At 48.5% G+C, this 136,153-nt stretch overlaps 9 protein-coding genes and 2 long non-coding RNA genes across 47 annotated transcripts in view; 6 read left to right on the top strand and 5 right to left on the bottom strand.

Moving 5' to 3' along the window:
• IL27 (interleukin 27) overlaps positions 1-4,408 on the top strand; it is a 5,169-nt gene extending 761 nt beyond the window's left edge. The window contains exons 2-5 of the mRNA XM_072942875.1: positions 1,601-1,773; positions 1,858-1,956; positions 2,919-3,077; positions 3,870-4,408. Of these exons, the coding sequence (XP_072798976.1) occupies positions 1,601-1,773; positions 1,858-1,956; positions 2,919-3,077; positions 3,870-4,118 (680 nt within the window). The 3' untranslated portion in view covers positions 4,119-4,408. The remainder of the gene's footprint in view (positions 1-1,600; positions 1,774-1,857; positions 1,957-2,918; positions 3,078-3,869) is intronic.
• On the bottom strand, positions 4,269-8,650 carry APOBR (apolipoprotein B receptor). Its single transcript, XM_006201428.4, has 4 exons — positions 8,579-8,650; positions 5,581-8,241; positions 5,230-5,495; positions 4,269-5,139 (listed from the first exon to the last, which is right to left on the bottom strand). The coding sequence occupies exons 1-4, from the start codon at positions 8,633-8,635 to the stop codon at positions 5,073-5,075; spliced, it is 3,051 nt and encodes a 1,016-aa protein (XP_006201490.2). The 5' UTR covers positions 8,636-8,650; the 3' UTR covers positions 4,269-5,072.
• A 1,610-nt stretch (positions 8,651-10,260) lies between these two features.
• CLN3 (CLN3 lysosomal/endosomal transmembrane protein, battenin) lies at positions 10,261-19,627 on the top strand. 3 transcript variants are annotated; one of them, XM_031687469.2, is made up of 16 exons: positions 10,261-10,497; positions 10,705-10,827; positions 10,983-11,061; positions 12,214-12,310; positions 13,100-13,171; positions 13,561-13,640; positions 13,782-13,867; positions 14,368-14,440; positions 14,527-14,670; positions 15,514-15,626; positions 16,487-16,533; positions 16,615-16,683; positions 16,778-16,833; positions 16,971-17,064; positions 19,000-19,140; positions 19,245-19,627. In XM_031687469.2, the coding sequence occupies exons 2-16, from the start codon at positions 10,782-10,784 to the stop codon at positions 19,362-19,364; spliced, it is 1,317 nt and encodes a 438-aa protein (XP_031543329.1). In that variant the 5' UTR covers positions 10,261-10,497; positions 10,705-10,781; the 3' UTR covers positions 19,365-19,627. The 3 variants fall into 3 exon arrangements, with proteins under 3 accessions (XP_031543329.1, XP_006201309.1, XP_015092340.1); XM_006201247.4 differs by having other exon boundaries at positions 10,496-10,514; XM_015236854.3 differs by lacking the exons at positions 10,261-10,497; positions 10,705-10,827; positions 10,983-11,061 and adding an exon at positions 11,580-11,681.
• A 9,303-nt stretch (positions 19,628-28,930) lies between these two features.
• LOC102533977 (eukaryotic translation initiation factor 3 subunit C) lies at positions 28,931-47,652 on the top strand. The gene is made up of 21 exons (XM_006201243.4): positions 28,931-28,994; positions 29,131-29,270; positions 30,412-30,477; positions 30,584-30,773; positions 31,183-31,308; positions 31,490-31,544; positions 31,645-31,754; positions 32,143-32,270; positions 38,599-38,758; positions 38,898-39,001; positions 39,433-39,574; positions 39,764-39,889; positions 40,005-40,098; positions 40,862-41,052; positions 41,304-41,528; positions 44,916-45,279; positions 46,630-46,789; positions 46,873-46,938; positions 47,028-47,115; positions 47,213-47,375; positions 47,474-47,652. Exons 2-21 carry the CDS (start codon positions 29,170-29,172, stop codon positions 47,554-47,556), a joined length of 2,742 nt encoding a protein of 913 aa, XP_006201305.1. The 5' UTR covers positions 28,931-28,994; positions 29,131-29,169; the 3' UTR covers positions 47,557-47,652.
• A 10,055-nt stretch (positions 47,653-57,707) lies between these two features.
• LOC140687100 (uncharacterized) lies at positions 57,708-63,839 on the bottom strand. Its single transcript, XR_012061201.1, has 3 exons — positions 63,567-63,839; positions 63,205-63,294; positions 57,708-57,984 (listed from the first exon to the last, which is right to left on the bottom strand). It is a non-coding gene; the product is annotated as an uncharacterized lncRNA (long non-coding RNA).
• A 95-nt stretch (positions 63,840-63,934) lies between these two features.
• ATXN2L (ataxin 2 like) lies at positions 63,935-75,891 on the top strand. Of its 22 annotated transcripts, none has more exons than XM_072942861.1 (24): positions 63,935-64,500; positions 66,020-66,056; positions 66,272-66,328; positions 66,414-66,485; positions 66,879-67,029; positions 67,427-67,551; positions 68,508-68,599; positions 69,039-69,239; positions 70,009-70,184; positions 70,348-70,458; positions 70,896-71,090; positions 71,178-71,249; positions 71,498-71,568; positions 71,758-72,053; positions 72,134-72,203; positions 72,727-72,873; positions 72,998-73,070; positions 73,164-73,351; positions 73,712-73,841; positions 73,932-74,053; positions 74,205-74,414; positions 74,570-74,759; positions 75,086-75,122; positions 75,366-75,891. In XM_072942861.1, exons 1-23 carry the CDS (start codon positions 64,199-64,201, stop codon positions 75,115-75,117), a joined length of 3,120 nt encoding a protein of 1,039 aa, XP_072798962.1. In that variant the 5' UTR covers positions 63,935-64,198; the 3' UTR covers positions 75,118-75,122; positions 75,366-75,891. The 22 variants fall into 22 exon arrangements, with proteins under 22 accessions (XP_072798962.1, XP_072798960.1, XP_072798954.1 ...); XM_072942859.1 differs by having other exon boundaries at positions 70,878-71,090; positions 75,366-75,489; XM_072942853.1 differs by having other exon boundaries at positions 70,878-71,090; positions 74,570-74,813; positions 75,366-75,489.
• A 1,996-nt stretch (positions 75,892-77,887) lies between these two features.
• TUFM (Tu translation elongation factor, mitochondrial) lies at positions 77,888-81,420 on the bottom strand. Its single transcript, XM_006201241.4, has 10 exons — positions 81,263-81,420; positions 80,948-81,142; positions 80,308-80,474; positions 79,952-80,056; positions 79,698-79,862; positions 79,417-79,549; positions 79,230-79,334; positions 78,948-79,099; positions 78,740-78,859; positions 77,888-78,250 (listed from the first exon to the last, which is right to left on the bottom strand). Exons 1-10 carry the CDS (start codon positions 81,303-81,305, stop codon positions 78,077-78,079), a joined length of 1,359 nt encoding a protein of 452 aa, XP_006201303.1. The 5' UTR covers positions 81,306-81,420; the 3' UTR covers positions 77,888-78,076.
• A 249-nt stretch (positions 81,421-81,669) lies between these two features.
• Positions 81,670-97,935, top strand: SH2B1 (SH2B adaptor protein 1). Of its 4 annotated transcripts, XM_072942872.1 has the most exons (11): positions 81,670-81,865; positions 89,223-89,683; positions 91,852-92,882; positions 93,149-93,250; positions 93,487-93,578; positions 93,690-93,865; positions 95,488-95,691; positions 95,882-96,093; positions 96,231-96,458; positions 96,861-96,960; positions 97,143-97,280. In XM_072942872.1, coding segments are annotated over exons 3-11 (2,058 nt in total). In that variant the 5' UTR covers positions 81,670-81,865; positions 89,223-89,683; positions 91,852-91,940; the 3' UTR covers positions 97,145-97,280. The 4 variants fall into 4 exon arrangements, with proteins under 4 accessions (XP_072798973.1, XP_015092339.2, XP_072798972.1 ...); XM_015236853.3 differs by lacking the exons at positions 81,670-81,865; positions 89,223-89,683 and adding an exon at positions 89,768-89,868 and having other exon boundaries at positions 96,231-96,402; positions 97,143-97,935; XM_072942871.1 differs by lacking the exons at positions 81,670-81,865; positions 89,223-89,683 and adding an exon at positions 89,768-89,868.
• Positions 97,903-103,412, bottom strand: LOC140687099 (uncharacterized). Of its 6 annotated transcripts, none has more exons than XR_012061200.1 (4): positions 102,916-103,410; positions 102,521-102,608; positions 99,801-99,931; positions 97,903-98,244 (listed from the first exon to the last, which is right to left on the bottom strand). It is a non-coding gene; the product is annotated as an uncharacterized lncRNA (long non-coding RNA). The 6 variants fall into 6 exon arrangements; XR_012061198.1 differs by having other exon boundaries at positions 97,903-98,249; positions 102,916-103,409; XR_012061197.1 differs by lacking the exon at positions 99,801-99,931 and having other exon boundaries at positions 97,903-98,249; positions 102,521-102,611; positions 102,916-103,412.
• On the top strand, positions 100,576-117,195 carry ATP2A1 (ATPase sarcoplasmic/endoplasmic reticulum Ca2+ transporting 1). Of its 3 annotated transcripts, XM_072942867.1 has the most exons (23): positions 100,576-101,590; positions 102,157-102,286; positions 102,603-102,620; positions 102,990-103,072; positions 104,468-104,572; positions 105,288-105,426; positions 107,171-107,251; positions 108,075-108,160; positions 108,312-108,609; positions 108,803-108,969; positions 110,748-110,836; positions 111,113-111,215; positions 111,438-111,569; positions 113,052-113,174; positions 113,301-113,519; positions 114,109-114,444; positions 114,656-114,876; positions 114,973-115,175; positions 115,367-115,452; positions 115,542-115,675; positions 115,811-115,928; positions 116,084-116,201; positions 116,905-117,195. In XM_072942867.1, the coding sequence occupies exons 2-23, from the start codon at positions 102,169-102,171 to the stop codon at positions 116,928-116,930; spliced, it is 3,003 nt and encodes a 1,000-aa protein (XP_072798968.1). In that variant the 5' UTR covers positions 100,576-101,590; positions 102,157-102,168; the 3' UTR covers positions 116,931-117,195. The 3 variants fall into 3 exon arrangements, with proteins under 3 accessions (XP_072798968.1, XP_072798969.1, XP_072798970.1); XM_072942868.1 differs by lacking the exons at positions 115,811-115,928; positions 116,905-117,195; XM_072942869.1 differs by lacking the exons at positions 100,576-101,590; positions 102,157-102,286; positions 102,603-102,620; positions 102,990-103,072 and adding an exon at positions 103,533-103,565.
• On the bottom strand, positions 117,149-128,097 carry RABEP2 (rabaptin, RAB GTPase binding effector protein 2). Of its 4 annotated transcripts, XM_006201236.4 has the most exons (14): positions 127,747-127,945; positions 127,069-127,278; positions 124,655-124,812; positions 122,508-122,618; positions 122,076-122,420; positions 121,091-121,186; positions 120,899-120,997; positions 119,812-119,961; positions 118,822-118,999; positions 118,695-118,706; positions 118,550-118,605; positions 118,400-118,453; positions 118,191-118,307; positions 117,149-117,750 (listed from the first exon to the last, which is right to left on the bottom strand). In XM_006201236.4, the coding sequence occupies exons 1-14, from the start codon at positions 127,805-127,807 to the stop codon at positions 117,649-117,651; spliced, it is 1,749 nt and encodes a 582-aa protein (XP_006201298.1). In that variant the 5' UTR covers positions 127,808-127,945; the 3' UTR covers positions 117,149-117,648. The 4 variants fall into 4 exon arrangements, with proteins under 4 accessions (XP_006201298.1, XP_031543333.1, XP_006201299.1 ...); XM_031687473.2 differs by lacking the exon at positions 118,400-118,453 and having other exon boundaries at positions 127,737-128,097; XM_006201237.4 differs by lacking the exon at positions 118,400-118,453 and having other exon boundaries at positions 127,747-127,943.
• Positions 128,098-136,153: the final 8,056 nt, after the last annotated feature.

Genomic DNA, 136,153 nt, shown 5'->3' with positions numbered 1-136,153 from the left:
GAATCAGAGTAGGGGCCAAGGGCTGAAGGATGGGGACAGAACCTTCAAAGGCCAGGGCCAAGGACCCAGCATTGGCTGCCAAGGGGAAGGAGAAGTCAAGGGAAGGGTCTGGGGGCTCCAGAGCTCAGGCAGGAAGCAAGGGGTCAGTAGGAAATGGCACAGCTCAGTTCTGGATGGGCACTATCCCCCGGGGCCTGGGGGAGCCCACTCAAAGAGCTAGGAAGACCTCCTACTCTGTTTTAAGTCTCTGGGATGCCACAGTGGCTCCCAAGCCAGGGAGCCTGAATGCTAGCATTGCAAGCATGGCCCACCACCCCCTGGAGGTCCATGAGGGTAGTGGAAGCACCCAGATGCTCCCCTTAGTCTTTACTGAGAGGACTAGAGCCCAGGGGTTAGAGATCAAGAATGGATAGGAGGTGGGGGAGGGTATAGCTCAAGTAGTAGGACGCATGCTTAGCATGCATGAGGTCACAGTTCAATCCCTGGTACCTCCTTTAAAACTAAATAAGCCTAATTACCTCCCCCTGCCAAAAAAAAAAAAAGAAAAAGAAAAGAAAAGAATGGATAGGAGAGGGGCATGGAGAGAAGGATAAGCAGGAATAGACTTAAACTTAGCGGCCAGTTTTGGTTTGTGTTTCGAAGGGAATTGTGTAACTCCAGTGATTGCTAGATTTCCTCTCCTTGAAGGAGAAACTGCTGAACACTGCCCTCTTTCCAGAGCTCCAGCCCCATGGCCCCTCTTCCTTCTTTCCAGGAAACACAGGGCAGGAAGCACTTACAGAAATCAGCCAGTCTGATTCCCCCATCTTACAGATGGGAGCCTGAGGCACAGAGATAAGAGATGACTTGCTCAAGGGAAGAGCCCAAATGAGAAATAGAGATTCTGCCTCCCATTCCAGGCCTTCCTCTCTCTCCTGGCACCCCTCCATTCCTCCCACACTGCAGAATAACCCCCCTGCCATGGGGGAGCCTGGACCAATCTCTCCTTCTGACTTCCTGGGACAGAGCTTTCAGTGTTACCTGGTTCAGGCCATCAGAGCCACCTGGCTAAGCCGGAGGAATCCTTGGCAGAACAGCCTGTGCCCACTCCAGGGGAGGTGCTTGCCTCCTCTGAGTTCCCTTCAGGGAGCACAGAGGCTCTACATTTGGGCAGATCTGGAATCCAGTCCTGGTCCCCTCACCCTCTGGCTATGTGACCTTGGGCAAGCCAACCTCGCTGAGCCTCACTTTCTCCATCTGCAAGAGGGGGAGAATAACAGTACCCAGACTGCCTTACACTGTTGTGCAGTTTGTTCATTGAAAAAGACACTTGGCCAAGGCAGTTAGTGGGGATCAAGATGCAGCCTAAGATCTGCTTGCAAAGAAGAGCACTCTGTGGAAGGCTGTGTCTGCCGGGGGAAGGGGCACTCTCCTCTCGTACAGAGATGCCATATGATGTTCTCAACGGCTTCCATATACTATTGTTAATGGTTCTGAGGGGTCAATGTGATGACACACAGAGCCTGCCTGTAGCACAGGCTCAGAAAAGGCACGTTCTCTTCCTTCTCCCGAGTTCTCAAGTTCTTCCCTCATCTTGCGCATCCCCTCCCCATCTCTCCAGGACTCAGCCTTTTGCTGCTCTCCTTGCTCCTGGCTCTAGCCGGTGTCTGGGGATTCCCGAGGCCCCCAGGGAGGTCCCCCCTGAGCCTGCAGGAGTTGCAGAGGGAGTTCAAGGTCAGCCTACATCTCGCCAGGAAGCTGCTCTCCGAGGTTCGAGTCCAAGCCCATCATTTTGTGAGTCCCCCTAATGCAACTGGCTCTGGGGGTGGGAAAATCTCCAGTCCCCTCGGGCCCCCACTAACAGACTTTGCCCCATAGGCTGAATCTCACCTGCCAGGAGTGAACCTGGACCTTCTGCCCCTGGGAGAGCAGCTCCCCAACGTTTCCCTGACCTTCCAGGCCTGGCGTGGCCTCTCTGTGAGTAGGGGACAAGTGGGGTGGGACAGGCAAACTGGCAATAAGGCTGGGCTGGGTGAATGGAATAAAGTTGGGGATTGAATTGAAAACAGGTTTGGGGATAAACTGAGGGATATAATCTGAAGGAGTCTGGGTATGTCATTGAATATAAAGATGAGGCTGAAATAAACAAATGGAGTTAAGAAGAGGGTAAGAGTGAAGCTGGGCAAGGAAAGAGGTGGGAATAGAAGGGGATTTGGGATAGAGATTAGTATAGAGGTGGGATGGAGTTGGCATTGGGAGTGAGAATGGGTAAAAAGCATTTTTTAAATAAATAAATCTAATTACTTCCACCCTCTTCCCAAGAAAACAAAAAAGAATTTTAAAAGGAATGAGAATGAAGAGAGAGGTTAGGTGTGGGAGGAGGTTGGGGATGAGAGTAAAAATGAAATGGGGGAGAGAGAATGGATGGGGATTTCTGGTGAGGATGGAGATGGGGTGGGGTTGGGATGGAGTTGGAGATGGGATGGAGAGATGGTGACAGTGAGGCTGGACACATGGAATAGGGATGGAATCTGGATTAGGAATGGGAATAAGGGTGGGAAAGGAATTGGAGACAGGAAGAAAACAAGTGAGGATATGGGAATGGGATGGGGTAATAGAGAAGAGAATGGAATGGGATTCTGGATAGAGAGAGATAGGAGGATGGAGATGGGGTTTTGGGTAGAGATGAGTTTGGGCACGGGACTGAAATGAGGTTGGAAAAGGAGATAGGATAGAGATCAGAGACAGTGGAGATGGGAATGATGAGCATAGGAAGAGAGTGGGGATGGAGATGGGGTTAAGGATGAAACTAGAATGGAGATGGAATGGGGATTGGAGTTTGGGCTGAGAATGGAACCCAAAAAGAGATGAGGTTGGGTTTGAAGTGGGTCATCCTTGGCCTGCGGGCCTTTCCTGATACCTTCCCTCCCCTTCCACAGGACTCAGAACGACTCTACTTTCTTTACATGACATTTCGCCCCTTCCACGCCATGCTAGGAGTACTGGGGAGCCAGGGGGTCTGGACCAGCTCAGAGAGGATGCACCTGTGGGCCATAAGGCTGGATCTCCGGGATTTGCAGCAGCATCTCCGCTTCCAGGTAGAGTGCCCACCCACTCTCCTTGACCCCTGGAGGCCAACACACAAAACTGAGACTCACTGGCTTCCTTTTGAAATAACCCCTGCCCAGAGGTAGGGTAAGTCTGGAGGGAGATTCCCGTGTGTGTGTGTGTGTGTGTGTGTGTGTGTGTGTGTGTGTGTGTCTGTCTATCTGTCTGTCTGTCTGTCTGTGTGTTTAGCACCAAGTACAAGCTCTGCCCCCTGAATCTCTGTCTTCTCTTGGGGTCTTGGTCTTAAATGAGAGAGCAGTTTGAAGCACCCAGGACAGCATCTGTCATTAGCAGGCCCTACAGCAAGTAGGTTCCCTTCTCCTTCATCCTCTGACATCACCAGATCTTCTTGAATATTTCAAAGGAAACAGTAATTTTACCCCTAATAAAAGAATAGAAAATGAAAGCAGCATAAAAACTAACTGTATCAATTATATCACCCTGGGACCCATTTCTGATCCTAAGACGACCCTTAAGAGAGGAACTCCCGGAACCCCAAATCTCCAGGGCAGTCCTGGATGAGTAAAAGCCAGCACCATGTGCACCATCTTGCTCTGTGACTTCCATTTTCTTGAAAACACACACACACACACACACACACACACACACACACACACACACAAAATCAGGCAGTTCCCATGAAACGATGACATAATGAAAGATGTGAAGTAGGAGTTGTCCAGGGAAATCATGACCCTGTGATCTCTGATGTCATTAATACCCCTGGGCACATAAAAAAAACAAGGCCATTCTCTGACTCATGGGCCTCTCTCTCCTCACAGGTGCTGGCTTCAGGAGTCGACCTCCCGGAGGAGGAGGCGACAGAGGAGAAGGGGCTGCTCCCAGGGGCTGTGGGTGGCCCCTCACAGGTGTCAGCTCAGGTATCCTGGCCCCAGCTCCTCTACACCTACCAGTTGCTACACTCCTTGGAACTTGTCTTGTCTCGGGCCGTGCGGGACTTGCTGCTGCTTTCCAAGGCTGGGAACCCAGCCCAGGCCTTGGGGTTTCCAACACCTAGCTCCCATCCCTGATGGAGTGACATCTCAGTCCCTTCCCTGCACACATCAGGACTTGAGGACCAGTCTGGGGCCACGGGACAGCCTCCAGCTTATTTGTCTGAGACAAGGCAGGACTCCACTGATCTCCCACCCCAGACCCTACCCAATAACTTAAGGCCCCTCGAGTTCTCACCAGATATTTATTTCTTGGATATTTATTTATTGTTTAGGGAAATGATGGTTTATTTATTGTTTCCAGGACTTGCTAGTCATCCTCAGACTAGGCCACCATGCTGGGTGCCTAATAAAGCACTCCCATCCTCTCTCTGCCTCCACTTCTTTTCAGAGAAGGGGTGCCTGACACCCAAAAGGAGTCTGCAGCTTCCTGCCACCCTGGTCTCCTCTCTGCTCCTACATTTTTGGGGTTCCTAGTCCACCTTCCTCCACTCTGGCTTGTTCAGCTGCTGGTTGCCATAGTAACCAGCAGAATTCTGAGGCTGAGCTCCCATTTTGGAAGCTCAGGGCAGCTGGTTCTGCTTCCCATCAACTTTTGATTGCAAATGAAGCTCCACAGGCCCCCCTGACCCTTTTCTCTAGGCTGCCTTCCACCCCAGAGGCGGGGGTGGCACTGGGGAGCAGGGATTGGTGGGGGGAGTAGGGGCAGTCAGAGAGGGAAGGCTGTGGGGAGAATTGTTTCTGTCCCATCTCAGTCCTCCAGGCAGCTGAGACAGGTTGAGGAGGTAGTCAAGACAGGCCATTGGAAAGAGGGGATCCCGAGGGACAGTGGTCCATCAGCCACACTGGAGGGTCAGACTCCTTAAGTTCATGGTTCTCGCAGACATTGGGTTCTGTCTGCTCCGTGAATGACACGCCGAGAAACTAAGGCCCAGAGGGTGGAAAGGATGCATCCAAAGTGGCAGAGGGAGTCAGGCTGAGCAGGGTTCAACCCAACCTTCCGAGTCTTGCTTGGGGCCAGGCTCCCGGTCACTAGGGCTTTGGCTGGCTCAGCCTGGCTCGCAGTTCCTGCATCATGCCAGGGTGTGCGAGGCCAAACCTGCAGGTGGAAGAAAGGCCATGGGAGCTGGTCTCCAGGTGCTACCAGCCTTCTCCTCATTCCCACTCAGTCACCCTACCTTGTGCTTACCCTTGTCCCAGAGGCATTCTCCTGGCTGGCAATGGGGTCCCTTCAGACCTTGGGGGGCTTGGCTCTTGGAGGCCCTCCGGCTGGAGAAGTCTCTGCTCAGGGGCTGACAGCTCTTCCTTGGATGGAGGGCTGGGAGGCTCCTCCAGGTGCTCAGGGCCGGGGGTCCGTCGCAAAGAGGGCCTGGAGCGGCGCTGTGAGGAGCTGCGGGAGAGGAGTACACGGCTCCTCGGGACAGAGACATCTAGGCGAGACCCAGGCAGCAGGGCCTACAGGGAAGAGGGCACAGGGTACTGTGGGGCCGGTTTCGAGATTCTGCTCTGGCCGGGCCTGAATCCTACCTGGAGCCCTCACCTCACTCCAACTGCTGTGAACATCCTCTCCAACTCTCCCTGAGGCCTCCCCACATGGTCCAGGCTTGGCCTCTGCAGGGTCCTGCTTTGTTGACTGGTCTTCCTGGCCTTGGACATCCTCCAGGCCTCGTGGATCAATGTCCTCAGCCTCCGCCTTTTGGTCTCCAGCCACCTCGTCATCCTCCACATCAAGGGGCCTTTGGGCCTGTCCCTCGGGGTGCTGGTCCCCACGTTGCCCCTCACTGTCTTGCCCCTGCTCCCCTGCCTCCCATCCCTCAGACTCTTTTTCCAACAGAGTCTGCTCTCCTGGGAGGCCCTCTGCCCCTACCGCCTGGGAGCCCGAGGTAAAGCCATCCATCCCACAGCTTCCTTCCGCCACTGCAGAATCCCTAACCTCTGCCTGCTCTCCCCCCTGCTCACCCTCCATGGCCTCAAAAGCCTCTGCTAAGCCCTCCAGGCCAGACTCCTGCCCACCTCTATTCCCTTCCTCTGCAGCCTCCGCCATCTCCTCACTTCCACCAGCTTCCTCTCTCTCTTCTGAATCCCAGCCTCTCTTGAATGCTTCCCCTGCCTCTCTTTCAGGCCCTTCCCCAGCAGCCCTTCCACCCAGAGCTGCCTTATCTTCCACTATCTCGGCAGCCAAAGAATTTGCCTGCATGTCCTCGCCATCCTGGAGGCTCAGAGCCTCCACCTCCGGCCTCCAGCCTCTGCTGGATGTTCTGTCTGCCCCGCAGGGCACAGTGGCCTCCACCTCCTCCTCCTTGGTTTCTCTGGCATCTGACTCTCCCAGTGACTGGCCAGTCCCTGCTTCCGCCCTATGCCCTCCACTCAGCTCCTGGTTCTCAGTGCCAGGGGCCTCCTCCTCCTCTGCTCCACGTCCCGCTTCCTTTGCTTTGATCCACTCCCCACTTGTCTCTGGGATCTCTGGTTGTGCAGGCTCTCGGCCTCCTTCAGCCTCAGCCACCACTGCCTGGCCTCCTGTAGCCTCCTCCTTCCCCACATCAGCACCTGCTTTTTCCTCCTGGGTATTTCCTCCCTCCACGCCCCTTCTTCTCCTGTGTTCCCAGGCTTCGGCCACAGAGCTATTAGGCTTTTCATGACCCATGTTCCTGGGATATTCCTCCAGGCTCCTCTCTGTCTCCTCTTCGCTCAGGACTGGAACCCTCCAGAACACTTCCTTACCCGCTTGCCCTTCTTCAGGTTGCTCTGTTGGGGCCTTGGGGGCTTCCATCAGCTCAGGTTCTTTGCCTTCAGTGACTTTGTGCTCAAGACCACAACATTCCACCTCCAATGCTTCCCCACCTGTCTGAGCCTCTTCCTCACCCCTCTTCTTACTGAACACTTTCTCGGCCCTGGCCTCTGGGGTTGCCTCCAAGTCAGCATCATGTTCAGGTCGGTCTGCCACTTTGCCCTGGGGCAGCCCAGCCTCAGCGGCCCAGCAACTCTCCTGCTCCCCGGCCTCCTCTGCCTGTACCGCCTCCTTGAGACTGGCTTGAGCCACCCTGATCTCTGAGTCTTGCCTCCCCACGGGTTCTTCCTCAGCCCAGTCTGCCTGGCCCTCCAAGCCCTCCCCTACCTCCTTCTCTGACCCCTGGTTTTCCTCAGCCATCCTCCCTTCGGCCTGGTCCCTGGCCACTTCTTCCACTCCCTCAATTCCCAGGGCCTGGGTCTGATTGGGGAACAGGCTCACCTCAAACTCCTTATTCTCATCCACCTCCTCCTGGTCTCCCTTGGAGGTCTCCTCTAGGGCCCAGACTCTCCCAGTATCCTCTGGGATCCTTTCTCCTGGGACTGTCCCATATTCTGTTTCCTTGACTCCTGGGAGGGCAGCCTCCTCCATGCCTGAGCTTGTCCCTGCCTCCTCTCTGCCTGAGGGTTCCCCGTGCTCAGATTCTGCCTCTGGCTCCTGTGTCCCCTGTGTCCTCTGTGTCCTTGTGCTTTGGCCATGCCTTACCACTACCACCACCTCTTCCTCCCTCCCAGGCCCTTTAGCCCCAGGCCCCTGGATCTCCTTTGTAGCTGCCTCCTTGACCACCTGCTCTGCCTCCTGGCTGTCCCTTGCTACCTTTAGTCCATCAGCACTGGCCTTCCCCTCAGGCTCCTTTTGCCAGGTCCACTCTGACTCCTCCCCTCCAGCTACCCCTGGCTCTGTTGCCCTGACCTCTTCCTCCTCCTCCTCCTCCTGTTCCCAGGTTCTCAGTGTCTCTTCTCTGTTCACTTCCTGCTCATCGAGCTCCCGACTCTCCTGGGCTTGGCTCCTCCTGTCTCCACCAGACTCAGACCCTGCCTCAGACTTCTTTCTGGTCTCCAAGGGGACACTTGAATCCTGGAATCTGGTGGCCTTAGCTGTTTCCCAGGCCCCAGTGTCCTGCCTATCTGCTTGAGACCCGTGGGAGCTGCCTTCTCCCCCACCCCAGGTCTGTTCTGCAGCTGAGCTTTCCTCTGGGTGCCTTCCAGCCTCTCCAGGACCTCTCAGCCCTCCAACCCCCTTGCTTTGGCTGCCTCCAAGGCCCCCCAGGGCTTTCTGGGCTTCCTCTTCCACTGTCCTCCCTGATTTTTCTGCAGCTACTTCCCCCAGTTCCTCAGCTGCCCACGCCTCCCTCCTTTCTGCAGTGGGGACTTCATCTCCTATAAGGTAGGAGACAAAGGTGCTTAAAGAATCCTAGAAGAAAAGGGGGAAGGGATTAAAGGCATTAAGGGGAGGCCCAGCCCTCTCCCTGGGGGCCCTGGGTCAGAGGAACTCAGGGTAAGGAGGAAGGGTTCTAGGATCTAGGAGGAGAAGGAGGACGCGTTCTGCAGGAGTAGTAAAGGGCCTAGATTCGGGTTATGTGGGTGTGCCTGTGGTGATGGGGGAATTGGAATCCAGAGAAGACTGGGCTAGGAGACTGCCCAATCCTGGTGAAGGAATCTTGAATCTGAGGAGAGGCTCAAAGAAAGAGAGGAAGGTGGGACCCCAGGGAGCAGGGTGGAAGTCTTTGGCATTCATTTGCCCCGCTCACCAGTGCCCCCCTCAAGGCCTGATGCAGCCCAGGGAGATGTAGTCGGAGGAACTCCATCCTGTCTGTCTCTGTCTATGTGTCCAGAAAACTGACAATGACCGTCTCCACCCACCAAGACAAGTCAGTCTTCCCCAGGACCCAAGACACTTCCTCTTCCCCTGACTCTCCCTGACACATCCCCACCCCAAGCCCTGCCCACCTTCTGCAATGCCCACAGCTGCTTCCAGCCCAGGCTGGAAAATGAGTGTATGTCACATAGGGGGCTCAGGTGCATATTTGGAGCTAAAGGACAAGGGAGCAGGACTGAAAGAAAAAAGTGGGAGCAGGAGACCTCAGAATTGGGGAGGGGGGAGGAGAATGTGGGAACTGCAGCTTAAGTGACTCAGGTCTTATATTTACACCTCAGCCATTTCCGTCTCCCCCTAAAGCCACAGCCTCTCTGTGAGAGGAAGCTGGGGTTTGTGGTTCCTGTTTTGCCTGGCGACAAGGAGTAGGAGTGAGGAGGGGGCTGGTAAGAGCTCTGGCTTCTCGTTTCAGGGTCATTAATGCTTCCCCAAGAGGAAGAAGGGGCTGGATTGGTGGTTCCAACGTGCATTCCCTCATCTGTAGTCATTCTTGTGAAACAAAACTTGGCTAAGCTTTGTATTGTGGTTATTCATGTCTGCCTCCCACCTTCCTTGAGTTCCTTGAAGGTGGAGGCCATGTATGACATGTTGCTGAATTTCTAGAGCCCTGCATGGGTAATAGGATCCCATTTTTCATTGGTTGAGTGACCCTGGAAACAGACAAAAGGGGGGTACATTTCAAACAGCAGTCTGAGGGACTGGTGGTGAGAAGGACCTGGGAAAGGTGGGCACCAACTGATGGAACCCCACAGGAGAGATTAGCAGGCAAAGAACGTGATGAAGAAAATTCAGGATGCTTCTTTACCACATAGAGAAAGGTAAGAGAATAACTGTTCCTTATTTGGGACTATGTGAAGTGACCTTGATCTACACCTCCTCTCCTGGTCCCCTCCCTGAGCCCCACTTTCCAAGTGTCCAATTAGAGGAACTAGATGAGAACACAGAATCAGAATCCTGGGCTTTTAGAATCACCTGGTCTAAGCATCCTTGATGCAAGCAGGAATCCTGCAGCAGCCAGCTCAGCCAGCAACCCAGCCTCTGGTGCTGTATTTCTTAATGCTGAAAGGGTCTCTAAGGTCACCTTTAGAGCTAACGTTGTATGATCATCAGTATCTTCTTGTTATTGTTTTCTCACCTGTAAAACCAGGAATGGACTACTTTGGTTCTAAGATAATTTGGGAAAGGGGATCTCCTAACCACCTCAGATAGTGCCAAAAGGTAATTGATGAAATCTTTTTATTTTATTTATTTTTGAAACAATTTTTATTGATTTATAATAATTTTACAATTTTTAACTTTTTTTACTGATTTATAATAATTTTACAATGTCGTGATGAAATCTTTTTAGATGGGTGTTACCTTTATTTTCAGTTTCTAAAACAATCTAAAAGCAACAGATGGAAATAAGAACGACCTCAAGCTGGCCGTCTTTGTTCCCAGTCAAGAAACAGTCCGGTCTGAAATGAGCAACCAGGTGGCCATATTTGTTTCTGGCAATCGTAAGTTGCAAGAGGAGCTAAAGACTCTCACAGCCATGATTAGTGCTGGCACAATACGGTCTCGGCCTTGGACGCCGCTAACTAACGTCATGGCACTTTTTGCTGATCCCACCCACCCCAGTTTTAATCCAGGAGTTTCAGGGTTCTCCCGGCCTCTCCCTATCCCACGCCTCGAAGCTGGGAATGCCTAAAGGGAAAACAGAGCGAAGACCCGGAAGTGGTGAGAACCTTCCTAACACGTGATGAGGGACCCACCGGTACAGTCACGTGACTCGTCATTCCAGTGTGCGGAATGGTGAGTTGCTCTTAAAGGTACAGGCTGCAGGGCCCCCTGCTCTAGAGGGAGCGGGGGCAGAGTCCGACGGGTGGGGCTTGTTGGGACTTGAGAGGGCGCGAGATGGAGCCCGGGGTTAAGGTGGTGGTGGCTTGGCGTGCGCGAGTGCAGCGCAGAAGCCGGAGCTAGGACCGGCAATGGGGCGTTGATCCTTCTCACCTTTCGCAGACCCTCATCAGCCCCATCGGAGCCAACTCGGAACTCTCACTGACTTTGGATCCCTCGGGAGATCTAAACTTGCTGCCATGGGAGGCTGTGCGGGCTCGCGGCGGCGCCTTTCGGATTCGGAGGGTGAGTATTCCGACCCACCCTCGCGGGATTGACTACTGATGTCCCCGCATCCCACCTGACAGGCTCGGGAGCTGGTAGGCTCCGGGAGAACACCTGTAGGGCCACTGCGCACCTGAGAGTGGGGTGGAGGTCATGCCCTCTTCTCTCCCTTCCAGGGGAGGAGACCGACCCGGCACCTCGGCCCCCTCTGCTGGACCGGCGGGACGCCCATTGGAAGAACGCGGTGGGCTTCTGGTGAGTGGCTTGAAGAATTCAGCAGAAGTAAAAGTGGGGTGGGAAGAGGGAAGCGACAAGAGGAAGGAGGGAAGAAAGAGCTGAGCTTTGAAAAGGGAGCTGAATCCACAAAGTATTTACAGAACCACTTGTCTGCCCTGAAGCTGCGTGTAAAATCCCCAAATTTCATTCATTCACTTACCACCTTCACCTTTTGGCTGGATTCTCATTTCACCTGTAGGGTTACTTCATGTTTTTACTCCCACCAACTTAGCCTTTATATTTTTGAATACACACATTTTTAAAAAGAAAACTTTCAATCACTACTCCGGATGGAAAGCCATTATTTTCCTAATGCACATTTAAATAAATGCATCACTACCTTTTAAGTCATCCATCTACCTCCTAAAATCATTCAAATACTGACCCTTGGGAAATACTTCTAGCACTAACGTAAAACATCAAGGATTTGGGTAGCATACTGGGTTGGAAGTGAGGCTCCCTGTCTGAGCCTCAGTTTCTCAGCAGTAAAATGGGAAGAGCAGCAGTACTACTTCATAGACTTGTGAAGAGGACCCATGAAATCCTGGTGCTGGGCCCAGTTCCCTTCTCATCACTGAGGGCAGCTCTGGGAGATGAGAGTAAGTGAACAAGGTCCTTCATGGATCATAAGGGGTATTATCTTGTTTTGATCCCTACAGCACTCTATGAGGTAGTCAGGAGAGAAATTTATATTCCCATTTTACACGTGAGTAGACTGAGGCCACTCAAGTAGGAAGTGGCAGACTTAGGACTTGGACATAGCCCTTTGGGTTTCAAGCCCCCAAGGTCTTTCTACTGTACCACAATCAGAGACAGTGGATCAGTGGATAAGAAATGTCCCAGGAACTGAATCATGGTGGGAGCTCAGATGACTTCCTTCTTTTCCTGGGAGAGGTCTCAGAAATTAGATATGAACCCAAGTCTGTCATCCCAAAACCTGTATTTCTAACCCTAGCACTGAATGGAGATGGGGTCTGGTGACAGAGAAAAAAAGAGGCACAGGAAAGTAGGAGGTTTGGTGCTAGGACTGTGGATAGATTGTAGTGCTGAAAGGAGGTCATGACCTATTCTTTGATGTCAATTACATCTCAATAAAACTGGGTGGGGGGAAATCTGTCCTACTCACTCTAGGCTCCTTGGCCTCTGCAACAACTTCTCTTATGTGGTGATGCTCAGCGCTGCCCATGACATCCTTAGTCACCAGAGGGCACCTAGAAACCAGAGCCACGTAAGTGACCCTCCCCACCACTGCTACTATGTTTAGTCCCTATAGGAAGATGAGGGATTCACCCTGGGGCAGAGACCCACTTGAGAAACTCACGGAATGGGGTTCCCAAGGGGTGGGGCAAGAGGGCTACAGTTCCCAGTCTCCCAGCACTCAGAGCAGAAAGGGTCTTTAAGTATCAACTGGTACCAAGTGTATAAACTCATGTTGGCTGGGGGGGACTATGTCCTAAGGCAAGGTTTTTTAACCCCAGCACTGTTGACATTTTGAACTGGATAAATTCTTTGTTGTGGGACTTTCCTGTTCATTGTAGGATATTTAGCAGCATCCCTGACCTCTACTCACTAGATGCCAATAACATATCCATCCCCCCAACACCGAGTTGTGACACTAAGAATGTCTCCAGACATTGCCAGATAGTCCCTGGAGGGTATAATCACCTCTAGTTGAGAACCTCTTATTGGAGAATGTAGGCCCAAGGGCAGCAACTGCCACGTTGCGGGTCCGGTAGGGAATTTGGTCCAAGGTTAGATTTTTCTGGAAACTCAAATTTTTTCAGTGAACGTTCCTGAGTGTGTTACCCAAATAAAGTCCATTTATGGGGCCATCTTTGGTGTGTGGACCATTAGTTTGAGACTTCTATGCAAACTTCTCCCTCCCCTTTGTTCACATAGAGAAACTGATGTCCCAAGAGGCCAGTGCTAACCCGAGGCCATCCTTCAAGCTAAGGCAGAGCTGGGAATGTCTACCCTCCTGCCTCCCTGGGTGAAAGACTTTCTTCTCTCCCATCAGGTGGACCCAGATCCAACGCTCACCCCCCACAATAGCTCATCTCGATTTGACTGTAACTCTGTTTCCACGGCTGTGAGTACCCATCTGGTCCCCTCTTACCCTTACTCTGGGGTAGGACCCCACTTGTACCTCCTCAGCACCCAGAGGGTAGTGTCATTATTCTAATAATTAAAGACTGCCGTTTATTGAGCCCGTTCTGTGTGCAGCATGTATTAACTTACTTAATCCATATGACAGTACTGTGAGTTAGGCTCTATAATCATCCCCGTTTTCCAAATAAGGAAATTGAAGCTTAGGGAATGTGAGTACCTTGACAGCTAAGGAGTGGCAGACCTGGGACTGGAACCCAGATCTGTGTGACTTCAGAGCCTGTGTTTGTAGCAGGTCTAATTGGATGGCCACTTGGTTGGGAGGGTTGGCCCTGGGACAGTCTGGGGTCTCACTCTGTTCTCTACTTTCAGGCGGTGCTCCTGGCGGACATCCTTCCCACCCTCATCATCAAATTGCTGGCTCCTCTTGGCCTTCATCTGCTGCCCTACAGGTCTGGGTCGGGGGTGGGAGGAATTGTGAGTGAGATATGGGAGTAGGGAGGCTGAGAGGACAAAGGAGGGTGGCTGGAGGACTGGGGGGCTGAGAATGGAAGCTGACCTTCCCCTCCTTCCCTGGCAATAACTCCCTTCAGCCCCCGGGTTCTCACCAGTGGAATTTGTGCTGCTGGAAGCTTCATCCTGGTTGCCTTTTCTCACTCAGTGGGGACCAGCCTGTGTGGTGAGTATTAGGTTTCGTGTCAGTTGAGGGGGCCAGAGGAACCGCACCAGAGCATTTGTGGGGGTAGTCTCCCCAACTTCCCAGAGGAGAAGGGTTATTTTGTAACCCTCAGAAGCCTGCTAGGACAGTCACAATGGGAGACAGGAGATGAGGTCAGTTTTGAGCGGTAAGTGGAAGGGGGAGATGGGAGGAAATGGATGGATTAGATGGAGACTGAGATGAGCAAAGTCACCAAGACTCTGTGATGGAGGCCAAGGCATCAAGGATGAATTCTTGCTCCTGGTTTGATAACTGGGTGGATGAGGGTACCATTCCCTACAAGAGTTCATTCAGAGGAGGGGGTTGTTTCTACTTTAGTTCTGGAGCACAGCCTGTCCAAGGGATCTGTTTTTAGCCCATCTGTGTGGAGGAAGAGGAGGCCGTGTGGCCAGCTACCTTAGGGGATCGGGACTGTTGGGGAAAGGCTAGGGATGGCCACTGCTGTGCTTGTTGTCCTCCAGGTGTGGTCCTGGCTAGCATCTCTTCAGGTCTGGGAGAGGTCACCTTCCTCTCACTCACCGCCTTCTACCCCAGGTTAGTAGGCACAACAGGGAGTGAGGGGAGGGGGGTCCCACTGCTGGCTTTGGTCCATCTTAGTGCACCCATGTTCTCCTTCTCAGGGCTGTGATCTCCTGGTGGTCCTCAGGTACTGGGGGAGCAGGGCTCCTGGGGGCATTGTCCTACCTGGGCCTCACTCAGGCTGGCCTCTCCCCCCAGCACACCCTGTTGTCCATGCTGGGTATCCCCGCCCTGCTGCTGGCCAGGTAAGTGGCCCTGGGCTGGGAGGAAGAGGGATCCAAGGAGAGAGAACTTAATCGTGATCCCAGTCTTTGGATAACTATAGCCATGTTAGGAGGGGTTGTGGGTTCTGGACTCTTACAGGCCTGGGTTTGAGTTCTGGAGCTGCTACTTATTTGCTGTGTCATATGGGACAAGTTGCTTTACCTCTCTGATCCTGTTTTCCCATATTCAAATGGTGGTAGCTCGCCTTGCTTCCCTATGTGGCAGCATATGTGTGATGTGTGAAGCATTCAATACAGTGTGATTCCCAAGGTGATTTAAGGGGGACGAGGGTGGACTTTGTTAGTTTTGTGTGTATTTTCATGTATATTAGGGAAAAATTTTAATTAATCATTCAAATCCGTGATTTCACAGATTACTGCTTAGGACAAGGCCATGTAGAAAAAGTGAATCAATTGAAAGGAAAATATTAAGTAAAAAATATTATGTTTAAGAAGAATGTGGATATGGCAAATACCATGAAGGCAAAACATAAGTGACTGAACTTGGGAAGTTCTGGCCTCACACAGAATGAACACATAATAGATGGTAGCAAAAGTGATTATTAGAATAATAATGATAAGAAAACAGGGCTGACTCGCTTGGCATGAGCCAGGACTCAGAAGGAGGTCCCAGGGGTTAGAAACGACAAGGAGATAAATTTCAGCTCCAGAGGAAGAGGCATTTTTTTCCCAGTTGGAGCTCTCCAGCCCAGGATGGGGTGTCTTGGAGGAGAGTACAGATGAGGGGGAGCTGCCCTGGGAGGGAGGGACCTTTCCAGCCTAACAGAAGCCCTTCAGTCTTATCTTCATTCTGCTCCCTCCTAGCTATTTCTTATTACTCACATCCCCTGGGCTCCAGGACCCCGGAGGGGAAGAAGAGGCAGATACGGCAGCCCGGCAGCCCCTGATAAACAGCGCGGCCGCAGAGTCAAAGCCAGGTAGGGACACAGGAGCCCCTGAAAGTGGTCACTTTCTCTCTTTCTGGGTTTCAGTCTTCCTCTCTACAGTGGACAGTCGGGAGGGGAAGTGGATGGGTGTGCTGGTTACAGTAAGAGCCAATCACATTCATCAATTCCAAAAATACTCATTGAGTACTTATGTTTTGTGCTCAGTATTCTAATCACTGGGATGCTGAGTGGGGGTGACTCAGATAAGGAAATGAGGCACATTTGTAAACAAATAAGTGTATCAGAAACATTGTTTTCACATGTTGATATGCACTATGACAAATGGGGGAAGAAGAGGGGTTCCACTTAGAGAAGGTGGTCAGTAAAAGCCTTTTTGAAGCAGTGTCATTGGGTTGAAATATGAATGACAAAGAGTCAGCCCGTGGACATTGGGGTGAACAGGTTCCAGGCAGAGGTGCTAAGTGCTAAGTGGTGGGAATGAGCTTGGATGTTCAAGAAACAGAAAGAAGGGGTCAGTGTGGCTGGGGTGGGTATGTACTGCCATCAAACTGTACAAGAGCCATGAAGAATTCTCATCTGGTTAATTTTTTTTTAATCATGATAAAGCAAAAATACCATGAGGTTTACCAATTTAACCGTTAGAAAAATTTTGTGTGGGTTTTTTTAGATTCATTTATAATGATGGAGGTACTGGGGATTGAACCTAGGACCTTGTGCATAGTGCTCTACCACTGAGCCATACCCACCCCAGAGGCAGTTTAACCATTAAAACCCAGTGGCATATGTGTACCCACACTGATGTGTGGGCTGGTTGATTCTTGCACAGCAGCACCCCTTTTCTGAGTCAGTGAGCCACCCTCACCTGCCCTTCTCTCCCTGGTCCCCTGCAGGCTCCAGCTCACACCTCTCCCTTCAGGAAAGGTGGACTGTGTTCAAGGTACGGATGGTGGCTGTGGCGTGTCCCCTGTGGCCAGTATTGGTCTCCGAGCCTTCCGCTTATGTCTTCTGACTCTTCCAGGGCCTGCTGTGGTACATTGTCCCCTTGGTGCTGGTTTACTTTGCTGAGTACTTCATCAATCAGGGACTTGTGAGTGAGGGCTGCCGGGAAGGGTGTGGAAATAGTGATGGAGGTGGGGACCCACACATCCCCGTGCATCTCCCTTGTCTGGTCTTTGCTGCAGTTTGAACTCCTTTTCTTCCGGAACACATTCCTGAGTCATGCTCAGCAGTACCGCTGGTGAGAAGAGTGAGGATGGGTGGGAGGACCGGCAGTGGGCTGGGAGGGTCCCTTAAGGATAAGGACTGGGGTTGGGAGGGGCTGCCCTGTTGAGTAGGCACTGGAGGGGCTTCCTTCTACTCCCTGCCCCATCTAAGGTACCAGATGCTGTACCAGGCCGGTGTCTTTGCCTCCCGCTCCTCTCTCCGTTGCTGTCGCATCCACCACACGTGGGCCCTGGCCTTGCTGCAGGTACTGAGCCCCTGGCCCTCATTCCATGTCCACCTTGGCTCCCAGTTGGGTTGCTTCCCTCCTTCAGCAAGGAGTATTTATTGCAAACTGTCATGTTCTAAGCATGGAGAATGGAGGCCAGCAGGGATCTGTGTGAAATATGTGACCTCAGGAGCCAGGCAAACCTGGGTGCAAATCCCAGCTTCTGTACTCAGTAGCTGTGGGATTTAGGGCAGGTCCATGAACTAATCTGAGCCTCAGTTTCCTCATCTATAAATTGGGCCTGGTTGTAAGAAATAGAGACAAGAAGAAAAGTGAAAGAACAGGATTTTATATTGTGTTTTAATCAGTTAGAAGCACATATTAATGATTTTTTTGTCCAAGCCATATGCAGAGAGATAAGCTTTCAAATAATGTTTCTAACAATAAGAAAACGTCCAGTTCTTATATTCTGGATGGTTAAGTGCAATAGAATCAGTGACGTTGTAGTCGACAGGTTATTTATCTCAAGACTGGTGAGCAAATTCATGGCAAAAGTCACGTGAGTGATTAAGCTTTATGTGAACAAACACCATTCCTTACAACAACCTAACAAAAGAGTTTTACATAGCCAGCCTTCATGTTTCAAGGTCACATGTTCACAGCCTTCTGAAGGTAACTATTAAAATAAACCTTCGACTCTTATGGGAAAGTCCTTTGCCCTTTTAAGTAATCTTAACTCAATTCTATGATAACAAAATACAGAATTAGTATAGATTATACTTTAATGTTATGTCAACAGCATACAGATACCCTCTATCTTTCTTCCTTATTTATCTAAGCAGTACTGCCAGCCTCCGAAGTGCCAAATTGCTGTCAACAATGCTTCACTCAGGGTTCTTCATTAGATGAAGTGTTAGATGATGGAGCTACCCTGAAATGTGTGGCTTGTGATTTTAACTGTGATTTTAACCAAAGCTGCTTCATAGAATTAGCGTCTTATAATCATTTAATTCCGTTGTAGAAATTGTTTGTCCCAATGCTGGAAGCATCTGCAGTGTTTCTAGGGTCTCATTAGTATTACCAGGGTGTGTCCTTTTCAGTGCAGATCTCTGAGCCCACCTCAGACTTAATGAATTAGAACCGCTGAGGGCGGGGCCTATGTAGGTAACAGATCCACAGGTACTCTGTCTGTACATTAAACACATGGACCGCTGTGGTGACCTGCATGCTGCGGGGCAACTTTGTGTGCTCAGGACTGGGACATTGGGTCCCCCGAAGGAATTGGGGCACAGAGGAAGGACCTACACCCTTGGGTGGGGTCAGTGAGGCTTCCTTAAAGGCGTGGGAACATGTAAACCATGGTTTCTCAACCTCGGCGTTAACTGGCATTCTTTGTTGTGGTGCTGTCCTGGGCACTGTGGGACGCTGAGAAGCATCCCTGGCCTCTGCCTGCTAGATGCTGGTAGTACCCTCCCTCCCCCATTGTAACAACCAGGAACATCTCCAGATGTTGCCACGTGTCCCTTAGGCAGCAAAATCACGCCCAGTTGAGAACCTCTGGTCTCACCATAGCTTCAGTGTGGTAAAATAGGGGGGAACCTCTCTAATCAAGGGGCCCCTTGGGAGAAGGAAAGAGATCACAGGAGGGAGAGTGACCCTGATCCAAGCTGAGCTGTGAATGGTGGTGCTAGGAGAGCCCAAGTGAGGGAAGGTGGAGAGCATTCCAGGCAGTGGGAGTGACATGAGCAAAGGGAGGAGAGGGAGAAGACCTCCGAGGTCTAGGATGCTAGGGCATGGTGGGGAGAAGGCCTACCCAGATCCCAGGGTCTGGTGGGCCAGCTGAGTGTTGGGGTTTGATCCAGGCCTGTCATCCTCACCCTTATCAGCATCCCCCAGAACCGGGACCACTGGACGGTATGGCACCTCCCTTCCTCTGGTCCCAAGCTCAGTCCTCCCCTCCGCCTGCACCCACAGTGTGTCAACCTGGCCTTCCTGCTGGCAGACGTGTGGCTGAACTTCCTGCCGAGCATCTACCTCGTCTTCCTGATTATTCTGTATGAAGGGCTCCTGGGGGGCGCAGCCTACGTGAACACCTTCCACAACATTGCCCTGGAGGTCAGCACTGGCCAGGCGAGGGTTGGGGGTGGGTGGCCTCTCTGCTTCAGTCCGAGGCATGGGTGTCTAGGGCTGAAGCCTCACCCTTGCTCCACCCTCCCCAGACCAGTGATGAGCACCGGGAATTTGCCATGGCAACCGCCTGTATTTCCGACACCTTGGGGATCTCGCTGTCAGGGCTTTTAGCCCTGCCTCTGCACGACTTCCTCTGCCACCTCTCCTGATACTCTGGCTCCTTGGGACAGGACAAAGGACACACTGACCTGGGCCAACACTAACAGGCGGGCAGGTCGAACTGACCCCAGACACACAGCCCAGAACCCATCCAGGAGTTCTGCCCCTAGACATCCCTGCATGGTTGGGATATAGAAAAGTGCTGAGGCCCCTTTGATGGGGGTGCAACAGTTTTCCCCCACTCCCAAGATGGTCCCTAGGAGTTTCCTCTTGGCATTATGCTCTTGGAATAAATGCATATTTTATCAACGGACTCTTGTGTCTTTTTTCTCTGTAAAAACTTTTTCTATTATAAAAGCAATATGCCCACTTTGGAATGTGTCCAGGATAGTGTGAAGAAAGCATTTCAGCTAATTCTGTCTAGTCTTTGAGGTTTTGTTTATTAATTAATTCACTCACTGTGTGGGACAATCTGTATACATTTTTCCCCAACATGTAAGTTTCCAAACCTACAGAGAAGTCAAAGGAGCTTGCCCAGTGTGTAGTGGTGTACCACACCACCTGGGTTCTACAGTGAATGTTTTGCTATAGTTTCCTTGTCATGTATCCAACCTTCCACGCAAATCTATCCTTTAATTAGTTCAATTTGTTTTTGTGATGATTTCAAAATAAGAGGCTGAGTGCAATATACCTCCCTCTAAATGCTTCAGCATTCACATTTAAAACTAGAGTCCACTCTTCTTTTACGGTCTTTTTTTTTTTAATTGTTTTGTTTTTTAGGGAGAGAAGGGATTAGGTTTTTTTTTAAACGGAGATACTGGGGATTGAACCCAGGACCCCCTCATGCTAAGCACACACTCTACCACTGAGCTAGACCCTTCCTCCCACAGTCCTTTTTTAAAAGTACAATTTATATACAGTAAAACACATAAAACATTATCTATTTTAAAGTAACTGAGGTTGGCTTAGCAGTGTTTCCCGTAATTCACTGTTACCATCTCTACCATATTTGCTATATCTGTGCATAACGGTACTCTTATTAATATTTCTCTCTCAAGTAACTAACTTTTAATAATACTCAGTTATTTTAAAGGTAAATAATGTTACTATTGAAATCATGAGTTTGGAAAGCTAGTTAACATGTATTTTTCTACTACATGTTAAAATAAATACATAGCTATTGGCATGTGCACCAGAGGGCATGTTAAAGTACAGATTGCTGGGTTAATATCCAAAATATATAAAGAAATCATACAACCCAATCGCAAAAAAAGCAGGAAATCCAATTTAAAAATGGGCAAAAGACTTGGAGAGATATTTCTCCAAATAAGATATATAAAAGGTCAACAGGTACTTGAAAAGATACTTCACGTCACTAATCATTAGGGAAATGCAAATCAAAACCAGAATGAGATCACCTTAGCCTCATAGAATGGCCATCATCAAAAAGACCAGTAATAACAAATGCTGGCGAACCCTTGAGCACTAGTGAGATTGTAAATTGGCACAGCCACTATGGAAAAAAGTATGAAAAATCTAAAAATATTAACAGTAGAATTACCACAAGATGCAGTAATTCCACTCAGGGACCATATCCAAAGGAAATGAAATACTAACTTGAAAAAATATCTGCAACCCCCTTTGGCTGTTTACAATAGCAAAGACATGGAAATAACCCCAGTGTCCATTGATGGATGAATGGCTAAAGAAGTTGTGGCATATATATACAATGGAATATAATTCAGCCACTAAAAACAAGGAAATCCTACCATTTACAACCACATGGATGGATCTTGAAGGCATTACGCTAAGTGAAATAAGCCAGACAGAGAAAGACAAATACTGTATGATTTCACCTATATGTAGAATTTTTTTAAAAACTCAGAAAAAGAGACCAGACTTGGGGTTATCAGAGGCAGAGAGTAGGGGGAAGTGAAATTGGAGGAAGGTGATCAAAAAGTGCAAACTTCCAGTTACAAGTGTGTGCCAGGCATGTAATGTACAACACAATGACTGTAGCTGACACTGCTGCACAATGTATAGAAGAACTGTTAAGAGACTAGGTCCTAAGAGTTCTCATCACAAGGAGAAAATTTTTTTCCTATTTTTCTTTTTATTGTATCTATTAGCTGAACTACTGTGATAATCATTTCACAATAAATCAAACCATCTGCTATATACCTTAAACTTACATAGTGATGTATGTCAACTATTTCTCAAAACTGGGGGAACATACAGATTGCTGGGTCCATACCCAGGAGCTCTGATGTGGGCCAGGAACACATATTTCTATCATATCTCCCAGTGATACAAATACTGCTGTTCTCAGGACTATACTTTGAGAACCACTAAAATATGATTTTCCTTAAAAAAAATTCTTTATGGGCGTCTTTTTTTCCCTTTTTGTTTCAACCAACATGTGAATATGTTGTTTTTCAGGCCAGGAACTTTTTTGCTGTGGATACAAAAATAGGTTTCATTTTGATGGGTGCATAACATTCCATCACAATGGCTCCTTACAATTTATTTAGTCATTCTATTAATGCTGGCCATTTAGCTTTTTTCCATTTATTATTATTATTATTATTAAAAATAACCCTTTGTGCTTCAGGTATTTTCTATACACAAGAGTATTTCTTTAGAATAAAGTCTCAAAAATGAAATTTGTAGAAATGAACATGTTTTTAGGTTGTTGATATGTCACCACACTGTTTTCTGAAAGATTTTTTGTTTTACCAGTTTACATGCTGCAGTTGTGTGTTTCAAAGTACCCTCTTCAGCACTGGCTATAACCATTCACTTAGCATATATTTTTAAGGTTCATCCATGTTGTAGCACTTAATTCTTTTTTATGGTTGAATATTATTCCATTATATGGATATGCAACATTTTCTTTATATATTCATCAATTGATGGACATTTGGGTTATTTCCTTTTTTTTTTTGCTGTTAGGAACAATGCTGCTATAAATATTTGTGTCAAGTTCTTGTGTGGACATATGTTTTCATTTCTCTTGGATAATATCTAGGAGTAGATTTGCTGGATCATTTGGTAATTCTACATTTAATCCTTGAGGAGCCACCAGGCTGTTTTCCAGAGTGTCTGTACCATTTCACATTCCACCAGCAGTGCATGGGAGTTCTAATTCTAAACCTCAATAGTACTTGGTGTTTTCCTATTTGGTTTGTTTGGTTTTGGTTTTTATTTTATTTTAGCCATCGAGTGGGTGTGAAGTGGTAGTTCATTACGGTTTTGACTTGCATTTCCCTGATGGCTAATGATTTTGAATATCTTTTCATGTGCTTGTTGGCCATTTGGATTTCTTTCTAGAAAAATACCTACTCAGATCCTTTGCCCGAGTTTAAATTGGATTATTTAATTTTTAAGTTTCCAATCCAATTTTTAAAAATTGGATTATTCACCTTTAATTTTTTGAGTTATAAGAGTTCTTTATATATTCTAGGTAAAGCCCTTTGTCAAAGATACATACTTTTCGAATATTTTCTCCCACTCCATGTATTGTCTTTTTTACTTTCTTGGTGGTGTCATTTGATGCACAAAAGTTTTTAATTTTTTTTTCTTGTCAGAGTTCTTTTTTTTTTAAATTTTATCTTTGTGTGTGTGTGTGTGTGTGTGTATATGTGTGTGTGTGTGTGTGGTGAGGTAATCAGGTTTATTTATTTAATATTTTTTTTTATGGAGGTACTGGGGATTGACCCCAAGACCTCATGCATGCTAGGCATGCACTCTACCCCTGAACTACACCCTCTGCCCAAAAAGTTTTTAATTTTGATGAAGTCCAATTTATTTTTTCTTTGGTTATTTGTGCTTTTGGTGACATATCTATGAAACCATTGCCAAATCAAGGTCATGAAAAATTACTGTCTTCTTCTAAGAGTTATATACTTTTGGTCCATTTTAAGGTGTGTTTTGTTTGCATGTGATGTGAGGTAGGGGTCGATGCAGAAAAGAGTAAACATAGCAGGCCTACACTGCTAACTTTGTAAAAGCCTGCTTGCAAGAATGGTCCTTGGCTGGAGTTCAAGAATTTAGATTTCAAAATTATTTCCCACCATTAACTGATAAGAGCTACTGGCGCTGCCTAAACTGTTCTTATAAACAATATGATTTATGCTGAACACCTGCTTTCCTTCTGAGACTCTGAAGTTTGGATATGTACTAGCTAGAGTGCCTAGGGGACCCATCCCAATAACAGCCCTGGCACTGAGTTGCTAACAAACTTCCCTAGCTGGCAACATTTCATATGTGTTGTCACAATTCATGACTGGGGAAATTATAAAAATTTTTAAATTTTATTTTGTATTAAATAAATTAAATTTTGATTTACAATGTTAGTTTCAGGTGTATAGCAAAGCGATTCAGTTATACATATACATACATATACATACATATATTTTCAGATTCTTTTCCATTATAACTTTTTACAAGAAATTGAATATAGTTCCCTGTGCCATGCAGTAGGCCCTTGCTGTTAATCTGTTTTATACATAGTAGTATGTATAGTAGTATACACTACTACTATAGTGTGTATCTGTTAATAGATAATTTTAAATTCACAGTAGAGTTGCAAAAAGTAGCATACAGAGTTTCTATATACATTTCAATTTACACTAACAACTTACCTAACTACAGAATATTTATCAAAACATAGAAATTGTATTAAAGAAATTAACATTGATGCAATACTATTAACTAAAATATATAATTTATATGGATTTCATCTTTTTTTTTTACTATTGTCCTTTTCTGTTTCAGGATCCTTTATATATATATATATATATTTTTTTTTAATTGAAGTATAGTCAGTTTACAATTTTACAATGTTGTGTTAATTTCTGGTGTACAGCACAATACTTCAATCATATAGGAACATACATATATTCGCTTTCATGTTCTCTTTCACCATAAATTACTAGAAGATATTGAATATAGTTCCCTGTGCTTTACAATATAAACTTGTTGTTCATCCATGATTGGGGGAATTAAATATATCCTATGTGACTCCACTAGGAGAGGAACCTTAAGAGCCTGTGCCTGGCTTCTCCCAGACTTCACCCCCATGCACCTTCTTTTCCCCTTTGCTTATTTTGCTTCATTTCCTTCCACTGTAATAAGTCATAGTCACGAATATGATTATATGCTGAGTTTTGTTATTCTTTACAGCAAATTATTGAAACTGGGTTTGGTCCTAGGGACCATCCCCGCCTCAGCTCAGAACTTCATTCTTTTGCATGTGAATATCCACTTGTCTCAACACTATTTGCTGAAAAGACTTTCCTTACTGATTTGTTTTGGTATCTTGCTGAAAATCAGTTGACTGTAAATGTTGGGGCTTATTTCTAGCCTCTCACTTCGATACCACTGATTTATGTTTATTCTTATGCTAGTACAACACTGTCTTGTTTACTATAGTCTTGTAGAGTGTTTGAAATTGGGAAGTGTAAATCCTCTAGCTTCATTCTTTTTTGAGGTTGTTTTATGAATTTTAAGACAAGCTTGTCAATTTCTTCAACTAAGCCAGTTGTGAGTTTGATAAGGATTGCACTAAATCTGTAGATCAATTTGAGAAGTATTGCCATCTTAACAATATTATCTCTTCTTATCCATGAACATGGGAGACCTTCCTACTTATTTAGATCTTCTTTACTTTTTTTCAAAAATGCTTTGTAGTTTTCAGGGGGAGGGTGCATGCCTAGCAGACATGAGGTCCTGGGTTCAATTCCCAGTACCTCCATTTAAAAATAAATAAATAAACAAATAAATAAACCTAATTACCTCCTACTCTTTAAAAAAAATGTATAAGGGGAGAGGATATAGCTCAAGTGGTAGAGCGCATGCTTAACATACACAAGGTCCTGGGTTCAATCCTCAGCACCCCCTCTAAAAAGTAAAACAAATCAGTAAACCTAATAACCCCCCCAAATTTTTTTAATAAATTTAAAAAATGCATATATAAAACAAAAATGCTTTGTAGTTTTCGGAGTACACATTTTACACCACTTTTGTTAAATTTATTTGTAAGTATTTCATTCTTTTTGGTGCTTTTGTATATAGAATTATTTTTCTAATTTCATTTTGGATTGTTCATTACAAGTGTATAGAAATGGAATTGAGTTTTGTCTGTTGATCTTTTATCCTCCAACCTTGCTGGACTTGTTAGCTCAGATACCTTTTTTTGTAGATTCCTTAGGATTTTCTATATACAAGATTATGTCCTCTGCAAACGTTTCTAATCTAGATTCCTTTTGCTTCACTTTATGGCCTAATTGTCCTGGCTAGAACCTCCAGTACAATATTGACTAGAAATGGCAACAATAGACTTTGTCATGTTGTTCCTGATCTTAGGGAAAAAGCTATCTGTCTTTCATCATTAAGTATGATATTACCTGTGGATATTTTGTGGATGCCCTTTAACATATTGAGGAAATTCCCTTCTATTCCCAGTTTGTTAAGTGTTCTGATTGTGAAGGAGTTTTGGATGTTGTCAAAACATTGTTTTTTTTTACATCTATTGGGATGATGATATGGTTTTTATCCTTTATTCTATTGATATGGTATATTATGTTAATTCATTTTCATATGTTAAACTGACTTTGCACTCATGATAAATCCTCCTTGGTTATGGTTTATGTATTAGATTTTCTAGTATTTCGTTGAGGATTTTTATGTCTATATTCATAAGGGAAATTGTCCTGTAATTTTCTTTTCTTGCGTCATTTTTGTCTGATTTTGGTATCAGGGCAATGTGAACCTCATAGAATGAGTTGGGAAGTGTTTTCTCTTCTATAAAAAAAGAAAAGTTTTTGAAGAACTAGTGTTAGTTCTTTAAATATTGGTAGAATTAACTAGTGAAGCCATCTGGATCTGGGCTTTTCTCTGCGATAGTTTTTGCTTCATGTGGTTTTTAAGTACTTGAAATGTGGCTAGTATGACTGAGAAACTGAACTTTCAATTTTATTTAATATAAATTAGTTAAGTTAAATATAATAAGCCACAGACAGCTGTTGTTTCTTCTATTAGACAGAACAGATCTTGAGCAGTGGTACTCAAGGCAGTGGTACTGCCCCCTGTGGTCATTTTGGAAGTTTGTGGAGTTTTGAATCTCACTGTAGATGGGGCAGAGCCCGTTAGCGGGTGAAGGCCAAGCAAGCCTGATATGCACAGCGTGGTCCTGCGTGAAGAGTAATTTTTACATCTGAGTGGCTTTTCAATGTCCCTTATATATTCATTTGTATCATTTACATTTTGCAATCATGTACATGTATATTTTAAAATAAAGAGAGATGATTACGTGAAAGAGCCTGGAACATGGTAGCTGCTTTAAAGATATTTGTAGGTGTACCTTGTTCATCAAGACCTCCATTTATCTAGGATATCCTAAGTGTATTTAAATTTTTTCTTAAAAAAAAAAGAGCCATAGCAAAATGTGGTATGTGGTATCATATTAAGTTTTGATAATGCTTGGTGGATGGGGAGTACATAGATGTTCATTAGAATAGTCTTTATTCTTGACACTATGTTGAAATATTTCATGAGAAAAAATAAAATGTAAGGGGGAGAGGGTATAGCTCAGTGGTAGAGTGCAAGCTTAGTATGCACGAGGTCCTGGATTCAATCCCCAGTACCTGCGTTAAAATAAATAAGTAAGTAAATAAACCTAATTACCTCCCCCACAAACAATAAATAATTAAATAAATATTTTAAAAAGTAAAATAAAATTTTAGAGACCTGCTAGGTAGTGACAGGAGGGGGATACAAGAAGGGAGTTTGCGTGGGTAGTTCTGGTCATGTTTGGTTTCTTGATGTAGGCATAAAGGTGTGCTCGCTTTGTGGAAGCTCATCAAGCTGTGCACTTATGATCTGTCATTTATCTGAATCTATGTTACAGTTCAATAAGAAGTTTACTGAAAAAGCCCCCTCTCTGTTAAATCGAAATTTTTCATAATGACTTAGTAAAGGATTAGTAAAAAATAGAGAGTTCGGATATGATTTTTCCTTTGCAAATGATCAGGGGCTTGGGAGTAACGAGAAACCACTCTAAAATCAGTAGCTTTACTGTAGTCTGAATTTGCATTTCTTCGTCTTCAGTGACAATGATCTTCAAATCACTCAACCTCCTTTACCCTTTACTTAAGTTCCCTTGCCAATTTCAATGCCTTCCACTTCTGTTTTGGGAGGTGAAGAGGTTGATGCCAGCATCAGGTGGATCTGCAGGGAGAGAAGGAGAGAGAGAGGAAAAGGGAGAGGAAGAGAGACAGAGAGATAAAGGGGGGCAGGGTGGAAGGAGAATAGGCTAGGATGTTTGGAAAGGCCCTGTCACATTCAGCCCCTATATGCCAGCTGCTGAATGTGCCCTGAGCTTTCCTATCTGTAAGATTTTGTTCACAATGTTTCCTCTACCTAAAGAGGCCTCCTTCTTTCCCCTCAGTCTGCTAAGTACCACTTTTCTTTCAGGGGATCATTGTACCTCCAGTGTTAACTAGTACCAGACACACAGCAAATGCTGAATGAATGAAACCACCTTTAAAAATGTAAAACAGTCCTTGCTAAAACTCCGGTTAATTGCTTCTCCAACTCACCTGAATTTAAATCTACAGGCCAACAAGGACCTACATGATCTAGCATTATCCACTTCCATACTGTTAATACATTGCTCACTTCTCTGATAGCACACTGGCCTTCTCTTTATTCCTAGAACCTGGCCAAGCTCATTTCCACCTCAGGGCCTTTGCACTTGCTGCGCCCCCTTCCCTTGAAGAGTTTGAAATGTTCTTTCCCTAGATGAACTTCTGCATGTTTCCCTCCTTCCTGTCATTTGGATCTCAGCTCAATTGTCACCTCTTCAGAGAGGCCCTGATCTCCTATCCAAAATTGTCTTCCCATCTAACTAGACACATTGATATCTTTATGGTGTTTTTTAGTTACTATCTGGAATTATCTTTATTTGCTGACTTGTTAATTATGCTACTTCACTAGAATGTGAATTTCCCTTGTGAAATCAAGGACCTTTTCTATTTTGTTCACTTCTGTGTTCAGTGCCTAAAACATTGCTGGTTCATAATAAATTATCAGTCAATAAGCATTCGTATAATAATGAATACAAGCTAATATTTATTATATTCTTATTTTGTACGAGGCACTGTCCTAGATACGAAGTCACTTAATTCTCATAACACCCTATGAAGTAGGTCCTGTTATGGTTCTTACTTGGGGAGACTGAATCACGATGAGGTTAGGAAATCTGCCTAGGTTCACACACTAGTAAGTGGTGGAGGTGGGATTTGAATACAAAGTCCGATTCGAAGTTTGCTCTAAGCCTAGCTCCAAAACCTTGCAGCTCATCAGCGTCATGTGGGTGCTTTAAAACGTAAACTCGTGGACCTGAGATTCCGATTCCACAGGTGAGGGATGAGGTTGCCTGTCTGTACGCAATAAAACACGACAGCAAAGCACTATCAGATCCTGCAACCTCGAAGCCACGTCCTTCCTGTCAAGGTTACTTCAGGTCTGTCCCCGCCCCCTGCGTGACGCGAGGACCTCTGGGAGTTGTAGTCGTCCAGTGTAGTTCGTTAGCGTCTCCCGGAAGTGACGCAAGGATCCCGCCTTCTTTCCGCGTTTCCGCTGTTTCGGCAGCGCAGTGTGAGTCGCGAGCTCAGCTGGTAAGTACTTCTTGGGCCTCGTGTTTCGAGAAGGGGGACCCCCGGTTGGGGTACGTGCAGTGACGGCGAGACCTGGGGTCAGGGGTGGCGGCCCTGGCCCCTTCTCGCGGCCCGTGACTCTCTGGCTCTCCCGTAGGTCCGGCCGCGCCCGCCGCAGCCTCTGAGCGCTGTCGCCATGTCGCGGTTTTTTACCACCGGTTCGGACAGTGAGTCCGAGTCGTCCCTGTCTGGGGAGGAGCTCGTCACCAAACCCGTTGGGGGTAACTACGGCAAACAGTGAGTGGAGGCCTGCGTCATGGGGACCACTCGGGGGTGCAGGTTTCGGCAGGCTGCGGAAGGCCGTGTGTATGGGAGGGTAATAGAGGTGAGGTAGCGAGAGCGGATTTTAGGCATGTCGAGAGTTTAAGGGACTGAAGCAGTGTTGGAGGGACAACCTGAATGCTTAGGGTCCTGTGATTTGTAGGAATCTACCCACTAGGCGAAGGATAGAGTCACAGAGAAGAGGTTTCCCACTGGCTGGGTCTGTTGCATTAGCTTCCAAATGACCCCCGTGTCCACAGCCTCTGAAACACCCCACTTTCCACAACCCTTCTTGACTTTGGATTCCAAACATCATAGTTATTCATACCACCAGGAAATCCTTAATGGCCTCTCACTGTTTACAAAAAGAAACCCCAAATACTCGCTTGATAACTGGGAGCTCCTTGATGTGGCTCTGAACCCCAGCCACCTGGCACTGCAGACAGGTTCTTAAACCTCTACTAGTATCTTAAAGATGAAAAAAAAAATGTATGCACAGATGTATATCCACATGAATATGATTTCATATCTCTACCACGAGTGGAAAACCAACATCATTTGCTATAGAATAAATAATTTGAAAAATTAATAAGATAGAGAAAAAAAGAGATTGTTATCAGCTGAATGCTGTCTGGTCTCTAATTATTAAGGAAAAATACTAAAAATGGAGGTGTTAAAGCCACTGAGGCTCTTTCCTTGCCCTTGTCCTCTCACTCTGGGAAGCATTGCTTTCTAGGACCTAGTTCAGGTACCATCTTTTCCATTCATTCATTCTAGCTAAAGTACCCTTTTCCGCAACTTCTTTTAGTAATTCTTAGTGACATGTATCTTCACATAATTAATTTTCTGACACAGTAAATAAGCCCTTTTATTTGTTTCTATTGGAGAGGATGGAGATGGCCATTTTTGTATGTGTTACAACATTTGACAAAAGGCCTTAAAGGAGGCTTAGAAGATTGAGTTCTTTGTGAAGAGGAAGACTAGAACAGGATGTGTGTGGTCAGAATAGGCCTGAGTTACTCAGCTCTACCTGTCGCATCTGAGAAGAGAAATGGAGATCATTTGGAAAGACTGGAACTAGGAAGAGGGGCTAATGGCTTCTGTTCCTTCCAAATAGGCCATTGTTGCTGAGTGAGGATGAAGAAGATACCAAGAGAGTTGTCCGAAGTGCCAAGGATAAGAGGTGAGGCCATGGGAAGGCTGGGTGATGAGGAGTCTCTGAAGCAGTGGTGGGTTTTCTGGTTGGTGATGGTGGACATGTCCAACGTGGTATTGGGCTTTCAAACTAGGTTTGAGGAGCTGACCAACCTTATCCGGACCATTCGTAATGCCATGAAGATTCGGGATGTCACCAAGTGCCTAGAAGAGTTTGAGCTCCTGGGAAAAGCGTATGGGAAGGCTAAGAGCATTGTGGACAAGGAAGGTGTCCCCCGGTTCTATATCCGAATCCTGGCTGACCTGGAGGACTATCTTAATGAGGTGTGATTCCTATGGGGGTGGGAGGGTGCAGAAGGGGATTGTGGACCTGAGGCCTTCTCCTAACCCACACCTGGAGATCATGTCTCCTCTGAGTCGTTTGCCAGATATTCAGTATTTCCCGGAACATGAGAAGTAGGGAGTGAAGCAAGGAGGGGGGCTTATTTTATGCTAAGAATTTTAATTGTACCTTTTTTGGTATTACCTCTTGTTACTTATATTATCTCTTGCCTCAAAAGTGGTTTTGCACTTTTCCCAATGGCACATAAATAACGGATCTTTTAACAGTAAGTTAACAGGTGTAGTTAGAAAGTAGTCAGATGGTGTACAGATAGCAAGACTCTGAAGTTGTAGGGAATACTACGTAGTCTCAGATCTCTGTTCCCCCTTTTTTCCCTATTCTTTTCTTCAGCTATGGGAAGATAAGGAAGGGAAGAAGAAGATGAACAAGAACAATGCCAAGGCCCTGAGCACCCTGCGCCAGAAGATCCGAAAATACAACCGAGATTTTGAGTCCCATATTACGAATTACAAGCAGGTAGGGTGCTAGAAGGAGAGTTTTTGAAGTGTGGGAACAGTGACCCCATGACTGAGACAAAAAAGCATTTGCAGATGGGAGGTATGACTGGAGAAAGAATCATGACAAAACTCTGTGGGTTGAGGTGGGGGGATGGTGTGGTTGGCAGGCATCCTTTATTCTCTCATTTCCCCCTGTCAAGAACCCTGAGCAGTCTGCAGATGAAGATGCTGAGAAGAATGAGGAGGATTCAGAAGGTGAGAGAGGAAACCCTGATTGCAAATGGTTAGGGGCTTCCTTGGCCTGGTTTCTTGGTTGCCATTCACTTTTGTTTTTAACTCTTCTCTTTCTCACCAGGCTCTTCAGATGAGGATGAGGATGATGAGGGAGTCAGTGCTGCAGCTTTCCTAAAGAAGAAATCAGAAGCTCCTTCTGGAGAGAGTCGCAAGTTCCTCAAAAAGATGGAAGTAAGACCTAGAATTATACTGAGGTGTGGTTTGCCTGCTGTGAACCATTCTTGGGCCCGTGGGGAGAAGAAAAGCCTCACTGAGCCCTAGGGTTGGGAAGGGTGAGGTTTAGCAGAGTCTGGTTTGGGAGCACGTTTCCTCTTGGGTTAGAGCACTGAACGACCTGGAATCCAGAGAACTAGATTCTCTCACTCCTGGGGAGCTGTGTGTCCCTGGAGCAAGTCACCACTTCTCTCTGGTCTTGGTGGTCTAGTCTAGCTCTTAATATCTTGATTTTTGATTCACTCTTCTGCTCCTGAGAATCGCTGGAACATGTGTCAGCAGGGAGAGCAGAGAGACCAGTCAGCCTTTCCATCTTCTTTCTTCTGATGCTCTTTTTTCCTCTAAGGATGAAGATGAGGACTCAGAAGACTCAGAAGATGATGAAGATTGGGACACAGGTTCCACATCTTCTGATTCAGACTCAGAGGAGGAGGAAGGGAAACAGACTGTGCTGGCCTCAAGATTCCTTAAAAAGTAAGAAAAGTAATAATGGTACCTCAGGCTGCAGTGGGAAGGGTAGGAAGCCTTTAGGCATCTTGGAAGTTGTTGCTGCTTCTATGGAGTCCTTTTATTTATTATTTGTTTGGTTTTTTTCAACTTCAGCTTTTTCAATTTTTTCATTAAAAATTTTTTTATTGAAGTGTAGTTTGCTGTAGAGTATTATATAAGTTACAGGTGTCTAATATAATGATTCACAATTTTAAAGGTTGTACTTTATAGTTATTATAAAATGTTGACTATATTTCCTGTGTTGTACAGTATTCTTGTAGCTTATTTTTTACCTAATGGTTTGTGCCTCTTACTTCCCTACCCCTATACTGCCCCCCTCAGGGAATCTTTTAGGTAATAGAGGCCAACAGAGGGACTGCAGAGTCAAGTATGTTAGTTGGCTGAGATCATGAAGCTGATGTTTCCTGAGGATGGGATTTGAAGGCTCCAGTATCCAAATATTTAACCACGACATTACTCTCTGCATGTGGACTGAGAGTTTTATCACCCTGTGATGCTGATCAGCTGTGTGGTAGTGGAAAAACTGCTTAACCCTTCCAGTCTTCAGCTTTCTTATTTGTAAAATGGGGTGGTACTCAACTGTGCCTTCAACGATACCTGTACAGGGAGGTAATAATGTAGGGAAGTGGCTTGCCCAGTCACTGGTATGTGGTGAGCCTTCAGTGACAGTTGCTTCTCTTGTCACTCTTTCTGAGAACTTACTAGTATATAGCAGTAGACTGCAGCAAGCCTTCCTGAACTCTACTAGTACCGTCATGGAATGAGGAAGGATTCTGATTTGGATTCCAGTCCCAGCCCTTAGTCCTTTAGTAGCTGTCAATTTAGGGTGAGTTACTTAACCTTCTTAAACCCCGGTTTCCTCCTTTGAAGTCAAGGTGATACCACCCCTGTGTCCTCCACAAGAGTCAAATAACAAGCTCAGTGATAACTGGCAGAACTGTTGATGCTCTTAGGGTTGCTTTCTTGCTTTCAAAAGTTGGAGTTACGCTGCTTTGGGAGTTAAGTTCCCTAACACTAGAGGGGTCCAGGTATAGGTGTTTTATTGAGAAGCGTTTTTCATTGTGTGCTTCATGGAGCACTGGTCAAGAGCAGGAAGTGGTGTGTATCTAATACGTTTTTACCCACAACACTTCTGACACCGTATGTGTGAGTTTTTTCCCTCATATCAGCCAGTTACCCAACTCTCTGGACACCACCTGGCCGTTCAGCACTCAATGCCGTTCTGACAGTAACTAGCCAAAGTTAGCACAGACCCCACAAGCCTGCCGCCACCTTAGATGCCAGCCATAAGTTCCAAGTTTGGCTCCTGTACTTCTGACCAACCAGCTGTAAATTCAGGGAGTTCCACAACTGCCTCCTTAGGTTCATTAGTTTGCTGGACCAACCCGCAAAACTCAGGAAAGCTCTTTACTTACCAGTTTATTGTAAAGGTTACAACTCAGCAACCTCCAAATGGAAGCAATGCACGGGTCAGGGTATGAGAGAAGGAGCACAGAGCTTCCGTGTCCCCTTTGAGTGCACCATCCTCCCAGCACCTCAGTGTGGTCACCAACCGCCTCTCAGACTTCATCATTTTAGAGATTTTTATGGAGGCTTCATTATGTAGCTATGATTGATTAAATTACTGGTCCATAGGCTCCATCTCCAGTCCCTCTCCCCCTCCCTAGTGGTCAGAGGGTGGGGCTGTAAGTTCCAACCCTCTAATCAGCCTTGGTCTTTTTAACAGCCAGCCAATTCTGAAAGCTTTTTAGAGACCCACCACCAGTGACCTCACTAGAACCAAAGATGCTGCTATTGCTCAGAAAATTCTAAGGGATTTAGGAGCTCTTTGTCAGAAACTGAGGACAAAGACCAAATGCATATTTCTTACTATACCACAGTATCTTGCCCCTTCTTGGGGGATTTACAGCCATATCCATACATTAATATTGAGTCTGGAAAGTTCCACCAAAATAGATCTGCTGAAGTTTTTTTTATTAATCATCTCTTAAATTGGCTTGACTCTGAAACTCATTTTTTAAGCCTACTGACATCCTGTAGAACTGTCAGCCTTATTATTGGTTCATATCTTTTATATCTTCTTTATGTTTTTGTCTTTCAATAATTGTGTTTCGAAGTCTCCATTATTTGGACCAGTGTGTGTAGTGTTTTTTTCTTGTCATTTTATTTTGAACCTTTCCGTGTTTTATGGTTAGGATAGTTTTATAAACACAGCTGGGTTTTTCTGTTTTTGCTTTTAATCTCATGATCATCTCTGCTTTCTTTACTTTTTTTTCAATTGGCTACACATTACATAAAACTTACCATTTTAGTCATTTTTAAGTGTACAATTTCGTGGTTTTTAGTACGTTTACATGGTTGTGCAGCTATCACCACATCTTCAGAACTTCATCTCTGCTTTTTAATCTATGCTGGGTAGTTCATTTACATTTATTGTGATTATTAATGTATCTGATCTTGTTCTTACTGTCTTACTATGCTTTCTATTTATCCTTTTTTATTTAAAGTTTTTTTATTTTAAAATTCTTGATAGCTTTATTGAGGTATAATTGATGTATAATAACTGTACATATTTAAAGCTAGAAATTTGGTAAGTTGTGACATGTTTACAGCCATGAAACCATCACTATAATTAGAATAAATAAAATCCATCACTCCTCAAAATTTGTTCATGCCCCTTAGTAAACCTTTCTTCCTGCCCCACCTCCCCTTGCCCTTTCTCTGGGCAGCCATTGATTTGTTTTCTATCACTAGATAAGTTGGCATTTTTTAGAATTTTATATAAATGGATTCATACAGTATATAACTTGATTGGGAGGGATCTGGCTTTCTTTCACTTGGAATAATTATTTTGAGAAGAATCCTATCTTATTTATTATTTCTCACTTTAGGGATTACCCTTGATATATTTTTTTTAACCAGTGAAATTTTACTTTGTATATGTAACAACCACCCCCCAGCCCCCATGCCCTCCCTCACCCCCCTACAAAAAAAAAATCTAAAGTTAGATTTAGTTAAAAATCTCAAGTGTCAGAGGTTGGATTAGCCATGGGATCCTCAAAGGCCTTTTTGATATTGAAGGTTTGTGGCTTTGTAGTGTCAAAGAATAATTCAGAGACACTGTTTTACTCGTATAACAAGGTAAACCAGTTTTTAGAATTGATTGCCAACCAAGACAATTAGAAACAAGGAGAGAGGGAAAAACCACAGACAGTGGTGGGAACAATGAATTTTGTTTGCACATTTGTGTGTGTGTGTAAGCTCATTAGCTATCTAAGATAACAAGGGTTATTTTCAGTTAATGGATTTTCTAGAAACTTGACAAGCTGTCTCTATAATGTCTGCCAGTGTCTTTTTTCAGTATCTCCATATTAAGCCAGTTCATTCCCTTTCCCTCTTCAGAATTTCTCATCTGTCATCTTTTGGTCTAAACAAGCACATAAAAGAATGGGTTTAATCTTAAGAGCTTCAGTCTCTTTGATGTGGGATAATAAGGTTGTCTAGCAACATTAAAGCACCTGGATATTAAATAGTGGGTTTGAGCAGAAAATATGAGGACAGTCACAGATAAAAGAAACACCTAAGAGCCTGTATTTGATTTAATTTTCTAATCAGGCTAAGCCTATCTAGGAGAATGTCTTTTAAGATAATCAGTTTAGTGAACTTTTAGTTAAGTGGCTTTTTTCTTAATTAATTAATTTTTTCCAAAGTATGTGTCCAGGTACAATAGGATGTTATTTATTGTACATCTTTATTTATTAGCCTCAACTGACCAGTATTTGAAATCAGTTTTATTTAGGGATAATTCTTAGCTGAGGAATTTGTTAGTTTGGGGCTAAAATGTTTTAATTATTTGTTACTTGGACCTTGTTAGAGGTAAATTACAAATCACATATCCATGTTCCTGAATTTGTAGTGGAGTAGAAATTCTTAAGTACAAACATGAAATCTAGTGTCTTGGACCCCTTCTGATAAGTTACCACTTTAGACTCTTAATTGAATGTGAGTATTGGTTTGCAACTTTGGAAGCTCCCTGGGTGAAATCTGAAACTGGCCGCATACACGGAGGACAAGGAGAGACCAAAGAAGGAGGCAAACCACTCCAGGTTGGTAGGTGACAAGTATAGTAAGCAAGGGAGCTTACATAGAGGCTTATGTTTGGTGCCTCAAGATGAGTACATCTCCGTATCCACCCGCCGGGGTCTTAACAGTTTCTGTAGAGTCTATATAATAGGGTTCAGTCATGTACTCAGCCCGGATAGTCTCTACAACACGTTGCTCTCCCAAGGCTGCATCCTTGAAGTTGCTCCTAAGGTGGGAATGGTGAGCAGAATGTACATTCCAAGTTGGGAGGAGGGAGTAAGGAGCCTCCAATAGCCTGGATCTGGCTCTTGGATCAACCAGTGGTCACATCCTCTCCATGATCTCCTCCAACAGTGAGCAACCAAGATTTTTATTTTAAAACTTGGATAATGTTTAACTGATTCAGAAGAAGTTAAAAGAGGAGGAATACACATAATGGAATGTTTGTTGTCTTGATTATGAATCCTAATCTGAAGGTTTTTGGAGAACATTGTCTACGTGATATGATGGACCCGTGGAATCTCATGGAGATGCTGTCTGCTTCTAAGAGTTACCAGCTTCTGGAGGCTCTTTTTTTTTTTTTTTTTAATTGACGTATAGTCAGTTTACAATGTTGTGTTGGAGGCCTTTTTTAAAGTGAACTTAAAGATAGATCTCTGGTGGGACTGGATGTCCAAGTTGTTAGAATTTGAAGGAAGGACTAGGATGTCTGGGGGCTCTAGATCAGTAGTTGTGGTTAAGAGGGCATAGAATGGTCCTTTTCAGTGTGGTTTTAGGGCTAACTTCTCTTGCTGTCTCTTAATGTCTTCATTTCTTAGCTGTGTATTTAAGTAGAGGTCATGTTCTTCTAGAAAAGTAGTTTGCATCTGTTGGACATATAGCTGAGAGCATAAACATTAGTTTTCTGATCATCTCTAACAAGCTGTAAATATACCAAGGTACACTTTGTCATAGGAAAGAGGTCAAGCCAAGTTTTAGGTCTTTCAGGCCAAGTTTTAGAAATTCATAGTGAGAGCTCATCGTGTTTTTGAGGTGTGAATTACAATATCCTGAGGAATATCCTGAGGGCTAGGAGTAAAACTTTAGGCTGACAGAAGATTAAGTTTTTTTGACATTTAGACAGCATTGATTTTTAAGTAGCATTGTCTTGTGATCTTCTCAGAGCTTTGGGGATGATGTAGACCAAGAAGTTTCCATTGAAGATACTTTGCGTATCTGTAAAGGATTTGACCTGTTAAGTGAGTTTTTATCATTTGAGAGTATTACATTGGTATAGAGGGAAAAACCATTAAGCTTTTATCAAGAGTTAATGGCATACATATTTTGACAAGGGAAAATTTTAATCCAACTGGCAAATTTATAAACTATTACTAAAACATATTCAGACCTTTTAAGCAGCTAAAATGAAATTTGTTTGTAAATGTTTAAACGGTGGTTTATGATAATTATAGGTAATTTGAATATCTGTTGAGTCTTTCTGGAAAGACGTTTTCATTAATAGCTTTATAAAGTTTGAAATAATTTGTCCCTGTTATTTGGTTTATGTTTCATTATGTAAGTAATAAAGTCTGGAGATAGTTTCAGACATCAAGTGGCTTAAGTCCACTTTGAGATAGCCAGTGATCTTTTTCTCTTTTGTGGGGACATTTTGTTGTATTGAACATTTTTTTTTAAAATTCAGAATTTGTATTAGTCACTTGTCATAATAGAGCGAAGAAAGGCAGGGAAAAGTAGTCAGTCTGGGAAGAGCAAAAATTTTTTGCAATTTTTTTTTTAAGCACTGATTTTAAACTGATTAGTCGGTTGCTGATAAAAAGATTAGTCTTGACAGAGCAGCTGGTATTGAAGAAGAACTGTGTTGCTTATGGATTCTGTGGAAAAACTTTAGTTTTAGGCATGGAACAGAATGGCATGCTGTTTCTGTCTCTGCAGTGGCCTGGATAGCACCTCTATCTTATTAGACCAAGCCATACTCTTCCATTCATAAGAGTTTCTTGGTGTAATACGGTAACAGACCTTGGTGAGTAGTCTGGCAGATTCAGATGCTCAGTAGTCCTTGCTTTGGTTATGGTTACAGTTAACCCTAGGTCATTCTTGTACAGCATAACTTGGACCCAGAACTAGGTGGAGGAAAAGAGAAAGTTGTTGGAAGAAGCCTCAGAGGTGGAGAGGGGGCTGATCTTTCACATTCCCTCGTGTCTCCTGGCAGGGCCCCCACCACCGAGGAGGACAAGAAGGCAGCTGAGAAGAAACGGGAGGACAAAGCCAAGAAGAAGCACGATAGGAAATCTAAGCGCCTGGATGAGGAGGAGGAGGACAATGAAGGCGGGGAGTGGGAACGAGTCCGGGGTGGAGTGCCCCTGGTTAAGGTGAGGACTTTAGAACTAAAGTGAATTAGGAAACTGTTTGGGAGAGCATCCAGGTGCCTTCCTGGTCAGATTTGGGAGAAAAATTAAGGCAAGAATGGGTTCCTATTGGCCTGCATGTGATAAGGTATGTGTTCCCTAGGAGAAACCAAAAATGTTTGCCAAGGGAACTGAGATCACCCATGCTGTTGTCATCAAGAAACTGAATGAGATCCTACAGGCACGAGGCAAGAAGGGAACTGATCGGTAAGATTCATGGGCTTGGGCTGTGGGATTACAGGGTGACAGCTCTTTCTAAGACACAGAGTGAAGGTTAGAGGGAAATAATGCTGTTTTGGGAAGATCTGTGTCGCTGCAGTAGGGGGAACGGTACAGTTGGAAAATACCAGTCCATTTTCTGTTTATATTCCCTTTGACCTTAAATCAGTCACCCAACCGTTTGGTGCTGTTTTCCCATTTGTAAAATGGGAATAAAGCTCATCATCTTTAGTTATTCAGGGATTGAAGAGGATGATAGATTGTTAGCATTATTACTGTTTATGTTTGAAATCTACAATAGAGAAGCAAGCATACAGATAGTGAGGATATTGGGAATAAGGCTGGCTTCCTTGTCTGAAGAGAGTGTGCTGTATAGACATGTTTGTGTCTAATGCCTCACCTGATCTCTACCCCTCCAGTGCAGCCCAGATTGAGCTGCTACAGCTGCTTGTCCAGATTGCTTCTGAAAACAACCTGGGGGAGGGTGTCATCGTCAAGATCAAGTTCAGTATCATCGCCTCTCTCTATGACTATAATCCCAACCTGGCCACATACATGAAGGTGAGGGTAATAACGAGCATCCCAGGGCGGAGCTGGTTGGTCGGAGGAAGGTGCCTAGTGTCTTAAAATTCAGGGGTTGTGGAAGCAGTCTTGGTGGTTGGAGGCCTGTGGATTCCTGGTGAAGGGCTCTTGGGAGGCATCTGCTTGTTCCACTTACACACCTCCAACTGCCATCCGATCTCTTGGCAGCCCGAGATGTGGCAGAAGTGCCTGGACTGCATCAATGAGCTGATGGACATACTGTTTGCAAACCCCAACATCTTTGTTGGAGAGAACATTCTGGAGGAGGGTGAGAACCTGCATAATGCTGACCAGGTAAAGAAGGGAATTGGCAGGCTCATTGGAGCTGAGAAGACTCATTGGACTCAGAAAGAGTGAAGTCTAGGAGTGAAATTTGGCTAATTTATTTACTCCTTTGCCTTCTCTTCAGCCTCTGCGTGTCCGTGGCTGTATCCTAACTCTAGTGGAACGAATGGATGAAGAATTTACCAAAATAATGCAAAATACTGACCCTCACTCCCAAGGTGAGTCTGAGCAAGTATGGGCATCAGTGAGAGGAAAAATGCAGGGATTAAAATGAAGGATAATACTAAATGAGGATATTTGGAAAGCCAGCCCATCCTTAACCCCAGCAGTCACACCTCAGGGCCTTTAAGATACTGGGCCCCACTTCCATAGCTTCTGATTCAATAGATCTGGGTGGGGCCCCAAATTTTGCATTTCTGACATGTTTCTAGGTGATGCTGCTGTCTGCTACTTTGAGAACTGTTGGGGTATGACCTCTGTCTACTTGGCTTGTTTAGCTTGGATCAGAGGCATTGGGATGGGAGAAATACAGGATATTTACACAGTAAAATATGAGTGTCCATGTGTGCCCATGGAGTCAGGGGTGTAATGATGAACAAAACAGCCTTCGTGCTCATGGAGCTTACATTTCGGTGCAGGAGAAATAAATGAATGAGGTGATTGTAGATAATGTAAAGTGTGAACTAGAAATTCAAATAGGGACCTGTGACAGAGGATGACTGGAGTAGTGGCTGCTTTAGATGATGGTTGATGAAAGCATCTGTAGGAGGAGTTAATTAGGGGAGGAATTAGCGGAAGAGAGTGCCTGACAGGGAATGGAAAGTGAGCTTGACATGTCCCAGGAAAGGATGGTGTTTTTAGGGCATGGTGAATACTCTTCTCATGGGTACAGAAAACACAAGAGGTAACTGGATTGATTAGGGAAAGGTGATTGGGGAGGCCTGGGTGCCTGGCTAAGATGAGGATGGGTGCTCTCCCCAGAGTATGTCGAGCACCTGAAGGACGAGGCGCAGGTGTGCGCCATCATTGAGCGTGTGCAGCGCTACCTGGAGGAGAAGGGCACCACTGAAGAGATCTGTCGCATCTACTTGAGGCGCATCCTCCACACCTATTACAAGTTTGATTACAAGGCCCATCAGCGGCAGCTTACCCCCCCTGAGGGCTCCTCGAAGGTGAGTGCTTGGCCACCATGTTGGAGGGAGAGGGATATGAAAGTCAGCTCTGGATGTCTGTCAGGACTTGATGGCAGATCTCTTGTTCTCTGGGGAGTGGCTTTTGGTGGAGCAGGGAGGAAAACCTGGTGGGACTAGGAGGCTGGATGGAGTCTAATCTTTGGTGGTGGAAGCCTGAGCCATTTAGAACCATTGTCTTTGCCATATCCCCTCCTTCAGCAATATCTCCCCCCTTCCCCCTGCTTCTCCAGTCTGAGCAAGACCAGGCGGAAAATGAGGGGGAGGACTCAGCTGTGCTTATGGAGAGACTGTGCAAGTACATCTATGCCAAGGACCGTACAGACCGAATCCGCACGTGTGCTATCCTCTGCCACATCTACCATCATGCTCTGCACTCGCGCTGGTACCAGGCCCGTGACCTCATGCTCATGAGCCACCTACAGGACAACATTCAGCACGCGGACCCGCCAGTACAGGTAGAATGGGAAGGAGGCGCTCTGGCCCTGGTATCTAAGATCAGGGCAGGCCCCTGTCCTCTCTCTATTCAAGCAAAGTGACTTAATCAGATTAGTCATCTGTCTGGCTAAAGCAGATATAAGGAGACACTTGGTCCTTCCCAGATGCCAGCATTCTTTGATCCTCCTGCATGTTAACATAGAGTTCCCTGGGCTAGGGCTTTGGGTTCAACTAACATTTATTATACCTACTGTGTGTCTGGTTTGAAACAGTAGGAAATGATCTTATTTAAAAAGATGAAAAAACCCTTAAGAGGTGGTTAAACTGAGAAGACAGACAGGAACCTAAATGCAGTGTGGTGTATTGGGACATAACACAATTTTGTGTATGGCAGTATTTTGAGGACATTTTCACATAGGAGTGTTTAAAGCTGTGTCTAACTTTAGATCCTGTGAATGTATGTTTAAACAATTATAAGGTATTTATGTGTAAAACATGGTGAGGCTGTCTGGTGGTGTTTTTTGAATAGTACTCCTGTTCTCTTTTGTTCCATTGTATCAGTTTATCCCAAGTTTTCTTGAATGGGTTTCCTCTTGATTAGATACCATGTAAGATACCAGTTTGGGGCTATCATAAATGAAGCTGTTGTGACCACTTATGTTTAAGTCTGTGTGGATGTATGTTTTCTCTTGAGTACATCTGAAGAATGGAATTCCTGCATCATAGTGTAGGTGTACGGCTAGTTTTATAAGAAACGTAGAAGTGGTTGTACCATTTTACACTCCTGCCAATAATGTGTGAATGTTGCTTGTCACTATTTAGTGTTGTTGGTCTTCCTAATTTTAGCCATATTGGTGGTTGTCTAATGGTACTTCATTGTGGCATTAGTTTGTATTTCCCTGGTAACTATAGAAAGTGACCACTTTTTAATGTTTATTGGCCCTTCATATATCTTCTTTCATGAAGTGTCAACTTTTGCCCCCCTTTTTAAAAGTTAGATTGTTCATCGTTTTATTATTGAGTTGTAGGAATTCTTTGTATATCCTGGATACCAGTCCTTTGTCAGATAAACGTTTTCCAGATTTTTTCTCCAGGCTGTGGTTTGCGTGTTCATTTTCTTAACCATGTGTTTGATGTAGTCCAGTTTACCGGTTTTTTCTCTTATGGTTATTATTTTCTCGATCCTGTCTAAAGAAACCTTTGCCTGCTTGAAATTCATAAAGATACTCTTTTTTATTTTTAGTTTTTGTAAGTTCTTAGGGTTTTGTCTTTCACATTTAGATTTATGATGTTTGCACATGGTGTGATGTCAGAGTTAAAGATGTTCTTTCCCCCTTGTATTGCTTTGGTACCTTTGGAAAACCACATGAAAAATCATGTGACCTTGTAACTGATTGTATTTCAGTCTTACATGTTATCTCTTCATTTAATTTCTTCAGTATATAGTTTTATGGTTTTCACTGCAGAGGTATTACACATCTTTTAAAAAATTACTCCTGAAAATTATATGATTTTTGATGCTATTGTAAATGCAATTTTTTAAAAATTTCATTTTCTAATTGTTAACTACCAGTATTTAAAAATACAATTGAATTTTGTATATTGGCCTTGAGTCCTGCTAAATTCACTTACAGTCCGGTCCTTCATGTCTGTGGATTCAACCAACCGCAGATTGAAAATATTTGGGATGGGGTCTTCCAGAAAGTTCCAAAAGGCAGAACTTGAATCTGCCTTGGCTGGTAACTGTTTACATAGCATTTATGTTGTATACAGTATTATGGGTAATCAAGAGATGACTTTTAACTTTCAGCACATCCTTCCCTAGAGTTTTATGCAAATACTATGCCATTTTATATAAGAGACTTGAGCATCTGCAGATTTGGGTATCCATGGGGGGGGTTCCTAGAACCAGTCCCTCAAGATCACCTAAAATATTTGGTTTAGTATTTTAAAGATTCCTTAAGATTTTTAACTGGAATAATCATGTCATCTGCATATAGAGACAGTTTTATTTACTATACCAATCTTTTTTCTCTTTTTTCTTTCTTTCTTGCTGTACTGTAATGACTCAAATCTATGGTACTTAGTGCTGAGTAGAAGTGGTGAGAGCAGACATCATGCCTTGTTCCCAGTCTTGGAAGTGAAGCAGTGTACCTTTCACAATTAAGTATAATGTAAGCTGTAGTGTTTTCATAGATAACACTTTCTCAGCTTGTTGAAGTTCTCTTCTGATCCTAGTTGGCTGAGAATGTTTGTCCTAAATAGATGTTGAATTTTGTCAAAATTTTTTTCTGCATCTATTGAAATAACAGTTATTTCTCCTTTACTCTGTTCCTGTGGTGAATAACTGATTTTAGATTTTTATACCAGCCATCATCCCTGAGATATATACTACTTGGCCATGCTATATTATCTCTTTGATACATTGCTGGATTCTGTTTGCTAATATTTTTTAAGGCTCTTTGTGTCTAATTTCATGACTGATATTGATCTCTGTATGTTTGTTGTGAATAAAGACTTAGTTTCCCCACTCTCATCTGTAATACTTACAGTCTGCCCTGTCTTAATTATTGGCAAGTCCATATTTACAGTTGCCTAAGCCGAAAGCCTTCGAGTCATCTTTGATGCTCATTTTTCTCTCGTATACCACATCTGATTACCCACCCATTTGTGTTTAAAATCCATATCTGATCACTTATCACTTCTACTGCTACCCTCTGGTCTAAGCCACCATCATCTTTCTTGTCTGTCTCTCTTCTGCCCTTACATCTCTTCAGGCTGTTCTTAATACAGCGGCCAGAGTAACCCTATAAATAAAGTCAAATTATATCACTTACTTGCTTAAAACTTTCCTGTGGTTTCCCATCTTAAAATCCTTAACACAGCTTACAAGGCCCTGGGCTTGCCCAGTCTCCAGTTTCTGGTCACATCTTTTACCAGCTCAAGCCATGTCGCACTTCACAGTTATGTCTGGCACAGTTCTTCCCCAGGGCGTTTGCATTTACTTTCTCTTTTTTCTAGAATGTCCTCATCCCCCTACATACCTACATGACTTTCTTTCTTTTCATATTAGGTCTTTATATTTAATCATCCCCTTGAAAATGAGGCCTTCCTTAGTTATACTACATAAAACTGTGAGTTCCCACCACTACCACTGCCACAAACTCCTTTCTTAACTTCCTCTTCTGCTCTACTTTTCTCCTTAGCATGAGTCACCACCTGCATTTTGTGGTGGTTTTGTCCTCCACACCCCTGTCCCTAGAATGTAAGTTCCATGGAAGCGGAGGGATTTGGTCTATTTTGTTCTCTGTCCCAGTCCATAGCCTGGTGCTTAATGTCTATTTGTTGGATAAATAAAAGACTTGCCTTGTGGCTGTCACCTCTAAGTGCATTGCCTTTGCTCCTAGATCCTGTACAACCGCACCATGGTGCAGCTGGGCATCTGTGCCTTCCGCCAGGGCCTGACCAAAGATGCTCACAACGCCCTGCTGGACATCCAGTCAAGCGGCCGGGCCAAGGAGCTTCTGGGCCAGGGTCTGCTGCTGCGTAGCCTGCAGGAGCGCAACCAGGAGCAGGAGAAGGTGGAGCGGCGTCGGCAGGTGCCCTTCCACCTGCACATAAACCTGGAGCTGCTAGAGTGTGTTTACCTGGTGTCAGCCATGCTCCTAGAGATCCCCTACATGGCCGCCCACGAGAGCGATGCCCGCCGACGCATGATCAGCAAGCAGTTCCATCACCAGTTGCGGGTGGGCGAGCGACAGCCCTTGCTGGGTGAGTGTAGGGCTCTGTAATGACTTTGCTTGTTTGTTCCTTGGTTACTTTTACTCAAAGAATTTAAGAAGCTAAAGGGAGCAACTTTCCCACAAGATGATTCCATTTGGTTTAATGGTGTCTCCATGTATAACCTAAAAGCATCCTTTTACTCATTAGTCTCCATAGGCTCTTTGTTTAGGACACATTGTCTCCAAGTTAAGCTCCTTGTTTCCTGTTATTCTCCCTTCAGTCTGTACTTGCCAGCACTATCTTTCTACCAAATGTGTGGTGTTATATACACCCAGCACCTTCATAAATTCTTCATTGGCTCCAAAATAAAGCCCAGGCTCCTTAGTCACCAACTTAAACTCTCCACTGCCTGATTCCAGCAACATTTTTTATCTAGTATAAACTTACATAGTACTTTTTTCTGCCTGGCACTGTTATAAGTGTTTTATAAATATTAATTCATTTGTTCTTTGTTAGTAATAATCCTGTGATGTAGATACTGTTATTACCCAGAAGTAAGTGATTTACCCAAGGGTTAACTCAGCTGATAATGTGCCTCTCTAACCTTTTCCTCTTTCCTGTACATTATTTTTCAGCTAACCATCTAGGCCCTTAGCATTCAAGAATCTGATACTGGCTCCTTTGATCACTTTTGAAAGATCTGATCACTCAGTCCAGAGGTTGAGTGAGTTGTGGTTTCACTGGGAAAGGAATTTGAATTGTGCCCTTCCTATGAGGCTGGTGCATGGGAGGACTTGGCAAGTGAGCCAAGCTTACTGTCCACAGCCACGTCCACTTTACAGATTTTCCCTCTACTGGTTGTGTGTGTGGTCATTTTAAGTACACTTAGGGCAAGTTTTCCTGAGACTATGAAGTGACGCTTTATTTTTTTTTAATCAGAAGTTTTCCAGTGAAAATCTGTATGTCTAGCATCTCTTCAGGCTTTCTGGTTTACCTTCCCTGCCTCTCTGTTACTGCCTGCAGTGGAGCCCAAAGTAGAGAACAGTGGAGATGTTTGGACATTTTTTTAAGTCAAGAAACCTTATAAGAATCTGATAAAAACTAGGGACCCTTCCCTAGGAAGATGTACATAAGAGTACACACAGCAATTTGTCAGTCTTTTTGAGGAACTCACCAATCCCCTGAGGCACATCATGGACTGATTTAGTCTAAATCTAAATAAATTTATTCTGATATTAAGTGACTTGTAAAGTCACATAGCTGTTTATTGGAGAGCTTGGAGAGTCTCAGTCTGATTGTTTGCTCTCCTGGCCTGCGTTCTTCCTTAAACAGTGCTTGTGGGGGCCAGAACCCTCATCCCAAGTTTCCCTCCGCCCTGCCTCATTCCCAACCTTTCAGGTCCCCCTGAGTCCATGAGGGAACATGTGGTTGCTGCCTCCAAGGCCATGAAGATGGGCGACTGGAAGACCTGCCACAGTTTTATCATCAACGAGAAGATGAATGGCAAAGTGTGGGACCTTTTCCCAGAGGCCGACAAAGTCCGAACCATGCTGGTTAGGTGAGCAGAGTGTGAGACCCTGGTGGGTGGGGAAGAAAGACTGGTTGGTCTCCTTCCCTGAAGATCCCCCTTTCTCCCAACAGGAAGATCCAGGAAGAGTCACTGCGGACCTACCTCTTCACCTACAGCAGTGTCTATGACTCCATCAGGTAGGATGGGCCCTGAGGAGGCACAGAAGCCCCAGCTTGGTGGTCAAGGGTCCTAATTGCTCCCTGCTCTCGATCTTTTTTCTCCCTAGCATGGAGACCCTGTCTGACATGTTTGAACTGGACCTGCCCACTGTGCACTCCATCATCAGCAAGATGATCATTAACGAGGAGTTGATGGTAAGGGCCCAGGTGGCAAATGGGCAGGTGGATTCCTGGAGAGTTTGGAGTAGAGAGGTCTGATCTGTGTCACATCTGTTCTTCTCCCTCCCCTCAGGCCTCCCTAGACCAGCCAACACAGACAGTGGTGATGCACCGCACTGAGCCCACTGCCCAGCAGAACCTGGCTCTGCAGCTGGCTGAGAAGCTGGGCAGCCTGGTAGAAAATAATGAGCGGGTGTTTGACCACAAGCAGGGCACCTACGGTGGCTACTTCCGAGGTGAGTGGTTCCATCCCCTCTGTTCTCCCAGAGTCCTAGCCCCCTTACTGTCTCTCCCCTGGTATCCTCCTCCACCTCTTCCCATTTCTCTCCTGCAGACCAGAAGGATGGCTACCGCAAAAACGAGGGCTACATGCGCCGCGGTGGCTACCGCCAACAGCAGTCTCAGACGGCCTACTGATTGCTTCACTTCTGTCCCCAGTGCCCTAGACCATTCAACCTTTAGGTCCTAAGCCAGATCCTAGACATTAAAGGTATATTTAGAGTTGTTACAGTTCCTGCTGTGTTAGACACATTTATTTGTTAATTATATTTCTAAGCTTTCTACTGTATGACAGACACAAGGCTCAAGATGCAGAGATGACTTGTACATTTTCTTGACTTCCGAGAGCTTGCTGCTCTTTGACAGTTGACCAGAATTGTGATAACATGATGAGTTGTAACAGGTGTGGGGTTTTTTTGTTTTTGTTTTTGTTTTAAAGTGGTGGATATACTGAACGGGATGTGACTATGCGTCATAAATGGCAGGGAAAGCACAATGGAGGCAGTAATGATGGATGTTGCAAGTGAATGGGTGGTGGTTCACCAAGCAGGGAAAAGGGAGAGTTAGTCTAGACCTATGTGAAATATAGTCCTTGGACGAGTGTGGATCCACAGTTAACCTGTTCATGACAAAACAGGCACTATAATTAAGAGTAAGCACTGAAAAGCTTTGCCATTGCTGTGATATCTAAGCGTGTGATCATTTTTCTAATTTGTGTGTATTGTGTTTTCAAAAGTATTGATCCACAGTAGATTGGAATTTTTTTTAATGATCCTTTACCACATTTGAAAAGCATTGATGTAGGCAAAGGAAAAGGAGCACGTGCAAAGGATGAGAGGAGAAAAGACAGGTTGGCTTGATATAAAGTATGGAGTATGTGCAGAAGCTAAACTAGAGACTTAATCTGGGGCCATCCCACGAAGACTAAATGCTTTGGACTTGTGGAAACAAAATACATGAATGGATCGAGTTTTAAGAAGGGTAACAGCAGCATTGTAGAGTATGGAATTGGAGGCAGAGAGCTAACCAGAAAGTAAAAAACATCCAAAGCCAGGGTGGTTAGGATCAGAGGTGAGGGAGTGATAGAGGAGGGATGTATGTAACAAGCTGTGGAGTTTCTGTGATGGATTGAATCTGGGAGTGTAGGAGTGACAAATTCTCCTGTCTGGGCATAAATACACGGTAGGGCTGTTCTCAAAAGACAGTTGGAATAGTCTGTGTTCAGGAATACAAGAACAGCAGGTGTGTGCTGTGGCTTGATAATGAGGCTGGTTTTGTAAGTGTTGAGTTGAGCTGCTTTGGGACATAAGCAAGGCAGTTGGAGATGAAGGGTTTGGGATGCATATTAATTACAGGATAGGCTAAGCTGCTTTAACAAAGGGACTGCAAAACAATGATTCAAGCAAAATAGTGTACTTCTCGTGTGACAGTCCGGAAGTAGGTGAGTGGTCCTGGCTTGGGGTTAAGCAACTGGACTGCAAGATCATCTGGGGACTCAGGGTCCCACTGTCTTACTGCTCCGCCATTCCCTGGGTGGTTGTTCTCATCTATAAGGTTTAAAGCCGGCTTACCAGTCTCACATCCTTTTTCAAGCCCATAGAAAGGGGAAGAGGACATAGAGGGCCTGGAAATGACACTGATCCCATGGGCTAGATCAAATTCTTACCATCCTGTGGGGAAGGTTAAAAGCCTCTCTGTCTGGATAGTTGTGTGTTCATTTAAATTTAGGGAGTTGTACTACTAAAAGAGAAGGAGAGTGGACCCTGGGAACAGTTATAGTGTGTCAGAGAAGGGGAAGAACAAAAGATTTGGATTAAGTGGCTTATAAATGGTTGTCAAAAGTATGGTTGATGGGTAACATTTATCAGAGCCATCATTACTGGGTGCTTTACATGCCTTACTTCATTTTATCCTTCTAGAAGAATACTATTATCATTTCCATTTTTATAGTTGGGAAACTGACATTAAGTGATTTGCTTAAGATCACGTAACTAGGAAGTGAGGTGGATAGATGCACAGCAGGGCAGCCTGACTATGATCCTAGCTCTTAACCATTGTATTTAGTGCTAATTATATTTCTGGAATGGGCAGCATAGGGGAGGAGAGGGCCGATGGTAGAACGCACAACATGTGAGTGGTAGGAGAAAGGGAAGCGAGAGAGGAGGGGCCACAGAGGTAGTAGAACCAGGGAGGAGAGGTGATGGAAAAGCTGAAGAGTTCATGCATCTCTAGACTGGCTGCCTTGTACTGAATTTGGCCTGTTTAGCATTCTTTGGTGGAAGGCAGAGCCATTGTGTTGCCCAGTTCCAAGGGTTACGTTTCCCTTTTCTAGTCTAGAGGCAGTAACCATCAGTGTTGTCAAAGCTGTTTCTGTCCAGGGCTAGCTAGTAAATATTTTAAACTCTGTAGGCTATGTGTGATCTGTCACATATACCTTTTTTCTTTTGAACAACTCTTTAAACATGTAAAATCCATTCTTGGCTCACTGTTGGTACAAAAACAATCCATGGACCAGATTTGTCCCAATCCCTGCCCTAGATACAAAGTGATTGGTGCCTCCTGGAGCTGTACCACATGGTATTATTGACAGAGGCCTAGAATATGTTCAGGATGGTTTTGCTTCAGAACCTTGCCTTATGGAGGGAGGCAGAATATGACCTCTACCAATGCACACCCTTCAGTTTTGCTGAAAAGCTCAAATTCGCAAGTTTTTCTCGAAAAGGTTTCAAGAGTTCACAAAATTTCTCAAGGTGAGTTAATCGTACAAATCTAGCTGAAACAATACTCTTAGGAAAATAAGATCAGATTCAAGAGTTTTCGGGACTCCCAGCAGGTGTTTGAGCAAATGCAGAGTATAAACAATTTTTGTTAAAAGAAACTTCAATCAAAATATCTCAAAAATATGTTCAAGCAAATCTGGATGAAGTAAGTTTGAGCCAGTTTTTGTGAAAATTAAGCTCAGATTCATAAATCCTCAAAGTTAACTTTCCTATCATGAGTTTGAGCACATGTAGCTGAGACAGTCATTTTTGTGAAAGCAAGCTCAGATTCACACTGTTCTCAAGTGTAACCTCCTGGCATCAGTTTGAGCAAACTTAAATGGAAAACAGCACTATTGGCTCTTGGGAAATTGTATGAAAGCACAGATTCATGAATTCTCAAAAGCTGTCCCCTAACTTCTGGAGCTGGTTAATATTTAAGCCCACTACACTATCTCCCACTGATAACAACCAAAAATTGGAAAAAATACAAAAATTTACCTGAGGACTCTGAAAAATAAAAGCAGTTAGGTTAGGGAGAAGGAGTCAAAACTTACGCAGTCCCTACAGAGCTGAGTTTCCTGGTGTTTTTCCTTTTCTGTGGCTTTCACCTCTAAGGTCTGGCTGCAAAAACCCCAAAAGAACCCAGCTTAGCTTTGGCCAGAGGGTCAGGAAAACGGACCCTGTGAGCCGGAGACCATAATGGGAAATACCGTTTTTTTTCCCTTGACCTTCTCCCAAGAGCAGGCAAAAGTTGCATAGCATAGCAGTTTAGCTCTGATAGCTGGAACTTGTCTTCTGGGCAGAGCAGCGAGGAAAAGGAGACACTGGTCTGAGGAAGGGAAATCACCATTCTGTTTCTCCCTGCTTTGGTGCCAGGGCAGCTCCACCATAGAGCTGGAGCTGTATGAGTGGCACAGGCAGCGAAGCTTTCTGACAGGTTAAATTGCCTGCTGAAACAAAAATGTTCTTGGGATTTAGACAGAACCTAGAGTCTCACAACAAAAATTCAAAATGTCCAGGATACCATCCAGAATTACCATGTGACCAGTTCTCAAGGGGAAAGTCCATTGACAGATAACCAGCTCATATAAAAAACTGTAACAGTACTGCATGAAATGAATTATAAACACACTTTAAGTGAATGGAAAGATAGAAGTTCTTAGCAGACTCTGCAAAAACTAAAAGCAAACTAAATCCAACAGCATACTAGAAAGATTATACACCATGACCAAAAGGACTTATGCAGAAATGCAAGGGTGGTTCAGTATAAGAAAGTTAATGTAATACACCACATTAGTAGGATAAAGAAAAACCCATATGATCAGCTCAGTTGATGGAGAAAAGGCATTTGACAAAATGCAATGTCCTTTCATGATAAAACATGGGAGAACTAAGAATAGAAGGAAGCTTCCTTAACATGACAAAGGGTGTTTATGAAAAACTGACAGCTGACACACTTGTGAAAGACAAAGCTTCCCCCCCCCCAATTCAGGAACAAGAAAACGATGTTCACTTTCATCATTGCTATTCAACATTATACTAGAAGTGTGGGCCAAACCAATTAGGAAAAAGAAAAGGCATCCAAGTTGGAAAGGAAAAAGTATTCACAGATGAGGTGATCTTATATAGAGAAAATTCCAAAGAATCCACAAGAAAGCTAGTTGAGCAAACAAATTCGGCAAAATTACAAGGTACACAACACACAATAAGTCAGTTGTGTGTGCATCAAAGGACACTACCAACGGTGAGAAGACAACGCACAGAATGGGAGAAATTTGCAAATCAAGGACCTAATATGCAGAATACACAAAGACTTCCTAAAAACAAAAAAATTTTTAAATGAGCAAAGGACAAATGGCCAATAGGCACATGAAAAGATGCTCAGCATTACTAATCTTCAGGAAATGCAAATCGAAACCACAAACCTTCACACCTATTAGGATGGCTACTATCACATAGAAAATGAGTGCTGGTGAGGACGTAGAGAAATTGGAACTCTCATACATTGCAAGTAGGAGTGTAAAAGAGTGAGTCTACTGTGGAAGACAGTTTGGTGCTTTCTCTAAAAACTGAACGGAATTACCATATGATCCAGCAATTGTACTCCTATGTATATACCCAGAAGAGTTGAAAACAAGAACTCAAGTTGATACCTCTACACCAGTGCTCATTGCAGCATTACCATAGCCAAAAGATGAAATCGACCCAAATATTTATCCACGGAGAAATGGACAAACAAGATATGGTATATACATGAAGTGGATAATTAGCCTTAAAAAGGAATAAAGTCCTGATACATGCTACAACAGGGATGAACCTTGAAAATACTATGCTAAGTGAAATAAGCCAGACACAAAGAACAAATATTCTAATAGTCCACCCCTATGAGGAATCTAGAATGGGCAAATTCATAGAGGCAGGAAGGAGAATAGAAGTTACCAGGGGCTGGGGGCTGGAGTTACTACTAATGGCTACAGGGTTTATTTTGAGTGAGGAAAGAAAAAGTTTTGGAAATACATCGTAGTGATGTGTACTTAATGCCACTGTATTTTGTGTACTTAATAATGGTTAAAAATTACTATTATACACGTATTAAAATGGCCGGATTCCAGAACACTAACAAATGCTGGCAATGATGTGGAGCAACAGGAAATTTTATTCTTTGCTGGTGGGAAAGCAAAATGATACAGCAACTCTGGAAGACAGTTTTGACAGTTTCTTACAAAACTAAACATACTCTTAACCATCCAGCATCCAGCAGTCGTGCTCGTTGGTATCTACCAAAGGAGTTTAAAATGTACTTCTACGAAAAAAGCTGCACATGGGTATTTATAACATCTTTATTCATCATCGTGAAAACTTGGAAACAACCAAGATGTCCTTTAGTAGGCAAATGGATAAACAAACTGGTATGTCCAGACGATGGTGTATTTTTCAGCACTAAAATGAAATCAACTATCAAGCCATGAAAAAAAAAAGGAGGGAACTTAACAATGCGTTCCTAAGAATATGAAAAGGTTACCTATTGTATGATTCCAAATGTATAACATTCTGTAAAAGGCACAGCTATGGAGACAATAAAAAGATCAGTGGTTGCCAGGGATTAGGGGAGAGGGAGGGATGAACAGGTGGAGCACAAAGGATTTTAAGGGCAGTGAAACTACTCTATGATGCTGTGATAATGGATACATGTCATTAAACATTCCTCCAGACCCATGGAATGTATAACACCAAGAGTGAACCCTAATGTAAATTATGTTCTTTGGGTGATAATAATGTGTCAGTTCATTGATTGTAACAAATGTACCACTGGGGAGGGGGACATTGATAACGAGGGAGGCTGTATGTGTGTGGGAGCAGGCAGTAAATGGGAAATTTCTGTATCTTCTGCACAATTTTGCTGTAAACCTAAAACTGCTCTTAAAAATAGTTTCTTTTTAATGGTAAACTTCATCTGTGTATCTTTCACCACAATAAAATAAAAGTGGATCAAAGGCCTAAATATAAAACTTAAACCTATAAAACTATTTGAAGGAAACATTGGTAGAAATCTTTGTGACCATGAGTTAAGCAAAGATGTATCAGATATAATGCGAAAAACATGATTCACAGAAGAAAAAAAATAAATTGGACCATCAAAACTGAGAACTTTTATTCTTCAAAAGTCGCTGGTAAGGGAATGAAGAGACAACCTACAGACTGGGAGAAATTTGCAAGTCACATATCTGATAAAGGACTTGCATCCAGAATATATAAGAACTCTCAAAACTCAATAAGAAAATGACACAACCCAATTTTAAAATGGGTAAAAGATTTGAACAGACACTTCAGCAAGGAACATATATTAATGGCCAATGATCACATCAGAAGGAGGCTTAACATCATTAGTTATTAGGGAAATAAAAAGTAAAACCATGAGACACTACTGCACACGTATTAGAATGTCTAAACAAGATTGACAATACTAAATGGGGAGGGTGTGGAGGAAGTAGAACTCTCATACACTGTTGGTGGGAATGTAAAAATGGCATAACCACTCTGGAAAATAGTTTGGCACTTTCTTAAAGACTTATACACTTACCATATTGGACAGAGCGGTCTCAAAGAGGTTTAGAGCATTGAGGACACCCCTATGAAATACTCTACATGGCTTGTTTGCCTTTCTTGGGTTGGTGACAACCCTGTGGATAGGAAGGACAGAGTGGTGTGGGAGATGCAGGGCTAGAACCTGGATTTGGTTCCTTTTCACAACTGTGTGTAGGTGTGATCTGGGGCAGATTTCTCTCAACCTCTCTGAGCTTCAGTTTCTCCATGTCTACATCACTGGCACACAAGATTGAACAAGATCTATGATAGTATGGTTTGTAAAAAGCTATTTAAGTATGAAATATGCTATGTTGTCATGAAAATCAGGGAGTTTTAATTACTTGCTTGAGGCCACACAGCTAATGAATATTAAAAAAATGTATGATGCTAGAACTTGAAGGGACTGTCAGGGTGTTGTAGTCAACTCTGCACATTTGCAAGATGAGGAAATTAAAATACAGTAAGAGAAAGTTGTTTTCCCAGGGTCTTTGGTGGGGGCAGTAATGAGTTTTCTGTATTTATTTATTGTAATGGAGGACCTGGGAAGTGAACCCAGGACCTCATGCATGCTAAGCATGCACTCTACCACTGAGCTATACCCTCCCTCAACCTGCCTCTGACGCTTTCTTCCACAAACATGCCCTGGGACTCACTTCCCTTTCCATGACCTTGCTTTCCTCATCTTTCAAAGAGAATAGTTTTCAAAGGATGAGAACAAAACCTGTCTTGGTGCCCAGTATGTTCCATTGAAATTATCTATTTTTTTTACTTAAAAATTATTAAGGTGAAATAACAAAATAACCATTTTAAAGTGAACAGTTTACTGGCATTCGCAATGTTGTACAACCACCACTTCTATCTAGTTTTAAAACATTTTCATCACTCCAAAGTAAAACCCCTTATTCATTAAGCAGTTTCTCTCCATTTTCCCTATCCACAACCCCTGGTAACCACAAATTAAATATCAGTAGGTTTTTTAAAGATGGATATCATACAGAATATCTTCTCCAAACAAAACAGGATGAAGTTAGAAATCAATAAAGAAGGAAAACTGGAAAATTCACAAATTTGTGGAAATAAATTTTATGCTCTTAAAACAACCAATGGTAAAATAAGAAATCACAAGAGAAGTTAGAAAGTACTTAGAAATGAATGAAACAGTAACACAGCTGACTAAAAGTTATTAGACATGGTGAAAGCAGCGCCAAGGGGAAATTTACAGCTATAAATGTTTACATTAGAAAAAGAGAAAGATCTCAAATCAGCAACTTAACTTGACAACTTAAGGAACAAGAGAAAGGAGAACATCAACCAACTCAAAGCGAGCAGAAGGAAAGAAGTAAGAAAAGTTGTAGCAGAGATAAATTACATAGAGGGTAGAAATACAATAGAGAAAATGAACAAAACCAAAACTTGGTTCTTCAACAAAGATCACCCTTTAGCTAGATTGGCTAAGGGAAAAAAGAGAAAGAAGAATCAAATTACTAAATCGAGAAATGGAAGTGAGAACATTACTACCAATTCTACAGAAATAAAAAGGGTGACAGTACTATAACAATGTATGACAATAATTTGAAGGAGCTAGATGAAATGAACAAATTCCTAGACATACAAAACCAAGACTGGATCATGTAGAAATAGAAGATCCAAGCAGACCTATAATTAGTGAGGGGATCGAGTCAGTCAAAGAAAAGCTCTGGACCTGATGACTTCACTGGTGAATTCTACTAAACCTTTACAGAGGAACTAACACCAATCCTTCTCAAAATTTTCCCAAAAACTGAAGAGGAGGGAGCACTTCCTAACTCATTCTATGGGGCCAGCATTGCCCTGATAGAAAAAACAAAGAGACTACAAGAAAATTACAAACCAATATCCCTTATGAACATTGATGCAAAAATCCTCAACAAAATACTAGCAAACCAAATTCAGCAGCATATTAAAGGGATTGTATGCTCTGACCAAGTGGAACTTACTCCTGGAAAATAAGGATGTTTCATCATTTGAAAACCAATGTAATACACCACAATAACAGAATGAAGCAAAAAAAAAATCATCTCAACTGATGCAGAAGAAGCATCTGACAAAATCAAACACCCTTTAATGATAAAAAAAAAACCCTTAAACTATGAATAGAAGGAAATTACCTCAGTATAATAAAAAGCCATACATGAAAAACCCACAGCAAACAGCATGGTCAATGGTGAAAGACAGAAAGCTTTTCTTTTAAGATCAGGAACAAGGCAAGAATGCCTGCTTTTGCCACTTCTATTCAACACAGTAATAGAAGTTCTAGCCAGAGCAATTAGTCAAGAAAAAGAACAAAAGTCATCCAAACTGGAGAGGAAAAGGTAGAATTATTTCTGTTTGCAGATGACATGATCTTTTTAAATGTAGGAAATCCTAAAGATCACACACATTTTTCACAAATAAAAAATTGTCTTCTCCCTTGTTACACAAGTACCTAAAATATCCTCATTTTTGCCTATTGTCCCACAATGCCTAAAATATTTATTCTTGGCCTTTTACAGAAAATGTTTGCCAACTCCCACTCTAGAAAATGCAATCTGTAGTGACATAAAGCAGATCAATGGTTGCTTGGGGATGGGAGGCTTGGAGGGGGGCAGGTGAGACAGATTACAGAGGGTCACAAAGAAACTTTCGAGGTGATGTATATGTTCACTCTTGTAATTGTGGTTAGGGCCTCATGGTTGCATACATATGTCAAAACATACCAAATTTTGCACTTTAAATATGTACAATTTATTGTCTTTCAATTATACTTCAATTAAGCTGGTTTAAAAAGTGAGTTGATGAATTACAATGACAGTGAAATTCAGTCTCACAAGTTTCTTATGTGTAATTCTGGGCACTGCTTGGGAAAGATTCGAGGATGCTGATACTTGGAATAGGGATGTCTTATGGAACCATGATGAAACTGATAATCTTGAATACCCAAATTTTCTGGGCCTCCTTTGCCAGTAGAAGTTACCTTGCCTTCTGATGTCTAAGGAGACTAGTGTTTCCTGCTTGAAAACTGTGAGAACCTCACCTGGGACAGATACTTAGATACCTCGGAAGGAGATACTCATCCTCCTGAAAATCACCACAACTGCTCTTGTTTCCATTAGACCCATAACGGGTTAAATCTCAGTGGGCTCCAGAGGATTTAGGTGCACACTGTATCTGAGGAGGAAATAATTTACACAGCAAAAGAATTGCAAGACTTTGCTGACATATATCAGCAGAAACCTGGGGAATTTGTGTAGAAGGGGATCCTAAGAGTGTTAGACTAAGTTTTGCACTGGGTTGGATTGAATTCATTGATACGGGTGCACTTGCTCAAGAGTCTGGATTTAATGTGTTGGCTCATGCAGCTGCAGGTGACTCTAACAGTTTACATAATAAGTTTACCTTTTTTTTTTTTAGTTGTTTTTTGGGGGTGGGTGGGTAATTAGGTTTATTTATCGAGGAGGTACTGGGGATTGAACCCAGAGTGCTAAGCATGCACTCTACCACTATGAACTTTTCTCTTCCCCCTACATAGTAAGTTGACTGAAACTTGAACTTAACAGTGGCCTACTTTTAGTGAAGTGGAGACACCAGAACTTCCCTGCCATGATGTAGAGTAGAGAGTCCAAAGGCTCAGGGAGATAGGAATTTCGGAGTAGATTTATCACGTGCAATCAACATATCACTCTTAATACATTCCATGAGGCTGTAAAGGGTAGCAGGGATATACCATTAACTGGAATGCCTTGACCCATTGCCAGTCTTTGGCAGTGGCTAATTAGTCGCCATGTTTCTAAAAACAAATAGATGAGAAGCTTACTAAAAAATTGCTTGATCTGTGTAACAGAGGGGAAAAAAAATCTTGCTCCGGTAGCCAAAAACCTAACTTGAGTCACTGCAGTGGAGCACCATGATCTCTCTCCCAGTTTCCAGACCTAAGTCAGCATAGACCCAGAGCCTTCTGATTGAAGGGGAGAGTGGGTGTCCTTGAGAAAGAAACTGGCCCGTTTACTGGAGTGACTGTTCATTAGGGAGAAGAAAATACCCACAGCTTTTGAAGACTGGTAATTAGCATCAATTAGTACTGATGCTAATTCCTGGGGATCCAAATGCTGCTGTGGCTCACCAAAGTGGGGACTTAAGGTGATCATATAATAGATGGAGTCTTAGCTCAAACCCAGTTCACAGAAGGCTCAGATCCATGATCCTATCCTGCGATTATTTCCAAGTTCCTAAGGATATAATTGGAATAGACATTGATAGCAGCTGGAAGGATCCCCACAATGGCTCCCCGATCCATGGTCAGGAAACTGGCAGTGGTGGCAGGGTTTTCGGAGCTATGATGAACCAGAGGAATATCATCTTGGCTATTTTGATGACCATCACTTCCCTGGCTGTGTGATTTTCTACATCTGAAGAAACATAGAGGTTTTTGTGGTAGAGAAGGACCAAGATGGAGGAGCCCAGAGTGAGAAAAGAAATGGAAGTTGGGGGCCTGGTGATGTGGACTGGGAGAGGGACAGCTTGAGAAAGGCAGGAACCTTGCTGCCTTTGTTGCGGAAATTGGGATTTTGGACATGGAGAGGAGAAAATTAGGCAATGATCTGTTTTGAAGGAGAAACTTCTTTACTCTAGCATCCTTATATATTCCCAGTCTCCAAAGTCTGAAAAAAAGCAAATGGAGAGGACAGGGAAGAGGTGTCACAGAAAACTGGGTTCCTGTCCTTGAGGTAGACTTGGAAGTATAGCCCTTATTATCATGTGGGCTGGAGCTCCCAGAAGGCAGGGGTACTGGACCCCACTGTTCTCTGGGTTACTGGAAGATGGAGGAGATAAAAACAAAGTGTGTAAATGCTGAAAGGCAAAGCCCAGGAAAGTGCAAAGGGACTCGGGGGCCAGACGCTAGCAGGAGATACAGATGTTTTTTGAAGAATGGAGAAGTTCCTAGAAGGAGATGGAAGGAGTGACCTTGAATTTGTAAGAGAAAATGAGGTCAATCTTTGAGGCTATGTTCAGAGAAAGAGAAACATGAGAGACTGATCAGGGAAGACAAATGAGAGCCAGGTCCTAGAAGTGAAGGAATGTTTGATGAACGGGTGCCAGAAGCAGTGAATGAGTGAAAAAGGGTGGATAGGGCATCTATTAGTATGTCTTCTGCTCCCTTCCTTTCCTCCTGAAGGAGGCAATTATGGAGGCAATTATGGAGATCTTTGCATGGAGTTCCATTGGGAGAGAAATGAGAAATACAGAGCCTTCTCTTGAGAAGGAGATGGAAGATTTGCTCAGAAAGAGAGCTCATGCTCCAAACTGATTGCAAAGGCGTAGCTAGGGTGCACCCACATTCTTGTGAAGGTTGAAGCAGGTCCTCACACCCTATTCGGATGGCAAAGACTTTTGTCGGCAATAGAAAGAACCATAGCATGAGCCGCATTAGAAGAACCTTGGCTGCAAGGTTACACTCTAATTGGTGAAGAATAGCAGTTGGGGAGCATCCAATGCAGTGGCTGCACATTGGTGGCTTGCAGGCATGTATTGTTTGGCACACAAAAGATTTCTCCAAAAAAAGAAAAATCGGGAGATTTCAATTTTTTAAAAAATCCAGACTTCTGGCTTCTTTAAAAAAAAAAATCAAGATCTCTGGCAACATTGGGACACATCCCTGCCTGGCAGATGTTGGCTGGAGCTGAGAAGCACGCACCCCTTTTAGACAAGGCCACATGCTCTCCAGTTTCATGGTGCCTCCTTGTTTCAGCCTTTTTTATTACCTGTCTCATGCAGGCATTCGAGTTTGGGACCCTTCCTCTAATCCAGCCTCTCCTTTTATAGATTGAGATGGGTGCCCCAGAAGTCCAATCCCTTGTCCTAATCAGTAGAGCTAATAAGAGACAAAGACAGAGCTACAATTTTTGTCTCCTGGGATACACCCTGTATTCTTTCTGCTATCAGATGCTGCCTCTTCTTGGGAAACATTCAGGCTTTTGTGAAGGAAAAGTACCCCTGGAGGATATGTGTCAGGGAGATGGAGTCAAGTTGGATTTCATCATAATGAATATCTTATCTTGCTGCCTCAGCCACTCTCTCTTGACATGTCTTAAGCGAGGAATATGGCCTCTGTTTCATACGAATGAAGTCTGGTGTCACTGGACCCTCAAACTGGAATTACTTCCCAGATACACCTGACTAAAATGCAGTGAACCACTGGAATTTGACACAACACTGTAAAGTGACAATAACTCAATAAAAAAATGTTTTAGAAAATGCAGTGAACACTGGGTACTAGTACCTTAGAGTACCTAAGGGTACTCTTGAGAACTAAAAACTCTTCCCTAATTTATCAATGAGTTTATGGGTGTTCAGTATATACAATTAGGTGATTTACTCTCACTCTTTTCCCTAACCTTAGGGGTGTCAGATACTTTTTACTTATTTAATTATATGTAAATTCCTTATTTTAAAATGTCAAACTTACAGAGAAATTGAAAGGCTACTACAAAGAACTTCAGTATAACGCTTACCCAGATTCACAAGTTACTAACATTTTGTCAATTTGTTTCATTTTCTCTGTATATAAAGAATATAAACAAGTTGAACTATCTAATAGTAGGTTGCATATATCATGTTCCTTTGTCCCATAACACTTTACTAAGAATAGACTCTTGTACATCTACAGAGTTATCACATTCAGCAAACTTATCATGGACGTAGTACTTCATAGTCTATATTCCAGATTCATCAATTTTCCCCACAATGTCTTTTATAGCAATTATGTTCTGGATTTAGGCCAGGATCAATATTTCATCTAGCTGTTAGTTACTTTATCCTCCTTTAATCTGGAACAGTTCCTCAACCTTTCTTTGTCTTTCATGCCATGGACATTTTTGAAGAACACAGTCCAGTTATTCCTTCTGTTTCTTCTTTTTATCTATGGATGCATGTATATTTCCACGCAAACAGTATGTAAGCATGGATTCTTCTTTAATTCAATGCACTCCTCCCCAGTGAGAACCATGGCTTCCAACAATGTCTACACATTTACTTGTGTGTTCAATCCTACGATACACCCCAAATAGGTTCAGAATTGCCATGCCCTGACCACTATAGCAAACTGACTTAAGAATTAAAGGTTTGCAGTAATTTTTTTCTTGAAGGTGCCTGAAAGTTACTTGAATTAGTTCTATCTTTTCCCCTTCAGGGTGTTATTTTTAATTTACCTAAAATAAGAGTTGGGCTCATTTATTTATGCTTGTATTCAGATTTTAGGTACTCTGTTTCTGTTAATTCAATTTTTTTAATATGTTGACCAATAACATGATATGAAAAGTCAAAAAAACTATATGAAAAGGCCTACTCAAAGAAGTGCCTACCTCTCCCCAATCAGGGCTCTGTTGTTTCCTTCAACAAGAAGGATGTAGCTCAACAACCAAGGAACCCTCATTTTCCCCTACCTCTCACAGATGCTAAATTTTATTAGTTTTTGGTTTATCCTTCTTGTGTTTTTCTTTGCAAGAATTTGCAGATACATTTGTTTTCTTACTTCCTCTTCTTCCTTGTGCAAAAGCTAGCACAGTTTATGCTCTTTTGAACTTTGCTTTCTTCACTTAATATATCCTGGAAATCACTCCATAGCAAATCACAGTGATGTAATTTCTAAATTGCATATAATAAGACAACACTTCATTCCTCAATTTATTGAGTGACTGTGTGCCAGCCACTAAGCTAGACATGAAGGATAGGGAAGTAAGTAAAATGCAGCCCCTGACCTTAATGAGCTCAGGCTCCAATAGAAAAGGGAGCCATAGAAAGAAAACCATTACAGTGCTCTGGGAGCCCAGAAGTCAATAACAAGATATTCAAAAGGACTGACACCTGAGCTTGAAGAATGAGGACTAGATGAAGAAACAGCATGTGTAAAGGCAGAGTTGAATAAGGGCAAGGCATATGGTAGAAATGAGAGTTAAGTGGGGCCGAAACTTAGAAGGGTGTGGGAGCAGGATGTAGGTGGGGGAGACAGGAGTGTCGAAAATGAGACCAGAGAGGTGGCATGGCACCAGGTGGTGCAGGTGATGCCAGGAAAAAGTTGGACTGTGTTATTTAGAGGTCCAAGAGACATGGTCTTTAAAATGCCACTTGGACTCATTCACAAGTATTTAGTTGACTGCCTGTATCATGCTAGGTATTGCAGAAGGAGCAGTTAGAGTAAGATCCCAATCTTTAGGGTGCTGATACAGCAGGAAGACAGAATGAAAGGAGCTCCTAGAATAAAGTGAGGAAAACCGCTGGGCAAACACACAGGAAGGGACCCTAACACTCTCAAAGCTAGGAATGTGGCGGGGTGAAGGAATATTGCCTAAAGAGTAAGGCAAACTTTTAGCTAAGTGTGTGTGCATTTAGGGGAGACTTGAGTGTTGGAAGAGTTCCAGCGCTAACGCCTGGAGTGAAGAGAAATTGAGATAGTAAAAGTTTTGATGGGACCACAGACCCATCACTGCTCCACTCCATGCTCCACCTTGCCGAGTAATCCTTCAAAAATTCAAATCTGATCTCTTCATTTTCTGTAAAAGGCTCCCCACTGCTTTGAGGATAATGTCCATGTCTCTTTCAAATCTGGTCCCAGGTTACTTACCTTTCCAGTTTCATTTTATTTAAACCTCCTCCTTTAATTTTATACTCCAGACACCCTGAAGTTTTGTTACCAGGTCACATCCTGTTCCCCCTGCCTAGAAATCCATCACCAAACGCTGAATTAGGTGGCACTCCCAACTACTCTTATAGTGCTATGTGCTTTTACCTAGTAGATCTCATCTAATTGTCTGACTCTACCACTACTTTGAACTCCTTGAGGGCAGGAAGTGGTTTAATCACAGTTACATCCAGAGCACCTAGCCTAATGTCCTAATGCCCAACTAATTTGAATGAATGAGTTTACCTTCATTGCAGAGTTGGGTGGTGGATTTTGAACTAGACGCTAGGAACCTTCGTCTTCAGTCTCTTTATTGTTACCGTTTAAGGGTTCATTCTAGGGCATGGAGAAACCATTAGGTTGAAAATCATTAAAATAATTTCGAATTAAGCATAGATTTATCTCCAAAGATCAGCATCTTCAAACTGATAACTTGAATGCTCATCAGTGTTTTATGTAAAAGCAGATGTGGTTGAGAGTAGCTCTTCAAGAAACCTACCACAAGTCTAAGAATTCCCTGGTCTAGTCCCGGGACTTCTTTACACCCAAACTCCGCCCATGGGCCCCTAAAAGGCGGAAGAACTGCACGCTACGTCGCTACTTCTCACACGACTGCGGAGGCATCCCGACGCTACGCCGGCGGCGTGGGCGGGGCGGCCGGTTCTTCCTTCCTCTCTGATTCTTCGGCTCCTCCCCCAGCGCTTCAGACGCTCATTGTGAAGCGGCTTCGGCCGGCAGCCTTCAGAGCTGCTTGAGACCTAGAGGCTCTAAATCCTTGTAGCGCGTAAGCGCCTGCGCTGCTCCTTTCCCACTCCAAAGGCTAGGGGCGCGAGATTCACCTTTCTTTATTCCCTCCTCTCCCGCCGGGAGCTAACCGCCCCGGTGCGTGCGGACATCTCGCGCCGCCGCTCCCTCCTCCCCGCCCCTCCCCCTTCGGGAGCTCCCGCCCGCGCGCTCCTCCCCCTCCCCTTTCCCCGGCGACGCGCACGCGCGCGAAGCCGGCTCGCGCCCTCTCGCTTTCCTCTGGCCCGCGAGACCCCCTCCCCTTCCGCCTCGCGGCGCTTCCTCGCGCCGCGGTCTTCTCTATCCAACCCCGACACCGCGGGGCTCGCCCCCGCCCGCCAACGGCGGGTCCCCAGCTTCCCAGTCCCCTTCGCTTCCCGCGCTCTCCAGCGGGGGCCCAGCCCCGGACTCCTCTCTCCCTCCCTTCCCCCTAATTCCCCTTCCGGACGCTGCCATCATGTTGAAGCCTCAGCCGCCACAACAGACCTCCCAGCCCCAGCAGCCGCCCCCCACGCAACAGGCCGTGGCCCGCCGGCCTCCCGGGGGCACCAGCCCTCCCAACGGCGGCCTCCCGGGGCCCCTGGCCTCCACCTCGGCTCCCCCAGGGCCTCCTGCCGCCGCTTCTCCCTGTCTGGGGCCTGCAGCCGCTGCCGGGAGCGGGCTCCGCCGGGGAGCCGAGGGCATCTTGGCACCGCAGCCGCCGCCGCAGCAGCAGCAACATCAGGAGAGGACAGGGGCAGCGGCCATCGGCAGCGCCAGGTGAGGATGGGTGGGTTTCCGGGCGCTGTATCCGAGGTGCCCGAGACCTGTACACCGCGCGAGGCGGACTTGTAGCCTGGCTACCTTTGAGAGGCACCAGAGGGAGTGGGAAGATCCCGTGAAGCTAGCGGTGGGCCCCCTCAGGTCCTAACAGGTCGGAGTAACAGGGTTCCCGGGTGGCCACAGGAGCATTTAGGGGCCGTGCTCAGCTCTTGAGAGCCTAGTCAGGACTCGGGGCCTTAGCCTAAAGGGCAGGCGGAGTGCATCCCGCCAGCGGCGTCGGAACGAGGAGTTGGGGGGGCTGAGGAGGTGATCGGGGTCCCCAGCTCCATTACCACGAAGGGTCTCGCGGTCCCCGGCTTCAGCCAATGGGGAGTCAGCTGCGGGAAGGGGTCCCTGGCCGTAGCCAATGGAGGGGGGCGCGCGGCCCACAGTTTGGCCAATGGGGAGGGAGGGACTTGGGAGCTAGTTGCTACCTCCCCCTTCCCAGTCTGACCAGTAGGAGGGGAGCGGGGTGGGCGGGGGGGGGGGAGGAAGGAGTGACAAAACTGGGAGGACTGCGGACCAGGAACCTCCAGCGCGCGCGCGCGCTCTGCCCGTACGTGCGCGCGGATGCTCTTATGACCTGGCCATTCTCGAGCCCCGAGTAACATATAGGGCAGCGGCTGGGAGTGTGCGTGGACAGGTTAACCTGGTGTTCTTGGATGAGTGGTGCACACCCTACTCGGTTTCGTCTATGTGTGGGTTTATGGAATTGGGAGTAGAGGTATACGCAGGCGCAGTTGGTTCTGATCGCGGGAGGGGGGATTTTGAAGAAACCTGTGGGCTTTAATGCGCAGGCGCAGACCGGGCGAGGCCTCCCGGTGGATAGCTTTGCGGCTGCGCTGTCCCCCAGCCCCGCCAACGGCCCCCTGATCGCCCTATTCCAACCGCCGGTTACATCAGCCAGCGAGGAGCAGGGCTACCGGGCGATTGATGACCCCTCCCAGAGTGGGTAACAGGCAGAATGAGTAAAGAGGTCGAGAGGGTGGATTGTAGAGGGAGTAACCTTCTCCGAGGGTTTAGGGAGTAAGGCTGCGGGAAATGATGATCTTTTCTGTTGGGGTGGTAATATGCCTGACCTAGGTAGTTCCAAATCTGCACTCCTTGAGCTTCCACCTTTATATCCGGGGTCGGTTATTAGTTATCGAATACTGTAGCATTTGTCTGTTGGAAGCATGCAGCCCTGGCCCTCTTGGAGAAGGTGAAAAGGTTGTGTTGAATTGGCTCTTAAAGCAATAGACAACCGTTGATGATTGAGGTCTGTTTTACTGGCATTTGGAAGAAATGGCTTTTAAGGACTGTGTTTCTTCCTCTGTAAGGTGAGAGTTTGAAAATCTTGTTGGATTAATTGATTTGTTGCCTAAATGTTCATCTTCACGTGGTATGTGGTTCTAGCATACCAAGTCCTTTGAAATCAATTGTATAGAAAGGGTTGAAGATATTTAAATAACAAGTTTCTTATTTCTTTCTCCTACAGGGGACAAAGCACAGGAAAGGGACCCCCACAGTCACCGGTGAGTGCCTCCCCCCACCTCCAACTAATGCACAGACACCTAAAAGATGCATATGTGGGGATATAAAGCAGATTAGGTGCAGAAATATTCAGATGGGTTCAGAAGGCAGGGGACCCAGTACATACAATGTAGGTAGAGTGGAGTATGGGCATTTAGAAGGAGGGTGAGATGTTGACTGGCTGTTCCTTTATTTGTCTCTCCTGTATTACTGACAGGTGTTTGAGGGTGTCTACAACAATTCCAGAATGCTGCATTTCCTTACAGCTGTTGTGGTAAGTGCGTACCTAACTCCTGGGTTGAGGAATGTAATGCATCAGTTTGCTGGAGGCACTTTTCTTTTTCCCCCCACTCTTTCAGGGCTCCACTTGTGATGTAAAGGTGAAGAATGGTACCACCTATGAAGGTATCTTCAAGACACTGAGCTCAAAGGTAGGTTACTCCAATTAGCTTATTTTTGGAGTTCCATGGGAGAAGGAGGAGGAGAGTAGAGTAGGCTCATTGAAGAAGTGAATTGAGTGGTGTTGGACGATATTGCGGCTGTGCTCATTATTGTAGGCCTGTGCCGGGAAGTGCTGAAGGCAATAAAAGACATGGGTTTGAAATTTGAGGGCAGGGTACTTTGATGTTAAAAATGGTCAAATTTAAAAATGAACTTTTAAGTTTGGAACTTTTGTTAAATTCTGTGGCTGATGTTGAGAAGACAATGCACATGAGAATGTGGTGTTGGGCAAAGTTTAGAAAGGGTAAAATAGAAGTAGTCATATTTTTGCCTTCACGTTTCTTGATCCTGACCTTGGGTGTTGGGAAATGGGACTCTTGCAGTTTGAACTGGCAGTAGACGCTGTGCACCGGAAAGCATCTGAGCCAGCAGGTGGTCCTCGTCGGGAGGACATAGTGGATACCATGGTATTTAAGCCAAGTGATGTCATGCTTGTCCACTTCCGAAATGTTGACTTCAATTATGCTACTAAAGGTATTTATTGGGCAAGGCTATTGTGTCAGACCCATTTCTTGAGTAGAGAGCATAGAACAGTAACATGATTTGATTTTTCTCTTCTCTCCTTTGCTTTAACATCTTTATTTATTTCTAAGGAAGATGGCTGGTTTTTCTTCTTGAGAATATGTCTTGATGTCTTAAGATACAGTGGTTGTTTTGTTTTTATTATTTAGTCATTTATTTATTTATTTATTTATTTATTTATTTTTATTGAACTCTTCAAGATGAGGCTTTTTATGCTGCACCCTACGCCTCGCCCCCACCCCTGAACTCTGACACACATAAACTTTTCTTTGCTCCGATGGGGGTGGGGGTGTTGGAAAGAAGTCTGTGAGGTATCAGCTGACTCCTGATCTTTAACCTGTCCCCACAGACAAGTTCACTGATTCAGCCATTGCCATGAACTCGAAGGTGAATGGGGAGCACAAAGAGAAGGTGCTTCAGCGTTGGGAGGGGGGCGACAGCAACAGCGATGACTACGACCTCGAGTCTGACATGGTACAGTCCCCTTCCTCTGAGAACCTGAGAGCTGTGGGGCTCTGCTGCCAGAGTGTGGGTTGTTGACAGTGACATCATTCTTGGAACCAAGAGTTGCTAGGGTGGGCAGGGAGGGAAATCTTTTACTATTGACTATTGACGGCAGTAAGATTCCAATGGAAAGGTAAAGAAAATAACAAAACAAAAATACCTGTTCCATGGGGGAGGGTATAGCTTAGCAGTAGAGTGTGTGCTTAGCATGCACAAGGGCTCAATCCTCAGTATCTCCATTTAAAAAAACTCATACATAAATAAATCTGACCCCCTCCCCCAAAAAAACAACCTGTACTTCTGCTGTCTGTGATTGACAACCTCAGTGCTTGCCTCAAGTCAGTTTTTTCCAGCGTTAAAAAGAGTGGGTATAGAGTGGGTATTGAGTACTGTGTAGGCCCATTCTTTTCCCAGAAACAACTACCTTGAATCATTTAAAATTTCTCACGAGTGAGCGCCTTGTTATTCCACTATATTAATTTGCTCAAAATTTATTTTTCCTGCCTGTTTCTGAATTTCTCATGTAGATATGTAGATCTAGTTATTGCTTTTAACTATTATGTATTCTGTTTATATACATACACATGTACGTATACACAACAAATTGTATTTAATGTCTTTCTTTACTAATTGGTGTTTTTTGCCATTATTTTAGTATTAAAAATAGTGCTTTACTGAATTTTTAGAATGTATATCCCCATGCACATATGCCAGAATTTCTCTGAGATATAACCCTGGAAATGGCCATTAGGTCTTAAGACTTGTCTTTTACTAGCTGTTGCCAGTTTGTGCTGCAATCAGCTTGGTTTGGTCAGATTTTTAATATTTTGATTAAATTAGATTTTAAAAGTAACCTAATGAAGGAGAAAGACTAGTTATTGTTGCTTTCTTTGCTGTGTTTTAAAACATTCTCCCTCCTCCCCTAGTCCAATGGATGGGACCCCAATGAAATGTTCAAGTTCAATGAGGAGAACTATGGTGTGAAGACCACCTATGACAGCAGTCTCTCTTCTTATACGTGAGTGTCTCTTTGTCCTTCCCACTTGGTGCAGTTTGAGATGTGAGGTCACTAACAGAAGGCAGGTCTCTAGGTGGAACATAGCTTTTGTTCATTCTTTTCTAGGGGTCCAGTTTGCCCTCTCCTCACTTCTGATCTGCCTTTTGAACTCTTCCCTCAAAGGTGTTTCTCTTTCTCTTAACCTTGATTCCATGGGTAGAGTTAACTGTTTTCTTGTTCATCGGTCCATACTTTTCCTGTAGAATTTTAACAAACTTACATATGTGTCTAAGTGTCCCTCAGATTCAGAGATATGCCTTGCCGCTCAGCCTGGGACCCTTCTAGATGCCAGGTCACTGTATGCTGAGTTGTTGAAGGGTTTAAACCATGTTATGTCTAAGCTGGTGATAGGACTGATAGAAATTTCTTCCCTTTTTCCCCTCTTGGGTGGTCCTCTCAGTGTGCCCTTAGAGAAGGACAACTCAGAAGAATTTCGACAAAGGGAGCTGCGTGCGGCCCAGTTGGCTCGAGAGATTGAATCGAGCCCCCAGTACCGCCTGAGGATCGCCATGGAGAACGATGATGGGCGCACGGAGGAGGAGAAGCACAGCGCAGTTCAGCGGCAGGGTTCAGGGCGAGAGAGCCCCAGCTTGGCATCGAGGTGATTGCTGGGGGTGGCTGGTCTGGTGGGGCTCAGGCTCACCATATGGGCCAGGAGCTTGGTACGCTCTTTTTTCTTTTTCTTTTTCTTTTTTTAACATTTTTTTATTGATTTATAATCATTTTACAATGTTGTATCAAATTCCAGTGTTCAGCACAATTTTTCAGTCATACATGGACATTTTTTTTTAACATTTTTTATTGATGGTACGCTCTTGTTGAAGCCTCACAACCGTATAGGTTAACACAGTTATGCCCAATTTTTAGGTTTAGGAGACTGAAGCCTAGAACTGTTAAATAGTTTGCCCAAGGTAACGATGCTAAAGCTTAAGGATTTAAAGACAAGTGTTTTTCAGCTTTTTGATGCATATTCTTTTTCTCTGCATGTTCATCCATGTGTATGTCTTATACTTTGATTTCATTTCCATAAATCAAAGAGTATTGTAGCTTGTAAAAGCTTCACCTTAACCACAGTGTAATACTACCTTTTTCCTAGGTCAGGAGAGGTAGAATTGTGGAGCACTGGCCAGGTTGGTCTGGTCAGGGGTTGATACAACATAGGGTCATAGTCCAGGAGCTACAGAACTTATAACCAAGACAGATCTTCAAGTGGAATAGTACAGAAAGCTGAAGCCAGGCATGCGTGTGTATGTGTGTGTGTGTGTGTGTGTGTGTATGTGTGGCAAGAGGTGGACTTTAAAAGGAGGGCTTCATATTTGTAAAATGTGAGTTTTGTGGCTACTTGATCTTATTTGAACTCTCTCCCCCAGGGAGGGAAAGTATATCCCTCTACCCCAACGAGTTCGGGAAGGTCCCCGGGGAGGAGTTCGATGCAGTAGCTCTCGGGGTGGCCGTCCTGGCCTTAGCTCTTTGCCACCTCGTGGTCCTCACCATCTTGACAATAGCAGTCCCGGCCCAGGTTCTGAGACACGTGGTATCAATGGAGGTGAGTTATGAAGCAGGCTTTTGTTGGGGGCAAGGAAGGGGATGGTAAGGAGGTGGGAAAGATAATTAAAAAGATTTAGATGGGTTGGAAGGAAGGTGCATTGATGGTATTGTAATAGCAGAAACTCTGCCTCTTTTTTCCCATCTTTAAAAAAAAAAAATAGGTCCTTCCCGCATGTCCCCTAAGGCACAGCGGCCTCTGAGAGGTGCCAAGACTCTCTCTTCTCCCAGCAGCAGGCCTTCTGGAGAAGCTTCTGTTCCACCTCCTGCTGCAGGTAAGAATTCAGTGTTGTTACATGAAGAAATGGATAGAAATTTGTAAAGGGATGTAAGCATGTCAGTTGTTAGAGTGCTGTGATGGAAGACAGTTGTAGGGTACGGGTGTTTTGGAGGCTTGGATTTACGCTTTTCTAGGAAAGAATTTTTTGAGTTTCCCTCATGCAGAATTTCCAACATGGCAGTCCGTGGGTTTTCTGGTTGGCAGTTGTTTTTTGTTTAAGTTAGTTGCCAACATTTTAAGGCAGGAGAAATCATAGAAAACTTCTAATTTCTTCTGAGATACAGAAAGTTCTGCCAACACTCAACCTTTCTTGCTGTCTGGTTGTGTTTGTGACCTTGTGGATAAACTTTTCTTGGTGTTTCTAGTGAGTCCCCGGTATCCATTGCTCAGTGACCAGCAGTGACCATCACACAGTTCTCCCATTTCTTCCAGTGGGCCGGATGTACCCCCCACGCTCTCCCAAGTCAGCTGCCCCTGCCCCAATCTCAGCTTCCTGTCCAGAGCCTCCCATCGGCTCAGCAGTACCAACCTCTTCAGCTTCCATCCCTGTGACATCAGCAGTTGTGGATCCTGGAGTAGGCTCCATTTCCCCAGCTTCTCCAAAGATCTCACTGGCCCCCACGGATGGTAAGAGCCATGTGGTTGAGGGCTGTGGACAGTGTGAAGTTGCTTCTGGACAGAAGGTCCTTCAGGCACTTCTCTTTTCTTGCTCAGTAAAAGAACTTCCAGCCAAGGAACCTGGGAGAACTCTGGAGTCCCAGGAGCTGTCCCGGATAGCTGGGAAAGGTAGGGTTTTTTTTTTTCTTCTGCCAGAGTCTATTGCCCCTTGGATTGGGAGATCAGTTAGGAAAATTGTTGGAATTCAGAATCAGACAGTATGTGTCTTTGATCCTAACTTAGGATTCTGAAGAGCTCCTTTTTTCTTTGGTTTCTTTTGTCTTTTGGGATGCTAGCATTGTGTAGCCACGTTCAAGAAAAGAAATGTGTGTTTTCTCCTTTTTTTTTTTTGTTTGTTTGTTTGCTGTTTCTCATAGTCCCTGGCCTTCAGAACGAACAGAAACGCTTTCAACTGGAAGAACTGAGAAAGTTTGGGGCCCAGTTTAAGGTGAGAAAAGTGTGGGAATGAGCTAGGATGTTAGCAGGATGGAGTTGAAGAGGGGTGGGGGAGTTTTATGGAATAGGCACTGGGTGTCGTCAAGAGATGAGAGCAAGCAAAACTGAAGAAAGGAAGCAGAGCCTGGGGTCTGGACTGGACAGTATCCTATTCATTGTGTATTTGTTTCTCTTCTTCCAGCTTCAGCCCAGTAGCTCCCCTGAGACCAGCCTGGATCCTTTTCCTCCCCGGATCCTAAAGGAGGAGGCCAAAGGGAAGGAGAAGGAAGTTGATGGTCTTTTGACTTCAGAGTCCATGGGGTCCCCTGTTTCCTCCAAGACAGAATCCGTATCGGATAAGGAGGACAAACCACCCCTGCCAGCAGCAGGAAGCACTGAGGGGCCAGATCAGCCCCCTCCACCTTGCCCAAGCCAAACCGGCAGCCCCCCAGTGAGCCTCATGAAGGGAGATGACAAGGATGAGGGCCCTGTTGCTGAGTGAGTGGGGTGGGGAACTGGGTGGGTGCCAGGGGTGGTGAGGGGAAGCCATGAGGATTTACTTTGTTTTTCTCTCGTAGACAAGTGAAGAAGTCAACGTTGAATCCCAATGCCAAGGAGTTCAATCCCACTAAGCCTCTGCTGTCTGTGGTGAGATGGGATGGAGAATGTGGGCTTTGGTTCCCATGAGGGAGAGTTTGGAGTAGGGTATTAGGGCATGGGAGGGGAAGCTCCTGACTCAGGTAGCGAAAAGAGGCATTGTGAAACGTGTAGGGATTGAAGCAGTTGGGGAAACCGAGGGGTCTCAGGGCTGGGTGGCAAGAGATTGTAATGTGTCTGACAAGTATTCATGGATTTTTCCCTGGGACTTCACATTTAGTCAGGGGCATCTGAGTCTGGTGGTTAGGAATATGGGCCCACTGACTTGACCTCTGCTTGCAAGCTTGGTGATTTTGAACAAGCCACTTAACCTCTCTGCTTGTTTCCTCATCTGTAATTTGAGAAAGCTAATCTCGTAGGGTTTGATGTGAGGCTTAACCAAATGAAGTGTAGGACGCATTTGGCACGGGGCACTCCGTGGATACTGTTGATGTTATAGGTATTGGGTGGGGGTTGGGGAGCGGTACAGAAGTCATTAAGGTATTTTATATGTGTCCTCTTGTGTGTCTTACAGAATAAATCCACCAGTACTCCAACTTCTCCTGGGCCCCGGACTCATTCAACCCCCTCCATCCCGGTGCTGACGGCAGGCCAGAGTGGGCTCTATAGCCCCCAGTATATTTCCTACATACCTCAGATCCACATGGGACCAGCTGTTCAGGTGAGGGAAGAGACTGGGTGGACCAGGGTAAGAGGTTTGGTTGGGCTGCTTGAGGGACCAAAGCATGCCTGTTCTGAGCATTTTTAAGCAAGTCATTCAGCCTCACCTGTGTTCTTGTCCCTAGGCACCTCAGATGTATCCGTATCCTGTGTCCAACTCAGTGCCTGGACAGCAGGGCAAGTACCGGGGAGCAAAAGGTGAGCGGGGTCAGGAGGGGCCGTCGACGGGGCTGCCCATTGCCTCCTGGCAGGTGGAGCTTGAGCTCTGCACTATTTTTCCTCCACCCCCAGGCTCCCTGCCCCCCCAGCGCTCGGACCAACACCAGCCAGCCTCGGCCCCTCCAATGATGCAGGCCGCTGCCGCTGCCGGCCCACCTCTGGTGGCTGCCACACCCTATTCTTCCTACATCCCCTACAACCCACCACAGTTCCCAGGCCAGCCCACCATGATGCAGCCCATGGCCCACTACCCCTCGCAGGTGACTGAGGCACAGGAGGGATGTGGGGTATAGATGCTTGCTAGAAAGCCCATTTTCTCCACCTCCCAGACTCAGAGGAGCTGGTGAGAGAGGCAGGCAGAGTTCTGGGTGGTGTGTCTGGCTTGAGCTTCAGTCTTGGATCTGGTAGGAGCTGTAGCAAGGCAGTGGACCCCTGAGCCTTAGGTGTTTCCCCTATAAAATGTAGATGAAACAGGATCCACTTAGTAGGGTTATTGTGAATGTGAGGCAAGGTGGTTTAACGAGATCAGAGTAGTGTTGAGCACAGGTTCTCAGGCAGAGGGATGTGCCTCCCGACTGAGCCCTCTGCCGTGCCAACCGCTTCTCTCCTTGCCCCTCCAGCCGGTGTTTGCCCCCATGCTTCAGAGCAACCCACGCATGCTGACGTCGGGGAGCCATCCCCAGGCCATCGTGTCATCCTCTACCCCTCAGTACCCTTCTGCAGAGCAGCCCACCCCCCAAGCCCTTTATGGTAGGTTCTGGACCCTCCTTCCTCCAGGCTGTGCTCCTCAGCCCCTTCCGGTGTGCTCGGCACTGACTGTCTCTCCCTTTCCTGCTGTAGCCACTGTTCACCAGTCCTATCCACACCATGCCACGCAGCTTCATGCCCACCAGCCGCAGCCGGCCACCACGCCTACTGGGAGCCAGCCGCAGTCCCAGCATGCGGCCCCCAGTCCTGTCCAGGTGCCTGCCGTGGGGGATCCAAGTGGGTGGGGCAGGAATGGATGGCTGGAAGAGAGAGGCGTTCCTCGGTGGCGGTGGGGTCGGGTCAGCAGGTGGTCAGCCTGGGTACCAGAGGAGTGAGTGGCACTGACCCTTCACCTCCCCCTGACAGCACCAGGCGGGGCAGGCCCCACACCTGGGCAGTGGACAGCCACAGCAGAATCTGTACCACCCAGGGGCCCTGACAGGCACACCGCCTTCTCTGCCGCCGGGACCTTCTGCCCAGTCCCCTCAGAGCAACTTCCCCCAGCCAGCCGCTGTGTACGCCATCCACCACCAGCAGCTGCCCCACGGCTTCACCAACATGGCCCATGTTACCCAGGTGAGAGCCCTGCTGTGCCATGAGGACCTGAGCCGGGGAACGGTCCCATCCCTAGATCCTTGGTGTACCTTTTTACTTCATGGTCCTGACACTAGGAGCCTCAGATCCTGTGTCAAATTTCTGTGGTGCTCCCAGCTCCTTTTTGTTCTCTGCAGGCCCATGTCCAAACTGGAATCACAGCAGCCCCGCCCCCTCACCCTGGGGCTCCCCACCCGCCCCAGGTGATGCTGCTGCACCCACCCCAGAGCCATGGGGGCCCCCCCCAAGGCGCAGTGCCCCAGAGTGGGGTGCCTGCACTCTCAGCTTCCACACCCTCACCCTACCCCTACATCGGACACCCCCAAGGTGAGCAGCCTGGCCAGGCGCCTGGATTTCCAGGAGGAGCCGATGACAGGATTCGTGAGTTCTCGTTAGCCGGGGGAATTTGGCATGGAAGAGCTGATGGGCTGCAGGTGGGGCAGGATGCACGGGTTCTGGGTGGGGAGTGAGGGGTCTTGGAGGCAGGGCTGTCCCACAGGGCGCCTGCCGACCTGCACCTGTCTGTGAAGTATGTAGGGTGGGCAGAAGCCACAGTCGCCGCCGCCAGGGGCTTGCTCCTGGCTCTGTCCTTTGCTTCCCTCCGTCCTCGCTCAGTTGTGATCCAGCAGCCCCCCTCCCCACTGCCTCCCCAGCTCTCAGTGACCCCGACTGTCTCCTGACTTAGCTGAGGTAAGGTCAGCGCAGCAGACAGGGCCAGGCTGGGGTGTGGGGGGCAGAGCTGGGCACATGAGTAAGGGCTCTGGCTCACTGGCAAACGGCGATTGATCTGTGCTTCTGACAGCCCCATGAGACACCTTGAGGAGGCCGCTCCTACCAACACTCCCCCCACACCCCACACTGGACGGCATTGGATGAAGGGACAGCTGCTTGGGTTCTAATGCTCCTGCTCTCTTCTCTTTCCCCTCCAACCAGTTCAATCTCATCCCTCCCAGCAGCTCCCCTTCCACCCCCCGGGGAACTGAAGATTGTCCTGGCCGCGACCTGAGACCTCCATGAGTGGAGGGAAGAGTGATCTATGTCTCTTCCCCCAGCAGCTCGGACCAGTCCTGTCCCCCCCCCCCGCCCCCCCCCCCCGCCCCCGGGGAGCTGGGGAATTCCTGCCAAGCACCTTGAATGGGAAGGGCCACGAAGTGGGCAGGGCCAGGGTCCAGCGGGGGTGGGGGGTTCCTGCTCTGCCCCTGCCCATCCCCACCCCGTCTTGCCCTCCCGTCCTCTCATCTGTCCCCCCCCCCCCCCGCTGGAGACGGAAGATCTTTTATTTTCTATTATTTATAACCTCAAACTTGGGCCCTCTGTTCTTTCTTCCCCATTAACTTGAGTGACCTGCGTGAGAGACACAGACAGATGCCCCACAAGAATGGTTGGACAAGACTTTTACTTTTTATTACATAAAAATATTTAAAAAAATTAAAAAAAATAAAATTTTAAACTAACTTAACCTGCCTATAGTTTCCTCTTTGGAGAATAGAGTCTTAACGTGGTTCCCAAGATGGGAGATTCAGAGTAGCAGCATGGTCCAAAGATGCCTTTCTGGCTCTGTAACTGCTGCACAGGTCATCAGTCTCTAGGTGGCTGCTTTTTCAGCTCAGAATTGGCCTAGATCTTTTTTTATTTCTAATGTAAGTACTTCATGAATTGTTCTAATGTAAGTATTTCATGAGTTGTATTTATCTCTTTAGACTAAAAAATACTGTAGTGTTTTGGGCCACTGGAAATAAGGGCCTGACTGGTGCACAGCTGAGAGGTCTTTGGTATCAGTGAGAGCTGTGAAGGTGAAGCTGCTACTGAAAGTGGGGAGGGCTGGGTTGAGCCCCAATGATGGGAGCAGGAGCTAAATGAGGAAGAGCCAAGTATGGGAGGGAGAAAACAAGTTTCAGAAGGTTTTTTTCCCAAGGAGACAGTTTGGAATTCTTATACTATGTGACCTGGCCTCAGTTTCATGTCTGTAAAAAGGTAGATGATTGTGAGGATTGGACTGGTGTTTTGTGACAGGCAGGGGTGTTTCAGCTCTGCCCAAAGCCAGAGAAAATTGGCTTGCAATCAGGGCAGGAGGAATGGAGAGTAGATACTGGGGAAGAATTCCCAGGGGATGAGGATCTGAAACCTGGCATTTGGGAGCATGGGGCTGGGGGAGGCAGGGGAGGTGTACAGAGGTAAGTGGAAAAGGGATTATCTGTAGCAGCTAATTGGCTGTTAAAAGACGGGCAGGTTTGAGGTCCCAAGTGACAAGAGCTGTCTTAGGGGATGTCAGTTCGGGTTGGGAGGCAGTGATGATGGAAGCAGCAGTAACAGGAAGGCCTTCAATTGGGCTCAGGACATTTGTGGTGCAGATGGAGGCAGGTTTCTGCAATAACAGAGATGAGATTGGAGATGTTACTGAGAAGCCCTTTGATGGTTTATAGGAGGCTTGTAGATTGGTTTTAACTTATTCCTACGAGCAGAAAAGCAGTTGGGAGAGGGAACTTAGCCTCCATCCAGTCTGGAATCCCCCTGTGAAAACCTTCAGCCTCACTTTGGACACTGAAGAGGGTAAAACAAGTAAACTCGCTCTATCATTGGACAGTACTTTTCATGAAGTTCTTGTGTCTTCCCCTCAAGTCTGCTTGTTTGCCTCTGTTCTGGAGTCACAGGTCAGGCTGTTTCCCAAAACAGCTCTCAGGTTGGGCCCAAGAGCCTCCTTTGAACTGCTTGTGTGAGTAGGTTGTCCTAAATAAACTCGTTTGTCACAGACGGGTGCCCATTAATCCCTGCTGAATGTCACCTTTTTCGTTTGGGATCAGCATCCTGTCTGGTCATTTCAAATTTTAAAAAAATTTCAGCGTTTTACTCCCTTCACATTTGATAAACACTTTTAATTGTAAATCTCAGTAAATGTTGAAAATGAAACCTTCATTCTACAATTTCTCAACTTCTGTTTGGAATTGCTGTTTCAGTGGTGATAGCCCATCAAGCACACAGGTGATGTATATTTATCAAGTACCTTTTACGTGCTGGGTCTAGAGGTAAGATACAGTCCCTATCATTGAGCTTAAACAAGGGTAGCTAGACGTAACAGCCTAGTAACTACTCAAAGAGAAAACGAAGTGGGTTTAGCACCTCAGCTGAGCCCAAGCTATAATAATCTCCCAGTAAGATATCCAACATGCAGCCTATCGTATGTAGCATTCTGCTGGGCAACCATGCAAAGCTCACTAGACTTAACTTTCAATCCTTCAGCTTCTCTCCCTTTCTCAAGTCGTCACAGCATGCTGACATTTTTAGAAAGACTTGTTTTCCACCCTGTACCACAGAGATGAACTCTTGAGGCTGGAGGGGTGAACTCAGTTAAAATGGCTCAGGGATCTCTCCCAAGCTCATCTTTTCTGAATTTCATCTCCCTTTTTATATTCCCCATCCTCTCCAATGTGTACAAAGGACACAAGACACAGGCTAGCTTCCTATTCACAGAAGAGTTTATTGACCTACCTCACCTGGCCGGCCACGTGGCTCTCTGGCCAGGGTGTCAGTCTAGCTGCAACTTGGCTCAGCTGCAGGCTCTGCCCTGGGAAGGGGGCACCAGAAGCAGGAGAGAACACTGGCCAGCGCAGCCCTGAACACAAGAGAGCCCCAACAGAAGTCCAGACTCAGCTCCACTTGATGTTCTTGTCCTCCTCAGTCATGGCCGGTGTGTCGGTGACAAGGCCAGTGCCGATGGTCCGGTTGCCATCTCGCAGGGTGAAACGCTGTCCTTTTTCTAAGATCATCGGCTGCCGCAAGATTAGGCTGAGCTTCAGGTCCTCCCCAGGCATGGCAAGCTCCTGGAGGGGCAGAGCAAGGGAGCATGCGTGTTCTTCAGGGTGCCTTCATTCCCTAACTACTTGCCGGCTATCAAGGAGGTTAAAGGTTATGGGAAAATGCAGCAGGGTGATGTTTCTTTCTGGGGATACCTTCATCCCAGCTGTTAAACACATGTAAATAGTATATGCGAAGGCAGAAAAGGACTGGCGATTACTGTTCCTAAGATACATTCCTGAGAAAAAACGTTTAGGAAATTTGGGTCTATATGCAGGTTTCTTAGTCACAGGGCTTCTCTGAGCCCTTATGTGAAATACAGTGAAACTCGACAACAGAAGTTTTCTGGGAAATCTTTCTGTGGGTAAATACTAGCATAGCTAAGGAATACTAGATGAGGACTCACTCCCCCTAAATGCACTGATCCAGACCCTTCCATCAGCAGTTTCATCTGCATTATTAGCCAGCCTCTCTTCACCAGGGGAAAGTCACCCACACTATCATAAGCGTTGTACCTTCCCTGGAGGCAAGATGATCCGACAGGCCATGTCCCAAGTCAGGGAGAACATGACAGGCATGAAGTGGGATACAAAGGGCTTGTGGCGGCCACCCTCCTCCTTGCTGAGGATGTAAACCTGTGAGAGGATGAAGGTGGAGCTGGGCTTGGTTGGAAGCCCTGCGCCTCTCCATGGTGCCCTGCCCACCATCACCCAGGTCCCTCACCTGTGCCTCCACCTTCTGGTGGGGCTGGATGGAACCTGGCTTGGCCATGACCAGGCCACGCCTCAGGTCCTCCCGCTTCAAGCCTCGGACCAGGGCTCCAAGGTTGTCACCTGCCTCTGCCCTCTCCAGGCTCTTGTGGAACATCTCAATGCCTAGGAGAGAGGAGAACTGAAGAGGAGGGTGTAGGGCAGAGGGAATGCACAAGGGGTCGGGCGAGGGGAGGGGTCGGGCGAGGGGAGAAGTCATGCTGGAGCCCCTGGGTCCCAAAGCTTCCTTCTATACCTGTCACCACAGTGCGAATGTTCTTGCTATGTCCCAGGAACTCACACTCGTCTCCCTTCTTCAAAATGCCACGCTCCAGCGTGCCTGTCACCACTGTGCCCCGGCCTGGAAGGGAACAGGACAGGATTATCAGGACCCCAGATGAGGTTTGCTAGGGGCAACAAGTGCAAATGAGCAGGGTCCTCACCAGGGATGGAGTACACTGATTCTATAGGCAGCAGGAAAGGCTTCTCCAAGTCCCGGGTGGGCACTGGGATGTAAGTGTCCACAGCATCCAGCAGCTTTTGCACAGATTTGAGGCCTAGCTCAGGGTCACGTTGCTATGGATGGGAGGTGACAGGACTCTGAAACTTCCACTCTGCTCCTCTTTCTTATCAAAAGCCTCTCCCCAGACTCAGAGCAGAGCTCTGGATGTCCATCCAACCCCATCCCTGGCCAGCAGAAGCCCTTGCCTGACCCTGCCTTCACCTCAAGGGCACAGAGGGCAGAGCCTACGATGACCGGAGTCTCCTCCCCTTTGTAGCCAAACTCAGTGAGCAGTTCCCTGATCTCCAGCTCAACCAGCTCCACCATCTCAGAGTCCTGGACAGCATCTGCCTTGTTCACGTACACCACCACATGCTCTACTCCAATCTGTAGATGGTGGAAAAGAGAGAGAGGTAGTGTCCTAGAATGGTCCAACTCCCCCCTCCTCTTTCCACCCGTACCCAGGCTCTGAGTACCTGTTTGGCCAGTAATAAGTGTTCTCGGGTCTGGGGCATAGGGCCATCGTTAGCTGCCACCACCAGGATGCAGCCATCAAGGGGTGCAGTTCCTGTGATCATATTCTGGGTAAGGAGAAGAAACACTCTGTAGTTCAAAGACCTCCTCAGCTCCACATCCACCTAGCCAAGCACAGGTATTAAGAACTGAGTCCCACCTTTCCCTGCCACGCCCTTACCACCTGCTGTGAGTGGCCATGCCCACAAATCCATGATCTCAAACCCATACACCTTAAATATCTTAACCTTCTCCCCACAAGCCTAACATTTCTCCTGACGTGGGCACTTCCAGACCCTGTCCCCAGCAGCTCACTTACCTTAACGTAATCTGCGTGACCGGGGCAGTCTGTGTGGGCATAGTGGCGGGCGGCTGTGCTGTACTCTACATGGGCTGCATTGATAGTGATACCTCGGGCGCGCTCCTCCGGGGCGTTGTCAATCTCCTCATACTTCTTAAACTTGGCCCCACCTCCCTCTGCTAAAACTAAAGGAAGGAAGGGAACACATCTCTAAGCTAAAGTTCCAGAGGCAGAGGCAGGGGTCAGGCCACACCCCTAGGCCCCTCCCACCTAAGCAAAGGACAATCTGGAAGAGGCAAGCTTCCAAAACTCCCCCTCCCTCAACTCCTGTAGCAAAGGTAACTTCAGGTTAGAAAGAAAAATTACAGGGCCTCAAGGGCCAGCCCTGTGAATTCTCTAGGGTAACACCTCTGCTTACAAGGCACTCCCCAGGGCTGGAAAGAGGCCATTCAGGATCCCACGATTGATGCATCACAAAGTTCTTTATGTTCAGGAGAAATCTGTCTCCTGCATCTTGCAATCTACCGCAATCCCGAGTTCTGGCTCCTGCAGACACACTAAACACCTCCAGCAGCCATTCCGCGGCCCCACCTCCCAGGCTCCACGTCCCGCTAGCAGAGCAGGTGCTGCTGGATGCACCTACCCCAACCCCGCTTACTTTTCGTGATGGCCGCGGTCAGGGTGGTCTTGCCGTGGTCCACATGGCCGATGGTACCAACGTTCACATGGGGCTTGTCGCGCACATAAGCCTTCTTGGCCTCCACAGCCAAGCCGCGGCACAAGGAGGGAAGTGTCGGCGCTTTCAGCGGCCGCAACAGACCCTGCAGCAGTGAGGTCGGACCGGCGCCGAGACCTGAAGAGGAAGAAGCTTGGAGTCAGGGCGCGGGTCTGAGCTAGGCCGCTCCCGACGACCCCGACGTGTTCCCCAGCCGCCATCGCCCTCCCCGCCCCCTCACCCTCCCCGCCCCCTCACCGCTGAAGAGGGGCGTCGCACGCAGAAGGGTGGTGGCCGCCATTGTGGTCGTACTGGCACCCGGAATAGTAGGTACCGTGAACTGGCGCCGACGCGTGCAGTAAGAAAGGGCAATTGCTCCTAGATATCACTTCCGGCGGAAGTGAGAGTCGAGAGGGCAAGTCTGGGCGCGTCTAGCCCCCAGTTTCTACGGCCCTCTCTGTCAACTTCCGGGCGCGGGCCGGACGACGTCAAGGGAGTGCTGATGGCTCGGGGGTGGGTAGGGATGGGAAGTTTTCCACGACGCCTTCGGGCCTCGCGGGCGGAGAGGCCACGCAGTTCTCTCTGGCGGCGCCGGGGGGCGATGTGTAGCGTCCTGTCGCTCACTTGCGCCCCGGAGGCTCATGGGCGTTGTAGTTCCCAGGGCAGCAGGCAGTGTGGGCACTTAGTTTGGGAGTTAGAGAGGGTGAGGCCCGGTCCGGAGGGACCGTCCCGGCCTCCTAGAGGCAGTGGCGGCGGCCCCGACGTGGACCGCTCAGGAGCGTTCTAGCCCCGAACTCCCTGGAGTCCGACCCACTGCGCGGATCTGGCGACAGATCTGGCGGCCGCTGGTCGCAGCTGGAGGTAGGACCAGGCCCGCAGCCAGACTAAGCACGACTCCTGGGAACCTTTCGGGGGTGGGGCTCTAGTGTGACCCATCTCTCCGCTGAGCCTTTGTTTTCTTCTCTGTAAAATGGAAATAGTGGTATCTGCTTCATAGGGAGATCCTGATTTCTGGCTCTGAGAGGAAACGAGCTGGGCAGGAGACAGGAACAGGGTACAGAAGCCTCCAGGTCCCACAGTCTTCGGCCCTCAAATACCCGCCCTCCTGGCTCACAGCCTGCGGGGACAAAGTTTTGCCGTCCACCCCGTAACTCCTCAGCAGCCCAGGACGTAATTCCCTTGATGGTCGTCCGATCCGCCCACTCAGTTTTACAGGTGACCCAGGTGAGGGACCAGACTCCGGTGCCTTTAAGGGCAGTCTGAGTCTCTTCTTCCGCTGTTTCCCCGGCACCTACCATAGGGCGGGGCACTCAGCGCTCAATAAATGTCAACTGAATGAATGACTGCAGGGATAGTAAATGACCTTTAACTTTCACATCCATCATCTCATCACCCTGGGATGATAATAGCAGCTGCTTAACCTTGATTAATGGTTCCGAAACTCATCAGATCCTTAGACTCAATTGACGGTGTCTGTTTCAAATAGATTCCTTAATTCCTCCCTTGGAGATTATGATTCAGTAGTTCCTGGGCACAGACAAGGAAACTATATTTATTTATAACACACACATACACCCTTCTTAAGATCAGAGAAGTTTGGGAAACTCAAAACTAAAGCTTTCTGTGGATCAGGCATTGTCCAAATGCTTCACATTGGTTCACATTCAGTGCTCTCAATGTTACCCTGTGTGATAAGAGCCACATTATTTCCCCCATTTTACCTGTGAGAAAACTGAGCATCAAGGTTATTAAGGAACCCAACTCAGCCAAACTCCAAAGAAGTGTACACTTAGCTAATGCCTTGTACTATAGTTTAACTGTCATTTTACAATGAGAAACATGCTAAGAGTTCTGTCCTGGCTTTCCAAACCCATCAGCTCTGCTTAGGAGGGGATGGTACAGTACAAAAGGGTTCTTTCCCTAGCCTTAAGCTCATCACTCCACTCCTGGGAATTTATCCTAAGACACTATTGGCCACTACCAGGATGTGAGATTTGGGGGAGTGGTGCTTGAACAAATGCTTTCTATTTTAGTGGTGCTATATTTTTTTTAGTGTGTATTTGTTTGAAAAAAAGACTGGCATAGTAAATAGTTTAAAAAATGAATCAATTTTAAAAACAATACTTGGTATATAATATCATGAGTGGTATGAATATATGGCAAATTTTGAGAGAACTGTACATGAATGACTGAAATTTGTAAAACACAGTGCTCGGAAAAAGAGTCCAAAGGGAGGGAATTTTTTTGTAGTGCTGTTGATTGTAGGTGGCATCCTCTGTAACAGTCAGGAGTCTTGATTTATAGATAACAGAATTTACATTGGCTGATTTGAGCAGAGAGGGGTTTGTTTATGGGTGGTAGGCAGCTTATAGAATTGTGGGGCAGGATGGAGAAATGGCTCCCAAGCCAGAGAACTGATCTGACCTGATAAGAAAACTGCTACTACCGCCACTGCCACCAAACACTAAATGCCAGAACTTAGAATTGTCTGTAACAGCGACTGCTCATGGCTCTAAAGACACTTTTGCATCAAGAAAGTGACCATCTCTCCCCTGCACCTCCAAAGCCAGGCAAATTCAAAGCCTAACATGGATGCATCTGGTTGTGGAAACTTAGACTGTCAATTTTCAGTGTTCTTGTATCAGAGGAGGCTGAGCGATTTATTCTAACTTTGATGTTAGAGCAAGACTGAGAATTTTCCCCAATGTCCAGCCATGGCTGTGAACATCACAGTGAAAGAGCAGAATGAAGACAAATGTCCACTGTGTGGATGTGGTAGTGTTAATTTTGGCATAGCCACTAGATGAAATATGAATGGAGTGGGCTCAGGATTGCAGAGACAAGAGCCAACCAACCACCCATGAAAATGCTTGTGAGCAGTGTTAAATGAAGGAAGTTTGGCTACTATAAAAAAAAATTTGCAAGTTGGGAGTGAGGAGTGGAGAGTGGGCACAAAGCCAAAAACAAATGTGACTTTAGGAGGCCGTAATTTGCTTGGAGAAGGAGAGATTTTTCTCTCAAGCATTTCTTTTATGTGATTATAGTTAAAGAAAGAAAAGTTCTTTGTGCAGAATCTTGAACTCTTTAAAAAAGATACTCTTGAAATCAAATGACCTTTTGGGTCTCCCCAGCAGTCTGTTCACTCTGCTGTAGGACAGACACTTTGAGCTCCTGCTTAACAACCATTTTTCCATCTTCCTGTAGTCAGGGCCCTGATTTTGTTCAGATGGCCCTTTCCCCAGCCCCGGGAATAAATCCTAACAGGACTTGTCCACTTCTCGTGGTCCTACTCTCCTTGCCAGGGGATTTGTTTAGAGTTAAGTGTGTGATTTCTTGGAGCTAATAATTGGTAAGAGAGTGAATTAAATGGCAAGTGAATTACATCTCAATACACCTATTATTTAAAAAATAATCCAAATTCCTCCCTGTGGCCCACAAGGTGCATGATCTGGCTCCTGTCCACCTCCTTGACCCCTATCTAGTACAATTTTCCTCACTCTCTCCCAGTCACACTGGCCATCCACAAATATCCTATGATTGCTTCTGACTCAGGGTCTTGCAAGTTTTCTTCCCTCTCCCTGAAACACGTCCCTGATGCTTTCCCCACAGCCTGGTGCTTCTCATCTCTGAGCTCTCACCTCAGATGTCACCCTCTTCTTAATGTCCTCTTTGCTTTTCTTCATAGCATCTAAATATTCAAAATTATCTTAGTACTTTGCTTGTTTGTTGGGTTTTTATTTTTTTCTGTCTGACAGTAAGTTCATAAGAGCAAGCACTTATTTTTTACTGTAGGAGCAATACCTACCACTTAGGCGAAGAAGTATTTGTTGAAGGAAGGATCTGTTGAATCATTTCAATTGAGCATTCAGTTAAGCATTGTGTTGGGCTAAATTTACTGATGTTTTCAATGGAAAGCAAATTTTGTATTTACATTCATTTTAAAAATAAAAGTGAGTAACTTTGGGGGCCTCTGCTTTATTATCTATAAAATGGGGATGAGTGAAGAGGTTAAACTTTATGGTCTCTAAGATTTTTTTGTAGCTCTAGCTTCTAAAAAGGAGGTGGAGTCTGCTGTAACTGAAATGATTCTGGGCTGACCCACAGCTTAGTGGCAAACTGGGGAGCTCTGTCCTCAGTGCTACTCAAGAGATTTATCTGAAGCTCAAGGGCATCCTTCACTCTTTTCCCCACCAGCCAGCCTGGCAATGCTTCCACAGAAATCTCTCTAGACATCCTCCTTGGTACTAACCCTAGTGCACTGCCTTGGCCAGGACAGCATCAGCCCTCTCCTGGACCACTGCACCAGTTTCCTCTCTGTGTCCAGTCCCCCTATCACCTAGCTCATACTGGCCCTGGCTGCCCGTACAAACACAGAACTCTGATCACATTCACATCACTCAAATGTGGCTGGAGACATTTCACTTGAAAATACTTTGTGAATGTCAGACAAAAGCTACTCAGCAAAAGGCACTTGAGAGGCAGCTGAGGTGGGTTGGCCATGCATGGCTTCCTAGAAGAGGCTACACTTTGAAGCCTGAAACCAGAGGAAGGAAGATTGACAGAAGTGGGGGAAATGATGTGTGTCATATTAAAGACAGAGCCTAAATGAAGGTGGAGAATTTCAGCTGTCAAAATGTTCTGATGGAGCAAAGCATGATCCAGAGGGGCAGTAGGTTCTGGCCAAAGCACCAAGGCTGAATTAGACATCCCAGAAAATAGGACAAAATAGGAGAAATCCCCATCTCCTGGGGTCGGGGAGGGTCAAGATGACCTCTAGAAGAATCCCACAAACAACCACTTCCCCTTCAGTCAGAGACTCCGGTTTTCCTTTGAAGAGCTACCCTCTGCAGTGCTCAGCCTACGGAGTTTGGTTGGAGCTGAGCCCATTACAATCTCGGATGATGGGTCCGCGATCTAATGTTTATCAGTCAGCATAATCTATCAATCATGGTCACAACTGTCCATTCAGGGTTAGCAGTCTTTCAACGCCCCCTGGTGTACTGAAGTTCACTTCTGGCACTAACTGCCCAGAGTTAAGGGCTCATTCCTCCACAAGACTGCCCCCACTTCAGATGCCAGCTGCAGGTGCAGTCCCCCATCCATCCTTCTGGTCAACTGCCTACAGATCTGGAAGTCTCCCAAGATCTCCCTCAGGTTTGATAATTTGCTCAAACAACTCAGAATGCATGAAGCACTGTACTTATGAGTATGGTTATATTTTCTAATAAAAGATACAAGTCAGGAATAGCCAAATTAAGAGATATATAGGGTGAGGTCTGGGAGGGTCCACATAGAATCAGGATACATCATCCTCCTGGCACATCAGTGTATTCACCAACTAGGAAGCCCTACTGAGCTTCAGTGTCCAGAGTTTTTATTGGGGTTTCATGACTTAGGCATGATTGGTTAAATCATCACCAGGTGACTGAACTTAATCTCCAAGCCCCTTCCCCTCCCTGAAGATCAAACTGGCTCAAAATCCCAACCTTCTAATCACAAAGTTGGTCTTTCTGGTGAGCAGCCCCCAACCAGAAGCTACGTAGGGGCTTGCATTAGTCACCTCATTAGCAAAAGCTCAGGTGTGATCTAAGGGGCTCATGAATAACAGACACTTCTGTCACCTGGGAAATGCCAAGTATTTTAAAAGTGCTATGCCAAGAACCTGAGATAAAGGCCAGACAAATTCCTTATTATACAACAGATAGGCTTTGGGTGACCCAAGCTGAGCTGATGAGACGCACCACTATTGCACTTGCTGGAATTATTGGGAAAGCTGTGATCTTTTTTCCACTAGGATTATGAAGCTGGTAGAATGTAAGCTTTGCTCCAAGTTCAAATGGACACTGTTTGAGCCTCTGGCTCCAACTATGCCTAAAGTCACTCTACCTCTGATTTTTAAATTCTGTGAATGAACCATAACTCCCCCTCTTTTCATGTTTAAACTACCTTAAATGGAGTGGGGTGGGGTGGGCTGATTACCTGTAACTGAAAGCATCCAGAGTATTACATCCCTTGTTCGTGGGGAGGAAGAAATGTTTCTTCCTTTCATAGCAATACCTTGACTTAACCTGGGCTCCCGATCTCATCCTTCCTACTTTCCCCAAGCCTCACTCCTTCAATTCCATCCTTTCTACTGGCTCCTTTCCCCTTAGGCTTTAGACATAATCAGGTTTCCCTCAGGATATAAACAAACAAGCAAACCTTTCCACCCTCTAAAACTACAACCCTCCATATCTCTCTCCTTCCCTTTTTGGCCAAACTGTGTAGGACAGCCCTCTGCATTCCTCCTCCCACTTCTTCACCTTCCTTCATTCCTCTGTCTGCTACCATTGGCTTCTGCTTCCATCACTTCCCTCAAATTACTCTCAACAAAGTCGCTAAGCAATCTAAGTCATAGATGTTTTCTACAGAAGACAATGGCAGTGCCTAGTACCATGGGTCCCTTTTTACCATTTGTATGTTAAGTGTTTGCCCAAACTACACCCCTCCCCACCCACCCACACATACTCCCTGGTCTTTGGTGTGTGGTTTTTCTTCCAGTTAGAACTTCCCCTCAAAAAAAATTTTGGAGGAATGTCCTCAGGCTACTGGAGCCTTTGCCTGAGAATTCACATCTCCTAGGGGCAGCCCTAGTCTACAGCTGAGGGATGTTGGTATATGAAAGGCCCACCTCCCTTGTTTCTGGACAAATCTGAGGTACAACTTATACCTGGAGCTCCCCTGAAGAATCAAGCTGAATTACTCTCTTCCTGAGATCACGTTTGTTTGGTTTCCTCTCCTGCTTCTCCCACTCCTTTACTGGTTTCTTCTGGTAGCACTTTTTAAATAAATAAATCACTTGCACACAAATTCTCATCTAAGGGTGTGCTTCTGGGTTTCTGCTCCTCTTTCTTTGCCTGCCTGTTAAAAGTGGCTCATTCCCCAGATTCAGAGCCTAGGCCTTCTTCTCTCTACATGTGTTACCTGGACAATCTCATTCATGTCCATGGCTTTAACCACTATTCATGTCTGATCTCAACCACACTGCTTCGTGCAGGTGAGACAGTAGATCCATCTCTGCTGGACAGCTCCACCTAGCTGTCCACAGATACCTCCTGCACTACTATAGTAGTCATTAGGCACATGTGGCTATTTTAATTTCAATTAATTAAAATGAAAACTTCAGTTCCTTATTACACTAACCACAGTTCAAGTGTTCAACAGCCACATGTGGCTAGTGGCTATCATACTGGGCAATGGCAATATAAAACATTTCAGTCATTGCAGAAGTTTTACTGGACAGCTCAGACATAACATTTCCAAGCATAATTCATCATCACCAGCCCCTTGCCTTTCTGTATTCCTCAACTTGTCTCACTCCTGGACAACGATGGGCAAACTACAGAGAAAGGGTTTATACGGGTATCAAGGAGGAGGGAGGTGAACACACAACTACTCTTTTCCATTAACATCTTCCTCTGAACTGGGAAGATGGATGGACAAAGATGGTGAAGAAGACCTTAACAAAGGCCATCTATGAGCCAATGTAAATTTAGTTAGAGCTAGGGTAGAGATGGTGACTAAGGCTGGCTTGCCCTTCCACAATGAATTTTTCCAACTCCATCCAGCAGCCTCAACTTTGAACATTCTTGTGTGAGTCAGGGCATTTATCCATCTCCAGTCTCGTGGGTCATGTGCCTTTGTGTTTCAGTACAAGAACGTGATACAAGCCAATTAGTCAGTTCTGGAAATTTTATTGCAAATCTCAGGGGGAAAAAAAGACATGTTCCTTGTACAGAGTTGCTAACCTATTACGATTTAAGTTTGGAGCTGTGGAAATCCATTTTGCCACTAAGAGAGGAGCGCCCTGCCCGAGAGTGAGGCCAAAGGCACGGGGAAAGCAGAGCCTAGAGGTGAACGACAAGGTTCTGATATCTTTTGGCCCTTTTATTCAGCTGCACCTGAAGACACTCGATCCATTCTTTTCAACGTCTGGGGCCAAAAGATTCCCTTATTACTTAGGTCAGCTGGAGCTGGTCAATGAGAGACCTGACTGATGAGGAGCTCATCTTGCTCATGATTTCAACTACCCTCCATACCTCAATGATTCCTAATTTGTATGTGGGGCCTTAATGTCTCTTCTGAGCTCCAGACTATGTCCACCTGCCTCCTGACGTCCCATAAGCACGTCCAAAACTGACCCCATTATTCCTGTCCCCCCTCCCCCTTTATTTCCCAGCTCTGAAATGGAACCTCCTAGAACCTCCAGTACTTTCCTCAGAGAAGCCAAGGTCGTAAGTTCAGGCTCCGCCTCCTCGCAGGGCCTCACCAAGGTCACCCGCATCTTCCCTCCTCCAGCTCCTTGGGGGCGGCGTCCGCGAACCCCTCTTCAGCCCGGCCAGGCGCTCTAGGCGGCTGCGGGCCCTTCAAAAAGCCCTATCTCGCTGATTTCCGGTACCGGTGGCTCCTCTAGCCTCCATCAGGGCCTTGAGACTCTATTCCCCTAAGGCGCCTTCTCTATGGTAGACCGCTCCCCTTTGTCCCAGATTTCCTCTTGGAGGGCGCTTTAGCGGGACCCAACTCTCTCCTACGGCTGCTTCTGCAGTTCCTTTTAGGTGCAACTGGAGAAGTCACTGAGCCCTCCGAGAGTCACGCTCTCTTAGCTCTGGAAGGGTTGCACGGAGTGGGAGGATGGCGGAAGTGAGTGTGAAGGTGCCCTTCCCTCTCCCCGCTCTTCTCTATGGTCGCTTCCTTCGGTGACGGGAAAAATAGGGGTCCCGGCGCCTGCGCAGAACCGGGCTGGGAGCTAGTCGCGGGGTGGGGGGTGGGGCAGGGAGCGGGAGCTGCCGCCGCCGCCGGAGCTAACCGCGGGGACCGAGATGCAGGTGGGACCGGAACCGGAACCCCCCTCTTCAAGTCCCTCTTCCCTCTCAGCGACCCGGCCCCGGCGCCTGCGGGGATCCCTGGGTGGGGGCGGACGTGGGGGGCTAGAGACAGGAGGGGTGCCCGGCCCCGGAGAGTGCAGCAGATAGGGCTGCTTCCCTGGAGGCTGCGGCCCCGGGGAATGGGCGGGTAGAGGGTGTCCAGGGAGGAGGGTCGGGTCGTAGTGGATTGACCACCGGTCCCGGAGGGTCCGAGCCAGGAGCGGAGCCTGCACCCTCCACCACCCGCCCTTCGGGAAATAGCAGAACTGAGCCAAGAGGCAGGTGCACTGGGAAAATGTGTCTGATTCCCGCTTGGCAGAAGAGAAACTGAGTCACCAGCTCAGGAGTCACAGGGTCAGCGGGCCTGAAGGGGGCTGGGTCGGCCTGTGGTGCAGAGGGTTGGGTGGGCCCGTGTGAGCTGAGGTGGCCTCTGCCTGGAGATTGGTCTGTCTGCTGTGTCTGCACCTCTTGGCTCGGTTCCCTTGTGCCCCATGACTCTTGCATCTCCTGGCTTCTTCTCGTTAGTTTGGAATTATCCCCATGGTTGGAGCCATCTGAGTGTGTAGGGCCTAGACCAAGGAGGAAGGAGAGGGGTTTGCTGACTGTGGGTCTGAGCAGGAAATCTGAGATTTGGGGAGATTTACCTGAACTGCCCTCTCCCCAGTCTTGGTGCCAGTCATCTTAAATATAATATGTGGGAGGAACACAGACCGAAGAGCCATGGGTTGTAAATTCCATGCCCATCTCTGCGACCTGCTAGTTGTAAGACCTTGGGGAGGCTCTTCCTTTCACTAATTTCTCTTAGAAAATTGGAACCCATAAAGATAGTTAATAGGGCAGTCATGTATTGTGTGTTTACTTTGTGTCAGGCACAAACATGTTCCATTTAATTCTCCCAACAGTTCTAGGGGTTAGGGATCATTAGCTCTGTTTCATAGATATGAAAACTGAAGCTCAGAGAGGACATATAATTTGTTCAAGACCACACAGCTAATAGGTGGACAGAGATGGAATTTCATCCTAAGTCTGACTCCATAACCTATGGCCTTAACTACCAGGCTAACCAGCCTTTAGGGCACGCTTGAGAAGAGGGAGGTGAAAAAGCCAAGGCCCCAACTCCCTGTTATGTTTTATTTAGTTTGTGGCCAGCAAAGACTTGCCCAGACCCAGTCCACAGTCTGTCCTCACCTGGTGCTGCTGCTTCTGGGCCCTAGACTGAAGGGGCACCAAAGAAGTGGGCTGCGGCCATTCCAAGCCTCCTTCACACAGTACTTGGGTGCTGGTCCCTGGGGTCAACTTTCAAGACAGTTAACTCTTTCACTCCATCATCCATCCACCCTCCCTCCTCAGAGATGGACCTCAGGATGCATGAGGCAAGGTCTCTAAGTTCCGTAGGCCTAGCTCCCCTGAAAGCTGGGGCAGTGTGAGGCGGTGACTGCGGCTGGTCCAGCCAGTCCCTGGGGACAAGGACTGTGTAGTGGGGAAAACAGTAGACTTGGAGTTATGAACCTTTTTCTGAGCTTTGGTTTCCTCATCTATTATAGAGGCTATTAAGACCTCTCACAGGGAAAGGTAAGAACAGCACATGGGGAAGTATATAATAAATATTGAAGGGTCGTTTTAGGGAAGGGAGGTATTGTGGAAAAGATCCCCACTTAGAGGAAAGCGCTGCCCAGCCGTCTGTCACACCTGGGAGCCAAAACTGGGAGAGTGGATTGGGGAGGCAGCAGTGGGAGCAGGCCAGACACTGGGGAGCCGATTGGTTGGCTGGGTCTTATGGGGTGCGAGGATCTGCAGAAGGGAGGGGAGGCAGGGTGGTTGTTTGTGCGCCGTTGCTTTCCGAGGAGTCTAGGCCAGAGGAGGGGGGAGTCTGGCTCGGGGTGGGGCTCTGGCCCCAGTCCCACCTCAGCAGTGACTCCGTGTATGTGCCTCTTCCTTCTGCAGCTGCTGCCGCTCACCCCGTGTCTTCTGGCCGCTTCCCTCTTTGCTGCCCCTCCCCACAGGCTCCCCCTCTCCACCTCCTGGGGGCCATCATGAATGGTGCCCCTTCCCCAGAGGATGGGGCCTCCCCCTCCCCTCCCCCCTTGCCACCCCCTCCTCCTCCTAGTTGGCGGGAGTTCTGCGAGTCCCATGCCCGGGCTGCTGCCCTGGATTTTGCCCATCGTTTTCGCCTCTACCTGGCCTCCCACCCCCAGTACGCAGGGCCCAGGGCTGAGGCCACCTTCTCCCGCCGTTTTGCTGAGCTCTTCCTGCAGCACTTTGAAGCTGAGGTGGCCCGGGCCTCTGGCTCCCTCTCGCCACCCATCCTGACTCCTCTGAGTCCTGGTGTGGAGATCCCGCCACAGGACCTGTCCCTTGAGAGCTGCAGGGTGGGCGGGCCCCTGGCTGTGCTGGGCCCTTCTCGATCCTCTGAGGACCTGGCCGGCCCCCTCCCTTCCTCGGTCTCTTCCTCTTCTACGACCTCCTCCTCGAAGCCGAAGCTAAAGAAGCGCTTCTCCCTCCGCTCAGTGGGTCGCTCTGTCCGCGGTTCGGTCCGCGGCATCCTGCAGTGGCGGGGGACCGTTGACCCTCCCTCCCCAGCTGGGCCCCTGGAGACCTCATCGGGCCCCTCAGTGTTGGGTGGAAACAGCAACTCCAACTCCTCTGGCGGGGCTGGGACCATTGGTAGGGGACTGGTTAGTGACGGAACATCCTCTGGGGACAGATGGACTCACCGTTTTGAGAGGCTGAGACTCAGTCGGGGAGGGGGGACCTTGAAGGACGGAGCAGGCGTGGTGCAGAGAGAAGAGCTACTGAGTTTCATGGGGGCTGAAGAGGCAGCCCCTGACCCAGCTGGAGTGGGCCGGGGAGGAGGGGCGGCGGGGCCTTCCTCAGGGGGAGGAGGGCAACCTCAGTGGCAGAAGTGTCGCTTGCTGCTTCGAAGTGAAGGCGAAGGAGGAGGAGGCAGTCGTCTGGAGTTCTTTGTACCACCAAAGGTGAGGCCTAAGGCGGGTGGGTGACTGGGAGCAAGGGATTAAGCAGCCAGGATGGTGACTCGGCTCACATACCTGTTTGCTTACTGTGGTTTTTCAGGGTAGCTCCTGACTCTGGGTTAGTAGCCGAGGGCAGGACTGAGAAAGTACTATTACTACCTTTTGTCTAACTCCCTTAGGGTGTGGAGGGAAAAATGAATCTCTGGAGGGAAGGGAAAGTTGGTCTGTGCACACCCAAAGTCTGGACCTTATTCTCTCTCCCAACCTAGGCATCTCGGCCTCGACTCAGCATTCCCTGCTCTAGCATCACTGATGTGCGGACAACCACAGCCCTGGAGATGCCTGACCGGGAGAACACGTTTGTGGTTAAGGTAGGAGCTCTGGGCTCCCCTGCCCGCTTGGAGCACTCGTGCTGTGGAGAGAGTTCTTAGCACTTTTAAGCAAGGGATCCTGGTGGAAGGAGGTGCACGTACGTCAGGTGCCTTAAGAGCGTGTCCCTGGGGCTGCAGCTTTTTTGGGAGGAGGGATGAGAGGAAGGATATTCTAGTTCCTGTTAGGGGTGAATTAGACCTGGAAGTGGCCTGTGGGCCTCCTCTTGTCCCCATAGGTGGAAGGCCCCTCGGAGTATATCCTGGAGACAACTGATGCTCTACATGTGAAGGCCTGGGTATCTGACATCCAAGAATGCCTGAGCCCGGGGTGAGAAGCCTGGCTTCTGTCACCAGGGACACCAGGGGTGAGGATGGGGATCAGCCCTGTGCTTCTCCCCTGGTGACTTTCCTCCCAGCACCATTTTCCCTGTCTCCGCAGACCTTACCCTGCTACCAGTCCCCGCCCCATGACCCTCCCCCTGGCCCCTGGGACCTCGTTCCTGACAAGGGAGAACACAGACAGCCTGGAGCTGCCCTGCCTGAATCACTCAGAGAGTCTGCCCAGCCAAGGGCTGCTGCTGGGGCCCAGCGAGAGCAACGATCGCCTGTCACAGGGTAAGGGTAGAGCCTTAGAGTGCTGTGAACCTCAGGACCTGCCACACAATACCCCTGGCCATCAAGCCAGGCCCTCCTTCCAGACTCTACTGTGTCCCTTAGTCCTGCTCCTAGCTGCCACCCACCAGATGCTTGGCTTTTGTCCCTGATCAGGCCACAGTTTACCATTTAGAACCATCACCATCACCAGCCAACAGGAGCTCCAAGTCAACTCTTATCCAGCCTTCTGTGCCCAGCCTTTTTCCCTTTTCCACAAGCCTTGTGCAGGCCACCACTCTGGCTGGAGATAATGGTTCTCTTCTTCAGACTTCCAGAACACTTTGTATACATCTTTGTTTTGTTCTTACCCTGCATCTCTGTGCCTATGTTGATGGTACTAAGTTTACTTTTGACTCCCTACTTCTAAATACACATGTACCCTACCCACACACATAAACACACAGAAGAGTGTCTACCTGGCCCCAGCTCACCTTTCTAGACTCCATCACACCCTTTTCTTCTGATCTTCCATTTTGAACTTTAGTTTCACTGTGATTAGCACACAGGCTATATTTGATGAGTAAACAAATGAATTAAAGAATCTTAGAGCTGGAATGGACCTTTCAGGTCATCAATTCCAATCTCCTCATTTTTCAGGCAACTAAGACCAGAGAGAAGTGTCTTTTCTGAGGTCATCCGAGAGTCACTGACAAAGACAGAGGCGATGCCAGCTTGGTGCCTGAGCCACCACACTCTGCACTCAGCATAGACCTGTCTTCTGAGCACTATGTCCAACGTGCCTGTAGGCTCAAGCCTGCTGCTCAGCAGACATTCAGGAATGCCCTAGTACATCCCGACCCTGTGCTGGGCTCTGGCAGAATGGGGAGCGCAGAGCTATTCCATGGGCTCAGTCTAGCTGAGTTGACAAGACATCACTCCCTCTAAAAAGCAGGACTCCAAATGGAGAGCTTGTGCTTAGTGTCCTCTGAGCAGCACCAGCAGGAAGCTTTGGGCGCTCAGAGGAGGAAGAGAATCAGGGGAGGTGGAACAGACAGGGAATGCTACACAGGGAGGTGAGAGAAGAGGACACGACTTGGGGGAAGCAAATGGTGAGAGCAGAGACCTGAGATGGGGAGAGCCCAGGAGATCTGGAAAAAATCAGATGGATTGATTGGGCTAAAGCAGAGGATACGTGAATGAATACAAGCTAATATGAAGGTCAAGTTGGTCAGGTTGGGGGATTCACAGAACTCTGATGCTTCTGAGAGTTGGGGGCTTTGTCTTGTAGGCCAAAAGTGACCCCTTTTTAACATGAAAATATTTGAGGGATTCTAACCCCCACCTCTGCAACAATAGCTCTACTTTCAGCTGTCAGTTCAGAAAAGATAAATGCACATCTGGATTCTAGGACCTTGTAGGTATAACTCTGCAGTCCGTAGGTAGTGCATAAAGCATGAAGCATAAGTTAGGAGCCATTAATAAAAGCCATCAGGCTCACTGCCTGAAGAAGGAGCCAGCATTTCAGCCAGCTGACCGCCTATACACACAGGGTAGACTGGCTGGTGGGAAAGTGGGCCCAAGCAGACCAGTCATTCCAAAGAGTAGCTTCTCAAGTTCTCAACTTTGCCCTCCTTTTTTTCCAGGGGCATATGGGGGCCTCTCAGACCGCCCCTCGGCATCCATCTCCCCCAGTTCCACCTCCATTGCTGCCTCCCATTTTGACTCAATGGAACTGCTTCCCCCAGAGTTGCCCCCCCGTATCCCCATTGAAGAGGGACCCCCAACAGGGACAGCTCATCCCCTCTCGGCCCCCTACCCACCCCTGGACACTCCGGAAACAGCCACAGGTACCAGAGGTGTGAGTGTGTGTCTGCCTCCAGGCCTGGTTGCCCACCTTCCAGAAACTCTTGCCTTGGGATCCTGAGGGATCCGACCTGGGGTAGTTGGGGGGAACAGAGTGGGAGTAATATTTGAGGGGAAGGCCAGGCTTTTCTTCTCCCTGACACCTTGGTTTCCTTCCCTCTCTCCTTCCTGAAGGGTCATTACTGTTCCAGGGGGAGCCAGAGGGAGGTGAGGGAGACCAGCCCCTCTCAGGGTATCCTTGGTTCCACGGAATGCTCTCTCGACTCAAGGCTGCCCAGCTAGTGCTGGCCGGAGGTACTGGCTCCCATGGTGTTTTTTTGGTACGTCAGAGTGAGACGAGGCGGGGCGAGTACGTCCTCACTTTCAACTTCCAGGGCAAGGCCAAGGTGAGTGACTGCAGAGAAGGCTCCCTTGTAGGTGGCGAGCTTGTGGGTAGAGTGGGGAATGTTGCCATCTGGGGAGAAGGGTTCTGTGACTGGCAGGGGCTCAGGCTCCTGCTTTACCTCGCTCGTCCTGCCCTCAGCACCTGCGTCTGTCGCTGAATGAGGAAGGTCAGTGCCGGGTCCAGCACCTGTGGTTCCAGTCCATTTTCGATATGCTCGAGCATTTCCGGATGCACCCTATCCCTCTGGAGTCTGGAGGCTCCAGTGACGTTGTCCTTGTCAGCTATGTCGTGTCCTCCCAGCGACAGCAGGGTGAGCAGAGCAGGTCTGCAGGGGAGGAGGTGCCCGTGCACCCAAGAAGTGAGGAGGTGTGTGTGCCAGAAAGACGGGGCGGGGGGCTTGAGGAGGAGAGGCTTTGTCAGGGAGAGCGGGGTAGAGAGGTTCCTGGGTGTTGGGGTTTCGCAGGAAAAGGAGTACACAGAGGATGAAGGAAGGCAGAGGGCTCCATGTTGGAGCTGGGAGGAAGTTGAGAGTTGGGTGGGTGCATTCCCATTCCATCGGACCCCTCTGTTCCATCATCTGTCTGTCTCCAAATCCATCCACCTGGCCTTGTTTTTGCCCTTCATCACAGCCTTGCCTTGGGCCTGCCCTTCTTGGGGATGCTCGATCTGAACACCCCCCCTTCCCCTGATGTCTGATGTCCCTGTCTGATCTTCCCCTTTTCCCCACCCCAACGTCCCATCTGTCCCCACGTTGCCCCTCCCCCCCAGGCCGGGAGCAGGCCGGGAGCCATGCAGGGGTGTGCGAGGGAGATCGATGCTACCCCGATGCCTCCTCCACCCTCATGCCCTTCGGAGCGAGTGACTGTGTGTAAGTGTGGTCCTCCTCTCACCACCGCCCATGATCCATCTTCCATGGATGGGGGGGTTGCTCAGGAGATGGGATATGGGGGAGATAGCACATGGCTCCTGGGGGGGATGAGTGAAGGGGGAACTGCTACAAGAGCTTGCCTCCCTCCACAATCAGTCTGTCTTCTTACCGTTCCTATCCAGAACCGAGCACCTCCCATGACCCACCCCAGCCCCCTGAACCCCCTTCATGGACAGATCCCTCACATCCTGGGGCAGAAGAGGCGTCGGGGGTGCCAGAAGTGGCGGCAGCAACAGCCGCAGCAGCCAAAGAGAGGCAAGAGAAAGAGAAAGCGGGCAGTGGAGGGGTCCAGGAAGAGCTGGTCCCCGTGGTTGAGCTGGTCCCCGTGGTTGAATTGGAAGAGGCCTTAGCACCAGGCACGGAGGCCCAGGGAGGCGCTGGATCTGGTGGGGCTCCCGGGGTGACCCTGATGGTGCAGCTCCAGCAGTTACCACTAGGGGGCGATGGAGAAGAAGGGGGCCATCCCAGAGCCATTAATAACCAGTACTCCTTCGTATGAGACACCCTACCCACCCTTTCTCCACTCTTCTTGTGCCCTAGCCCTCAGTTGGTGGGATTGGGGCTGGGCAGGGACATAGAGGAGTGGTAGGAATCCCCTCCCCACATGCTTCCTGACCCTTGACGGCCAAGGGCATATATGTTGGTACAAAAAGGTTCAAGAGACCTGTTAACTCCCCAGTTCATACACTACAGGTGCCCCGTCCCCTGGGCAGGGGATTCAGGCTCCATTACCTCCCCAAGGGGCTCTTATGGTCAGCCCCACCCCTGGGGGACATTTCCCCATTAACCACCCCCCAACCCAAGGAAGGGTGAGGGGGAAGGGCTGTCAGTTATATTAAGGTGGTTGTTGTTGTTGTTTTAAACAAAATGGAGAAGCATAAATAAATAAAAGGGTTTATCTCGGTTCCATCGTGATGGCTGTGGCCAGTGTTTGCAGTGGGGGCTGGGACAGATGGTCCAGGAAGGCAGCCCTCTCAGTGTTGTGAGCGCCAGAGCAGAGAGGCCGGAGGGCTGGGTCAGGTCAAGCCCCTGTTGCTCTCCAGTCCTGTGCCTTCGGCCCATCGCTCCTCTGGGGGCTGTCTAGTTTCTTAAGTGGTAAGTGCAGAGCTAGACAGTGCTTCTCAGGGTCTCCAGCCAAGTTCTCTTAATAGGACAGGACAGTGAACATCAGGATTGATGACCTCCAAGGACACTTCCTGCTCTGAACTCTTCAGTTAAGGCTTCCTACCCTAGGGAGAAGGCAGGCCAAGAGAGATTGGGGGGGGCGGGGCTGGGGGTGCAGTGGCATGTTGGGAGAGGTTTAATGCGGCAGCCAGACGCAGCCATAGTCTGGCTGCTGAGGGGCCCAAGGGCAGGCTGACTGCCCCCCTTCTCAGAGCCAAGCTGGGAAGCTGGAAGATAGATGATAAAGAGTGCTAGCTTCCACCCCTGGCTTTGCTTCTCATTGGCTGTTTGGCCTGGGCAAGTTGTAGCCTCTCCAGGCCTCAGTATCCTCATCTGTAAAATGGGAAGTTTCATCTAGGTTGGAGCTGCTGACATAATTTGCTTGTCCTGGATAATGTTTCCACTGGAATGTCACATAAAATTCAGATTACTGGTTTCTCTTGAAAATCAGAAGATGCAGCCTGACGTGGTACCCACCTTCGACGTGTGCTCCATCCCCACCAACCCACTTCACTCACATGACATGCCGAGCTAGGCCTGTGGGCATTTGAGTTTGCAATATCTTCCCCTGCTTCCCCACCCCAACCCCTCCCCCATTAAACCCAGGCTCTGCTCTCTGAACTGAACTGTAGCTGTGCCCTCTTCCAATGGAGGGCACCTCTGGTCTTCCCAGCTCTGTGGGTGGTGGGTGCCAACAAGGAGGGGCCAGGCTCTGAAGAATCCCACCTATTTTCTTGGCCCTCTCCCTTCCCCACCTCTGTCCAGCACTGCCTCTTACCATTCTGCCTCTCCCAGGCAGTGGGGAGTCTACACTCATGCCCCTCAGCCTCTGCCCCCACCTCCAGGAGGCCCTACCCATGCTTATGACCTTGCTATTCTGAGCCTTGCGTCCTGTTGGGAGACGGACAGGAGACAGCTGGGATCACAGGCCACCCAGGCTGGGGGCTAGCTGGGGGAAGTCCTCTGTCTCTCTTGGTTTTGTCTAATCCCTGGGGCTCCCCCAGACCTTGGCCTCAGGAGACTGGGGAGAGAATTGGCCTTGCCAAATGGGACAGGGGGAATGGTTTGGGGATCTGGATGCCCTGTTCTCAAAGTGAGATGGTTAGTGAAGGCTTTTGCGCCCCAGGGTAAGCAGGACCTGATCCTCTCCTAATCTAGCAGCAACTGCTGCTGCGAGGCTCCCCCCTTCTCCTAAACCCTGCCAGCCTTCAGGGACTTGCCTTCTGAAGATGGGTAGGGGAAGGGTACAAGGGCCCCTGTCCCCCAAGACTTGCATGTCTTGGCTGAAGGAACCTAAGAGACAATTTTCCTCTCAACCTTTCTTTATGGATGGTTCAGCTGAGATTTGGGACTGGTCAGGGGTGGGCCGGGCTCTATCTCTGTGTCCTTCACTACGCCTCTCCCATCCTCAGCTTCAGCCCTCAGGAGGGGAAGAACACCTTCCCACTTTGGGCTCGGAGACCCTAGTGGGAGGGACCCAAGAGCGCGTGCACCTCCATCCCAGTTCACACCCCAGCCTCCCTGATGGTGATCCATTTGCAGCTCTTGGCACGTGGCTCTCCCTCTCTGGCTTCAGTTTCCCCTCTGGGAAGTTGGGGGAGGTAGAAATGAATAACCTTAAAGGGCCCCGTTGGCAGCAGTGTCCTCTAAAGCCAGCCTCCTTTCCTCGGCCTCTTGCTCTCAAGTCCCTTGAAGCTGCGATCTTTGCAGTCTTCTCCCCTTTCTCCATGTTTGGGCATTTCTGCTCCTTTAAGACAGTGCCGCTGTCACTCCTCCAGGTGGTGGCGGGGAGAAGCCAGCCAGCACCAAAAAGGCTTGGCAGATGCTAAGCCTGACTCTGGCCTAAGAAGGTGGGTGCTGGGCCAGGTAGAGGTGCCTGTCAATGTGACCCCCAACATTCACATCCTATCATCTGAGCCCCCCACCCCCCCCCAGGGCACAGCAGGATTCTGCTTCAAGGAAGGGTCTGTTGGAACCATGAAAGGGGGAGGGAAGGAGCACCGTGTCCTCAATTCACCCGAGAGGCTGCCCTCCCCCAAGTCCAGGCAAAGGAAAGGATGAATATGGGGGGCTAAATCCTTCAGTCCCATCCACTCCTGCTGGCCTCCCTACTCCCCAGAAGCAGGGCTTGCTTCTCCTGTGCCCCGCTGACTCCTATGCCATTGTCTGCTTTGGAACTTGAGTGCCAGGTAGGGAAGGCTCAGTGGGCCATACTCCTCCCTGCTCATTTCAGGAAACAGGCCTCGACAGAGGAAGGACTTGAGGCCAGGGCCATGAGGCTGCTTCTTCCCGTCACTGACCTCTCACCATTCTCTCACTGAACTTCTCTCCTCTCTCTACTCCCTTTACCTCTCTTGCCCGCACCCCATGCCATCTTCTGTCTGCTCCTCGCACAGCTGCCCTGGTAGTGACCAAGAGACGCCCCTATCCCAGAGCGGGAGTGGGGGTGGGGGTTCAGAGCAGCTGCTTCTGAGGAAGCTGATACCAGGCCAGCCACTCAGCAACCACTTGTGGCTTTGCACCCAGCCCTGGGCCCCCACCCACCTGGCCGCCGAATGTCAGTTCCCTGCTGTCCCTTTTCCCCACTGCTCCGCAGACTTCCCCCTGACCCTGGCAGCCCTGCCTCTATGCCCCCAGCTCTGTCTGTCCTTATTTCCCCTAGCCCTGTCCCCATCAATCTGCCCGCCATCCAATCCTCTGGCCAGGAATCTCTGCTTTATCCAGCTTTCTCTGGATGCTCCTTCCCTCAGGCCTTTGCCGACAGGGTATGCCCAGCACCGTAGCACACAGCTCTGATCCTCACTCCCCCTCCACTGAGGACAGCTACTTCAGGGCCAGGGTGGAGGGCAGACCACATGCCATCTGGGGTCTGCCATGTAAACCCCTTGGGTTAAAGGAGAGCACAGTATGGGATGAGGTGACCCTCATTCCATGACTTGGGGTGACCCTTGCCCCCATTCTGAAACACTGATCCCTCCTCCTCTGCCATCAGCACATTCTGTAGGCTCTTGGGTTACCCGGCTGCCTGGGTATCCCATTTTCTTGGTTGGGGGGGGGATTCCCTGTCAGGGATGGAGAGGCCCTGAAGGCTCTGCTCTCAGAGGCTAAGTTAGAGTGATGGGGGGGGTGGTTTAGAGGCCAGACAGGCAGTCCTGGCTTTGCTCACCAGGGCCTGGACACTAAATCCCTTGTTGATGGCTGCAGCAACCCTTCCCTAGGGTAGGGTTACCATCTTCTGCCCTGTCCCCTTGACCCTCTCCCCTCCCTACTTCCCCTTGTCCCTCTAGGGCCACTTCCTCTGGCCCCCGAAGGATGTTCTCCCTCTTTTCAATCCCCTGAAGGTTGGAGTCTCTCTGCTGCACTTTCAACTAAGTGAGGAAGAAGGAGACTGCAGCTATAGAAACAGGTTCGGGGGGATGAGACGGGAAGTGGGTGTGAGGAAAGGGAGAAGTGAAGGTCTGAGAGAAGTGGGCTTAAGGGAAGAAGCGGAGGGGTTGAGGTTGGAATGGGACACTCAATGCAGCTGAAGAAGTTGAGGCAGTTGGGGGAGGGGTCAGTAGCAGAAGACAGAAAGTGAAGTCTCTCCCTCCCCTGTTTCCCTGGGGCTGGGGCCACCTTAGCTTCCCTCATGAGTGACATCTCAGGCTGCAGCCCCACTGTTCCCCCTCTGTCAGCAGAAATATCTCTCTCTTCTGACCCCTCCTGCTGGAGTCTCAGCCAGCCAATCCCTGATCTGGGGGAGGGGGAGCCTGGCCCCCCACTCCCTCATAAGGACCAGCTGGGGGCTGGGGGGGTGGCCGGCTGCTGCAAGTGGGACTGGGGTCAGAGCTTCGTGGAGGGAAGAATAACCTGGGGGGGGCAGGAGCGAAAAAGGAAGAAACCCAGACAGACAGGCAGGTGGACACATTGAGGAAGACCCCGAACACGTGAGAACCCCCCCCCAGAAGGAACACACCGCCCCCTGGCCCCCAGGAAGGGAGCACAATGGAGGCTGCACACGCCAAGACCACAGAAGAATGTTTGGCCTATTTTGGGGTGAGCGAGACTACAGGCCTCACCCCGGACCAAGTTAAGCGGCAACTGGAGAAATACGGCCACAATGGTAAGTGTCCCTTGGAGGAAAGGCTGGTAATGCCCTTGTGCATCCCCACAACATGCACACACTGGAGCCTCTCCCTCCAGGGTATCTGAGGGAAGAGATAGGTCATGGTCCAATGACTGCAGGAGAGGGGAGAATACTGAGAAAACAGGCTCCCTGAGACCCAACATTTTGGGAAATTTTATGGGATAACCTTGATGAACTTCAGATGCCCTTTTGATGGCCTGATTCTCTTACCTTAGCCACAGAGTCCTGGGTGTGGGTGGCATTAGACTGAACGCCAGATGAATATGTCCTTTTCTTCTTTTTCCCTGGGCAGAGCTCCCTGCTGAGGAAGGTAAGTTACTGAAAGCCCTGGGCTCTCATAAATAACATCTCCTCCTCTCTGTGCCCCAGTCCCTTCTCCCTGCCCTCTTCTTCCAACTCCTGGGGCCAATGTCCCTCCCCAAAGGTTAGAGTCTGGCTGGGGGCAGAAATTTCCAGGCACTTTCTCCTTGAGGCATCTAGCCCTTGAACAACTGCCCACCACTTTGAGGAGCCTGTTTTTGGACTCCTGGCCAGCTCTCTCAGTACCAAGTGGCCTGCCCATCACCCCAGTCCCTTCCTGCTTCAAGCTGGACCCCAGCCTGCACCTGGAGTCCCAGCCGTTCATCTGTTAGACCTTAACCCTGGGGGTGGGGGGCCTTCCCCTTGCCTATTCCCCCAGGGAAGTCCCTGTGGGAGTTGGTGTTAGAGCAGTTTGAAGACCTCCTGGTGCGGATCCTTCTCCTGGCCGCCTGCATTTCCTTTGTAAGTGTGGGAGAGCATCTGGGGGCTGGCTGGGGGTGTGGGTTGGGGGCATCTGGAGAGTCTGCTGGCGGGCGGCTCCAAATCATCGGGTCCTCTAGTCCAAGCCCTCAGCATCCTGTTCCACAGACCAGAACTGAGGGAGGTGGGATGACGCTGATTTGCGTACTCCTCTGTCCTCCCTCACACCCCGCAGGCAGGTTTTATTTTAAGCTTTAAGGGTGTTCTCAGCCAAAATACTGAAGCTAAGCCGCCCCCGGAGCTTCAAGGGCTCCGAGGGCTCGGGTTACCTCCCCCGAGCTCCGAGCTCCAGGGCTCAGACGCCACTGCCGTTCCCAGGCCACCACTGCTCCCAGCATGCTTTGGGGCGCACACTCTGCTCCACCAATCCCTGAGCATCCTGGCGTCCCTGCCCCGCCCTCCTGACGCTGATTGGTCAAGGCAAAGACTCCCACCCAGAGGCGGGAAAGAGCTGCCGGTGTGAGGGTGACTCCAAGTGCGCCCAAAGGCCCAGACCCCTCACCTATCTCTGGGGCCTCGCCTCCCCACCCCATCAGGGCTAGAACTCTTGGGACTACACTCCTCACTCACCTGGCCTGACCCTCCCCTTCCCCTCACAGCTTCAGGGCTGCCCCCACCCGCTCCCAAGGCCCTGCCACCTCTCCTGCCCTGGAGCTCCCCTCACCACCCGTCATCCCAGCAGTCCAGCCTACATTTTGGAATTTCTTCCTTAACATCTTAGTCCTCCTGGGAGACAAGACTCTAGAGGCAAAAACGTCTCCCTGTTCCCTGGTCTCTTTAGTGGAGGCCCCGTGGGCCCTGAGGATTAGCTGGCAGGGCCTCGCTTCTCCCTTCTCAGATTTGCTCCTTGACATTTGCCTGTGGCTGTTGCCTGGCAGTGGCAACAGCTGGGGTGGGGTGTGTACAGGAGGCCCCGTAACACTATCCCCCTCCCTCCTGCTCCCTCATGAAATTGGAGCTTCCCTGCCTTAGGCTTTGGGGGAAGGCCATGAGTGGGCCCAGCGCCTGCGAGGACCACAGGGTTTTTCCTATTGAGTTTTGGCTCCCTGGGATGGATGTGGCTGTGGGGGTAGTTGGCCTGGGTATCCCCTGAGCTTCATTTACAAGCCAACAACTTGGTCAGGGAAACCTGAAAGCATTCCCAGTTAATCCTGGAGCTGTGCATGTCTGTGCCCGCCTCTTTCGGGTAAAGAACAGCAGTGGTCGTGCTTGTGGGAGTGCGAGCTGTGAAGCGTGTAGACCCTCAAGCAATATGGCGCTGCGGTGTCCCTGGGATGCCATGCCCATTTGCTCCTGCACATGTTCTTACCTCTATTCCTCTCCTTGCCCACTGGAGGGACTTCGTTACCTGTTATTCTCCCTTCCCTTGCTCCCTAGGTGTTGGCCTGGTTTGAAGAAGGCGAAGAGACTGTCACTGCTTTTGTTGAACCCTTTGTCATCCTCTTGATCCTCATTGCCAATGCCATCGTGGGAGTTTGGCAGGTTAGCTTTGACTCCGCCTCATTCTTTCACATCCTGACACTGAACATGAGGCCAGCCTCCCTCCCCATCTCCTCCTCCTCCATCACTTCCCCTGGGCTTACCTTGTTCTCTGGTCCTTTTGCCCAGTTTGAAAAAGGGACAGAATGTTGGAAAGAGGCAGGAGACTGGTGTTCCCACCGTCACTTGTTGACTGTGTATCTCTCTGAGTCTCAATTTCCTCATCCATAACATGGGGCTAATCATCCTGTTCCTCAGAGTTGTGGTGAAACTTAACAAGATGATGAGCATGAAAGTGTCTAGCCCTGTGCCTGGCATGTAAGAGGATTTCAGCAAATGCTAGTTTGATGTCCTTCTTTCTTTTACCTTATACCACCCTCTGCTTTTCCTGTCCCCTGCTTTCTGATTTTGTTTGATTCTCTATTCTTCTCTCCCCTAAACCCCCTTACCTGTTCTCAGCTATAGGTGACAGTTTCCTCAACACACACACACGCATACACACACCCCTACCTTCATGTGGGGTTGTCTGCTCCCCTGGGCCAGAAGCCAGGACTGCATAACCTGCCTCCTTCTGTGCGATGCCCCTATTTCCCCCAGGACTCAGGCCTCTGCTCCTCCATCTCTACACCATCCCCATCCTCCCTGACTAGTCCCCCCATCCCATTCTACAACCTTCCTCCCTCTGCTGACCCTCCTCTCCTCCACCCTGTCCCCCCAGGAGCGTAATGCAGAGAATGCCATCGAGGCTCTGAAGGAATATGAACCCGAAATGGGAAAAGTCTACCGGGCTGACCGCAAGTCAGTGCAAAGGATCAAGGCCCGGGACATTGTCCCCGGAGACATTGTGGAGGTGGCTGGTGAGTGATGGGGACGAGTGGTCCAGAATGGGTTCAAGGCCAAGAAGAGGAGTATGTTAGGGGTGGGGACTGTCAGCCCCCTGATCCTGGTGTCCAGGAGGTAGCCAGGATGGTGGAGTTTCTGCTTCTCCTTCCCAGACTCCTCAGGAGGTCACCCCAGGGCACTGTGGCCACATCACCCCCTCTCTGTCAGAGTCTTAGCAGGAACAGCCAGTCCTGTCCCTGAAGCTGCAGGCAGACCCCCTGCTCCCCCTCCTCTCACCCGACACTTGCAAGCAACAGGTGGAACCCAGTCCCTGCCAATGGCCCCGTCTCCACCCCCCTCCTGAGGCCTGGCTTCCCTCTCCTTCCACCCACCCCCAAGCTTGGTCAGCTTTAAATCTTGACCTCTCAGTGCCCTTGAGGCCTCTCAAAGGGGAAGGAGCGAGGATAGAAGGGAGGAGGGGGGCCGGAGGCTCAAGCCCCCGACCATGTAAGGGAAACTCAGGCCCCAGCAGAAAGCACGGGACCTGGGAGGAGGGGAGCTCAAGGAGGGCCCCGCCTCTCTGGTGAGGGACACTTAATGCCTGACCAGGGAGGGGTGGGGGCCAGGTGGCTAAGATTACTGGGATTCTGCCCCCTTCAGCGGTTTTTATATTTGCCTTGCACAGGCCTTCCCACGTCTCCAGGCCCCTGGAGTAGGGAGATGTATCTTTCTAGGCCTGCTTCCCTCCACCAGACACCCAAATCACCACCATGGGAAGCTTGGGGAGAGGGAGGGCGGGAGGGCTGAAGACCCCGGCGCCCCATCACAGGGCTCTCCTGCCATGGTGACAGTTTGGAGTCAGCGCCATGAATGTCTATAAATATCGCTTGGGCTTGGGTGACAGGGTGTCCCTCCCAACTCCATTGCTGACCTCCTCCCTCCTCCATCAGCTTCCTCTGGCACAGGAGGAGGAACCTTAGAATCAGGGAAAGGAAGGCAGTCGAGCCCCATCCGCAGTCCCATCCTTGGGGCCAGGCTGGATTAGTCTGGGAGGTGGTTAGATTCCTCAGAGGTCTGTAACTCTGGTGGGGCATCTGCCATGGCCCCCAGGCGGGTTCCTGTACTGACCCACTTCTGTGCATGCCCCTTGGCCCCCCTTCTCAGCTGTCTGGCGTATGTGGCATCCCCTGCCCCCAATGCCTAGTTTCCTGCGCCTCCCCTTCTCTCCTGCCCATCTCCCCCGCTCACTCACCTTGGCTTCCTGCCTTCCCGAGAAGCTCAGACCAGGGCTCACAGGTTTCTGAGGAGCATCCTTGCCCCCTCTGTGTGACCCTGCTGGCCCTGCGCCCTCTCCTTCTGTGTCTTCCCTTCTCGCGCTTCCCTCTCCTGCTTCTCACTCCACCTTTTGTCTTGTTGACACTATGTCCTCAGTTCCCACACCTTCTCCTGTTTCCTGCTGCCTCTATGGCTGTTCCACTTGGTTAGATGACAGGCCCATCCCCGCTTCTCCCTGTGGCCGTTCAGTGTACATTTGTTGAGCATATACTGTGTTCCAAGCCTTCCCCTCACCAGGCTCACAGCCCGACAGGGGGAAAAGCATTCAACAGGGGGATAATTGGAGTGAGTTAGAGGGAGATGCTGGTGGGGCGACAGGAGCACAGCCCGGGTGACTTCCCTGAGGCCTGAATGATGAGGTGAGGTCGTCAGACAAAGTCTTGGTTCTTCTCAGGAAGAAAGAAAACTCGCTTCTCAACAGACTTCACTCTCCTCTCTCTACAGTGGGAGACAAAGTCCCTGCAGATATCCGCATCCTTGCCATCAAGTCCACCACCCTCCGGGTCGACCAATCCATCCTGACAGGTCTGCTGGCCTGAGGGGGAGGATGCAGCAAGGGGGTGCAGGGATGAGGATTTGATGAGGGAAGTGGACAAACGGGGATGAAAGAGGACACCCAGCAGTAGGGCCCCCTCCTGGCTCCATCGCAGCAGTGATGTCAGTGTCTAAGCCTGGAACACAAAGGTTCATGGGAGACAGCGGGACATTTGTACTCATTTTCCAGATGGCCATCAACCCGTCCCTTCCACACGGACATACAGACAAGCTCACCCAGAGAACTATCCTGTTTCCTCAAAAGCCCCCAAGTGAAGAACCATAGGTCTTAGGAGAAGATGGAGGGTTCAGTTTCTCCCCTGGGAGAGAGAGGGTGAAGAGCCAGTGAGCATACTCCATGGTCTAAGGAGGCAAGGCTGGGCTGGCCCAGGGTGGTTGCCTGAGCTCTGGCCATTCAGGCGAGGAAGGCAAGGTCCTAAGCGTGGGGGCCTCTCCAGTTGACAGTGCACTTCCATCCATGTCCATCGGCTTCTTTGACTTTCATCAAGACCTTGTTCTGAAGTGTGCACATCATTGTCCCCACAGTACAGAGAGCAAACCAAGATTAAGTGGTCCAAAACCATAAAGCTTGAAAGTGGTCAGGCTGGGGGCTCGGGTCAAGGTCTTTTCACTCTAAGGGTGATAGACTTCCCATCTGCCTCCAGTGGCTTCTTCCAGAGTCCAGACTTCCTCCAGGATTGTTGCTTGGTCCTTACCAGGCCCTGTCCCACTGAGCAGGGAGGGAGTTAGGGGTAGGAGGTATGGGAGAAGGCCAGGATGTCATCTGAAAAACCCCTTGGCCCCTTCTCCACAGGCGAGTCTGTCTCTGTCATCAAGCACACAGAGCCTGTTCCCGATCCCAGAGCTGTCAACCAGGATAAGAAGAACATGCTTTTCTCGGTGAGCCATCCAGGGCCCCTGTTGCGTGACTACGTGTCACGTGGTCTGGGAGAGACATGGCAGCGTGGGAAGAGATGAGATCCACAGCTGGGAGAATGCAGCACAAGGTGCGCCTCTCACCTGACTCCCTGCCTCTTCTTCACCTTCCCAGGGCACCAACATTGCTGCTGGCAAGGCCTTAGGCATCGTGGCCACCACTGGTGTGAGCACCGAGATTGGGAAGATCCGTGACCAAATGGCCGCAACAGAGCAGGACAAGACCCCGTTGCAGCAGAAGCTGGATGAGTTTGGGGAGCAGCTCTCCAAGGTCATCTCCCTCATCTGCGTGGCCGTCTGGCTCATCAACATTGGCCACTTCAATGATCCTGTCCACGGGGGCTCCTGGATCCGTGGTGCCATCTACTACTTTAAGATTGCCGTGGCTCTGGCTGTGGCTGCCATCCCAGAAGGTAGGGCGGCCTCTCTTTCTCCTCCCATTTGCTTGTCTCATCTGCAAAGACTCTTTATTCAAATAAGGTGACACTTACAAGTTCCAGGGATTCGGACCTGATATCTTTGGGGACCCCTTTTCAGCCTCCCTAACTAGATCTCCCTCCTTGCCCCCCAGTAGCATCCCTCACTCCCTCTCCTTCCTCCTCACAGGCCTTCCTGCCGTCATCACTACCTGCCTGGCCTTGGGCACCCGCCGGATGGCCAAGAAAAACGCAATCGTGAGGAGCTTGCCCTCCGTAGAGACTCTGGGCTGCACCTCTGTCATCTGTTCCGACAAGACAGGCACCCTCACCACCAACCAGATGTCTGTCTGCAAGGTCAGGGGAGGGTGACATCTCTCACTCAGATGATTGCCTTTGAGGTGAAATGAGCCCTCCAAAGATGGGGTTACCCTACATCACTGGCAGCTTCTTATTTTGGCCCGAGAAAGAAATGCTCAGAGGACACAGAGTGCCATTCTGCCGGCTGTGAGAGGGAGCAGAGAAGCGCCTCTGCTCAGGGCAGAGAACTCCCTGCAGCCCCCGTCTATGTGCCAGACACTGCCATGTGCCCTCTCTAATCCTCCCCCAGCAGCCCCATCAGGGGAACATCTTGTTTACTTAATTTTCCAGTGGAGGAAACTAAGGTTCGAGAGATTCAGTTCACAGTAAATAAGTAGCAGAATTGAGTTACAAACCCACGTCTGTCTGGGCCCAGACTGCCCTCTGTTTGGGAGGTCAGGATGGTCATCCGTGATGGGGCCTGGGGTGCCTGACCATACTAATCCCAAACAGCATTTCCTAAACCAGGGCCCTTAATCTTTGTGCCTCAGACTCTTTGGCAATCTGGATTTCTCCATTGAATATTTTAAAAGTATAAATTAAAACACACACAGTTCTGTTTTTAAAATACATCGGACTACAGAGGAAACCGATGACTGAAATATGGCAAACAAAATATTTTAAAAACAAACTTGTGTTTTGGTAACACATGTGCTTCTTTATTAATGCATTAAGTAGCAGGTCCAGCAGTGGGTCTCAGAACTGCCATAACATTGAAGCGGTGATGAGCGTAAATGCTATTTTGAGAGCTCGGCAACAATGCAACGTGACAGGAGAGTATGTGTGATTAGACTGGTGGCCAAGTCACAGGTGTTAATACTAATGTGATCCATTGCCCACATTCATAATTGGAAGGAAATGCTAAATGTCAGAGAGAAAACAAAAGATGTAATTTTTGTGTTGCCATCAAAGCTTACAGACCCCTTGTTGGTGGGGGTCATCCACAGACCCCAGGCAAAGAACCCTGCCCTAAACAGAGTTCTGTGGAATAGCACATCAGTGAAATAGAAATTGCTGTTCTGAGAATCAAGGGCTGTGTGGTCAGAGCAGGCTGAGAAAAGCTGTACCCTTGGGGAGACGCATGTGCCTGTTGGCATTTGAAAGCCTCGGAGAAGGCTGACTGTAAAGAGGTGGATTTCACTTTGTTTAACCCAGAGTTTCCTAAGCTTCCTCGGCCGCAGAACTGTGTTATCTTGGAATATGTCTTAAGCGCCATCCCTTCCAGGCTCACTGTGGTTCAGGGTGGGCTGCTCCCCTCAGGGCACTGCGTCACCTATATCCCTTCAAAGCCGGACCAACTGGGTTCCGGTTCTATTTCATAAAAGTGAATTAATTGCCCACATTTGAAAAGTCAAGAGATTTCATAGGAAAATAACCCGAATGTCTAGTTCTTCCTGCACAACTGGAAGATCTGGCCACAAGGGGCTGGAGCTATAGATGGGCCATGTGCTAACTGGTGGCCTGGTGGCCACGGTCCCCACCACACCTTATCATGCACGTCTAACTGATCTGGGGGAACTTCCGGCATGACCTGTGGTTCCTTTTGTTTTCAGGCCACTAACACAGAACATGGAGAGGGATTGCAGTGGAGTTGGGAGAAGGGGAGGATGTAGGGAGGAAAGGGAAGGACGAGCTGGGGGATGGTGGGAAGCTCCGTTAGTCTGTGCAGATGGCTGGGCAGAGGGACCTCTGGGGCACGGGCCTCCCCTTGGTGCAGACTGCCTTCAGGCGTAGGGAGAGTTAGGCATCTGTGTGCACACCCTTCTCCTCTGCAGATGTTTATCATCGACAAAGTGGATGGGGACATCTGCCTTCTGAACGAGTTCTCTATCACTGGTTCCACTTATGCTCCAGAAGGAGAGGTGTAAGTTCCCCCCATCTGAAGTCGCCTTCCCAGTGCCTCGAGCTCCTCTCCCACCACACACAGGCACCTCCACTCTCCCTGGGGCCTCCCTCCAGTTTTGCTTTCCTTTTCTCTCCTCTTCCTTCCCTGACCTTGTTCTCTCTCCCACCTGATCTCCAAGTTGGTTGCCATCTCCCCCACTGTCCCCTGCTGCTTTCCCCATGCTCTCTTTGCATCTCATTCTCTATCTTCTCCACCTGTCTCTCTCCCTTCCTTCCCCGCCGACCCTGCTGCCAGCTTGAAGAATGATAAGCCAGTCCGGGCAGGGCAGTATGATGGGCTGGTGGAGCTGGCCACCATTTGTGCCCTCTGCAATGACTCCGCCTTGGACTTTAATGAGGTAACCTCTCTCTACTCCTGAAGCGGCTCCTCCTTCCCACTCCTGCTGGCTCAGAGTCCAGGGCTCCTATAAAGGCTGCAAGAAAGGGGTCATGGGAAGGAGGTGGGAGGGGAAGAGAATGACTGGCTCCCTTCCCATTCTAGGCAGAAGGTAGGGGTGCTCAGTGGGAGCAAGGGGCCAGGAGCCCAGGGCACCTACTTCCTTTTCCTCCTCTGTCCTCAGACCAAAGGTGTTTATGAGAAGGTGGGTGAGGCCACCGAGACAGCACTCACCACCCTGGTGGAGAAGATGAATGTATTCAACACAGACGTGAGAAACCTCTCCAAGGTGGAGAGGGCTAACGCCTGCAACTCGGTAAGTCTGGGTGCTCTATCCCATGGTCCTTCTAAACACCCCACGTTGGACAAGCCAGGATCTAAGGAACCTCAGGAGACAGGGGCCCCCCGGTCAGGCTTGGCAGGGCCTTGTGCTCCATGCTGGGACCCAGCCAGCACGGGCAGGTGGCCTCTCCACAGCTTTTCTTGGCAAGGCTGACTCCGGGTAGGACCTGCCGCCCCAGCACTTACACCTCTTTCTGGTGCCTGGCTGCAGCGTCTCTCGATGAATTTAAGATCACATTTCCTGTTGTGTCCCAAGTTGAAAGGAACGCAGCTGGACACAGAAACCGCAAGTGACCCATCCTGGGGCAGCCCTGATTTCAACTATTACCCCTTTGTCTTTAGAAATACTTCTTTTATCAGATCTCAAGACCTGATTTAGGATTTGGGAAATATGACTGCTGCACATGCCTCTGCTTCCCTTTGTCCAGATGGACAAGCCCAATTCTGTGACTTCACTCTAAGTCCTTGCTCTTAATATTTACTGGATGTCTGTATTGAATTCCCCCTGATTCCCCGCATCACTCATTCTTTTTTTTTTTTTTTTGTAGAGGTGAGATGTTCATTGCTATTTATTTATTATGACAAAAACTATGAAAACAACCAAAATAGCTATCAATAAAGGATTCATTTAGGGGGAGGGTATAGCTCAGTGGTAGAGCACATGCTTAGCATCTACAAGGTCCTGGGTTCAATCCCCAGTATCTCCATTAACAAAAACAAAAAAACTTACAAATGATAAAATAAACACCAACTTATTTTTTATTTATTGTTTTTATTTTTGTTTTGTGGAGAAATACCCAGGGTGCGTTTGGTACATTCACTTTTATGGATGCTTATTACCGCATGCCAAGCACGAGGTCTGCACTGTCCAGAAAGACATGCCTATAAAAGCACATTGTGGTTATTTAAATTTAAATTATTAAATAAAAGTAAAAACTCAGTTCTTCACCTGCACTGGCCGCATTTCCTGGGCTCAGTAGCCATTACTCAGTTGCACCGTACTGGATGGTTCAAATCATTAAATATTCCCACCGTCATGGGAGGTTCTAGTGGGCAGGACCACACTGCCATCCTTCTGTTGCGCTTGAAAGTGGACACTGTAAGACAGTGGCAGCATTAGCCTTGGAATTCTCTCCATTTCTGCTGTAGGTACCAGACTTAGCTTTAGTCTCAGACCCAGCTTGCTATCTTTTCTGACCTCCAGATCTATTTTTTTTTAATTTTTTGGGGGGATTAGATTTATTTATGTATTTTTTAATAGGAGGCACTGGGGATTGAACCTAGGACCTTGTGTATGCTAAGCACATGCTCTGCCACTGGAGCTATATCCTCCCCGACTCCAGATCTTTTTTTGACTGTGTTTTGAGGGGTCCGGGACTCTTTCGTGCTAGCACAGCACTGTTACTCTTTAACCACCAATCTCATATGTGGCCTCTCCCTGTATTCTCTCTCCCAGGTGATCCGCCAGCTAATGAAGAAGGAATTCACCCTGGAGTTCTCCCGGGACAGAAAGTCTATGTCTGTCTATTGCTCTCCAGCCAAATCCCGGGCTGCCGTGGGCAACAAGATGTTTGTCAAGGTCCGAAATCAGAGTGTGCCTCAGCTCCATTCTTCTTCCTAATTCTGCACCCCTCTCCTGTCCCTGCCCCCTCTCACTGTGCACTGAAAGGAAGAGTGGTTTCTGAAGACTGTTCTGTTCTCCCAGGGTGCCCCTGAGGGGGTCATCGACCGCTGTAACTATGTGCGAGTTGGCACCACTCGGGTGCCAATGACAGGGCCGGTGAAGGAGAAGATTCTGTCAGTGATCAAGGAGTGGGGCACTGGCCGGGACACCTTGCGCTGCCTGGCCCTGGCCACCCGGGACACCCCCCCAAAGCGAGAGGATATGGTCCTGGATGACTCTTCCAGGTTCATGGAGTACGAGGTGAGCAGACAGAAGTCTCTCATTGCCCCAGAGTCACTTGCCTTACCCCGTCCACCAACCTTAGGAACCATCTAGTGCAGTGCTACGTTGCGTGTGATCCGTGGGCCTGTCCAAGAAGAGGTGAGGCACTTGCCCCAGAACAGAAATCAGCTGGATCACTAAGCACACCTGGGTTCAGCTGACATGTTTCCATTTTCTTAAGACGTGTGTCATCCTGCATTCTGGTACAAGCTCTTTATCTCATAGTGGACTTGCTCTCTGAATAGCATGAAAGTCCACTCCCTTCATTTTATAGAGGGAACACTGTGGCCTGGCAGGTAACCTGGATTTGCTCAAAGTTGTAGACCAAACTGGTGGTCCTGCTGAAGGCAGAAACCACCTCCCTCACTTCTAGCTGGAGTTCTTTCTATGACACGATCTGCCATCTATGATGGGTCTGGTACCACCAGGCCTGCAGGTACATATGTGGACAAGGAAAGTTTGCTGCCTCTGAGCTTATGAGGCCCTGCTGAGGTTTGAACACCAGGCCCAGGGACTGCTCTCCCCCAAGGTCCCTTCCTGACCCTATTGCTCTTCGCTGTCTCCCCAGATGGACATGACATTCGTTGGCGTAGTGGGCATGCTGGACCCGCCCCGCAAGGAGGTCACGGGCTCTATCCAGCTGTGCCGTGATGCTGGCATCCGGGTGATCATGATCACTGGGGACAACAAGGGCACAGCCATTGCCATCTGCCGACGAATTGGCATCTTTGGGGAGAATGAGGAGGTGGCCGACCGAGCCTACACTGGCCGGGAGTTCGATGACCTGCCCCTGGCCGAGCAGCGGGAGGCCTGCCATCGCGCCTGCTGCTTCGCCCGTGTGGAACCCTCCCACAAGTCAAAGATCGTGGAGTATCTGCAGTCCTTCGATGAGATCACAGCAATGGTGAGAAGACCAGCAGGGCTGCCCAGGCCAGGGCACACATGGGTCTGGTGTGGGGCGGTCTGCTTGTGTCCACTGAGATGACCGTCTTGGGGAGCTGGGGCCCAGGGAGGGCCCTGGGGAGACGCACAGAGGGGAGGGATTCGGGCCCCGAAGGAAGAGTCTCAAGGAGGGTATGTGAAGGGGCTGGGTCTTACCTCCTCTCTCCCTGCAGACAGGTGATGGTGTCAATGATGCCCCTGCCCTGAAGAAGGCTGAGATTGGCATTGCCATGGGATCTGGCACTGCTGTGGCCAAGACGGCCTCAGAGATGGTGCTGGCCGATGACAACTTCTCCACCATCGTGGCTGCCGTGGAGGAGGGCCGCGCCATCTACAACAACATGAAGCAGTTTATTCGCTACCTCATCTCCTCCAACGTGGGCGAGGTGGTCTGGTGAGCCGCTGGGCCGACATCCAGGAGGAGGGGGTTGGATGAGGTGGGTGACAGGTCTGGGAGGCAGGACAGACACATGACCACTCCTTCTGGCAGCATCTTCCTGACAGCCGCCCTGGGGCTGCCTGAGGCCCTGATCCCTGTGCAGCTGCTGTGGGTGAACTTGGTGACGGATGGCCTCCCGGCCACAGCCCTGGGCTTCAACCCCCCAGACCTGGACATCATGGACCGGCCGCCCCGGAGTCCCAAGGAGCCCCTCATCAGTGGCTGGCTCTTCTTCCGCTACATGGCAATTGGGGGTGAGCAGGAGGGAAAGCTACACTCCCTCCCAATTGTAGGGACTGACCCCCTTTCTGGGAACCGGTTTCCCCACGGCAGCCACCCCAGTGGGCCCTCTTCCTCAAACAGCCATTCATGGCCACGTGGCCATCTCAACTCCTCCGATCCCCCCATTCCTGGCCCCTCAACTCCCATCTTTTCTCTACCATAGGCTATGTGGGTGCAGCCACCGTGGGAGCAGCGGCCTGGTGGTTCCTGTATGCTGATGATGGACCTCATGTCACCTACAGCCAGCTGGTAGGGCTGGACGGAGAGGCGAGGTGCATAGCAGGAGGGTGGCGTGGAGGCATCTGTGGGAACCCAGCTCCTCCCCTCTCCCCCTGCAGACTCACTTTATGAAGTGTGGGGAGGACAACCCCGACTTTGAGGGTGTGGATTGTGAAGTCTTTGAGGCCCCCCAGCCCATGACCATGGCCTTGTCTGTGCTGGTTACCATCGAGATGTGCAATGCTCTCAACAGGTGGGGGCCAGCACCCTCCCCTGCACCCCTGTCCTCTGCCCCTCCTCTCCTCTGCCCCTCCTCTCCTCTGCCCCTCCTCTCCCTGCTCACCACTGCTCTCTCCTTGGGTCTCTACCCCTGGGCCTCCCTGCGCAGCCTGTCTGAGAACCAGTCCCTCGTGCGGATGCCGCCCTGGGTGAACATCTGGCTGGTGGGCTCCATTGGCCTCTCCATGTCCCTCCACTTCCTCATCCTCTACGTGGACCCCCTGCCGGTGAGCCTTCCAGCCAGGGGCCACCTGTCCTCCACCCACAAGGCTCCTCCACAGGGGCAGTGACCACCACCACTGAGGGAGGAGGGCGGGGTCAGGCTGGCATAGTGCTGGGTCCTCTGGCCTCTCCTCACCACCCACTTCCCACCTCCTCCCAGATGATCTTCAAGCTCCAGGCCCTGGACCTGCCCCACTGGCTCATGGTCTTCAAGATCTCATTACCAGTCATCGGGCTTGACGAAATCCTCAAGTTCGTTGCTCGGAACTACCTGGAGGGTAAGAGGCCACCCCCCCACCCCACCAGAGCCCTGTCAGCCCCTGAGCCCTGAGCACAGTCCCCTCCCTCTGCGCAGCGAAGGCGCCCGCCCCGCTTCCTTTTCAGGTGGGTGAGTTCTCTGCCCAGCAGAACCAGCCCCTTCCCTCCTTTCTGGTCTCCTCAGTGCCCCCACAACCTCCTCAGCCCTCTTGGCACTCCGCACTCGCCTCCCTCCCTCGGTAACGGCTGTCTCTCTGTCCTCTCTGGCCATAGGATAACCCGTTTCCCCCTCCTCCATCTCTTTGAACTGTGTCACAGGTATCACCCCCCTTCTTGCCCTCGCCGCAGCTGCTGCGCCCTGCCTGCCCCTCTCCCCCTCAGGTGGCACTGAGGTCACCTGCCCTCGAAGCTCCACCTGGAGCCACTGCTGCTGCCACTGCCGCGCTTCCAAGTGGGGGCAGGCTGCTGCCCCTCCTCTGTGGGGCCAGCACTGCCTGCCCCCAGGCCCCACCGTGTCTGCTGGGCTGCGCTGCGTGGCGCTGGCTGCGCGCTGAGCTGTCTGCTGCTGGGGCTGCAGTGGTGGGGAGTGGGGTCTGGGGACACAGGTGAGCGGAGGGTGGCTGGGGGTACCCTCCAGGTGAGTGTGACGGGGGACAGGGAGCTGAGAAGGACTTTTCCTCTCCTGCCCCGCCCCCGGCCTCATCCTTCCCTTTCTCCTTCCAGATCCAGAAGATGAAAGAAGGAAGTAACCAGTCCTTTTGTCCTCCCCCCAACCCTGATAGCGATGCATCTTCAGCCAGAGCTGTGGCACAGATCTCCACGTTCCCTACTCCCCGCCCTCCTCTTCTGTTTATAAACACAATGTCCCCTTCACTTTTCCTCCCCCCTCAGCAACCCACCCCCACTTCTGCCCTGGTAAAACCTCCCCTCCCCAGTCCCGTGGGGCTTGCAGGGACAAGGCGACCGATTGAGCTGAGCTGCTTATTTATTGAAAATAAATGACAGAAAACTCTGGCCTTGTCTCCGTGCCCATCTTGGGCCTGCGTGGGACCCCTCGGAGCAAGTATCTTAGTGTCACGCAGTCTGGAAAGCAGCTGCCTGTCCCAGGGAGCATATATGGAGGGACACGGCCGAAGGCTCCCAGCCACCACTCACAGCTTGGCTGTACCTCAGGGAGGGGAGGTGTGGCTGTCAGTCTGGCTGGGACTCAGGAGGCAGCATGGCAGCCAGAAAGCCGCAGGGCTGAGCCTAACCCTTTGGTTCCCAGAGGGCGTTGGGACCCTCATCCAGGTGTCATCCTTGGACACAGAAGGCCCAGCCACCCCTAGGAGGAGGTGATGGACAGGGACCCTCTCAGGCTCGGAGACGGTAAAGAGACGTCTCCATCCTGAGACCCCCAGAGCCTCAGCCTCATGGTTCAGGAGTGGAGAAGGGCAGTCTCCTCCAGGGTGGGTGGGTGCCAGCCCCTCAGGTGTCCTTGATGTCCCTGATGTCCCTGAGGGGTGCCTCGTCCATGATGCTACGCACTTGCTCCAAACTCTCTGCCTGCCGGATCCGTTCCAGGCGCACCTATAGGGCCAGCAAGGCAGGCAGAGGACCCTTAGTGGGAAAATGCAGCTGCCAGCCCACCTACCAGCCCCTTGAGCGACAAGGGCCCAGAACCAGTGTACCTAGGGCCCCACCTCCCCCAACCCACAGAGAAACTGGATTCAAGAGAAGAAAGGGGTCCTGAGAGAGCAGCCTGAGGAAGGGTGGGCAGGGGCAGGTGGAGCTGACGTGATGATCACGCGGCACGTCCACATGCCGGGCCCTGGGCTGAGGGCTTCGTGTGACCAACCAAGATGGACACACGAGATCTTCAGCTTTTTTTGAGCAATAGCTCAGAGGACAGGACCATGCCAGCTCTAGGAAGAGGAAGAGAGCTCCCCTAACTGGGGGACTGTCCTTGCAAGACCTGGGAGAAGTCACCTGGAGTTGTGCTCGCCCAGTGGGGAGGGGATGTGCCGTACCTGCAGGGCCTGGGACAGTCGTACGAAATCTCTCTGCACCTGCTCACTGGTCTCCAACTCAGCCTGCAGCCGCAGCACTTTTGCCCTCTGTTCCGAGAGGAGGTCTGTGAGCTGGGCCTGGGAGGATAGGACACAGAGCTGGGGTTTTGAGCCGAAGAAACAGGATGTCTGGATAGGGTAACCCCTTGGACACCACTCCTGACCCTGACCTCTTCTGTGCGGCCTGAGCCTGATGGCTGCCTTAGGACTTCCTGCCGCCTGGACTGAGGGAGACATAAAGGGCAGCAGGGGCCGGTGAGGGTCTTCTTCCCGCTGCCACCCCTCCCCCATCATCCCGGCCTGGCCCGGGCCAGCCTCACCTTGCTCTGTTCCTGCTGGACCCGCTCCATCTCCATCCTCAGGCTGCACAGGGAGGCTGGGAAGTCAGGCAGGGCCAAAATGTCAGGCCCACACCCTCTCTCCTCCGCCCCGCCCAGCTGGGGACAGGCTCCAGCCCATACTCACCCTCTAACACCTCTGTGCAGAAAGGAAAGGAAAAGAAAGGAAAGAGGTCAAGGCTCGTTCTGGGACTGTGCCCCCTCTCCCTTCCCAGCACCTCGGGGGTGGGGTGGCTCCCCTCCCCCTCCCTCACCTGTCTCCTCACGCTGCACCCTCAGCTGCCCCTTCAGGCTGGCCCTCGCTGCTGTCTCCTCCTCCAGCGCCTCCCGCAGCGTCACAATCTCAATCCGCAGGCGCTCAGCCTCGTGCTCCCGGGCCTGCTGATGGGCCCGCGCCTCCTGCCGCGTGCGGCGTACCAGCTGCTGCAGCTCCTAGAAGGATGCAAGTCATAGGCTGGGCAGGGAGCAGATGCCCCAGGAACCAAGCGGCTAGATGGAGACTGTGGGGAGGGGAAACGAATGGAGGAAGGATGAAAATGTTAAAGGGGAAACAACCTGAATGCCCACCACGGGGAGACTAGACAAACACACTGGACAGCAAGGAATATTTTACTGCAGCACAACTCCTCGGGTGGAGGACCCTCAGGAGTGGTGCTGATTTAAAGTTCCAGGAGATTATCCAGAGCAAGATTCTGAGCTTTTATAAAGTACTCCACGATTTAGGCAGTCAGGTATATGTAGTAAAAAACAATACCTAAGAGTGGCAAAGGAATGATAAAGCTCAGGAAGCAGAGACAGAGCCAAGGAACACTGGGTGGGTGGGGGCACATGTAAGGAGATATGTAAATTGTAGTTCTCAGGGTGGGTGAGGGTTCTGGGTGATCATCATATTTTTAATAATTCCATCAACAAAGGCCATGCACAGATCGAATGATGAAAGCTTGCTATGAACCAAAGATTACAATGAATTCAATTTTGTGGACCTCATGTCACTTAAAAATAACAAACCAAATTACTGCTTCCTTGGTGTCAAGCGTTCTGTTAACTTACTTTCTGTCCATGCCAGTGCTGGAAAGGGGATATGGTCCCATTTTGCAGAGGAGGAAATTGAGCCATAGAAAAGTCAAGTGAGTTGGCCACAGTGACATAGCTAGTACACAGCAGCCTGGGTCTGTCCCCGAGTCCCACGGGCTAGGGCCAATGCTTTGCTGCACGTGGAGAGAAAGGGCCTGCAACAGGCTTACCGGCAGCGAGCTGGGCAGCGGCTCCTCCTGGCCCTCATCCTGCTCCAGGGGGACTGAAGACGGTGGCTGCTCAGCCCGAAGCCCTTGGTTTTCCTCAGTCAACCGCTTTACCTCGTGGCTCAGGCACTTGTGGGAGGTGGCCAGCTCTGCCTGGGGACAGACAGTTAGTATGAGGTGATGAGGGGACAGGGATCTCCAGTCTGCTGTGAGGCCAAACCCTGAGCACTCTTCCCAGACACTGGAAGGAGAGCCAGGAAGCCCACACCCTCCTTCTCAGCCATGAAAGGAAGAAACACCCTTTAGTAAGTGTCTGTGGCTCCCAAGCTCTTTCTACACCCTCCTTGATGACTCAGAGGTCACAAAGTGGCCAGCACAGGCCACATCGGGTGTTTTATTTGGTCTATACGGATGCTTTTAATTTTTTAAATGTTTTAATTTTTTTGATGGAGGTACTGGGGATTGAACTCATGCTAAGCAGGCGCTCTACCACTGAGCTATTACCCTCCTCCCCATACAGATGTTTTTAAACCTTAAATTACTGCCAATTTTAAAAACTGGGAGACTGCACATAAATATCCAGATCTCTGGCTTCTCTTGACAAATGAGAAAACTCGGCAGCACCAAGCCTGCACTCCTACCCTCTCCAACGAGTGGAGTCGAGGGGCATGAGCCCCCTTTATAGGGTCCCTCGGTTTGCCCTGCTATTCCCTCCTGCCTCACAGCTGGTCCAGTTCAATCATCTGCCTCTCCAGTCTGGTTTTGGGAAGTATCTGATTCTGCAATCCCTGCTTTTAATCCTCACAACTCTGCAAGCGAAGTCCCATTATCTCAATTTCAAGGCGGCAAGGCTGAGGCTCTGAGCTTGTGGATTAGCTCAAGATCACAGAGCACGGTGGGCTCTGCCTGAAGGCAGGGCCGGGTGCCCTTGAAACCCTTTTACCCACCTGGCACCAACTCCGGGGCAAAGTTAGAGCGGCTGGAGGGGAGGAGGGCAGGGCACAGGACAGGTGTCTCAACCTTCCACGTGTCCCCCTCAACCAACTGCCGGCCCACTCCTCTCCCGCCTGCCCTGGCCCCCAGCCCTCACCATCTGCAGCTGAACCCGCTCCTGGGCCTGGCTCACAGTCCCCTGCAGGGTCCGCAGCAGCTGCTCTGAGTTCTGGACCTGGGCCAGGAGCACCTGCATCTGTTGGTGGAAGCGGGGGCAAGGGTGAGGCCAGGGCCCAGGAGGAGGCAGGCAGCAGAGGCTGCACGGGACTGGAGCAGAGGCTGAGCCCACCTGCTTGGCGCAGTCCTCGTTGCTCCGTCTCAGGCCCTCCTGCAGCTCATCCCGCTCCCGGGTGATGCTTTCCAGGTCCTTCTGAAGCTGCCGCCCCTGCCACAGACCCCGGCCTCAGCCTCAGCCTCCAAGGGGAGGCCTCCCTCGTCACCAGGCCTCTCATGCCTGGCCTCCCGCACCTCGGTGGGCAACGTCGTCATCCGCTCAGTCGCTCAAGCCAAAAGCCCAGGAACTGATGCTGACTCTTCTCTCTTCCGCTGTTCCCCAGGTCCAACACACCAGCAAGCCCTGCCCCGTCAGCCTCCAAAGTGGATTTCAAACCCACTCACTCCTCTCCATCTCTGCTGCCAGCTCCTGGTCCACCTTCCTCTAAATGCTGTAGAGCATCTCTCTCCCAACCGGTCATCCTGCTTCCCTCGTTGCCCCCTCCTACGATGACAGTCCATTCCTACACAGAAGCCCACGTGATCTGTTAAAAGCCTAAAGCAGAGCAGGCCTCGCCCTGCCTTAAACTCCACGGAGGCTTCCCACAGTCCCCGAGGCCGACCTCCTGTGGCCCCTGCCTGCCTTTCTGATCTCATCTCTCTTCTCCTTGGTGGCCTTGCTGCTCCCCAGATGCACCATGGTCTGTTCATCCTCTGGGCCCTGGAAATTCAGTTCCTTTGGTCCCCAATCTTCGAGGAACACCTCTTTTTTCACCATCTAAGCCTTAGTCTCCTGCAGGGCCAGTCTCCACCCCGTGACCCTACTGAGTCTTGTTCTGGGCATCTCACTCTGTGACCCCATCTTCCTCATGTGCCCCTGTGCATGTCTGGCCCTGGTCCCCTCACTCGGAGGAAGCTCCAAAAGAGTGGGGGTTTTCATCTTCACTGTCGAAACCCCAGCTCTAGCTCAGGGCCTGGACACACTGGGTGCTCAGTAAGTGCTTGGTGAGAGAGAGACGGATGCATGCAAGTTGGTAGGCTGCTCCCCATGCTCCACTCACCTCCATCTGCAGCTGCTCCCACTGGTTGTCTGGAACAAGCTGGTAACCAGGAGGGGGCAGGTAGATGCCCTCAGGGACCAGGGTGCCCGTGGACACCAGAGAGGCGGTCTCTTCCTGCTCAGGGCTCAGGCCCTGGCGGCTACGGGGCAGGGAGGCACTGCTGCCAGCCCCGCCACCCAGGGAGAAGGAGGAGATGGAGGCACTGTCGTCACAGTTGTGGGCGAAGGCCTCGGCCGCTGTGCCATCTCCACTCAGCTCCTCAAGAGGCTCCAGCGGAGGAGATGGGTCCCGGGACAGGAGCAACTCTGTGGAGCCGTGCAGGGAAGGGGGATGCTGGGGACGTCTCTACGGAGAGGGGACAGAGAAGAGTCTTGGGGGCCAGGGTCCTGTGGCACCCCTTCTTCCCGTAGTGCCCCCTGGTCGCCCCCTCACCTGGATCTCCTGGATCAGCTCCTCTGCCTTCAACAGTTTCGCCTTCAGCTCCTCAATCTCTTGCTCCATAGGCAGCACGATCTCCCGCAGCTTCTCCGAGTCCTCGTGGGCCTGAGGATGGGGGATCGGGCCTTGACAGTCCCCACTCCTGACTGCAGGACCCTTAGAACTGTTCAGATCTTTCCCTCCAAGCATATCAGCTCGTCTAATCCTCCCAAGAAGACGCCATTCACGCCCATTTTAGAGAGAAGAACACAGAGGCTCTGAGAGCTCACATGGCTTGCCTAGGTCACATGGTAGGCAGCCAAAGTCACAACCATCTTCCTGTTGCCCACTTGTAGAGTGACATAGTTTTCTTCCCCAGCATCATTTGTCCTTTTCTCTTTTACCTTAGAGCCTCACATTTTTAGCTGGGCTTGTGGCCTAAATTCTAGAAAACCAGCTACCTTTCTCAGCTTCCCTGTAACTAAGCAAGGCCATATGACTAAGTTCCAGCTAATGAGATGTAGGTTGATGTGCCAGGCACAACTCCTCAAACGGCGAGGGTGTGCTTTTCTTTACTCCTCCTCCTCTTGCTGGCTGAATTGTAGACATGATGGCTGGCACTCAAGCAGTCATCCTGGACCACAAGGCAGTTAGGTACCTATGGCAAAACAGCAACATAGGAGGAGCCTGGGTTCCTACTGACTTGTTGAGCTGCCACATCAGTCCTGGAATGTCTACCTCTGGACTCTAAGAAAAACAAACTTCTATCTTATTTAAGCTACTGTTGATTTGGCTTTTCAAACTTTGTCCTAACTGATATGTCCTCCCACACTTTCATCGCCATCATATTGCTGGCCACTTCTTTTCAGTCTCTTTTTCAGGTTTGGGAGCCTGTTGAACTTGCAAAGCCAAAGTCCCTGGATAGCTCCACTTGGATATTGCACAGGCTCCTCTATCCTAGTACAGCCAAATGTGACCCAACTCACGATGCCATTCCTCCTCTTACAGGCACTAGGTCAGCAAAAAAGACCCTGCTATCCACCCAGCTATCCAAGGCAGAAATCTGCCAGTCACCCAACCTCTTCCAATTCATGCCATTTCTACCTCTTGAATCTCTCAAAAACCTGTCTCAGACAAGCTCAGTTTAACCCTCCAAATCTCTTATGTGAACAGTGGCAATAGGTGGGGTGAGCCCGTATGGCCTAAACAAAACACCTGTGATCCCATCCGAAGCTCTAAAATATATGCTCTGCAGATGACCACGTGATGGATGGGTGATGGCTAGATGCAAGCATTGGGCCAGGGCTGGAACTGCTTGCCTCTGGGCCTGTGGCTCCTTCTGCTGTACCAGGCGGCTTTAACTTACCCTGTCCTTCACCACCCCCATGTAACTGCTCCCCAAGGATCACTCTAAATGCAAGCAGCAGCCTCTGGTATGAAACTGGGGCTTGGAAGCCTTCCCTTCTGGGGCTCCTGTTTTGATCTTTGTCTTTCTATTCATTGATTTACTCCATCTCCCTGAGCCTCAGTTTACTCACATGTAACATGAGGTGAGTACCTACCTCACAGGGCTGCTGTGTGGCTCAAATGAGGGAATGATGTGAACTTGCTTTGAAACATGAAGACTCTGGTAATATGTGCTTACGATTGTTCATGACAATAAGAATAAAGGAGGAGATATACCATAGAGATTAAGAACAAAACTTTAGAACCAGACTGCCTAGATTTTTAAATCCCAGATCTGCTCCTTTTTATGTGCACAACCTGGGGAGAATTACTAAGCTTCTCTGAGCCTCACCTTACCCACCTGTTTAGTGAATCTAATGGACCTCTCTTTCAAGGGAAAGATGGGAGACTGAGTGTGTCAAGCAGTTTTCACAGTGCCTAGTGCATGAGAGGTATCCTTAAATGTTAGCTCCCCTCCCCCTACATGACTTTCCTCAATTGTGGAGGTAAGCAAACCTGGTCCAGGACCACGCTGAGCACGGGGCTAGAGTGTGCTATACTTAGAATGATCGCTGGGTGCCCTGTTCCCAGTGATGTGGCGATGGGATACCGACAATCCCTCTGCCCCATGGTCACGTTTGGCTGCCTCAACATCTTTCCAAATCCCAGGGTGGAGTGGGGAGGAGAGGAGAAGGGCAGGCCATCCCAACCCCAACCTTTTCCATCTGCTTCTCCAAGGAGTCTAGGGGGTGGGCCCGGGACAACAGCTGCTTCAGGCGCCCCAGCTCCCGCTCCTTCTCCTCACAGTCTTGCTGTTGCTGCTGCCGCTCCTGCTTCAGAGAACTGATCTGGGCTTCATAGCTGCTGATGGAGTCTGGCGGGGCAGGAAGGGCAGAGGAGAGGGAGGGTCAGTGCGCCGGCCCTACCTGGGAGTGGGTGGGGGGGCTCGCCATCACTGCGGCTCTCTGCCAGGCAATCCACCACAGTAGTGAAGACAGGGGGCTTTATGGCAGGTGGTCCTGGGCCATCAGTTAGCCTCTCTGCATAATGTCTTCAGCTAATGATTATCCCACTGGCTTGTTATATAGGATCAAATGACATGACATCTGGAAGGTGTTCAGCCCTCTTCCTGGTAGATAATAAATGCTAAAGATAAGCTCTGTTTCTATTAATACATACCAATAACAATCAATATCTAATTACTAACTATTATATATAAAATAGATGAATAGCAAAGTCCTACTGTATAGCAAGGGGAGCTACTTTCAATACCCCTTGTAATAGCCTATAATGAAAAAGAATATGAAAAGAAATATATATATGTATAATTAAGTCACTATGCTGTACATCAGAAATTAACACAACATTGTAAACAAATTATACTTCAACTAATATATATATATATATATATATATATATATAATAATAGTCATAAATATTTACTCTGGGCCAGACTCTGAGCTGGGCTCTGGAAATAGAGAAATTGATTAAATACAAACCCTGACACCAGGAGCCCACAGTCCAATGAGGACGACAGCCAGGGAAATAGTTACGAAGCAACAGGGGAAGAGCTGTGAGAGGACCTTTCCTAGGCTTGTGGATCCCAAAGGAAGGAGCCCCTCACTCTGCCTCCCTGGCCAGGAGAGACACTAGCAAGTGGTGAAGGAGAGAAAGGACACATTAAGTAACAGGAGCAAAGTTTCAGAGGTGGGAAAGTGGATGGTGTGGCTGGGGCGCAGTGAGCATGTTGGAAGATCTGGAGTGAAGGTGCACAGGGAGATGCTGGGAGAGGTGGAGAGGGTGGCAGTGCATGGCTGCCAAGGCTTTGAATGCCATGCCAAGGAGTTTGGAATTTATCTTACAGGTCAGCGGGAGGTAGAGGTGGTGGTGGGTGGAACATGGTCAGTTTTCATTTGCATAGTTATTAATTTTAGCATGTACTAACATTAAAAGTAAAGGTTCTGTTGCCAGAGTGCCTAGATTTAAATCTTCTGCTACTTTCTAGCTGTATCACCTTAGGTAAGTTATCTAACCTCTCTGGGCTTCAGAGCTTCCTCTGTAAAGTAGAGACAGATAATAGTTCCTACTTAGAGAGATTGCTATGAAGATTAAGTACTCATAAAGCATCTAGCTCAATGCCTGGCATATAGTATGTGCTTAATAAATGTTAGTTACTAAAATTATTATTATTGTTATTTAGAATACTGTTTCTTGTAGGGACAGAAAATTTCCTTTAAAATAAAGGTATATACGTTTTATAAAAGTGGATCTATTCAAAGAACAAATATTAAGTAGACAACAGGGTAAGTCATAAAAGGAGACAACCATGTCGCACAGGTGCTACGTGGATGCCTGAAATGTGGGAAGTAGGACCCCAGATAAGTCTGGAGCCAAGAGTGGTTGTTAGAAAGGGAAATGACATGGTGGGATGGGAACTGTAGGATGTCCAGTCTGGAAGCCAATGTCAAGGTCAGACTATAGAGGGAGCCTTGTAAGAAGGCTGGGGCAACAGTCCAGGGGATTTGACGAGAGCTTCGCTACAGCAGAGGCAGTGGAAGCGAAGGGGTGGGATGGGACTGGAAGCTATTTCAGAGGCTCTGGCCTCTGACCAGAGGAGGAGGGAGAAATAGGAAAAGAAGCTGGGGGATCTGGGGCGAGGGGTGCTGATGCAGCCCAGTACAGAGGATGTGATGGAGGGAAATCTATGCATGTGGGTGGGGAGGGTGTGTGTCGATGTAGGGGTGCTGGGGAAGAAAGGAAACCAATTAGACTTAGAGACTAGGCCAAGGGCTGAGTATGCTGGCCAGAGGCTCAAATGAGCTCTCAAGGAACTGAGAAGTTGCTTACTTTCAGGGTTGATCAGTCATCAGTAAGGGACAAGAAGTGACAGGGGGCCAGGGAATGGGTAGAAGCTCCAAGCTAAACTTAGCTGGAATTGACAGAGTTGCTGCTAGCACAGGCAGCACCTTTATGTAAATCAGAAAAGGGCGCCTCTTCCTCTCAGCCCCTGGGCCTGCTCGGTGCCAGGCAACGTTGCTAACCTACCCATAGCTTATCTGCCATGACCCCTTCCTTGTTATGCACTCCCACTTAGGGCGCCGAGGGAGCCTGGGAGGAGCGCTTGCCTCACCTTTCAGGATGGCCTGCAGGGAGGCCACCTCCTCTTGGCATTGCCGCTGCACTGCAGCCACAGCCTCAGCCTTCGTGCTCTCGCTCACCTCGGCCACGGCCTTCATGGTTTCCATTTCTGCCAGGGCGCCTGCCAGCTCAGCCCGAAGCCGGCCGAGCTCCCCTGACTCAGCTTCAACTTCTGCCCCATCCTGGGGCTGGGGACCCAGCACTGTGGAGGACAGAGATCAGCCTGTTTGCTCATCACTCTCGGATCCCCAATATTCCCAAATCTGCAAATCCTGCAACTAAGTACTGCAGCCATGGTCCTTGCACCTTCATCTATCCCCGCCCCTTCCCCACCTCCTCCTCACCTAGCTACGCTGTCTGCTGCCTAGAGCCCCGCCTCTTTCTCCCTAGGTTCACCCAATCCCCTCTTTTCTCTGATACGACCCCCTCCCTTCCAGTGGCCCCGCCCCTTATCCACCAGGCCCCTCCCCTCCCTCAGAGGGCCCCACCTCTAACCTGCCACTGGCCCACCCCCTGGAATCGAAAGACCACGCCCCCTCCGGCTCTTTGCCGGGGCTTGGTCCCGCCCCTTTTTCCAGACTCCCCTCACCATCCCCCAGCCACCAGTGCCGAGCTCGGCCCCGCCTCCGGTCTCGCAGCCCCTCGCGTGCATGGACGCACCGTCACGTACCGGCTCCCGGCTGCCTCCGCCGGTCATCCTCGCCCGCGGCCGCCGGCGCAGCTGCCGCCATCGCCTCCGCGCAAACGGCGGGTTCCCGCACTCCCTGGTGACGGCGCTCACCGCTTCCGGGTCCTCTCGGCCGTTTCCGGATCCGCTCGGCTGTTTCCGGATGGGTCCTGGGCTCGAGGCTGAGGCCGGAGTTGGAGAGATGGCCAAGCCTCGGCCGGAGATTTCCGAGTCGACGTCTGGCCTCGGTCTCAGGCCCCGCCCCTCCCCGTCTTCTTCACTGGGTAGCGCTGTTCGAGAAGAACGCCTGTCCTTCAAACCATGAACAAGTTTTTTCATCAAAGGCTTTCTGGCGTCCCCACGTGACCTGGGAGCTCTGCTCAAATTACACTTCCTCAGGACACCCGCCGGCCTCAACCTAAGGAAGGCGAGGTTCTCGCGGTCTCTCCCGAGCCCCGGAGCCGGCCTCTTGGTCAGTCCCTGGCAGCCCTTCCGCCGAAGCCTGGCTCACATTACAGCGAACTGTGGTCGGGCCTCCCTGTTCCTCCGCCTCGTGGAGCGTCCCTCGGGGCAGGGCTGCTGGGTCCACTTCACTTTTCTGGGCGCCTGGGTCTGGGTCCCCGCGTAGTCAGTCAAACTTCCAGGTCCCCACCCCTCCTTTGATACTCAACCAGTCACCGATTCCTGCTAATCCCCCCCGCCCCCGAGTGCCTCACAAATCCCTCCATTCCTCTCTCGGCCACTGACTGCCCTAGGTCAAGCTCTCATCTGTGACCCCTCCCTCCAACAGCTGACCTGATACCTCCTCTTGAACGGTGACTGGCAACTCAAACTTAAGTCTAGAACCTTGATTCGCCTTCTCCCAAATCCATTTCTCCCCCTGTAAAGTACACTCCAGGAGCCTGGAAGTCCTTGGATCTTTCGTGTCCTCCTATCGTGTGAGCTTTACCTCCAAAGGACTGGATATTCCAGAATGGGTCCCTTTTTCTTCATCTCCAGCGCTGATACCCAACTGCAGTCCCCATCATCTCTCTCCTGAACTTCCACACTGACTCCTGCTCCCCTTTTGTCGCCTTTTAGCCCCTTTAGTTAATTCTCAAAGCAATTAGAGTGATCTTTGTAAAACATAGACCATGTCTCATCCTGTCTTAAAATCTTCTGAGTCAATCCTATTTGAAAATGTGCAAAGGACACCAATAGAGATTTCAGTGATGTCATGGATGGCAAATAAGTGTGCGAAAAATGATAGTCAACATTACTAGCCATCAGGGAAATGCAAATTTCCTATTTGCACACTACCAGGATAATTAAAATTTTAAAAGATTGGTAACACCAAATGCTGGTGAATAGATGGAGAAACAGTTTCTCATGTATTCCTGATGGGAATGTAAAATGGTATATCCACCGTGGGAAAAGGGCATGTCAATCTCTTACAAAACTAAACATGATCTTACTTGAACACAGCAAGCTTTTCCCCACCCAAGCCTTGGCTCAGAAGTCACCTCCTCAGTGAAGCCTTCCCTGACCACCCTGTGTAAGGTAGCTGCCTCTATCATCTGTCCACCATTAGATCACATTAGAGACTTCTCACCATCTGAAATTGTGTATTGGTTAACTTATTTATTACCTGTCTCCCTATAGCTTCCTGTGACCCCAAGACTTGAATCAGAGCTCCATGAGATTAGGAACCTTGTCTTTCCTGTCCCCTATTATTTTCCCAGCACCCAGTACAGTGCCCAGTAAACAAGCAGTAGTAAATAAACATTTGATGAATGAGTGAATGAACACTTTCCTTGCTGATCTCTGGCCTCCCTCCAACCTTCTCACCGCCACACATCAGCTAGGGGGAGTTTTAGAAAATGCAAATCTAACGGGGTCAATTCCTGGCTTATAAATCCCCAAGAACTTCTTGCCCTCAGAATAAAGTCCAGACTCCCCATATATGTGGCAGGTTTATTGGAAAGAGGGTGTAATGATGACTATAAATTAGGCTCCAGTCAACTTACCAGGCTTGGATTTTATCCTAAGACCCCAGGAGTCTTCAAAGGCTGTTGAGCAAGGGAAGCATTTGGCTAATTCCAAGGATACTCTGTGTGGAATGTTGATGAGAAGTAAAAGAGATAGAGGACAGAGAGCCCAAAAAAGAAGCTGCTGAGATGGTTATGGTTGAGAAGGGAAGAGTTCAAAAAGAGAAGAAAATTCATTCTAGAAATACTGAAGGTAGAAAACAGACTAGCTTTGGTGACTGAGTGCATGGAGAAAAGAGAAAAGTTTTCTTTCAATCTTCCTAACTTCCTTCTTTTTTTTTTTAAATTGATGTATAGTTTGTGGAGCCGGCTGGCTGGCGTTCTCTAAAGCTACTCCGAAGTCCATAGAACCCCCACTCCTGGGCTCTCCATGTGCCTGGGGCCCACTGGCACCCTTAACCCCCACCCCCCACTTCAGGACCCTCCACATACCTGCATTTCTGCAAGATGAAAACATCTCCCTTGACGTGTGTTTATCTTAACAAAACTAACCACCCCCAGAAAATGGCCAGTCTCACAACACCCTAGGCAGACAGGCCTCACGGCGCATCTGCCCTTAGGAGAGCCGTAAAGTCCTTTCCTCAGAGTAGCCCCTGACAAGTCTTACAACCAATCAGGTAGCTGTGCACAAACTGATCATGCAGCCCACCTGCCCCTTGTGTTCACAGCCCCTCCCACCCAATAAAAGACCCTGCACCTTCACCCCTCAGCGCTCACACCTCTCGTCTGTGTGTCCTGCTGTTGCCTAGAGCAGCGTATCTATTAAACTTTTCCTTTGTTTCTTAAACTGTCTTTTGTCTCTGGTAAATTCTTTTACTGCCCATGAAACTGCCTGCCGTGTCCCCCAACATTTGACGGCCCGCATGGGGACTTTCTTTCTCCTCTCTCCCCTCCTTACGGGGGTCTCCCTCTGGCTTGATTGGAAGCTCCATTCTGGAGGCCAGATCGCCAAGGCAGGCTTCCCTTTTCCCTTTTTGCTTTCCTTTCCTCTCTCACACTTTCCTTTCTGCCGCTCCCTGGCGTTTGGGACTTGCCCTAAGTCTTGCCGAGAGAATTGAGGAACTTTGGCTGGGCGACTCTCAGCGGGCTCTAAAACTCGGTCTGACAGGCAGGACTGACCCCCTGGCCCTCAGCCATGAATGCACACAGGAAATGTCTTTTCTAAATACCTCTACTCCTTTACTCCTTGCTACTACATATCCCATGCCTGGGTCAAAGGGACTTTGTGTCTTGTCGGGGAAAGCACACATAAGAACTGGTCATCTGGTGCATTGAGACACCCAGGACCCTGTCTCCTGGTCAGCCCCAGACACGTAATAGGGTAAGGCTGGTCGAGTGGAAAGTACTGGAAAGCCCTTCCCATGAGACCTACACTCTGACCCAATACAAACTTTCCTCTTCTTGCTCTCACCTGATTTTTAGGAAACCCACCTTCTTTGATATCTAACAACCAACTTGATATCCTAGATGACCCCCTCCTTTCTCGGATTCCTAACAACAACCAGTCTCCTCTATGTCCTTCATTGTCTCCTCCTCCAACCGGCCCAGCCCTGGGACTCCTCCAACAGCTTCCTCTCCTTCCCCAGTCTCTCTCTCCCTGGGTCCAGCGACCACTGAATGCCCATCCCCATTCTCAGTTCCCCCTCCGTATCAAGCCCCCTTCCCCCACCACATACTAGATCAGGTATTTAAGACACGACAGAACCAACACCCCCAGTTAAGATGAATATCTCAGAAGTCTCAAAACAAGATAACGTGCTGACCCTTCGTGAGGTTGCTAATGGCGAGGCAGGTACCATTCAGGTCCATGTCCCTTTCCAAGCCAGGTTGGGCTCTTTTAGCCAGGACCCTTCTTGCTTTATACAAGAATTTCAAGCTCTCACTATAGTCTTTGATTTGACCTGGCAGGATATATTTGTCATTTTCTCCACTTGTACTCAGGAAGAAAAAGCTCGCATTTGGTCCTTGGCTCAGTGCTGGGCTGACGAGGTTCACACTCGAGCCATCCAAAATCCTGACACTGAAGACACATCTAGGTCTGGAAAAGAATCAGTCCCTGACTCCGATCCCCACTGGACATATCAGGAAAGGGACCCCCTGGAAAACATATTGTAATCATATGACTACTTGTTTATTAGAAAGAATGAAAAAGGCCATAATAACTCTATTAATTATACCAAACCGAGAGAGATTACTCAGACACCTGACAAAAATCCAGCCCTCTTCCACTCCAGGCTGGCAGAGGCCGTGTGAAAATATGCTAATCTTGATCCTGAAAGTGCAGAGGGCCTTGCGATACCAGCAGTTCATTTCATTAGTCAGGCCTCCCCAGACATTAGACAAAAACTTCAAAAGCTTGAACAGGGCCCACAAACTCCCTTTCCTGTCCTATTAGATATGGCCTTTAAGGTCTTTAACAACAGGGAGGAGAAATCAAAGGTTGAACAGGAGAGAAAAGAAAAAGAAAAGGACAAACGGCAAGATAAATACATGGCCGCCGTCACTGCTAGTGTCCTGCCAGCACCACCTGAGCCGGGTAACGAGAGCCAGCATTTCCCAGAGGGAGCCTCCTCCAGGACAAGCCCCCATCTGTTTCCACTGCCAACAGCCTGCACATCTGCGAGGAGACTCTAGAGCTCCTTGGGGGCCCTGCCCTGTCTGCAAGGAAAAGGGACACTGAAGGCGGGATGTCCCTCTCTCCCTCTTGCAGGAGGGCCATCCCAGAGCCAAGAACCTGTGCCAAGGATGACACCCTGCCCCAGGGCGCTCCTGGGGCTAAACCTGTAAGAAACCAACAGATGCCCCCAACTCTGTTCCTTGATTATGAGGAGCCAGATAACAGCGAGGGGGAAGATGACTCTTCTGGGACAGACAGAGCCCAGAGGCCGTGCAGGCTCCCATGCTTTCCATCTCAATGGCAGAGCCTTGGGAGACCTTGGATAGGCAGGAAAGTTCGTCCAATTTCTAGTTGATATTGGAGCCACTTACTCCACCTTAATTAGTTTTTCTGGACCAACACTTCGGTCCTGGATCCTCCTTACCAGGATAGATGGCCATCCACAAACTGGCTGTTTGACCTCACTGTTAGTTTGTACTCTTGAAAAATTTACTTTTACTCATGCCTTTCTTGTTCTCCCTGAATGCCTCACCCCCTTATTAGGGAGAACTATTATGACTAAGCTTTAGGCCAGCCTCCACTTGCCAGAGTGTGTCTGTCCTTGGTTAGCCCTGGCTCAGGGCCCACAAGAGATACCTTTTGCTATTTACCAACAAGTCTCTGGAGGTCTGGGACATAACCCCAGGGAGGTCCCTTTTTGCAAAACCTGTACGAATTCAATGAAAAGATCCTACCTTTTTACCTTGAAAATCTCAATACCCTCCTAAGCCCAAGGCCTGGAGGGGCCTCCAGCCCTTAATCACCAAATTCCTTGCAACTGGATTGTTGCGTTCTTGTAACTCTCCATGCAACACCCCGATCCTAGTTGTGAAAAAGGCTGATGGGACATCCAGGATGGTACAAGATATCAGGGCCATCAACGAGGCTGTGATACCCATACATCCCATTGTGCCAAACCATTTTATATTCCTGGGACAAATTCCTGCTGAGGCCTCTTGGTACTCCATGTTAGACCTTAAGGATGCTTTCTTCTGCATCTCTGTACACTCTGACTCTGAATTTCTTTTTGCTTTCTAATGGAATGATTTAGAAACCCAAGTATCCCAACAGTTAACTTGGACAGTTCTGCCCCAGGGATTTAGAGACAGTCCCCATTTATTCGGATCTTTAGCTCTAGCTAAAGATCTCTCTACCTTAGTTTTCTCCGGGCGGTGCCTCACTTCAGTATGTAGATGACCTCCTAATATATAGTCCTCATAAAGATTCTTCTGACTTCTCACTATAATGATATGACAGAAACTAACCTCATGTGGGTATAAAGTTTCTCTCTAAGGCCCAAATTTCAACTCAGAAGGTACAGTTCCTGGGCCTCATAGAAACCTAGGAATGAAGAGTTCGCCAGTCCAGAGAAAAAGTCTAATTTTAGACATGGGGACTCCAGCGACTAAACAAAACTCAGATCTTTCCTGGGAATGGCAAGATTTCGTAGGACCTGGATACCCCAATTTGGCCTCATAGCAAAGCCGCTCTATGAAGCTTTATGGGATCCAGAAAATGAGCCATTAGAATGGACCCCTGAGATGGACCAAGCATTGCAAATTCTCAAACAGACTCTTACAGCGCCCCAGCTTTAGCTTTGCCTAATCTACAAAAGCCCTGTATCCTGTTTGTACATGTCACCCCGGGAGTTCTTAAACAAGCATTGGGACCCACCCAGCAACCTGAAGCATACCTCTCTAAAAATTTGGACCCTGTGTCCCAGGGATGGCCCCCTTGCCTCAGAGCTCTAGCCTCTGTGGCCCTGTTAGTCGAAGAGGCATCCAAATTGACTCTGGGACAACCATTAACTACCTATACGGCCCACCAAGTAATGGATATTCTAAATTCAAAGGCTTCTCACTGGGTCTCTGACGGTTAGATCACCAAATATCAAACGCTACTCTTAGAGACTCCTGTACTTAGTATTAAACTGTGTCAAACTCTTAACCCCGCCTCTTTCCTTCCTAATCCAAATTGTAACTCCTCTATAAAACACTCAGGCCTTGAGATACTAGATTTAACTTGTGCGGCTAGACCAGACTTTCAGGATAAACTGCTCCAGGACCCTGACGACACCTGGTTTACTGATGGCAGTAGTTTTATGTTAAATGGGGTTTGATTGTCTGGTTATGCCATTGTAAGTCTTACCAAAGGTATAGAATCAGGGCCCCTTCCGGGAGGCTCCACTTCTGCTTAAAAGGCTAAACTCATAGCTCTCACTCGAGCTTTACGTTTGGGCCAGGAATGAAGTTAAATATTTACACTGATTCATCGTATGCCTTTCATGTTGTTCATGCACATGCCACCATTTGGCAAGAAAGAGGTCTTCTCACAGCACAAAATACACCCATTAGACATGCTTCAGAAATCTTAAACTTGTTAGAAGCCATTATCTTCCCACAAAGGTGGCAGTGATTCTCTGTCAAGCACATCAAAGGGTAACTGATGAGATTTCCCAAGGAAATCACAAAGCAGACAGTCCAGAGAGGCAGCAGGACTTCCTATACAGGCAACTTTATTTCCAACTTTTACACTAATGGCTCCTCAGTATACTGAGAGAGAAATTCAAGAGGCAACAAAAGTGGGGTTTACCTTCAATCTTGGAGAAAAATGGCTTAAAAGCCCCAAGTGTATAATTATTACTCCTGAGGGCCTTATAATGGAAAGTGTTACAAAATCTCCACCAATCTACCCACTTAGGGGCAAAGAACCTACAGGACTTAATACAACCTCTTTTTGTGGGAAAGGGAATTTTTCAAACCCTACGGGACATCTCCCATGCACGTCCAACTTGTCAGGTCAACAATGAAGGAAATGTTAGGCCACCACCTCTCCACCCAGTTCAGAGGAAAGGTACCCTTGGAGAGGTACCAGAAGAGGAATGGCAAATAGATTTCACCCATATGCCTCCATGTAAGACCCTAAAATATCTCCTGGTATTTTTTTTATGGGGGGAGGTACTTAGGTTTATTTATTTATTTAATGGAGGTACTAGGAATTGAACCCAGGACCTCATGCATGCTAGGCATTCACTCTACCAATAAGCTATACTCCCCATGTTCTCCTGGTATTTATAGAGACTTTCACAGGATGGATTGAAGCCTTCCCCACAAAAATAGGGCATCAGAAGTAACTACTGCTTTGCTGGATCGTATTACTCCCTGTTTCGGCCTACCCTGCTCCTTCCAATCAGACAATCACCCAAATTTTGTTTCTCAAATAACTTAAGGGGTGGCAGAAGCCCTACAAATTGAACATCACTTACCTGCCGCATGGCACTCCCAGTCCTCTGGTAAAGTGGAAAGAGCCAACCAAACAATAAAAAGAATCCTAACAAAGGTTATGCAAGAAACTCAGCAGTCCCAGCCCACCCTTCTCTGTACTGCTTTGTTACGAACACAAATTGCTCCAAAGGCTGAATCTCATTTAAGCCCTTTTGAGCTCCTTTATGGCAGGCCTTTCCTCCAAACAGATTTACTAACAGATGCTGAGGGTCACTACCTTGCTCAATACGTGACAACTTTAAGTCAAATTGTAAAGGCTCTTCATGAATATCACAATCATATAAATCCAAAGCCTGATCCCAATTTTCAGGGAAACTCCCATCCAAAAACTCGTTCCCAGGGACTGGGTTTATCTCAGAACTCTTCCACAGGACAAGCAGGCATTTCAGCCAGTTTGGATGTGGCCTTAGCAGGTACTTCTGACCACTCCCACCGCAATGAAG

Source organism: Vicugna pacos, chromosome 18 (genome assembly GCF_048564905.1).
Source record: "Vicugna pacos chromosome 18, VicPac4, whole genome shotgun sequence".
Lineage (NCBI taxonomy): Eukaryota > Metazoa > Chordata > Mammalia > Artiodactyla > Camelidae > Vicugna > Vicugna pacos.
The sequence above is the reverse complement of the archived record's forward strand: the minus strand, read 5'-3'. Positions and strand labels throughout refer to the sequence as shown.

Coding starts and splice junctions, on each gene's coding strand:
- TUFM (XM_006201241.4), bottom strand. CDS start 81,305: ATGGCGGCCACCACCCTTCTGCGTGCGACGCCCCTCTTCAGCG. Junction 81,143..81,262: donor TGCGACGCCCCTCTTCAGCG/GTGAGGGGGCGG, acceptor CTTCCTCTTCAG/GTCTCGGCGCCGGTCCGACC. Junction 78,251..78,739: donor TCATCTTGCCTCCAGGGAAG/GTACAACGCTTA, acceptor CTGCCCCTCCAG/GAGCTTGCCATGCCTGGGGA.
- RABEP2 (XM_031687473.2), bottom strand. CDS start 128,082: ATGAAAAAACTTGTTCATGGTTTGAAGGACAGGCGTTCTTCTCGAACA. Junction 127,279..127,736: donor CCGGGAGCCGGTACGTGACG/GTGCGTCCATGC, acceptor TGTCCTCCACAG/TGCTGGGTCCCCAGCCCCAG. Junction 122,619..124,654: donor TGGAGAAGCAGATGGAAAAG/GTTGGGGTTGGG, acceptor CCCCATCCTCAG/GCCCACGAGGACTCGGAGAA.
- ATP2A1 (XM_072942867.1), top strand. CDS start 102,169: ATGGAGGCTGCACACGCCAAGACCACAGAAGAATGTTTGGCCTATTTT. Junction 115,176..115,366: donor CCGCTACATGGCAATTGGGG/GTGAGCAGGAGG, acceptor TCTCTACCATAG/GCTATGTGGGTGCAGCCACC. Junction 116,202..116,904: donor TGCTCGGAACTACCTGGAGG/GTAAGAGGCCAC, acceptor TTCTCCTTCCAG/ATCCAGAAGATGAAAGAAGG.
- ATXN2L (XM_072942864.1), top strand. CDS start 64,199: ATGTTGAAGCCTCAGCCGCCACAACAGACCTCCCAGCCCCAGCAGCCG. Junction 66,486..66,878: donor TCAAGACACTGAGCTCAAAG/GTAGGTTACTCC, acceptor GGACTCTTGCAG/TTTGAACTGGCAGTAGACGC. Junction 71,091..71,177: donor CTCACTGGCCCCCACGGATG/GTAAGAGCCATG, acceptor TTTCTTGCTCAG/TAAAAGAACTTCCAGCCAAG.
- SH2B1 (XM_072942873.1), top strand. CDS start 91,941: ATGAATGGTGCCCCTTCCCCAGAGGATGGGGCCTCCCCCTCCCCTCCC. Junction 93,251..93,486: donor AGAACACGTTTGTGGTTAAG/GTAGGAGCTCTG, acceptor TTGTCCCCATAG/GTGGAAGGCCCCTCGGAGTA. Junction 95,692..95,881: donor CACTCCGGAAACAGCCACAG/GTACCAGAGGTG, acceptor TCCTTCCTGAAG/GGTCATTACTGTTCCAGGGG.
- LOC102533977 (XM_006201243.4), top strand. CDS start 29,170: ATGTCGCGGTTTTTTACCACCGGTTCGGACAGTGAGTCCGAGTCGTCC. Junction 39,890..40,004: donor ACCTGCATAATGCTGACCAG/GTAAAGAAGGGA, acceptor CCTTCTCTTCAG/CCTCTGCGTGTCCGTGGCTG. Junction 46,939..47,027: donor AGTGTCTATGACTCCATCAG/GTAGGATGGGCC, acceptor TTTTCTCCCTAG/CATGGAGACCCTGTCTGACA.
- APOBR (XM_006201428.4), bottom strand. CDS start 8,635: ATGGAGTTCCTCCGACTACATCTCCCTGGGCTGCATCAGGCCTTGAGG. Junction 8,242..8,578: donor AGGCCTTGAGGGGGGCACTG/GTGAGCGGGGCA, acceptor CTTTTCTTCTAG/GATTCTTTAAGCACCTTTGT. Junction 5,140..5,229: donor AGAATGCCTCTGGGACAAGG/GTAAGCACAAGG, acceptor TTCCACCTGCAG/GTTTGGCCTCGCACACCCTG.
- CLN3 (XM_031687469.2), top strand. CDS start 10,782: ATGGGAGGCTGTGCGGGCTCGCGGCGGCGCCTTTCGGATTCGGAGG. Junction 13,868..14,367: donor AGTGGGGACCAGCCTGTGTG/GTGAGTATTAGG, acceptor GTTGTCCTCCAG/GTGTGGTCCTGGCTAGCATC. Junction 17,065..18,999: donor GGGCCCTGGCCTTGCTGCAG/GTACTGAGCCCC, acceptor CTGCACCCACAG/TGTGTCAACCTGGCCTTCCT.